This window comes from Lissotriton helveticus, chromosome 1_1 (genome assembly GCF_964261635.1).
Source record: "Lissotriton helveticus chromosome 1_1, aLisHel1.1, whole genome shotgun sequence".
NCBI classification, from domain to species: domain Eukaryota; kingdom Metazoa; phylum Chordata; class Amphibia; order Caudata; family Salamandridae; genus Lissotriton; species Lissotriton helveticus.
The window spans coordinates 778,959,670-779,103,848 of NC_136057.1; the positions used below are offsets into that span (position 1 = coordinate 778,959,670).

Genomic DNA, 144,179 nt, shown 5'->3' on the forward strand with positions numbered 1-144,179 from the left:
TGGCTTGGCAGTTCGGGCTGGACTGTTCCCATGAGGCACAGGGTCAAGGCTGATTTGCATATGGCCATGTCTGACCTGGGGTGGTGTGGAGTGCAAAAAAACGATGGATTTAGGCCCAGATCTCTGTACTAGGGTGAATGTATGACATTGTTCTGCATTCTGTCCATCAATTGTTGTTTTTGCAATCCAAAAACCTAACAGAACTCCTGCTGTGTTGTGATGTGAATTTAACATTTTCATCGCCCAGGTTGAGCCAAATTAAAAATTCTTTCAAAAGCTCTTCCGGACCTTCCCAAATAAACATAATATCATCAATAAATCTGTGCCAATTGGTGACGTTCTCAAAATAGGGGGCAGTGGATACATATTGGTGAGCATGATTGGTATTTTGAGTATATGATTGTGGTTCAAATGATAGATTTGTCTAAGGGAATATTTACTTTTCTAAACGTTGACCTTTGATCTGTTACTAGGCTTCTTACTCCCTCCTTAATACCTCCCTCTCTTCTGTTGTTACCTACCTAGAGGACAATCCCTGTTAAATGTGTTGCTGTTACTCAGTAGGTTTGAATTACAGCCTTGGAACACTCTTTTGTTAAAGGGCTTTCTCCTGCCTGCTTGCACACTCTCCCAGAAATGGTTTATTATTATTTTATTTAACACCTTCCATGCTGGTGACGGAACTGCTCCGTCACCAGCCTCGTTCGTGCTGTGCTGGTGACGGAGCGGTTCCGTCACAGCCCGGCCACCGCGCCTGCGCGGCGCGTTCTATTGAGCGGGCGGGGCCGTGACAGAACCGCACTGTCACAAGCACAGCGCGCCCGAGGCTCGTGACGGAGCGATTCCGTCACCAGCATGGGAGCGCCGCGCGGCCCCCCTCTCCCCTAGCGCTGCGGCGGAATTGCCGCCGCAGCGAAGGTGTTAAGTAGCGCGGCACGCCTCAGCACTAATAATGGCATCTTCACTTTCCTTTTGTTCCTTGAGATCGCCGAAGGCAGCGGCATGCCTTTTTTAAAATGTATTCACAATAGCGGTACCCGCGCTTTAGCCGTAATCATCTTAAGCTAAATTGTGGTGTTGTGATTGCTACAAAAGTAAATAAATAGAAAAAGAATGTGTATTTGTTTTCCTATTTTTTTTACTTTTGAAGCAATAGTGGCACCCGCGTTTTAGTGTAATATCTTCAAAGTCTAAGCACGGGTGCCGCTATTATAAAAAAAGTAAACAAATAGAATTTTTTCTTTTTTTAAAGAGTGCTGCCCCCATTTTTTTCAGTTGGCTTACTTTTGGTGCAATCGCGGCACCTGCGTTTGAGCTATAAAAATCTTAAGCTAAAGCGCGGGTGCCACGATTGCTTCAAAAGTAAATATATTTTTCTATTTCTTTAATTATTAAGCAATCGCGGCACCCACGCTTCAGCGTATGATGTTTAGAGCTAAAGTGCGAGTGCCACCTATTTGCAAGAATTTGAGGTATTGACATTGTAACTAACAATGCCTTTTCTTTTCTGTGTTTAGAAAACTTTCAAGCTGTATTTACACACCACTTGCAGATTTTCAAAAAACATTTTTAAAAAAGGCATTATCATTTACAATGCCAATAGCTCAAACTCTCGCAAATGTGAGACATATTGCATTGCAAATGTTTGTTTTTTATTACTGTAATTGGCAGTGCCAGACAACTGAGGTGGAAGCACTGTGAATAGACGAAACCGCTAAGTTGTAATGACATCAAAGCGAGCTGTTCGAGAGGCAGTTGCCACATCAATTGGACCTCATTAACAGGAGCTTTCTCAATTTTGTGATGCTCTGCTGTTATGCTACTTTTTATTACCTATGGATCTCAGCTACCTTACAAAGGTTAAAGTTTCAGAAAAAAACTTTGAAACTCTAATTCCACTTGCATGTTTCCTAAAAAAAAAAAGTATGAAAGTATGAATAGTGTGCCCGCCGCTTCAAGAATTATCTATTGAAATAGTTACCTTGCAAAGTTATCTTACAAAGTTTAAGGTTTCAGAAAAAACCCATTAAAACTCTAATTCCACTTGCATGTTTTCTACAAAAAAAATAGTATGAAAGTATGAATCAAGTGCCCATGTTAAAATGAATCATCTATTGAAATAGCTTGACATTTCTCTCATCCTTGTCTACAATTCCCACTTCCTCATACTTTTACTCACTTTGGATCTGCCTTGCTACGTTGAGCCTAGCGTTGCAGCACAAGCACTGCTCGCTCTGTCAGGCATGCTGTAGTAGGGTTAAATGTTGAAGTGCTGTTCAAGCCTCGCCCACTCTCCGCCCATATTTTTCATTGGCTGGTGTGAATGTCCTTGGTAAACGCTGACTTCTGATTCATTGTGAGGCTTGTTAGTCCCGCCTCGGTAACACCCTGTCTCCATTTGTTGCCGTCCATAAGGACTGGACCTTTTACTTCACTCCTAACACGGCATGCTTTACCTAGTGGGTGAGCCCTATTTTCTTTATTGACAATGGCGGCTGCCCTACTGCAAGCACAATGTGCTTTGGTGCCTTCTTTACTCTCCCCCTCCCTCCTGTTGTTCGTGCCTTCTCCCCCGTCCCGTTGTCTGCGCCTTCAAATAACTCCTCCCCGCAACCCCTCCTGCTGTTGTTTTACCTACAGATCCTCAGATTTACCCTTCAAAGCCCAGCTTATTAAAAGAGGCGAGCTTAGTCCCTCTTCAACCCAGCACCTGCCACACCTCTCCTCGACCTCTCTTATGCCCCCCTCCCTCCCACCCTTTGCTCCTTCAGATATTCGAGTGAGCGGAGGGGTCCAGGGCTAGCAACAGCATAGATGGCCCCTCCGCCCTCCATGGCAGCGTGCTCAAGGGAGTGCCCTGGGCATTAAGCCTTCATTAAGGCCACATTAGTTACAGATGCAGCTCTACCCTGCAGCCCCCCTGCTGTGAGGCTGCATTCATTAACCTTGTTCAGATCACAGAGCTGCGGCCTCAGGCCTCTGTACAAAGGCCGTCCTTCATGGTGGGGGCTGGACTCGGGAGGCTACGTCTGCTCATCCTGTGTTGGGGGGCACGTTGTGCCTCCCCAAATCTCAGTTGTTTTTAGGTTTTCGTTACTGACATCTGCGTCACTGAGGAGTGAGGTGCCTTCAGTGGTGCAGCGTGCTATCCACCCGCCTGAAGCGCCTAAGCACCTCGTCAAGTTGGATGAGGCGATATATAAATGTAAATGTAAATTTGCCACTTACTGTTTATTTTACTTTACTACAGTAGAAAAGATACACTGTTTCCTTTCAGCCTAACACTCTTCTTGTATTTATAGATGTATGCAAGAGTAAATGTGTCTCTAAGCTATGAGCGGGACAGGAGAGATGGAATTAAAGCGGGTAGCCTTGTGAAATTACTGAACTTTTGCAAAACGTTTGTATATCACATGATGGAGCAACTAGAAGGCGTTCTTCCTCCATCATCCTCATTGGTGAAGACTATGGTGACTCGAAAACATGAGCAGGGGTCATGGGTCAGGTCTGGAAGCCATGGGGTCAGCGTTTAGAGGTAATGGGTTGGAACAGGGTGTGTGTGCCAGTGAAATAGACCAACGTTTTAATATGTCTGCTGGGGAGACCTGCTTGCAATTTATTGATCACCGGTTGAAATCTCAAATGGTTAACTCAGCGTTTGAACTTGAAAATGAATGAGTGAATGCAGAAGAGGATAATAACACCTATTATTAACGTGCTTCGAAGCCTAAGGCTATGAAGAGCTTAATTAGATATGCTAATTGCAGTACCCTGGAGCTTCTAATTGCTAGCTTTAATCAGATGTGCGGAAAGGACCACCAGATCCAACCTTTCCTTCTGTCATAGAACACACATGTGGGGTGCCTCACCTGGATGGAAGGTGCCATATCAAAGGCAGATGGACAGCCACCTGGAAGGTTGGTATTTCAAAGGAAAGTCACAACCATACCCAAAAATGAATGAGTACGTTATAAGGAAACTTTAAAAAAACTGAGGTACAAATTACCTTGGCCCCAAAGTGTTCATCCATTACAGGTAACCTTGCAATCTGGCTCAAGGCTCAACTGCAGGGCAGAAGCCAGAAAATTAAAATTCCCCCCACCTTGAACTAAAGCGCTTATGGCATCAAGCAAGCAAAGCAAGCCATCGCTACCCTCCCCAGAAGAGCTCTCTTGTCTCTTGCATCTATCTGTTCATCTTTTCTTCTTTCCATCTACTCACTGAAATCCACTGTTTCAACGTTAAATTCTGTCATCCATTCATTCTTTAATCCATCACTCACTATCAGACCATTTCATCCATCCATCCACCCATCTCCAATCCTATCCATCAAACCCATCCATCCTCCCTTTCATTCATCCATCCATCCTTTCACTCATCAATCCATCCTTTCAGCCACTCATCCATCCTTTCTCTTGTCATTCATCCACCCACCCTTTCACTTATCTATCCATTCACTCACCCTTTCACTCATCCATCCTTACACTTATCCATCCATCCAGCATTTCACCCATCCATCAATCCACCTTTTTAATCCATCCATCCATCACCCCTGTTACCCATCCATCCACCCTTTAACTAATTCATCCACCCTTTCTACCATTCATCACCTAATCCACCATTTACCTTTTTACTTGTCCATCCCTCATTTTATTAACTCACGCATCCATCCTTTCTCCCATCATCATCCACCCTTTCACTTATCCATCCATCACCCTTTCACGTATTCATCCGGCCAACCTTTCATCCATTGATACACCCTCCCTTTCACTAATCCATTCATTCTTTCACTCCTCAGTCCTTACATCCATCTTTTCACGGATTCATCCATCTATTTATACACCCTTTCACTTATCCATCCATCCATTTACCATTTCACTCATCTATTCTTTCACCCACTCACCTATCCATCTATCCTTTCTATCATCCACCCACCCACCATTTCACTTATCCATTCATCCACTCACCCATCCTTACATCCATCCTTTCACTCATCCATCCATGCTATTGTTTATCCACCTATCTATTATTTGATTCATTCATCAATCCACCCTTTCACTCATCCATCAATCCACACTTTCACTCCATCTGTCCATCCTCCCTTTCACTTGTCCATCATCTCTTTCACTCAGTCATCCATATTTTCACGCTAATATCCACACGCTCACCTATCCATCCACTCATCTCAGCCTTTACTCTTTCTCTTATCCATCCATTCTTCCATTCACTCATCCATCCATCCTTGCTTCCATCACCCATCCTCCCGCTCACTCATCCATCTGCCCTTCCATCCATCCTTCCGCCCTTCCATTCATCCATTCGCTCACTCACTCCCATCCCTTTCACATTAATTAAGAGTGTTTGCCTGCCAAGTTGCAGAGAGAAGAGGCCCATCATCAACTCCACCCATGTTGCAGCTGCTAAAGCGGGGGTTCACAACGCCCCTGCTCATATGAGAGAAAGACTCCAGTCTAATGGCCATATTTGTATTGTTAATTTGTCTGATGCCGGCCAACCTTTAATAGTTATCTTTTAGATCACGGATTACCTGTTGACTACTGCTCGTTGGGTGGAGCCAGATCTTGTCAAAGGCTAGTCTATCCAAAACTGAGTGAATGTAAGGAAGCCATAGTAGAGCAAGTGTGCTTTTATGCCCAAGTCATCTTTTAGAGCTTCTTTATATGACTCTGGACTCTTCTATAGTCCATAACCTGCTTCAAAGCAGGATCGGCTTTAGTTTGACAGTGGGCTCAAGACAAATAATGCTCAGTTTATAAGGTAATGGGACAATAGGGGCGCGAGCGGGCACACCTTTTAAAGGATCTCTATACAATCTAGTCTCTTCCATGGTCCATAATGTAATCCAAAATAGAATTAGGCTTTAGTCTGGCTTTTGGTTCAAAGCAAGTGATATCTTGAGTGCTAGCAGGTAGGAAGGGGAAACTCCTAAAAAAATATTTATCAATTTCCATTACTTACCCACAATCTTCATAGCCCCACATTTCAGCTCTATAAAGAACATCAGATCATGCTTGGGCCTCCTAACTATCAAGGGTTGGGAATGCTAACCCCCTCATATTTGCACCCTAATGGCAGGTGCCTCAGGTCACAATAACACAGTACAATAGTCTTGCTGTTCATTGTTTAATTTGTAAAATAATGAGTGGCGGTGCCCAAAGCGCTGCTCAGAAGCCAGCAGTCAGCACCAATAGATTCCAGTGTGCCAAATACCAAGGCTGCTAGTGCTAAATTTACACTAGGCCTCTTTAATCCACTACACTCCCTGACACTTTATCTCTCTTTTGTAGGCTCCTGCTTCCTCCGTTTGAGATGATTTTTCTGTCTTTCTCCTCTTCCTTCTTTCCCCTTACTGTGTTTTTCCCTGTCTTGCTCTCAGGAAATGTCCGATAAGTAAACATAAGTGCCAGTCCCCAACTATGAGTGCTGGTAGCTCCCATCAGCTATCACCAGCTCAAATTAAGCAAGCATTGTCTCTGTTTGACCATTTTGATTTGTCATGAACCCGTAATCCAAGATACATTCTGGAGCCATCACAAACATTTGATGACCTGGATGACTTTGGGGCTTAAAAAATTTTAAGGGTTCTATACCATATCTTTTTTTCATGGATAGATTAATTGTTAGACCCCTTTGGTTATAAAATTGAGCAAAGCATTTTAATGAGATTCTGCCGGCATCATTTTAGAAGCATGTTCACTCCAAATAATCAGAGAGTCAGAAACCGGGACATCATGGATGATACAGCTTCTGTCATGGCCAGGCAGGTGAATGCTGAAGGGAGAATGCAGCCCTGGGGGACACGCATGATAGCAGGAAGCCCCACAGTTGTTTGACCGTGTGAGCCTCAGCTATCCTTACAGTAATTACTAAGAGGAAGCCATCTGATGACATTACGAAGCTTTAAAGATGGTGACACTGTCAAAAGCCATTGTCGGGTCTGCAAAAATCCTCATAGACTCTTACTTGAGGTGTTAGCACAAACTAAGCCCAAGGACGTCAAGGCGCTGTGTACAGACCGCCCACAAACAACTTCGGAAGTCTTACTTAGACCCTGCTCTTGGGAAACAACCAGGTCTTAAGGGACTTGCGAAAAACAGAATGTTCTTGTTGCTCCGTGAGGGAAACAGGGAGAGAGTTCCACGCCTTGGCAGCAGTCAGCGAGAAAGCTCTCCCCCCCACCTCAATCTTTTAAACCTCGGAACCACGAGGAGATTAAGGTTTGCTGACCTAAGGTTCCTTGAGGGCGTATACCTTTTAATATTGACTATTAGGCCAGATGGGCCCAGACCATAGTATGCGTTGTGGGTGAGGCAAAGGTTCTTAAACAGAACTCTACGGTCCACCGGAAGCCAATGCAACAAACTGAGAGAAGATGAGATCGAATGATGCTTAGGGAGGTTCAAAACCAGCCTTGCGGCGGTGTTTTGGACCAGCTGCAGGCGATGAATCTGACCCTTGTTGATGCCCAAATAAAGGGCATTACAATAGTCTAGTCTGGCCAAGATTAAGGCCACAACCACCTTTTTTCGGGCTTCAAAAAACAAAAACTGGGATATTTTTCTTATAATACGTATAAGCCCGAAGCAGGTGGACACAGTCCTTGAGACCTGCAGAGTCATGGAGAGGGAATTATCAATAATGACTCCAAGGCTTTTCCCATGGGGAACAGGAGTGGGACAGGTACCCAGGGAGTCAGGCCACCACTCACACGACCAGATGTCCGGGCATTCCCGAAAGATCAGGACTTGCTTCTTTTCACCATTTAATTTAAGATAGTTATGAACCATTCAAGATGAGACTGCTATCATACACTCTTTAAAATGTTGTGCGGAGTTCCTGACCTTTTGCGTAATGGATACCATGATCTGGGAGTCGTCCGCATAGGATAACACCTCAAGCCCAAAGGCTTTCACCACCCTTGCCAGCGGGGCATCATAGATATTAAACAAGGTAGGGCTCAAAGAGGAGCCCTGGGGCACTCCGCAGGTACTGATTCATCTTTGGACTTCAGTTTGAGCTTAGGAAAAACAGCTCAGCAGGAGCAGTGGTTCTCACATTCAGGGCTGTGAGGGTCATTCTTCAACCCAATTATAACTGTTTTTGACTAATGAACCAACCAAGGGTGCGGGCCATTTTTTAGGTTGAGCCTGGGCAGCCCATGCGCTGCTGCAAGGCATGCAGTAGTGAAGTATGACTTTGAAGCCCCGCCTACTCTCTGCCCATATTTTTTATTAGCTTGTGTCATTGTCCTTCGTAAACGCTGGCTTCCGCTGCATTATTATGCTTGTTAGTCCCTGCTTAGTACCGCCTTGTCTTCATAACGACTGGACCTTTTACTGGTGTTGTTACATGGTCTGCTTTATAAGTTGGTGAGCACTATTTTATTTAGTGGTGTTCTCCTATTCCACCCACTACCTGCCAGTCAGCTGCCCGCTTTTATTTTAATTATTACTAATGGTGGTCTGCTATAACTATAGCGGATGCGGTTTTAAATTAATTTATTTTAGCAGTGTGGTCCGCATTTAGCACTGGCGCATACTTAGTTATTTTTTTTTACTAGCCCCTTTCTTTACACACACTGCATCTAAAGAAAGGCTGACATTAAAGTAGAAGCAGGGCACAAAAAAACATCTGTTTGTCTACTTGACAGATGCTTTTTTTTTTGCTTAAGCCCCCATGCAGCGGTTTCACTTTACTGTCGGACACGCCCCTTTCTTTAGACGCGGCTTGTTTAAAGATAGAGGTGCGTCCTTCATAAACGTAAAAGCACCTCATGGGAGCTAGTAAAAAAAAAAAAACATTTTCAATGCAATAGGTCTCGCATGTGCGAGAGTTTAAGCAATTGCATTGCCAATAGCTTAAACTCTTGTTAATGGGAGACCTATTACATTTCAGTGGAAGAGGTGTGGCGCAGCGGCCAGTGTCTGCCTCCAGCCCACGGGGTTTGCAGTTTGATCCCTGGGCCCCTGTGCCCAGCACCATGTGACTCTGGGCAAAAGCTCGCTTAATCTTCCCAATGGCCCCCAGCGCCGAGACACCTTTCCGTAGGTAGCTGTGCGCTTTACAAACACTGTTATTTCATTTCATTGCAAATGCTTGTTTTTGTAAGCAGCTTGAAGTCTCGGCTCGTAATCACAGACTAATCACGTTTTCACTTGTGTTTTTACGTTTTTCCCCAGCGGTGCATGTTTACTAAGGTTATCTGCCTACCACCGGATTACATTTAAGGTCATCCAGAAAACCAAATAAAAACTCATGTTCAAGTGGTTTAAATAACTTTCACTAACATTTTGCAAATAAGCTGAAACGGCCTGCTCGCCCTCGTTAAAAAAAGAAAACCTCAGGAGACCTTTAGAAGTCATTGCGCTTTTTTTGGACATTGAAAACTGTGCATGGGACGGCGAAGTTCGGAAAGCCTGGGCGATGAAAACACTAACACTATTGTGGCTTTTTCCACGAGCAGAGATCAATCATCCTGCGGTGACACCCGGGCGGCTGTGTGGGCCAGTGTCCGTGTGCTCCGGCTCAACGCCACGCCCAGCCCCTTGAACAGGCGAACGACGCGCCCTCAAAGCGGGCATTGAGTATCCCCGGCCTAACTTGCCTTGAGGCATTCTGTTGTAGGCGGTCGGAGGCCTTTCCTGCTCTGGGCTCAGTAGCCTCGGTTGCGTTTGATCGACCGCTGTGTGATGGTTTGCAATCTGCAAAGTGAAAGGTTAAGTGGTTATTATCAGAAAGCAAGTTTATGGGCACGAATTACCGTGAGTAAAGAGTGCCGGAGAAACCGATTAATATCAGTAAAAGGCACGTGTTCATACTTACCCAGGGATAGCGAAACACGTGCGTCTGATTTTCCAAATACAGGACGTTCACGAGTAGCATAAGAAAGGGATTATGTGTTTGGTTAATTCAAATATGTAGAGGTTTGACGAGAGAGAATGGGTGGTCACGGACCAATGATGCTGCGCAGGTGCAGATTCATGCAGAGACGGCCTGCCTTGGGCTCCCAAGCACAGCAGGCAATGTAGGCTGTGCGAGTATGTCAAGATTGCTAGGCGCGTCTTCACTCCTTGCGAGAAGTGACGGATATAATTCCGCAGGAAAACATTAAGAACACGGGCTGTATTATAGAAAACCCCACATGCCCAGGGTCTGTGCACATGATCGCCGCAGACTGGCGCACCACGAAGAACCAGGAGTCATGCAGGCATTACAAAACTGGAATTGACAAAGTCAATGGGTGTGGCCTTTGTTTAATAAACGTCAGTGTGTCTTTGATTAAAGAGATTGTGGGGCATATTATCAACAACTAGCTATATTTATCGCTAAATAAGCTTAGCAACATTTTTTTTTTTCGCCGCGCATCGCCGGATTTTATCGCAGAGATAACGTGCTATTAGCAACGTTTATCGCCAAAGATAAAATATCCGGTGATAGCGGCGAAATGGGTGAATATCGCTGGAAATTCAGCGATATTCAGGCATTATCGCTAATAGGGACTTAACCTGAATATCCACCTCCCATAGGATATACAGGCTAAGAAGTGGTCTGAGCAGGCGTTAAGATTTGGCGATAATCGCTACGCCTGTGTTGATAATAGGCGATAGCGATGTTAGCACCTGCTTTCAGTCGCTAACAGGTTGGGTACGCCCACTTTGCATGTCATTAGAGATAAATATCGCCGACATGCAAAGCGTGCCCCAAACCGCTCGCTATCACCTAAAAGCTGTCGCAAACTGATGTTAGCGACAGCTTGCTAATAGGGCGATTAAATTATCGCCGCTTTGCGGCCAAAAACGGCCGCAAAAGCGGTGATAATTTAATCTCGCCTGCCTTGGTAATATGACCCTGTGTTTGTAGTTCTGTTGCTGGGTGAGAGGATCTTGCGAGGGCTGTATTTTATCGCATCGAAATTTATATAGTGCTTTCAATGGTTGGACAAGTGTATGTAGGAGCGCACAGGCGTATGAATGCGTGCATGACTGCGAGCATGGATTGATGCTTAGATGAGGGAATGGATGGATTAGTGATTAAGGCATACATGAATGGGAGAGAAAGCAAGGCCCCAAAAACCCATGTACGGCATGAGTATGAGATGTACAATCTTCCTTCTCATGCACAGACAGGAACCATATGCGCATCTGTGGTGCAATCTTCCTTCCATCACAAAAAGGTACCACATTGGCATCAGCAGTGAGCGTTTCCTTTGTTCATAGAATCCCTATAAAATGGGCATCAGCATTGCAAGCTTCCAAACCTCACCCTATGATTAGCCTTTTTAGATTAGAAAGTAGGGACACAAATATTGCAATGTCCAAGGAGGACAGGTGTCCATGGACAAAGGGATGGAGCAAAGCAGGGCCCAAAGGGATGGGTCTAAGAGCATAGTTTCACACTCTCCAAATAATAAGCATATGTGTCCACTCATATTGACTTCCATCCACCTCACATACCTATGGTCATGCTGACAGTTGCTTGATACACTCATAACTAAAAAGGTGAGACTGTGTCAATGCTTCTTTCCCAATTCAAATATCAGGAATGAGCACCTTGCCTTCGGTGAGACTCACTGCTTCAGAGATAGAGTCCCCGCCGTTGCCTGACGGGGGGTGGTTTCAGGGCTCCAACACTGCATAATGGAGCAAGCAAAGAAATTGACTGTCACTAGCCGATAATTTAAAAAAAGGAAATTAACAAGACCACTAACGCCCCCTGAGATAGAACAGAACTTTTCCCTGCACTCTAAAGCCAATCACTCCATTTTGCATTGTTGCTGCCATGAAACCAGCCCCGAAGAAGCACAGCCCCCACCGGAAGAGGCAGAAGTGACACTGCACACATGGGTGATGAGATCTCATACTTCAGAATTCCTTGACTCACTCCCACACAGTGAGCCTGAGCTGCACATCTGACAAACAGTGAATCACTTCATAATATTACAGTAAAGACCTAGGCCATAGGACAGTGGGGGACAAGGCAGATGTTGAAGGAGAGGTGAACAGCAGTACAGGACGCTGGCTGTGGAGCAGAAGAGAAGGAAGAAATGAGCAACAGGCCTAATACATTCACATTTGTAATAATGTAAATCAGTACGCCCTCAGGCACTTCCACGCATCATGGACTCATTTGAGTATTGAGTCAATGAAAAGATTGTATGGCAGTAAAAATAAAAATCTGTGTATGTCATAACTGACAGAATCATGCCTGGCTATAATGCTGGCTGATCGACATGTAAATGACACTTAACCTAATGGTGTCCATTTGTGAAATTGATTTTGTGTAATAGACTATTGACTCAATCTATGTTTCTGCTCAATAAAAAAACAAAAACAAATAAAAAACAGCTAGTTAAGGAGATGACTCCCTTCCCTTTCTGTGCTTATTAATGGTATACATTAAAGCTATTTCAAGCCAGATCTAAAACTACTTGGTCTTCGGTGCAGCCAACACTTTCACAGTGATTGATTATAGAATGGTTGGTTTTATCTACCTCGCTCTGAGAGAATTCTGCACACTGATCACAAGGCAGATGAAGTTCCAGGCCCATTGACCTAGACTCTATTGTTTATAGGAACTTTTATAAATCCTCCTCAAAGATTTCACCTCTCCTCCTCAAAGATTTCACCTCTCCATATAATGATGCACACTAAATGCTTGCCACCTCACAGGTGACATACAATTTGCACATATTCCTGCACATACTTTACACTTGTGCATAGTTCTGTTGTAGAAGTTTGCCTAAAGACGAAAAAGATACAACTATTTTCATGAGGGTATGGGCCTATTCCATTACGTAAATCCTACATTTTTTGCACAATCAGTTACTGAAACAGAAGGCTTATGGTTGCTGGTTGTGCTTCCTGTTCAATTTGTACACTACAGACTACAAAGTCTTGGTACGTCACCTTTTCTGGCAGTGCAGCAAAGAAGAGGTATACTATGCTCAGGCAATCAGTTTTACCCGGGTTTTAATGAAAGAGAGCAAATCCCCCTATTGTCGGAGATCAAATTAATTCTTTGAAAGTCCTGCTCGAATGAGGAGCCTTGTTACCATCAGAAACCGCCACCCAGTTCATCCCATACTGAAATGTGTATTCTGCCTCACGTATGGCTTTTTATAATGAGTTGGCAAATTGTAATAATGCTTTGCATCGCATTGTGCCACATGGACACCCACACAAAACTAGCAACTAGCCACCAGGATCTTCATTAGGCCATTGTATGACATGCAGTGCTGTAGAAACTTTAAATAAAAATCCTACATTAATCTAGAAGACCAGTGCTTAGTAAAATGCACTTACTGTACATTATGGGATTGGCTCAACAGTGTCTAATAGAGTACTAGTTCTGTTCCGGATATTTTGGGAAATGGCATATCGAGTTAGAAATGTCGACCTACACAAATATCGAGTTGTAACTATCGTGAAACAAAAATATCGACAGCAAGAATATCATGGTCAAGAATATCGATTTTAAGGTAAGAAATATTAATATAGAAATCATTAATATCGTTTATAAACATATAGTTATTTAAAATATCGATCTTGGAATTAGTGCTATGTATTTTAGTAGATATTTAAAATGTATGAGGTGTATTTCTAATGCATAAGTATTTATGTTTTTTAATATATGTGTTACATTTTTAGTAGTTTTCAAAAAAAATGTAATTACATTTTGCCTTTTTCAGTTCTGTAGTGGGTTGTAGGTTTATAGGGGAATAGGGTGGGAAGTAATTTAATTATAATAAATTAATGATGATTTTTTATTTATTAATGTTTATTTAATTGAGATTTTATAGTATTAAGTGTGGTAAGGAATTTATTTGTAATTAATTATAAATTGGTTGAAAATTAATATTAATTAATTGATTCGTAATTAATTATGGTAATCATGTATTATTTTTAGGTGCAGGTTTTGGGGTTTTTAGGGTAAAGAGTGGGAAGTAATTTATTTTCCATTAATTCATATTTCGGTGTTAATTAATATTAATTAATTAATTAATTGAAAATTAAATATGGAAATTGTGTAATCAATTTTAGGTCCAGGTTATGGGATTTATCAGTGGGAAGTAATTTATTTTTAATTAATTAATAATTAGTTGTGAATTAATAATAAATAATTAATTGAAAATTCAATATGGAAATTGTGTAATTCATTTTAGGCGCAGGTTGTGGGCTTTTATAGGGGTAAACGATGGCAAGTAATTTATTTCTAATTAATCATTAGTTGTTAAATAATATTACTTAACTGAAAATTAAAAATGGAAATTATGTAATTAATTTTAGGTGTGAGTTGTGGAGTTTATAGGGGTAAAGAATGGTAAGTAATTTATGATTAATTAATGATTAGTTGATCATTGATATTAATTAATTGATACTTTGCATAATTGTTGAATTTCTTGTGTGTGGGTTTTGGTTTTATATGGGTAAAGGGTGAGGACTAAATTAACTTTACTTACTTGATAATTATATGTGGAATACTATTAGTTTTTTAATTGAAATTAAATTGTATTTGTGTAATTAATTTATTTACAGTTTACTTTTAGCTGTGGATTGTGGGGATTATAGACGTTAATTCAATTTTATGAGTTTTAATTTGTTTTTTATTTAATAATATTGCTACAATTGATAATTAATTATGTTAATTATGAAAGTACATTTTAAAACATTTTTTGATGTGGGTTGGGAACTATGTGGTGTTATAGGGTAGTAAGTAAATAAACTACATTTATGTAATAATTAATGTTTTTGTTTCTAAATAATTTTTAACTACAAATATTTATTTGTTTGGAAATTATTTTTTTATTTTATTTAATATAATATTCATAGGTATTTGGTATAGGTATTTAACATTATAATATGTTTTTATTTTATTTTTAATATTAAATATATTTGTATTTTAACTTTTAACATATTTATATATTTTTTTACACTCATTGGAGGAGGAATAGTAGTTTTTACCTCTCTGCTATCCAATACTTTTCCTATTGTTCCACTCACTGGAGTGGTAATAGTAATTTTTACCCCTTCGCTAGCCAACACTTTCCCTACTGTTGAACTGTCTAGGGTGGGAATAGTAAATTGTATCCTTCTGCTATCAAAACCTTTCCCTACTGTTGCACTCACTGGAGTGGGAATAGTAATATTTACCCCTCCGCTATCGAACACTTTCCCTACTGTTGCACTCATTGGAGTGGGAAAATAAATGTTTACCCTTCTGCTATCCAATACTTTCACTACAGTTGCAATCACTGGAGTGGGAATACTAATTTTCGCCACTCCGCTATCAAACACTTTCCCTACTGTTACACTGACTGGAGTAGGAAATTTGAGATTAAAGATTTTCAAATAGATTAATGGTTTAATTTATAATAGAACGTTTTTAAAATAGATTTTATGTTATTGGTATATATATAAATAAATAAAAATATATATATTGCATTGTGGTTTGTTGAGTTCTCTGTTGTTTATTCCAAATGGGTGCCAAATTGTGTTCTCCTCGATTTTCAAATTTAAATTCCACAGTGGGTTGCCGCAGACACACCAAGTTGCTGTCCTGCATTTTTTGTGTCAATACAACTCTGCACGCTGTTCCAACTGTGCATTAACTTCACAGGTGCTGGACCCGTTCCGTCAATGGTGGGGCGCCCTCGTGGCACCTTTGTTTGGAATATATAGCTGCCTGCTCTGGCCGTGAGGGCACCCCACCGTTGACGATTTTAGCTGCCTCTCCTCTGCAAGTCAAGTCAGAGACCAAGGTCTGATGAAAGCCCGACATGCATATGGCGTGATTGGCGACATCTGAGTTGTAACTACGAAGCCGTATGCCTTGCAGTCCTGCAAAAAAGTGGACAATTCCACGCTGTGTTTACCACCCTAAGTGTGTGAGCACCTTCGTTTGGAATATATACATACAAATATATATATATGTTAAATTTTGATATAATTTTAAACTTATAAAATAAATCAAAATTATATATATATATATATATATATATATATATATATATATATATATATATATATATATATATATATATATATTTATTATTATATATGTGTTTAACTGTGTTTAATTAAATTTATTTGTTATCTTTGTCAAAATGTATATTAAAGCCCCAAAAAATTAATACATTTTATTATTTATTATATTTAATATTTATTGTTTTATTCTATATTAAAAAAATGATATTTTGTAGAACTATATTTTTGACCGATATTTTTTTTTCTATATTTTTGTTCTTACCATTATAAATATAGGATGACGATATTTTTGACATCAATATTTTAAACTCGATATTGCGGTATGTGAATATTTTAGGTGTCAATTTTCTGTCAGTGAACCCATCACCTCCAAGAGCTGTTTTGTTAATAGTAGTGTGGCAAGTTTGACTCTCAGTGGAGCAGAATGCATGTTATATTGACATTAAGGACACTTCACTCTCACGATAACAACATTTTAGATGGTTGTTTGTGTTAAACTTATAGAAGGCTCTGTATCTATTTGCCTTGAAGTGGGGAAATACGTTTAGTCTGAGGCAATGTATGCTGGATTATTGCATTTCTTTGTGCTAGACAGAGCACATCTGTAATATTTGTGGAAGTAGCATCCAAAGTTGCGCTTGTGGTCTACAGTAAAGTGTGATTACGTTCTGTCTGTCTGAATCCCATTCCAGGAGCTTGATTTTGCTGTACTGATAATGTGTAAAAGTTAATTTGGGTTTCTCCTTTGAGGTCTTTAGCTTGGGGTGGAGTTTAGCACAGTAGCACACTTGGAACATTGTCTTCAGCCTGATTTTTAAGCAAAGGTGTATAGTTTTGTATTTCTCTTTTCATCTGGCTTAGAAATGCTTTTATACAATTCTGCAGTGTATTACAGCTCTCTGCTGTCTCTGGGGCTGCTTCACTGTGGATTTGGTTTTGAGAGCATTAAATACATGTCTTTTTTATCCCAGGACACGGTCCTTTGACTCTAGGACACTGTCAAGTGAAGTAAACCACAGTCTCTCAGTTAGTTTTGTTTTGGAGTGGTGGTGTACTGCTAACAACCTCACATATTTCATCATTCATGACATGTTCAATGACAGCATTGGTAACATCAATGATGACATCTGAAATTACATTATTGTTGACCAAACTGTGCATGATGGGGGCATAAATGATGGTTAATTCATTGGGTGAGTTATAGTTAGTTCAGTTAACTATAATTAGTTAATTTCAGTGATTTTTTGTTTAAAATGTTATCTTGTGAGTGACATTTTCATCTATCTATCTATCTATCTATCTATCTATCTATCTATCTATCTATCTATCTATCTATCTATCTATCTATCTATCTATCTATCTATCTATCTGTCTATTTGTGTGTGCATATTGTGTTTAGAAATTTACTGAAAAAAACAAAGGTTCCAAGGATGTTGTAGTTTGGCTCAAATATCACTCATACAACACCATAGAAATTCAGCAGTTTGGTTACCTGAGCTAACTATATTTTACGCCACCCACAATGCCCTGCTTATATATAACCTCACATATTATATCACTCATAACACGGTCAGTGACATAATTGATGACATCACTCTCTTGACTAAGGGTGAGTGGATGAAAAGTTTCAACACTCCATCCATCATCGTTGTGTTTTCTATGTTCTCCTGTGGAAAATTTGTACGGTTTGGTAAACATTATCTGCGCCATCTTGCCTTTCCCCCTGATGCCACACTTTTTGTCGTGGCATTTTAGGTGCCTTGAACAAAACAGCCCTTTTTGCATGCTACTGGCCCCCGACATAGCCCTCCACCCTCACCAAGCCTGCACGCTGACCAATCCCCCCTGCTCGTACCCGCCTTGAGTCATAAACCCCTCTTCAGCGCAGCTCTGCCCCAGAACCCCATCCTGTTCCCAGCGCAACACCTCCCTTCATTCCTTTCATGATCCCCGGCCCTTTGATGCAAACCCCCTTTTCCCCGTGTGCCCGTTTGTCTTCCTCGTTCCCAGGCCGACACCCAGCTCTGCCGATACTATTCCTTGCCCCTCCCCGTACAGCAGAAAGCTTCCCTCATCAAAAGACCCCCGAGTTGATCAAAGCCCCCGCCCCATGAGATCCGATCGAACCCCACATTCCATGAATCGACGGAATATCCAGCTGTGCGATAATCATCACCTGTTGTGACCGGGGTGGGGACTTCTACTGTAAATGTGTGTGGGAACGGGCCCGAAGGGGAGATCCCGGGAATGTCTTTCCGTACATCAAAGCATTGCCATGAATATGTAAACTGTCATAAAAGCCATGAAACCTGTATATAAGGGGCCAGGCCTCAGAGGGGAGGTTAGAGCACCTCATGACGATACCTGCTGTCTGTTTTGTTGTGTTCTCCTCCGGAGAGAATAAAACCTTGTTTCCTGCTTTCCAGTCTCCAGCGCCTGCCTCTTCATTGATTAATAATTCGTGGGTTACAGAGGCAATACCGCCGGGCAAATATCGATTGTCCCCGACCCTAGGTTTTACAATTGGCGTCCCAAGCGTGGGGCCCATCAGCGACTCGTGGATCCAGTGGGAGAGGTCCCGACGACAGAGTGAACGACTGCAACGATCGGGAGAGCTCTTGCCCAATAGACCCTCGTCTGGCAGCCGATCATCCGAACTTCACTAGTTCCGAACAGACCTCTCTCGAGTGATCTACGGTCCTGACTGGGAACCATTAGGAGTGCCGTGAGAAATACGAGAAGAAGAGGACGAACGGGCGCTGGATTCGGAAGACAAGAAACTGTCCATACGGTCCGGGTAAGGTCGTGTAAGCACGACAAACTGCAAAATAATTGATTGATCGTTCGGAAAATACTAGTATTACTCTTTGTTAACTTATTTGGAGATTCACTGTCTGCACGCGGAGAAACAGTAGGCTCTTTCCCTTTTGCAAACAGTGAAGGATAGGTAACGCAGCCGTCGTGCCTATTTTTCTCCCCCACTGATTCTATTATTTATTAACGGTTTTCAGGAGATTCCCTCTCCCACACTGATTAACTGGGTTCTTTGACCCCGAACTACTGTTCACGGATTGTCTTCTGGAGATTCTCTGTCTGCAAACAGGAAATAACAGATTCCTCTTTACGGATAGTGAAAGGGTAGAGGACGCAGACTTTTGCGCCCCTGCTTACTCTCCCCATTGATTATATTCTAGTTATTTATTATTGGTTATTCTTTATTATTGATTGTTCTTTATTATTGGTTGTTCTTTGTTATTGGTTATTCTTTGTTATTGGTTCATGAGGTATTCACTGCCTGCAAACAACGTAGAATAGAAATATTCTGTCTAGTCTTTGCACACAGTGATAAGATAGGCAGTGCTGACTTTTTGTCCCTCGTTGCGAGCCGTCATGTCTGTCTTCTCCCCACTGATTGATAATTGGTTCAGCCCGGACCGTTTATTAGAGGTGGATCATCTAGCTCCGCTGGAAGGTACCCCTAATAAGGACATGTTCATAAACTATGGATTAGTCACCATAGCCTATAATAAATTGTGGCACAGGTATACCAAAGAAAGTCAAGACAAACAGTGGCCACTGGTAGGATCCTTCGACCTTGATAAAATAGAAACGTTAGAAATAGCCCTTCGTAATAATAAGACAACGCCTATTATGCTCGACAGTCTCGGTATGTGGCGAAAAGAGGCAATGCAACGACAGAAAAAAGACGAGGACAGAGCAGGTAGAGGAACATATCAACAGGACAACCCCTGGACACCACGACCCGAAGGTTATCCCCCGACACTACGCACAGGACGGCCAGACTTAGGGCCAGACCAATGTGCTTTTTGTAGATATGTCGGACACTGGAAAGCCCAATGCCCGACTCTACTGAGCGTGAGTAGGGGCAGAGGGCCGATAGGAGTAACAGGCCGACAGAAAGGGAAAAGGCGCGAGACAAAGAAGAATCAGACTCACATGGACAGACCAGATAGAACCACCACGTTCGATTATGCCCGATGGCACAGATTTCGCCAGAACAATTTCAGCGACATGTTCGAGTTTTCCTAGGTCGGACAATGTAAAGACGGGAACCCAGCCTAGCCCTAAATTAGCAGACGGAAAAAGATAATTATGGCCAATAACTGTTTTTATGCTTGTCTTTGGATCTTGTATGTCATACTTTTACTGTCTCCCCGTCTGAGTTTGTGTGTACGTAATGTATGAATCTGCGTCATCCCTCTACACGTGCTTTCGTGTTACATAAACTCTGTTAACAGAAATTTAGCTTGAAACAACCTGGAAAGAAAGGAATGGGAAACGAAATCAGTAAGCCACTGATGAACACGAACTTTTATTTTTAACATAACAAGCAAGAAACAATAACGCTAGAAACAAGAACGGTAAACTGTAGAAAATGAAAGTCAACAGAACATTCGCCCCCCCCCATTCTGGAACCTTCCAAAGTAGGGCAGGGTTACGGCTACGCCCAACCGGCGGCAACCCATATAAGGCGGGCCCTGCTGCCAACACTTGGTCAGGAAATCTTAACGTATGGGGGAGCCGGAGGAGAGGCAGGGGCCAGTGGAGTCCGGCCACAGCGGCCCTGGGTAGCTGCAGGTAGTCCCGCCACCTGCCTCCCCGGCCCAGCCGCAACGGCCCTGGATAGTTGCAGGCAGTCCCGCCACATGTCCTCCCGGTCCGGCCACCAATGGCCAGGGACCGGGGCCAACTGAGTCCGGCTGCAGCCGATAACCTAAGGAAGCCCGGTCCAGAGAAGAACGAGACACCTCTTTCTTTTCCCCTCCGTGACAGCCGCAGCAGCTCTGGGCGGCGGGATGTCCTGCACGTACCTCCACAACAATTTATCCAAATTGGGCTGGGAGGGAGAGGCGACGCGGACGAGCCTCTCCCACCTCCATGGATAGGAGGTCTCCCAGCCCCCGGCCCAGCGCCGAACTCCCCCAGCCAGGCGGTGGTGCCCCAGTACTTGCGCAGCACCGAACGTGCAATGGTGCCCATATTTTCGGAGCACTGAATATGCAATGGCTGCACCGATACTTGTGCAGCACCGAATGTGCGCCGCAGGTGGCCATACTCCCACAGCACTGAGCACGAGACTTGGGGAGCACCGGATGTGGAGAGACCTTCGTGCAGGCCGATGAAAAAGAGCAGCATGGAGTGCACCGGGAGAAGGAGACGGCGCGAACGAGTCTCCCTCGCCCCCCAGGTGGGGGCATCACAGCCGCACCCCAGCCGAACGTCCCGCTTCCACAACACAGAGTTCCATCCCCTATTTGTCCTCAGAAAGGTCTCTTCCACTCTTGCAGACTCGACGAGAGGGGACCGCTGCAGGGCCTCAAAATGGCGTCTGGGTCCGCAGGAAGGCGGGCCTCGGCCGCTAGAGTAACTTTGACCAGCAATGTAACTCGGGCGCTTGCCCACCGGGGCACGAGCCCCCCACCTCCGACAACATCTCCGCAGCCTTGAAGAGTCTACAAAGGTCCCCGGCGGAGCCCTCGGCTCCTGCAGGCTTCCGGTAAGGGACAACTGCCTTGATCGCCAGCGAAATAAACATGACATTGCCACCCCTTCGGTTAGCATGAATTCTTGAACTGCCGAAAAGGACTCTGGTCCAACTGCCGGTTGTAGGAAACATTTTCCCTGATGCTACTTCCGGACTAACCCGGCCCCGCCCAAAATGGCGCCGGTATCAATAGGAACGAACGAACACCTCGTGGTGTTTCTTTTTGCTAAATAAAAAAAAACTTGATGTTCTGAGACATGTATATGATCCTTTGTACACTTGACGAGAAAGAAGGAGAGCTCACTCGACGAACATGTAAAAGGATCCCGTTAAAAAAAAAAAAAAAAAAAAAATGTTGATTACAAATGTACGATGTATTATATTTTTATATAGCTGATGTATAACCTCGCTTATGACGCACACACACGGTATGCATATAGGAAATCTGATTTCAACTAGTCTGACTATGCTTCTAAATCAGGAAATAAATGCCCCCGATTCCCCCAATCAATTGATAGACGTTTTAATTTCCTACAAATGAGTGAATAAACCTTTCTAATGTTTTTATTGCTGCAAAACAACCCCCCACTGTACGCACTTTAGCCATTTCCATGTCCGGCCAAACACGACCGCACCCTCATAATCTACGTACTGAGATGATTTTGCAAAAATAAAGGTTTTCGAAACTATGAACGGGTATTACATGCTTTATTTGAAATATGGGATCGGCGGGAGAGTTCTTTTCTGTGCACCCTACTCTGCTCTCTCTTTAAGGTTATTAGAAGATGGTTGCCCAGCCCCGGAGGAAGGATCGGATCTACGACTCGATACTCTGCCTTCAAGGTACGCGACTGACTCATGAACTCTCGCGTGGAGAAAGACCTCGACTTCTGAGGATGGGTAAAACGAAACGGTATAAATGATGGAATGTAAAAGTAGGGTAAAATAAAACGATGTAAATGTTACAAGGTACGACGCTCAAAGGTATTAGGGAACAGAGCGGACCAAAGAACTGAAGAACCTCAGAACGTCACAGCGTTGAAAGAGATTTAAGGACCCCGATAGTTAAATACACCTGCCAACTAGAAACTTCGCGCTAAGTACTTCTGATTCTCTAACGTTTTCCTACTCACAGCCCATAAGGACACACTGCCCCCACCCCCCCCCCCTGGCTCCAGAAACCACAACCTCAGGGATTCTATCCCGAGGAGATAAGACGGGTATGAGGTAAGTAAAGGACCCTTGAATCCATGTATTTGATATGCGCGAATGTTGTCCCCCTCCCTTCCCCTCTTTTCCCTCCCTCTGCAGGTTACATCAGAGATCACAGCCGAGGTGTGGCGAAGATCTGAAGCCTTGCCATGTCTGATACACGAAGCAGACTAGCGCCGCAAGGTGGCACCTAAGCACACCCACGAACTACTAATGTAACAGACAAACCAACAAATAGTATGACTCGATGAAAAATGATCACCCTTAATCCATGATGCGTGAATGGACACATGTCGCGTGTGAATGAAACTATGAGAGAACGTTTGTGTGTGACTGAAGCGCTGACTCAACTGGTCAAAGGACCAAGAATGCAAGGAGGGCGACACGATGTTGCCCCCTTTTCCTTTTTCTCAACGCATGTCCCCCGTACCCGACCTAATGCTCGCCCGTCCTGAACCGCATGCTTACAAAATACTAACACAGACTTGCGATGTCTTGTATCGAGTAATGCGCCGAATAATCTATCTTAAATACACGGCCGCTCCCTATGTTGCACGTGTACTATCTAGCCTATTGTTACACATCTCTCTCTCTCTCCCTCTCTCTCTCTCTCTCTCTCTCTCTCTCTCTCTCTCTCTCTCTCCTCCACACTCTCACTCTTCCGAACGACTAGCACCTAAATTGGCAAACCGCCACCCCTAGCACACCACCCAATTGGCTTCAAATACCGCCAGTATTTGCTCAAAACTTGTCTTTAATGCAATCACCCTTACGCTGTGTCACCACCTCTCCTTTCCGAAAAAATATTTCGATGAAACCGAGATTTGGCCATAAAGGAAAGGACAGGTAAGACGACTGAGGTTCCCTAATCTGACCCGTAATAAGGGAACTACATGTCAGCGGCCCCTATGATGAAATAAAATGTCTCAGATGACGCGACCTTCCCCGTTCCGAATTGTCACAATCTCCAAACCATAAAGGTAATCGAAACCTTCCCATCTTCCCAGGACGCACCCAGTATTGTGTTCAGTTGCCCCAGATAAGAGTTTTTAACTATCCTCCACCCCCGATTGTAAAAGATGAGCCGACTTGCAACTAACGCAGGCCAGCTGTGGTTCCTAGAAGTGATTTTTGATAGGCAAATTTCAGAGTTTGGAATTCGAGAAATGCCACTGAACGCTCACCAACTGAACTGTGGCCTTCTGCCGATAGTACCCTTATAACCCAAAAAGTAAGGTGATGTCCCCCCCCCCATCGCAGTTTTCCATGTCCCTAGCTATTTTCCCATGAGACCCCTGTCTGTTCTAATTTAGTAATCAGGCCGTGAGAGACTGCATAGGAACCAGAATGATGGTTTACGAAGTTAAAGATTAGACCGAAACGAAGAAAATCATTGCAATGAATCTTGTGAAAAGCGAAAATGTTTAGTTAAAAGGCAGGATGCATTGATAAAATGAAAAATGTTTAGCCTATGTTCGTCCCTCAGCGAGATACCTATTAGTACCATGTTGATAGCTCACAACACCCTTTTTAAATATAAACCCCTAGAGAACGGTATAGCTTTGTCAGGCTTGTATTACGAAGGTGGGCCTCCATCAGATGAACTGTCGAAACTGTAATAAATAGTTGTAAAGGAAAGTCATAGTAAATCCAATAGGCCCATCACCGGCCATTTATATGTTACTTGTGAACCTTAATATAACGGACGTCTTCATTTCGTGCCTGGAGCTGGAAGAGAAATAGACTTATGTGTTTACCTTCCTCTACCAATTCTCTAAAGACTGTCTTTTCGAACTCATTTAAGGGTACGACTGTCGGAGGAAAGAAGAACCGGATGTGGGAGCACGTGGCCTGACTACAGATCTTGGAACACCTGCGACGTTGGCCGAGGCGAGACCGCGACAGAAAGGGGCTGCAGGGCGAGGCACTATTTCCGACAAAGTGAGAGGAAAGGGCTAACCTGATGCCCCTGCCTGATGTTCAAATGTGTGCCGAAAGGTCCCCGCTCCCTAAACTCGGTCATGAGCCCGCCAACCTGAAATTTTCCGTTCCCCTAGTCTGTCCTCGGTCTGGCCTTTGCTCCATCCCCCTTTTTTCTCCGACCTACCCTATGGACTATTTGTACACTCTTCTTCCATCTGAACTTTCTTGACTATCGACTCCGAAAGACACAGGGCGAAAAAGACCTTTTTGACCAGAAGCGCGAGGAAAAGGTCGTGCCCTGCAACACGGGACCTAGAATAGAGCTGGACCCTTAGCTCCACCGCCGGTGCTCCACAGCGCCAACAAAGGACGACAAACAGTACTGAGAACTCATTAACTTCGAACATTGACACCCTCAATCATCGTTTCTGCTACGTCTCGTTTCTTTCCCAGCCACCATTGTATTGATTATGCTCTAGCCAAATATATGTGGAGCCCGTATATAATAACCTGTATGCAATGTACTCACTGCTCGCTACAGAATCATTTTTGTATTACATTTCTATGACTTTCCTGCAAACAAGTTTATCAAAGTTTATCAATAGGCCCGCCTCCTAAAACTAGAGATCTTAGATGTTTACGACTCCTTCATCTGGGTTCCTACTGCTTTCCTTATGCCCACCATAATAGACCCGAATAGAAAATGAACCAGCAAGATGTCTTGAATATGTTAAAGGGAGGACTGTGGAAAATTAGCACGGTTTGGTAAACATTATCTGCGCCATCTTGCCTTTCCCCCTGATGCCACACTTTTTGTCGTGCGCGCCCCGCCATTTTAGGTGCCTTGAACAGAACAGACCTTTTTGCATGCCACTGGCCCCAGACATAGCCCTCCGCCCTCACCAAGCCTGCACGCTGACCAACCCCCCCTGCTCGTACCCGCCTTGAGTCATAAACCCCTCTTCAGTGCAGCTCTGCCCCAGAACCCCATCCTGTTCCCAGCGCAACACCTCCCTTCATTCCTTTCATGATCCCCGGCCCTTTGATGCAAACCCCCTTTTCCCCGTGTGCCCGTTTGTCTTCCTCGTTCCCAGGCCGACACCCAGCTCTGCCGATACTATTCCTTGCCCCTCCCCGTACAGCAGAAAGCTTCCCTCATCAAAAGACCCCCGAGTTGATCAAAGCCCCCGCCCCATGAGATCCGATCGAACCCCACATTCCATGAATCGACGGAATATCCAGCTGTGCGATAATCATCACCTGTTGTGACCGGGGTGGGGACTTCTACTGTAAATGTGTGTGGGAACGGGCCCGAAGGGGAGATCCCGGGAATGTCTTTCCGTACATCAAAGCATTGCCATGAATATGTAAACTGTCATAAAAGCCATGAAACCTGTATATAAGGGGCCAGGCCTCAGAGGGGAGGTTAGAGCACCTCATGACGATACCTGCTGTCTGTTTTGTTGTGTTCTCCTCCGGAGAGAATAAAACCTTGTTTCCTGCTTTCCAGTCTCCAGCGCCTGCCTCTTCATTGATTAATAATTCGTGGGTTACAGAGGCAATACCGCCGGGCAAATATCGATTGTCCCCGACCCTAGGTTTTACAATCCCTAAGTGGCTAAGGGTATGCCCAGACATGGGTCCTTGCTCGCTATGCCACTGTATTCAAACTAGCCTGGATGATGATCAGTGAAACCCTGAAACCAGTCCCAGGATGCTTGTTTCCAGTCCAGGGAAGAGCTGGCCTGGCAGTTTGGGCTGGACTGTTCCCACGAGGAGCAGGGTAAAGACTGATTTGCATATGGCTGGGTCGAAACTGGGGTGGCATAGTGAGCAAGCAAACAATGGATTAACCCCAGATCTCTTTACTGGGGGTGAGTAGTTGAAAAGTTTCAACACCCCGTCCATCATCTTGTTGTGTTTGCTTCCCTCTAGACAGTCACACAAAGGGAGAAGGGGTGTGACATTTGTATCCTGATGGACCATCACCAGGCTGATGGACTTTCTTCAGGTCAATTGGGAGGGGGGAGATGACACATGCACCTGAATAGGGCTGTGCCTGTCCCCACATAAAGAGCTGCATACCCCCCTGTAGTGAGTCTGGAGCCAGGGCGGTAAAGTCAGGGACTGTGTGATATTCAGGCATCTTTGAAGCATCCCCCACTTCAAATGCACATTTGGGTATTGTTAGAACTGGGGGTCTCTAGTTGGCAGAGGTAGGTACCACTGTCCAAATAGGGACCCTTGCTTCTAGTCAGGGCAAGGAGATAACCCTCTGAGATAACCCCTGCTCACCCTCTAGGTAGCTTGGCACGAGCAGTCTAGGCTAACCAGAGGCAATGCGTAAAGTATTTGTACCAACACTCACAGTAACGCAGTGAAAACACCACAAACTGACTCCACAACAGTTTAGAAAAATAAAGGTATTTAATCTAAACTACAAAAGACCAAAACGACAAAAATCCAACATACACAGTTCAAGAATATGGTTTCAAAAGAGTTCTTAAGGTTGCGTTAAAATTCTTCAAGTTGCGGTAAAATAAACCACAGATGCGTGAAAAGTTCACAGTTGCCTCACGTTTACTCACAGTACCTTTTAGTTGCGACAAAGTTCCAAAAGCAGAAGCTGGTGCGGTGGAAAACAAGCGATGCGTTGCTCCTGAGACTCTGGGGAGGCGATGCGACAGCCACGCTGCAGCAGCGGGCGTGTTGCGACGAATCCGGTCTGTATGGGGAGGAAGGCCACTTATATGGGTTCCGGTGCGTAGGTTCCGTAGGAAGTCTGTTCTCGCAAAGGCACGATGCGACGATCTCGTAGGGGCTGCGACAATCTCTGGGGCGACGATGCGTGGTCCAGCGGTGATCCTCTCTCTCGCAGCTCCTCGATGCGATGATTCTGCGACGATGCTCGCAGCGACGTGATGCGGTCCGCAAGCAAGCGGTGCGGCGATCTCACCCAGCGACGACAGGCTCTGCGACGACACTCGCAGCGATGTTCGACTCTCCCGCACCGGTCTGGTGCGTCCCGCAAACGAAGGATGCGACGGCTCTGGCAGCGGCGTCAGGCGCTGCGACGATCTCGACCTTCGTAGCAGCGGGAAACTTCTCGCACTGTCGGGGATGCGCTCCGCAAGCGAGCGATGCGACACTTTTCAGTTTCAAAAGTCTCTCAAGTTTAGTTTCAAGCTTCCCAGCACAGGATTAACCTCCAGAGGCCCCACAATTGGATCAAGCACTCTAGGAGGGACAGAACTCTCTCAGCAGAGTTCAGGGAAGCTGGGGTGAAGTCCTTTTGTTCCTGGGACTTCAAAACAGGGAGCCAGCTCTTCTCAGGCCCTTGGAGATTCCTTCAAGCAAGGGGACACAGCACACAGCAAAGTCCTTCCCCTCTCCTTGGCAGCAAAGCAACAGCAGGTCAGTCCAGCAGAGCAACAGCAGGAGAGTCTTCCTTCTTCAGTTTCAGCTTTCTCCTTGGCAGAGGTTCCTTCTTGATTCCAGGATGATCTAATTTTCTGTTGTCAGGGGTCCTGTACTTATACCCCTAAAAGTCTTTGTTCTCTTTGTGCAAGTGGGCCCTGAGCCCGGTCTGAACCAGTTCTGGGTGTTTCCTGAGTACTTTGTTTTGCTGGCTTCTGCTTTCCTTTCAGAGTGAGGGGCAGGGTCCTCAGCCGCCCAGCAGGAGGTGGAGCCAGCATTGTGGAAGGCAGGCACAGCCCTATTCAGGCCCAGGTGCAAACTCCTCCCACCACTCCAGTTGCAAAGGCAGTCATTCAGCCTAGGGCTGACTCAGCCAGCCTCCTGGGGAATTCCCCAGCCCCTGTCCCTCTCAAACCAGACAGTCAATACACAAACAGGCCCAGGCACACAGAAGGGTCAGACAAGAGAACAGCAACTTTCTAAAAGTGCTGTTCTCAAACACAGGATTTAAAAACAACCTTTCCTAAAAGATGTGTTATTAAATTCTGAGTTCAGGGATACTAGATACTTATGTCCTATCTTGATCCTATGAGAAGAAATGCTGTTAACCACTGTAGCCAGCATCCCCCATGTTAATCTACGGAGCAAGATAGCCTTACAATAGTGAAAAACGAAAATGGCTGTAATTCACTACCAGAACATGTTACCTGCACCAGTACATGCTCTACCTTTCACATACACTGCACCCTGCCCAGGGGAGTACCTTGGGCCTTCCATAGGGGTGACTGATGTGCACAAAAAGGGAAGGGTTAGGCCTGGTCAGTGGGGACACTGACCAGGAGGACATGGCAGTTTCTAAACTGCCCACAGGCACTGCAGTGGCAGGCCTGAGACACCATTTTAGGGCTACTCATGCGGGTGGCACAATCACTGCTGCAGGCCCACTAGTAGCATTTGTCATCACCAGCCCTGGCACACCCAGTGCACTTTACTAGGGACTTCATGGTGATACAAATATGCCAATCATGTATATCCAATCACAATAACAATTTACCCAGAGAGCATATGCACTTTAGCACTGATCAGCAGTGGTAAAGTGCGCAGAGTCCTATTGCCAACAGCCACGGGTCAGGAAAAATAAGGGAGGAAGAAGCAAAAAGTTTGAGGATGACCCTGCAAGAAGGGCCAGTTCCAACAGGTATAAATACTGGGCCCCTGACACGACCAAATAAGTACCTTGCTGGAACCAAGGACATTCTGTCTGCAAGAAGAGCTGCTGTGCTGTAGGAAGGACTGTCACTTTGCTACCTGCTTTGTTATGTTGGCCTGCTACCTGCTTCTTCTTGCCTCGGAGTGAGAAGGACTGGACCTGTTCTATACATCCTCGAACCCATTTCTCCAAGGGCTTGCTGGCTTGTCTCCTATTTTCTGAAGTCTGAGGGTCATAAAATACTTTTTGCAGCTCTGCTGGTGCTGCTGGGCTCTGCAATCTGTGAGTCCTACCTTTGCTTGAGGTGCCGCCTCCAGTCCTGAGCCTCAAAAGTGGGTTTTGCAGCTGTTTTGCTACCAAATCGATGCATCGTCACCACTGTACTGATCAGAACAGACACTGTGCCCTTCGATGCCAGTTAGTGCTGATCCAAGGACATCCCTGTATGGCTCGATGATGACGTGGGACTCGACTGCAAGGTTCAACAATGACGCAGTGCCAATCTGAGGTGACAACTGCAAGGCTTGACGACGATGCAGCGTCGATCCGAAGATACCGCTGCAAGGCTCGACTTTGAGACATCGTTCCGACTGTATGAATTGGAACCGATGTATCCAGTCTTCAACAACAATGCTTGCTCCATCCTAAGGTACTTTTTTAATGGGCCCTGCTTGGGTCATGTAGCTGGCCGGCCCTCCATCGCGGTCAGCCTAAACTGGGGATTTACCATGGTCTAGTGCGACCTTAAGTAACCTTTTAGTACTATTGACATCTAAGCACTGTTTTTGGATTTAATCCTTAAAAATTCATATCTCAAATTCTGATTAGATTTTTGTCATTTTGGTCTTGTTTTACCAGGTTAAATATTCTCTATTTTTCTAAACTGGTATGGAGTCTTTTGTGGTGTTTTCACTGTGTTACTGTAAATTATATCTTACTTTACATTTTTTTTTAAACATAGAAATTCACTGAAAAAATAAAGGTTAAAGTAACGTTATACTTAAGTGAAAATTTCAGTGACAACACAATATTTTAGGCTAAACAAAACATTGAAATTCGTCAGTTATTATTATCTCAAGTAAACATAGCTTGTACCCTAGAGTAACTATAATTTGTCCCTTGCCATGTGCTGCTAATTTCCCTACATATTACATCACTCATCACATGATCTATGATATCACTGATAACATTACTGCAACACCTGAAATTATATAACTGATGACAAGACTGTGCATTGCTGGGGGCGCGAGTATTGAACTTAGGATAGAGAAAGTTACATTAAAGCTTTGTAAAATGTAATGTTTTTCCTGCTTTTTCTTACTGTGAAGTGGGAATAGTAGTTCCAACCCCTCCAGTAGCCCATATTTTTCCTATTGTTACTTACATTGGAGTGAAAATAGTAAATACAACCCTTTTGAAGTCCAACACCTACCTTACTTTTCCTCAAGTTGGAATGGAATAGTAATTCAGATCCCTCCAAGTTCAACATTTTTCCTACTGTTGCTCAGGCTGGAGTGGGAATAGTAAATACAACTTTCCAAAGTTAAATGGTTTTCCTACTGTAGCTCAGGTTAGAGTAGAAATGGTAAATTAGACCTCTACAAAGTCCAGCACTTCCACTGCTGCTGTTTACGTTGGAATGGAAATACTATATCTGGCCTCACCAAAATGCAACATTTTCCCAACTGTTGATCAGGTTGGAGTGTGAAGAGTAAATATGAGCTTTCTAAAGTCTAACACTTTCCCTACTGTTGCTCAGGTTTGTGTGGGAGTAGTATATCTAGCCCTTCCAAAGTCCAACATTTCCCCTACTGTAGCTCAGGTTGGATTCAGAATAATAAATCTGATCTCGTCAAAGTCCAACATTTTTACTAATGTAGCTTAGCTTGGAGTGAACACAGTAAATCTGGTCTCTAAAAAGTTCAACACTTACCCTACTGTTGTTTACATTGGAAAGAGGACAGTAAATCTGAATGCTCCAAAGTCCAACAATTTTCCTACTGTAGCTTGGGCTGTAGTGGGAATAAAAAATGTGACCACTGTGAAGTCCAACACTTTCCCTACTGTTGTTTTCAAAGGAGTGGAAAAAGTAAATCTGACCGCTGAAAGTGCAACACTTTCCCTACTGTAGCCAGGTTGGAGTGGAAACAGTAAATCTAACATCTACAAAGTCCAGGACATTCCTTCCTATTGTTTAGATTGGAGTGGGATTAGTAAATCAGACCCTTCAAAGTCCAACATTTTCTGTACTGTAGCTCTGGTTGGAGTGGGAATAGTGAATCTGAACCCTCCCAAGTTCAACAGTTTCCCTACTGTTCTTTAAATTGGAGTGAGAATAGTAAATTTGACCCTTCAAAAGACCAACACTTTTCCTGCTGTTGTTTTTGTTGGAGTAGGAAGTAACTATGTTGCCATGCTCTATTAACTGTGTAACCTTTGTAACTATGTAACCTGTAACTATCATCTGATGCTCATGTAAAGTGCTCTGATACCGCCGGATCTAGCCAGCGCTAAATAAAACCTTTAAAATAAATAAAATAAATAAATTAAATAAATAAATAAATCTGATGCCTCTAAAGTCCTACACTTCTCCAACTGTTTCTCAGGTTGAAGTGAAGATAGTAAATCTGACCCCTTTACAGTCCAACACTTTCCCTGCCCTATCACAAGTCGGGGTGGGAATAGTACGTTAGGCCCCTTCAAAGTCCAGCATTTTCTCTACACTTGCTTACATTGAAGTGGGAATACAAAATCAGACCCCTCCAAAGTACAAAAATGTCCCTACTTTTGCTCAGGTTGAAGTTGGAATAGTAAATCGGACCTCTTCAGAGTCCAACACTTTCCCTCTTTTGCTTATGGTGGAGTGGGAGTAGTAAACCTATACTCTCCAAGGTCTAGCCCTTTCCCTACTGTTGCCTCCATTGGAGTGGGAATACTAAATCTAAACTCTCCAAAGCTCAGCACTCTCCACTATTGCTCAGCTTGGGGTGGGATAGTAAATCTGACCGCTTTAGAGTCCAACACTTACCCTACTGTTTATTATGTTGGAGTGGGAACAGTAAATGTAGCCCCTCCAAAGTCCAACACTTTCCTACTGTTGCTTACATTTGTGTGAAAATACTAAATCTCACTGCTCCAAAGTGTAACACTATCCCTACTTTTGCCCAAATTGGAGTGGGCATAACGCATTTGAAACCTCCAAGTCAAACTTATTTCAAATGTTTAAGTTATTTTTTTATACATATGTTTTGTTTTAATTGCAAAAGTTAGTTTAATGTGAATTATTTTCATTACTTATTTATTATTACTTTTGTGGTAATTTTTTTCTTCATTTTGTTATGGCATGCATTTTTTAATTGATAATATCTAGTGTTTGATATAATTAATTTGCATCAGCATTTTGTATTCTTTATTACTTAAATATATATATTTTTCAATCTTATGTTAATTATTTTTTGCATTTACTTCAAAGTATACATTGTTTATTTTATATTTGTAACTTTTTTATTATATATGTTTTAAAGTGAATATAGTGTATAATATTCAATATACTTACCCATTTTCTTTGATATTTGGATCTCCCATATTTTTTTAGTTGACATTTTTGACTTTATATAAAGTATATAAAGTTGATATTTCTGTCCATGTTTGTTGGACTTTTTTTTAGCTCATCTTACAATCCCATCAGTGCCCTCAACCCCTTTGTTAACTGAGCTATGTGTTTCTCTGATTGTGTATTAAGACTCTTTCCCTTACTTCCCTCTTCTATTCGTGGCAGGACATGATGCTTGAAGGCTTTCTCTTCTTTTAGTCATGTTTGGGTCTTATATTCATCATGTACAACAGAGGAGATGAGTAGTGAACATACACTTCCACTATCTCAACAAGAATTCTATGCTGAATCTCATTGTAGGTCACCTTCTCCTCCTCAGCATTTACCTCTCTCTGAAACCAAGTTTTGGTACTCCTTGAATCTCACTATACTGCAGAAGTACTCCTCTGCCTGTGATAGTAGCACAGTAACTTATGCTCAGCACCTGGCATGCACATGCCAGAAATCAAAGGAGCTGGTGCGCCATTCTTTACTGGATGTAGGCATTCTTTATGACATCTTTCTTAATGTGTCTTATAGGACTTTTCTCTTTTCAGGCACTATGGACGTCTCTCCCCTGGTAGCTGTTATATCTGCAGCAATGACAGGCCTGTGTTTGTTGGCGGTAGCTAAACATACTATCCTGTCCTGAAGAAATTGTCTAGATCATTTTGATTATCAAGGTGTGCAGAAACATATAGATGCCTTAACGAATGAGTAGACTTGTGTACCATGTTGTTAATGTTTGTGATAGGTAACTCAACAATATAAAGAATTGTGAGAGCTAATTATATAAAATGTATCACCTTTACATACACTGCACTAGTTTTTATATGTAATGGAAAAATGTATTTAAAGAGAAAACAAATGATGGTATGATCCACCAATGTGGATAGATCTATGCATACCAGTTGAGAGGCAGATCATCTTGGGCATATCCTATCTTTGAAAAAATGTGGTTCGGGGTCATGTTTTAGGTAATTCACGGAATAAAAGAGGATCTAGTGAATAAAATGGGGTAGTAATTGCTGACAATTACATCCAGAAGCACATCTGAAAATAGTCTGATGTCCCCCACGCCCTTATTTTTAATCTCTGCATTGCATTACATTGATTAAACCATAACATTAGGCAGACAGGAAAAATGCTGCAAATATGTCCCCAATGTTCATTGTTTAAGAGCATAATTCAGTGTTAAAACTGTGATTCATAATCTAATAAATGGGTAGAAATAATTTGGTACCTGTCAAGTTACCCATCACAATAAGGCACATTTTGTAGTATGTTCATTAACCTTGACCCTTAGCCAATCATAGTCAGATGTGGGCATCTGCACCCGCAGTGCTGTGCCACTGTTTATGCTTTTCCATGCTTAGTCTCCGCAGCAGTGGTGGCCCCTCGAGGGAGTGCTGCGAGGCGGTGGGGTGGGGCGGGGGAGGGGCAGGGTAGGTGTAGTAAACTCCGGCATACGGCCAAACGGAGTTAAATGAATACATAAATACATACAACTAATTACATTGCACGCGCTGCAACACAAATATTTATTCACCTAACTCCGGTCGGCCGTATGCCGGAGTTTACTACCCCCAGCCCGCCCCTCCCCTGCCCCGCCTCACCACCTCGCAGCACTCCCTCGAGGAGCCGCCACTGCTCCGCAGTAATGTATGCGTGGGTTCTCCACTGATGGTGCAGCAGCCGCCTTCAGTCTGCCTGGGCATCAACATTCCTTTTCACAGAGTCTGAAATGAAGCCATTTGGCTCTCAAGTAGCTCCACAACAGTGACATGGCAGAGATATGTTGGAATTGAAAACACTTATTTTATCTAAAATACGAAATGTTTTGCGCAGTTTATGGCAGCCCATATTTATAGTGTGTGCAATACAATTTTAAAACAATGACTTACATACACCGAAGTACTTTCTTTCATAGGCATGCACCTCGTAGCAGCACAAAATATACAGGCCTCAATGGGCTTCAGTTCTGTGGATCCCTGGTCACACACATATACATCTGCGGTGAATGTATGAGCCAATTGAGGTTTCATTACGTAAGAGTGCATTTCCCACCTATACGTTTAATTTGCATTTATATTTTGTTTAAGGTGGGTACGTATTTGATATGCTGCTATCTCAGGGCGAAAAATCAGTAAGATGGTTACAGAACGTTTTGTTCTTTTTACTCACATATTTGACCCCAGCTCCACATTAATTGACTCTGCACCAACCACACCCAGGATCACGGTTCCTATACTTTTTTAAACACTTAAATCTCTGGTGAAGAGTTTATTGTCTCGCGTTTATTTTTAGGTTGTGGCAAAGAGTCCAAGTCCTTTTCCTTTTTTCCTTTTCGAATGTGTTAAAATGTAGCAACAATCAGTGTGTTGCTGTGGTTCCTAGGTTCTGAACCTGATGCCCCACCTTGGGATATTTGGTTTGGCTGTGGTGATGTGTGGCACAGTTGAGCGACAACTTCATACCTTGGTCTATGTGGATTTCAACCTGAGGCACAATACACATATTATATTTTATTTTCTCTTCTGGGCCTGTCGTGGCTTGGATTTTAAGACGTCACACTGAAGGTTGCATCCATGTCTTCCATCGCTTTTTGTCATTCCTAGGTTGGATTTTAGGTGACTAAACAGTATTTTCCCTTCCCCCCTGCTTCTCCCTCTCTCAGTATGGAGAGCATCTTGTGCAGAGCTTTATGTATTTTTCCGTCTCCTCGCATAGCTGTACGTCGGATTTTTAGGCTGTGTAACATATTTCATTTCGCTGCCTGGCTGCATTGCCCTGCCCGGGGCGTGGCTGCTTCTGGGACAGGACGGGGCCGGCTGCTCCCGCTCTGAGCCTCAGCAGCTCCCGGCTCTCAGTCTGCAGAGGCTGCTGGGGGTGGCGAGAAAGCCTCAGAGCCGGGCGGAGGCGGAGGCGGAGGGTGCCTTGCACACGCACGCACACGTACTCCGGGGCCCGGAGGAGAGCACAAACATGGGGCTGGAGAAGGAGAAAGCCGACGCTCGCATCTTCATGGACGCGGACGAGTTCAAGCGATCGGCAGCCCCCATGCTGTCTGCCCGGGAGAAGGGCGGGGATTCCGCGGACAGAGACCCGCAGGGGCTCAACTCCCATCTCCAGGTGAGAAGTGTGTGTGTGTATGTATGTGTGTGTGGTGGTGGGGGCAGCGGGGAAGGGTGAGGGCATAGCGGAAGGTGAAACAATGAGTGCAGAGACATTCCCAAAATAATGAGGTGGCCAGCTGCCGACAGAAGAGGAGGAGGGCGGGTGAGGAAATGAAAGGTGAAGTGAGCAAAACAACTCGAAAGGTAAGGAAAGGAAAAAGAAGGAAACTACCGCTAGGTAACAGTGGACAGAGGAAGAGAGGTCTGAGTGGAAAATAATTTCATAACGGGAGAACATATCAGCAGCCAGGCGAGGAATGTGAGAGGAAAAGGTCAGCCATAGAAAGGTGAGAGACTGAAGAAAGCAGCAGTAGAAGTATTCAGAGTGAAAATATAGAGCAGAAACATGGAGGTGAAGAAGAAGAAGGTGGACACAGCAGAGACGTGAGTAAGGGAATGAGGAGATAGAGCACAGATGCAGAAAGGTGAGCAGTGGAAGCGGAGCGCAGGCGTCTGCAGAAGGGTGCGGGGCGGGTAAAGGTAAGGAGCGAAAGTGGAGGGCTGCAGTGGAAAGGGGCGGAATGGAGGAAGAGGACGGCAGCAGCGGATGGGGAAGGATGAGTCCATAGGGAAAGTCCGGATGAATCCCGAGTCCACTGAAAATGAGAGAGAAGAGTGGCAAATGCAAAGCCAGCAAGAGATGGGATGTGTCAGAGTAGAGCACCTGTGAAGATGAGAGAGACAGCAGTTACAAAGCAGTGGGGGGCGGTGGGGGGGGGGGAGGGGGGTTAAACAATGAAGGCAGAAAGGAGCGTCGTTGACTTTGAAGATCTGCTGTGCAATAGCGGACCCCCTGTCCCCTGGTTCCAAGTAAACTAATGCACACTTTGGGTTGAATAGAGAATTATCAATCAGTCAGTATGCGGAAATGTATTGTATCAAAACAAATTGCTCAGTGATCGAATTGTACTGCTTAGTGATGGGTACACAGCCATCTCCAACACTGTGCATGCTTTATTGTGGCTTACTTTGGTTAGTTCAGATGGCACGTCTAATGCGTGGAACTCACTTGTAATCTTCATTGCTCTGTTGTTGATTCATAGATTGGATTTGAGGATTTGATTGCAGAGCCGTCCACCACGCACAGCTTTGACAAGGTGTGGATCTGCGGTCACGCCCTGTTTGAAGTCAGCAGATACCTGGTCTACAAGCTGCTCACCCTGCTTCTGGCCATCCCGCTCGCCTTCCTGGCTGGCCTCATCTTCGCCTTGCTCAGCTGCGTGCATATCTGGTGAGTTATGAGTTTCTGGTTCCCGCCACCCCAAAGGTGCTATTTACAGCATCTGCCCAGCCCATCCATTTGGTGCCCTTGGGAGGCACCAAATGGATATTCTTCCAGCCTTTTCTTTCACCTCTTTAGCACTACCTTGTTCTCAGTGTGACTCACCACACAAGAAGCCATATGTTGGTTATGATAAACAATCTTCCAGGGGCAGGTGCGTCCCATGTCTCAGGTGGTCTCCTCTCGCACTTGGGACTAGTGGTGATGCTATGCATATAGAACACCTGGGCTGGAGCGCACAATGATGGAGGCACTCAAACAAGCACAGTGGGAAAGTAGTACCTGGATAGAATGGGGAAATCCCGAGACCAGGGTGGATATTGGTGGAAAATGAAGTGTATTTGGGCCTGGTGTCCTCTTTTCCAATGTACGTTACTTAGTACACTTCTTATTTTATTGTGCATGACAATGGAAGAGAGAACAGACCTACCTGGAAAAATCTGTAATTCCTGGTATTATCTATTAGACAGTTCAGACACCGAGCCATGCCATTGCTTCATAACACTGATACACCCGTAGACCTCGGGAGAACAGAGAGCATCAGCTATGTTCACTGGAATGCTGTCAGTGGAGGACATCTGAGGCGCTTCTATGTGACGCCCAGAGTGATCCTGCACAAATCTGCATGTGTCTCCAATGAATCACAAGTAACTGATGAGCTGTCAGTAGATACCTTTATTATGTGAAATAACTGGACTGAAACGAAGCGTTGCAATAACTCCGGCCACATCTACAACACGCTCCATTGCCTACAATGGAATTTTACAGTTGCGTGAGATCCTGCACCCAGAAAGAGGTTGGAACTTGGAGAAAATTCCACTGTGTTTATGGAAAAAATACATGGCTCTCCCCTAACTCAGCAAAGTGGAATATGACACCTTATTGGGAAGTGAATGTTTAGACTACCAAACCATTCATTGCTGCAATTGTACAGCTTGTCTATAACTATGGAGCCAGCTTTTGTATGCTAATAAGGTGCATATGGCCTGCCCAGAAGGATATCACGTCCAAATGAAAATATAGACATTGTTTGATGTCTAATGTTTCCTTATGTTGTCAAACTCACGCACTTTAAACTAGACTCTACCTAATGGCATAAGAGGCTGGACTTTCGAAACATTGGAGTTCAAAGGCCATTTAAATACCAAAACACTCACGTTTTAAAGAAACAGTTTTTTTGTTCTAACATTGGGAGTTGAAGCAGAAAAAAAGATTTGATTAAAACATACAGAGCATTATATGCAGAAGAAGGCTTCTTCTGCCTCACGAATCACTTAATTTCATACTCTAGCTCTTTGCACAAGGGCCTGACCAATCGCTTGAGTGAGTACTCATCTGAAATGATTTATTGCCCCTGGACCACCACACATGGATGTCAGAGGAATATGAAGTGATAATGTGAGCCACAGGACCATGCAAGAGAGACCCAGCAACTTCATTCTACGGCAATCACATTTTGTATCCGATGTTTGGGTGCAAAAGACGCATGTCAGAGACACTACATTAAGTTAAGGTTGCAAGATGTTGCATCAAAAAAACACCTTTGTCTCTCCAATTGAAGACGTACACATTAAAACATATGAAGCTGGATTCAATATCCATTTAACGTGCAGCAGACAGGTGGGGTGAACAATCAAACTCAAAGCATCACCTCACGTAGAATATGATTCAAAATGTGACTATATTTCATGGGCTCAAATAACATATCAGCATTGAGACAATAGAGCCACATCCAGGAATTAAAAGCCTGTGAATGCTGTCCGTTTAATTCAACAAAAGTCTGTGGACCCTTTGTACAAATTTTCTTTCTTTATGTGTCCTCCTTCATTTTGGTGCACATTTTCGTATTGTGTTGTAATTCACAACCATTTTCAGGAGTACACAGTGCACCTGGGATATGAAAACATGTGTGAATTGCCTTTTATGAATGAGAAAGCATTGTCACCACAGCCCCACTAATCTTTACAAATGCCCTTAACAGAAGTACATCTCTGACCTTTTCCATAGTGGCAATGTGCTGCTGAACAGTTTGTTTATTTTCAGTCTTGCAGTGCATTCTAACTCTGGAATGGCCACATTCCACTTTGGAAGATTTTCTCATATGAAAAGTGTGTGTGAATAATTCTTCTTGCAAGCCTAATACTAAATTTCTGCCTATCCCAAACACAGCTTTATACTTTTGTGGCAAAGTAGGGGTCTCAATAGCTTTGCGAAATGTGCCCTAAGACATCTGACAATTCTAGGTAGCTGTTCAGGTAGTGGAAGCACGCCAATGAGGCATGAATTGTTGCATATACCTCATCACCACTTCTTAGTAAATGTAAATGTCATGGTACTTATAGAGCGCACTGTCACCAGACGGTCACCTTGCGGTGTCGCCTATTCGGCTTCCTGGCGCTGATACTCATACCGCTCTGGAACCCCTCCTGGCTTTCCCTGTGAAGTGTCCACTCCTGGGCACCCCCAGGGTGAAGCCAGGCATCCTTAGCGCTGTTGGGGCCGGGGTGGAGGCTAAGCAAGCTATTGCCCAGAGTTGCAGCGTGGGGCCCATGATTAGAATAGGCACCAAGGCGAGAATTAACAGGTCCAAGGAAATTGAGCCCGAGACCCCGCCGAGGCGGGAATCGAACCCTGGTCCCTGGCCAGAACTCTGCATCAGGGTCTGCCGCTCTAACCATTGAGCCACACTCCTCCACAGTAGTCCAGTGTTCCACTCTAGTATCAGGTGGCCACCAGTCATACCTGATTTTTTTAACCACTTGTGAACTCACTATGTCTTCATCATTAGTTGAACGTTCCATTGTCTTCTGCCATTAGCTCGAAGCTTTACACTCTATCCTCACACTGACTAACCTTTGTTCTAGTTCGATTACTTAGGCTCAACATTGAAATACAAGTTGTCTGTCTGGTGCTTGTCTAAGCATCATTCAGATACATGTAGCACTGTGTTTGAAGGAATATTAAGGTATTGAATTTACCCAAGGAAGCCAGGGTAATATGCTATAAACATTCCATTCTGTATGTACAGGCTCCTAAACGTTTTTGAACAGTGCTGTAGGAAAAGTACTGTAAAGACATTGCGTTTCTGCAATTTATTGCTCTGGTCAATGTTTTCTCTCCACACGGACTTTGGGACAGGGATCAAAAATGCTTCTTTCCATTAATAGTTGATGTGTAGTTGTATCAGAATATGAAGTTCAAACATATAGTTCCACAGAATATGGGTGCTAGAGTATTGACTACAAGAATATCGTGAACATCACTATATATGGGTAAGTATAGATTTAATTTTCTTAACTTCACATCTATGCCCCTAATTCAATATATATTTTCACTGAAAAAAAGTTACAGGGATATTATATCTAGGATCAGGTTTACATACACAAAACCATAGACATTTAACAATTATAGTTACCTGAGCTAACTATAACTTACGCCCCTGCAATGCACTGCTTATGACCTCAACTATTGCATCACTTGTGGCATGGCCAATGACATCACTAATACCATCTGTGATGGCATATCAAATGACATCACTGATGACATCATCTATTGAGTGTAAGTCATTCGTAAACATTTCTGAGATGTAAAGATTTATACTAAGCTACTGCATAAGTTAAATCACTATTCTTTCTGTACTACTAATGAGAGATACTATTTCTAACAGATGTCATCTGAGGTACGATCCCATTTTTACAGCGGGTATACTATTTATCAGTGAACTAGCCTCTACACTGACGCATGTTCCCTGCTGATGTATGTGCATGGTAGTGCTTTGCGACAGTCTAAGCAGTTAATCGAGACTTTACTTCACAGATAAGTCTGATTGTCGTTCTGTTTAATTACATACTGACCAGTTTCATTAGACCTTTCTCATTTGTGATGAATGACTGTAGTAGTAGATTGCAATAAATTAAAAAGTTCACTAAGACCTTTCTCTAGGGTGATGGATCAGTGTAGTAGACATTTACAACAGACTGACCTCTCTGTCACACCTTTTTCCAATATGACGAATACTTTTACAAGTGGTTTGTGACACAGTAGTTTGTCTGCTAAGACCTCTCTGCTGGTTGTATGTTATAATTTTTTTTGTGAATCTAACATCTGCACTAAAACCTTATTTCCTGGTTTAGCAATGGTGTTGCTTTGGTTTGCATTAGACTTGCCTATACAGTTAGATGATTTACTTTGGTCATTAGTGTTTAGAGTAGTACTTCAGAAGAGACAGGACTATCCATTGAGAACTGTCTCATAGGTTATAAGTGAGTGTATTAGTTGCCAAGGTTACAGTGAGCTCTGTGCTTTATGTCTCTCTCTTGTGTCATCATGTTTCTTCAAAATATAAATAGTATTTTATTAAGTAAAGTGAAGTTTCCTTTGCTGGATGATGTCATCAGTAATTTCATCAGTGTTGTAATTTGAGATGTCATCAGTGATACCATTAGTGATGTCACTGACCATGTCATCAGTGATGTAATATGTGAGGTCATAAGCAGTGCACTGCTAAGAAGCCTAAGCTGTAGTTAGGCCAGGCAACTATAACTGCTACATTTCTCTGTGGCTTTATGTATGTAAAATCTGAGCCTAACTATAATGTCACTGTAACCTTTGTTATTTTCAGTGAATTTCAAAAGGTTTTTAATTCCATTTCCTAATTCTAATGTTTCAGTAATGTTTTTTTTTTCCGGTGACTTTCTTTGGCTTTTTCGTGCTATTTCCAAACTATAACGTCCCTGTAACCTTTGCTTTTTTAGGGAATTTTACTGTTTAAAAAAAATAAAATTGTACTACAATCTCACCTAAATGTTAAATTTAGGAATATACATTTTTACAAGTTTATACATACATTTTATTCACACATGTATCTTATTATACATTTTAAAAGTAGCAATCACCAAGCTTTTCTCTTTTCTTTATACATTTTATGCATCTGCAGAACCACCACAAATGTGAGAAGGGAGCCCATATGAGTACTCTATGATTACTAGTTCCTTTGATGAAATCACTGGTTCCTGTGATGAAATCGCAGTAGATCAGTGGATTCAATAAAATGTTATAAAAAATATAGAAATATTATATACAGGCGCCACAAAGGTTAAAATTGACATCAGAGAAACCATGTCCATAGATTAATATGTGGGAGTCTATCTGTGTTTCACAACATACTCATTTATTTTACGAGTTTGGCGAATCCGCTGATCTGCCGCAATGCCACTGCAGATTCCAGGAACACATCCAGAACTCAAATTCTCATTGGATATAGTAAGTCTCCACTCACTCACATTGGAAACCACTCCTTAAATCAGTTATGTGGGTTTCACATCTCTATGGAGACAGACTGCAAACCTCAGATCCATTCTTTGATGGCTTTACTTCAAAAGAACAGAGTTTTAAAGTCAGGGTGTCTTCTACTGGCGATAGAAGAGAAGGAGAAAAGCAGTATGAAGAGGAAGAAGACTTACCAAATCCAAAGAAGTCCTCTGACATTTGGAAATATTTCTCCATCCCTTCAGGAGAAAAGAAGGTTGTTGCAGAATTTTGTCCAATGCAATACATGCAGCAAAACAATGTCAAGAGGAAGAAGTATTCACAGGCACCTCCTCTATGTGGCAACTTCTGAAAAATATACATACAAGGACGTATGACAGGAATATGAGAGAGAGGGAATGTGGTGCAACACCATGGATGTTGCCAACAAGCATAATTGTGAATTTTTTTCACCTCACTATTCCATCTTCCATTCCTCTTTAAACACAAGCAGATATCTGAAAAAGCCAATATAAAATACATTTAACTTTATATTGCATACTATTAGATCACATACTATAAGCATACAGCCACTGTCACAGTCACTCACTCACCCATACAATCATTCACACTCCCACAGAGTCAATTCAATTCAAGAACTTCATTTTGCAAGTAAAAACTGCCATACAAGTACATACAAATAAAAGCGATTCAAGTAATGTAATTCATAAAACGATAAAATCCTTTAAGATGTCATCACATGACAATCATATAACCTCAACAGAATCTAGCACAATACTTTTCCTTGGGAGGATACCCTTTAAAATAAAGAGGGCAACACTAAAACACATAAATTGATTGTTTAGTGCAAGCAGAAATGTCAGTGCATCATTATCGTTTCTGGTATTCTGCATGAGTAAAAAGAGGTTTCAAATATTGACAATGCAGCTCCTTGTAAAATGTACAAAATAAAATAAAGTACTGTGTGCTTTGCTTAGTCATTCCATCAAAGGGGCAAGTTGTTTTGTCAGGTGTATAGACATTCATATTCGGAAATGTAACTAATTGGTGCACCATACCAATCTGTTTTTAACACACATCAAATACTCCTGTCACCCCTCCCTTCCCTCCATTGACATGTACATAGCAACCATTATCTTCCTTGACTCTACACGAAGGCTAGCTTCAGATCTATACCGACTGAAAGTAGCTTTAATGTGACTCTTAGTTAACTCTAATACCTGTGCTGAGTCCTCCCCCACTGTCAACTAGAACACAGACTTAAACATGGACACTTTATAGGCCAGCCACGGAATGCAAAAGACATATTCCAAATTTAAACAGTCAAGTATAATCAGTTTGGTAAAACCCACAAAGTCACTTACATACCCATTCAAACATCCATACAATCACTCGCACACCCACTCCAACTCACAGTTGCAGCCACTCACACAGACATTCACTCTCCAATGCAGCCACTCACACCCACTTACTCACCTATAAACATGCTCAAACAGCTACTCACTCACCCAAACACCCAATCACACACTCATTTCCCTTACCCATAAAGCCACTTACAGTCACTCAGTCACCCACATACCCACTCACACATCCATTCACACACCTATGCAGCCACTCATACAGCCACTAACATCCATACAACCACTCACACACCCTCTCACTCCCGAATACATTCACTCACATAGCCACTCACTCACCCATACAGCTACTCACATACCCACTAACAAATCCATACAATCACTCACACACCCACTCACACACCCATCAGCCACTCAGACATCCACTCACACACTGATATAGTCACAGAGTCACTCAGATGAGATATGTTAGAAATGTTATGACTAATTAGTAGTACAGAAAGAATAGTAATTTAGCTTATGCTGTAGCTTAGTATATATCTTTAAGTCTCAGAAACATTTACGAAACACTTACACGCACAGTATGATTTAATCAGTGATATCATCAATGATATCACTGACCATGTCATGAGTTAAATAATGTGTGAGGTAATAAGCAGTGCATTGTGAGGGTGTTAGTACTAGTTAGCTCATGTAACTATAAATGCTGAATTTCTATTGTTTTGTATGAGTCAAATCTGAGCCTAACCTTTGGTTTTTTAGTGAATTTCTAAGGGTATTTAAATTCCATTTCTTAACTATAGTTCCCCTGTAATCTTTGTTTTTTCATGTAGATATATATTTTATTCAGATGTACAGAGTGTAATATTCTCTTTATAGCCATTGTTGGGTGTGGGGAGAGATGAAACCTTGATTGAGCCATGGTATCTCCCTTCTCTCAACGATTGGTAAGAGATATCATATTGCACTGTGTCCATCTGAAAACATGGTTTATGCCATGTACTTATTAAAAAAAAAGATATTTAACCAATACCAGGAAACAAGGAATTAAACGTGCTTAATATCATAAAAGCACACTGAAGACATCTCACGAGCAGTAAAAGAGTTCCCTCACTGTGTAAAGTAATTAATACAAGTAATCTGTGAGGAAGTAAAACATGCCATTTCTTCTCTCTTCTGTGGTATCATACTTGAATTTGACATTTGCAGTGCAATAATACATTTCTGAATGTCCTTTTGTTAATTCAGTTTCTAAATAACATTTGTCGTTGAGACACATTCATTTTCACTGCCATATATGTATTACTGCTACAATTTTTGGTGTCTTTATTGTATAAAAGTCAGTGGTGTCAAACCAATAATTTTCCTGAGAAATACAGCTTCATTATTATAATAATAGTCCCCAAACCACTCTGCAGAGCTTTACCATTATCAGGAATATTAGGATTATGTAGCATTGAGGACCAAATTTGCAGCAATGTTATCTAGATTTTGCATTTGGCGCACTAAAAGGGAAGGGCATGCCCAGACGTGGGTCCCATGCTCACTCCGCCACCAGATTCAAGTTAGCCTGGCTGATAAGGGGTGTTACCCTGAAACCATTCTTGGGACGTTTGTTTCTGGTCAGGGAAGATCTGGCCTGGCAGTTCGGACTGGACTGATCCTTAAACTGGAATGATGTGGCATGCAAAAAAAGATGGATTTAACCCAGATCTTTGACTGGGGATGAATCTTTGATTAATTCATCATTTCATCCATTATCTGTGCTTTTTGCATTTGTGACCCTAAGTGGGAAGGATATGCTCAGAAATGGGTCCTGTGTTCGCTACACCACCAGATTCAAGTTAACCTGGCTGATAAGGGATGTTACCCTGAAACTGGTTTAGATCTGTGACTGGGTGTGAATGTTTGCTTAATTCAGCATTTCGTCCATCATCTGTTCTTTTCACACATTTTCTGTCATATTTGTTTTATCCATTTAAGATAGAAACAATATTTTTGATGAAATATGAAAGCTTTGCAAATTATGTGACACATTGTGGCAAGTGAAATACATCCATAACTGTGCATTAAATACTGCAGCCACAAACTCACCAAAATCTTGACTCTCACCATTGCTTTTATTGATGATGTATTCACAAAAGGTAAACAGAGTCTGAACATTCTAATTCCAGTCAGTGTCTATTATTACCTGCACTTTGAAGAAAACTGCTTTCTCAAGCGAACTGTCCTAAAATAAACATTATATAAAATATATATTTTATAAATGAAAACCTACATGGTAGGTACCGTTTATAATATGATTCTTTATTGTTATATTAGGGACCTGGTGACAGTTACCAACCTTTGGAGGAGAGGATATGGCTAGAGCGGCCGACTTTGAAGCTTGGGTACCAGATTCGTGTCTGGTGGGAGGCTCAGGCATTCTGTTAATTTGGGCAAATCACTTAATCTCCCTGTGCCTAAAAATGAATTTGCCCATCTGTAATGCAACTCATGCTCATGTAAAGCGCTCTGATACATTTGGGTCGATTTTTCGAAATATAAACCTGCAAAAATAAAAAACACTCCTTCGGCCTTGTAGTTTTCTGATGTCACCAGAATAATGCACTGACAATATTGGACCCTATTGATCAGTTAACTATTATTTCTGTGTGCTTGCACAAGTGTAAAGATATATATATATATATATATACCTACATATATCTTCACACGTGTGTGTGCACGAGTGTGAAGATATATATATACCTGTTATGAGGATGTATGTAGGTATATACATATATATATATAGTCACACTTGTGCACACACACAAACACCCACACACACATACACATATGCACACACACCTGGTGTTCATATATGTGAAGGCGTGAAGTTAAGTAGCCTAAACCTATGCTTACCTATCTCACAGTATTTTTACAACCAATGTTCTTATTGCAAAACATTTATAGTAAAATACTTAAAAATCAACATTCATGCCATGTACCTGGAACGGTTGGAGCAGCTGGTTCTCTTTTAGGGTTTGTATTGTTCAGGCGAAGATAGCAAACAAATCCTTGGTAAATTATGCCGACGGCAACTTAGCATAGTGTCTTTAGTAGAAGGACGTGATACAAATTTTCTTCACCAAGGAATAATTCCTCACAAGTCTTGATAATTTAGCACAGATCAGTGCATCAACGAACTGAGTGCTGAAAGCCATTTACTGGCCGCAGTCCTATTAAAATCCTCCTTTTATTCTGCAAAAACTGGATGGATTTCCCACATTTCAAAACCCCATCTTCGTTCACGCAGTGAATTTCAATCCATAGTGGTCTTCCCCTGGAGTTCTTTACTTTAGACTCTGCCACACCTTTCATTGAATTTGACTACATTTCAGGTGAATTTAGGGCTTTTAGGAAATCCATGTCAATTAAATAACTAAATCACACACAAACAAACAAATTACTGTACCTTCGCATGTCCATACAAAAAAATATATATTTCACCAGCATGTTTTTTGGGCATGTGTGTTATAAAATACCGTTTATACCTTTTGGTTCAAGATGACAGTTTGCTTACTTGACATTAGCAGCAAGTAGCTCATTTATTTAATACTATACTGCAGAGATCTGAGTAGGCCAAGAGTTGTAATTTCATATTATGTTGTGTTGACCCATCTTTTCATCTTTGCACGGTCACTAAAACATACACTATCGAGCAACGTAATTGTAACATTTTCAATTATAGAACTAACAAGATAGTTGGCATAATCTGATAATTTTTATTTTGTTGAGTACCAGGCGGGCATTGACTTTGCTCACTGTTAGCTAAGGTTTAGGATTTGAGAAGCCGTGCCCAATTACATGAGTCATTAGAATAGGACTAGGGGCTGCCACATTGTTGACAAATGGCATGGCATTTTCCATGGGGCGTGAGTCTTTCGAAAAGGAAACTAACTAATCTAAACATAATACATTAAAGCTATTAGATGGAGGCTTTGAGGCAGAAGGACCGGAAGAGAGGAAGGGAAAGATTAGCCTGAATTGATTAATTACACATTTGGTGATGGCACCATCGGGAACTGGTGGCAGTAAGAAGATAAGGTTTAATTCAATTAAACCCTGATTCTCGACTTTACTTATAAGGACATGAATCATTCCATGTGAAAACAAGAATAAACACAAACGAACAGCGGACTGAAAAGGAATATTGCAGATTTTTTTATAGGTCACCCATATATCTACAATAACACCAGTTATACTTTGTGTACTTACTTCTTTCACTAAGGCTGACAGTGTGCACATGTGAATGTGGAGAACGCCAGAAGGTTTTTTAGCAACAACATCAAATGATGATACATTGAAACATTGAATAATACTGGATGCAGTATTGAGGTATATGGGGCTCTGGGTTTGACACGAATGGGGCCGGGCAGAAGTTATCTATCAAAGCTATGTCTATATAGAATTTCAGATGAGAACATTGAAAATAAAATCCTAAGTAGTCATCCTTTCATGTGGTCAGTGGAAACCGGCCTACTTTCAATATCCCACTCAAGAAGGAATTTTCTGAGTCCAATGAAGAAGTCTTAAGCATTAGGTTTCTGAAATGTATTTGTTTATTTCTCTGGCACCACCAACAGGATAGATGAGCTGTAATCCTAAATGTTGTTTAATCTACAGCGTTAAGCACATAAACATTCCTTTTCTGAATAAATCCAAATATCAATTAAAATATGGTTGATTTTGGTCTACATAGGAATCCGCATGAACATACACAGGTTGCATTAACAGTTAACATTTGCTCCAAAATATTGACACTGTTTTAAAAACGGAAGTATAAGTGTAAAACAGAAAGGTGTACCAGTGCGATAAAAGTTCCCCCAACCCAGCAATCAAATTAGGCTCGTTAAAATGCCAGTTGAGTTGTCATTAACCTTGCTGTTTATGGTGAATGAATAGCTCTTCTCAATAATGCATCTCAATACAATCCAGCAGATTATGTATTTGAGTTTCTACTGATATTGGTAACGTTAGCGGCGACTGCAAAGACCCATAAACACCATACCACTCCCCTTCCACCCTTAAAACTGGTAAAAAGCCAAACAGAAGTACATACAATCCTGATGGCCATCATCGGTCTTAAGGATAAGTATATGAAGGTGAGATCATCTATATTCTACATATATGACGGGTATATAACTTATTTTCTCATTGTTACATTTCACAGTCTGCAACAGCTCGAAGAGGGTTAGGAAGACTTGTCTGAATATTAGTTCGTTCAGAATATAATAATCCAATTGAAGTTAATTGTCTTAAACAATGAAATCTTTTGCAATTTGGGCAAAAGGCAGCCCAATGTCAGTCCTCTGTAATGGCGCATTCCAGGTTATCACCAGTATTATTCTTGATATAGAGGCCTTAAAAGGAAGAGCTAGAGAGAACCCACCATAGTTAATAATGAATCACATTGCTTCTTTGTTATATTTACCGACTGCATGTTGCCAACCACTAATGACTCCCAAGACAATGTTGCATATAATGTACCCAATAACAACTTTGCATCTAAGTTTAAAAGGAATGGGAAGTGAACGTACCAACGCTTTACCAAGGAAGAGGAAAAGAAAGCTGGTCTGCGCTTGTCCGTGCTAATAATGCACAAATGGCAGGGTACTTTGTCATTTCAAGAGAGTGGGAGGTAGATCCCCACTTATTCCTGCCAGCAGTTGGAACCCTTTCAGGGTTGTTGTGTAATACAATTCTCATTGAACCATTGTTTAGTTGTGTATTGGAAAGAGAGTTGGGTGCTGTTTCCCTTCAGACATGTTTTGCAAACAGAAGAAGTCGAGTAACAGGAAGTTAAGAAGCAATCAGTATACATTTCCAGGGAGTATTGCTAATCTCTAAACAGCCCTCTTTCCTGTTTACCGCTGAGCTGTCATTCGCTGACTAAGGATTCATGGGCAATGTTGAGTTTGTTAAAAGCAGCAGACTGGCATTTCCTGTTTTTTTCATACAGTCCTAACTTCAGAACACTGCCTCCTCTGACCTCAACTCACATACCTTGTAGGTATATAATTCTATTGCAAAGCAGGGAAACATCAGAAAGAGGTGGGGTTGCAGTGATGTTTGAGCATCATATGATCTAAACTCATCCCTGAAGGTGACAAGTTCTGGTTTGGTTTTCTGCTGTGTGAGTGCCAACTCTTCCTGTGGCTTCCCTCTTCTTCATGGTGGTATGTAAGCTTCTAGACAAATGGTCTGTGGCCATGAACCCCCACTTAGACATCACTAACCAGGTCACCCTGCATCCCAAAAGGGTCATTGATTTGGGCAGTTTTAACATGCATGTTGATAATGACTTGGATTGGAAAAACGTTTGGCATATCAAAGATGATGACTAACCCAATTCTTCTCTGCTAGATGGATCACTGTATGTAAGCTCCTCTGATAATAGTCCTGCTAATAAACCAGGACCTACTAAATTGGCTACCCCCTCACACCCGTTATATGTTGGGGGAAATTACATTTGAGTGAGGTTCTGGATGATATAGCTGTGACAAAACCAAAAGCTTCCCTTAAATACATTCAGTTATCATTTAGATAACTTCAGTGTATCATCCAAACGTCCTGATCAGAGAGCAAGTCGGTTCAATAATGTCTGGTTTCCAGACTCTTTCTATTATGGTAAACATATATAATCAAAATAGAGTGGACCACTACAATTGCTATGCCAGAGTCTAACTGTTGCTGTCCAGGAAACCCTCAACCCCAACTTGCCTCCAGCGGTGTATATTCTCTTCACTGAAGCATTTTTTGTGGGTGGCATCACCATCGGGCTAGGCACCTGGGAACTCCCTTCCCCAGGTCAGCGATGCCTCCTACTGGAGTGAGAGTGTCTAGTAGATAAGACTGGTGAGATCTGTACATGAAAATAGAATTACAATTCTCTCCTAAGCACAAAGACCATTTTTTGTGAAAAGAAGGGATTAGCTTGAAAATAGTATGTGGCGCCAATTGGAAGAATTACTTATCCTTGGCATCAACCTGGGTGGCAAAATGTTTCGGCCGGTAAAAGCCTCTTAGGAGTCAATGGCCTTTATCGGGACCTTACAAGTCAGATCCCTTTATCTTGTAGGTACTCTACTAAGTACCTTCATTCATGTTTTGTTTTCTAACGGGACTGTAGGTATATTAGCCTGCAGAGTTTAGAAAAGGAAGAAAAAGGAGAACTTCCTTATAGCGAGGGGAGAGGAGTATTCTCTATCTCTCACTGGAATTGACAGCAAAGACAAAATGTTTAAATATATTTTAACCAAAACTATGCTGATAGCCCCTTTCAGAGTTGATAATTTCATATGGCTGCTGTGCCCTGCAGAATCCCAGTGGGAAACAACTTCTCATTTGGCTAGATAAGCTGAGTACCACATCAGCCACGAAGTGGCAGAATTGTTCTGCTATGAAATATCAGTGGATGGGCCTAACTTATTTGTAGCTTAATGCCAGTCAATTTGAGATGCGATTTGTCAACTACAACAAATCTGGATGGTGCAACAACTGTAAGTTTGACCAAGCCACCAGGATCAAAGTAACGTTCTTGTGGGTTATTCTTTTTTTCTTTTGAAAGTTTTATTGAATTTTATAAACAGGAAGAACAAAATTGATTACAAATATCATTACGATTTAGTCGGCAGTAATCAAAAGAAAACAGTATGCTTACAATGGAGTGTTCTGTAGTTTTCCTCGGCCTAAAACTGTCCTTCTTACAAGCCTCCTCCTTGCCTATTTAACTGCCTTTGTAGCACTTTATGACATTATTTGAAAGTCCTTTATAAGATTCCATTGCTTCTCAAATTAACCTAATTTCCTAGGGCATTCTCTGCTTTCATATATCACTTTTTCTGTTAGCATGCCTCAGTCCATATCTACCTTCTAAAAGTTTAAAGCCAGCAGTCCTTTTGCTCACTAATGCTTTGCCACAATTAGGCCCCGCCAGTGCCGGACATTGCTCTTAAACTTACTTAGCAGCACATTAAGATTTTGATTAAAAAATGCATCTGTGTTTCTTGATACATAGATACCCAAGTATCATAAACCCTCTGTCAATATCCATATTGGGTATTCTGCTGACAACCGTAGGGTATATGTGGATTTTTCCCATGTTTAGTTTATTGCCCGAATACTTCCCGAATATCACAAACACTTGAAGTATCCTGGGTATAGTAAATTCACCTTCAGTCACATACAGTAGCATGCTGTCTTCCTACAGAGATATTCTTTCCACCCAGGTATCACCCCACCTCAAACCCCTGATCAGTGAGTGGATCCTCTCTAATCCAGGCAGCGAGTGTCTCCAATACCAATGTAAAAATCATTGGCAATAGTGGAAACAAAGACATTATAATTTTAATCCATGAATATGTGTAACAGTTGGTCCATTCCTTGCCTTTAGGCTTTAATTACGTTTAGTATCTGGTTTAAAAGTGTTTGACTCTGTTGGTTCTTGTTCAGGCACTATTGAGTATGATAATAATGATTGAAGCCGCCATATAGAACAATTATGTTGTAACAAGGATGTCTTGATTACACTCCTAGGACAGGATGATTAAGAAAGCAATCACAATCCAACACATGTATTTGAAATGTATTCCTCTCCCTCTGCCCCCAAGTAAATTGTTTTGGAATTGAAGAGGCATCCCATTGCAGGTGCTGACAAAACACGAAATGTCCAACACCTGACACACATCATTTTACAAGGCTAGACATGAGCTGAACTGCTGCAGCCTCCATGAACAACTGCTTTATTTCTGTGCTTTAATTATAATTGTCATTTTGCATTTGTATAGCGAAGAGTCTGCAACTGATATAGGATCCTAGCGCTTCCCGCAGACCAGAAATAAAAGGGTTCTCATAGAGTCAACGTGTATGCAAGGCAGGTGAGGGAGCATGACAAGGGTCTAACAAAACATTCATATCTGTACCCACACTTTAAACATCTGAGTAAAATGGCCTGCTGAGTTGCAGATGAGAACTATAGATTACTTTAGTGTTGCTGAAAATTCTCATCTAAACAATACTGCTTAGGATGTAATCCTTCCGAGCCAAACAACAATTGAACTTCAACGCCTACTTGATGCTTTACATTTACTCCACAGCCAATGAGACGCTTATAAACTGGAACAAATCCAAGGTCATGGTTCCTGCAAGGCCAAGCTATTGACATGGCTGATAAGTAAAAATATATTGGGCTTCTATTCAAAGTACAAGGCTCCTTCCAGTGTAATAAACTCAAAATTTCATGGAAAGGCAACACCCTGATACAAACATTTCTCACACTGTATAGAACTTTGAAAGGACTAATTCTCACTCCCTTTCTAAAGATAGTCTCTGCAAAGTTACTACACTGACCTATGGTAGGGAGTCTCTACACAGTCACAATGCTATACTGTTGGACAAAACAATATCAAAAGTGTACTGATACATATTCAATCTACCAAATAATGCGTTACCAGCACAAATATTACTGGTGATGGAATGCTTCTGGAATCTAAACATTATGTATTCTGTTGTTAAAAGATTAGTTACCTGGTCTATGAAGATTCTTTTGCTAGCTCAGCACAAGTTGCCCCTATCTAAATGGTCCTATAGCTGAATGTTACTACTTAGTTTAAAACTTTAAAACCATCGTCCTACGATGAGTCAGGTTATCAGGCATTAATAAAAAGCAAGTTTATGAACGGTTCGTTTTGGAGGCATACCTCTGGATTTGCCCAGCCTCCCTTGGCAAAGGAACAGTGATTCTACAATTTGCCATCCATGTGGGGCTACTAAAGAGGGCCTGGTCCACATAGTATGCATCTGCCCAGCACTTCTTCAGGATAGAAAAGAACCTTTACTTGTGACATTCAATCAAAGGGGCATCCACTCCTGTCACCAAACAATTCTTGTATGTTTTAATCCAACTGACACAATCTTAAATTGTCATTTTATAAAAATTCGGTCTAGGGTCAAGCACCAACTGAAGAGTGTGCAATGCATAGTCTAGGGGTTTGACCCAGGTTTGCACTTTCTACCTATTGAATCTTAACCATGACGCATTTTATCTTTTGTATGCTACGCTTTTAAATAATTATGCAAAAACAAACTTACGCTTCAATACTTCTCAGAATAGTAAATAATTTGACTTATCTTCGGAGATTAGAATTTTTGGGACGGGAACTACCTTCTGAAATATTGAGATATAAGACATTTCTCACATAGTACATGAATAAATAATTTATTTTTGAACTCATAAATGTACTCATTCGTCTCCAACTGAAAAAGTTACTAATCATTTTGTTCTATCACATGACATACATTAGCACTTTTCAGAACATTTGAATGAAAGTAATTTATTAAGTGTAAACTCCTGCCTTTGGGCATCTTGGTGCAGTAGAAAACGGATGTAGCTGCAGAGCTGGTAGAAACAAATCTAGCAGATGGTCAGGTGCCTCCTAGTCCTGAGAAAAAAAGCCAGGTCTTCAAGGCCTTTCTGGAAAAGAGTAAAGAGGGAGTGGCTTCTAGTGTCAGTAGCAGGCTATTCCAAAACACAGCTGTGTCCTGAAGAAACTCTTCCCAACCCTGGTGGTGCACCTAAATGAGGGGACAGTCAGGTTCATGGCAGAGCCTGAAAGAAGCGTCCTCCTTAGGACGTACCATTTGAGCTTCTCCTTGAAATGGGCTGGTCTGAGTCCGTGCAGTGATTTATAGGCCAGACAGAGAGCCTTAAACCTACAGCGTTGTCTAACTGGCAGCCAGTGGAGGTTCCTGAAGGCTCCTTTTAGCAGATTCATATTTAGGAATTTTAAAAATAAAACAAGCAGCTGCATTTTGCAGAGTCTGAAGACTTTTCAGGGGACCTTATGAGAGGTTAAGATAGAGACTATTGCAGTATTTGATCCTTGTGAGTACCAATCCGATGATCACTGTTTTCAGAAGCTCATGAGGCAGAAGTTTTAATCTTTTTTATGAGCCTGAAGGAGCTGATTGAAGTGGATATAATTTTGTTCACTCGGTCTTTGAGCTTCAACTCATTATCTAAGAGGAAGCTGAGTTTTTTACTTTGTTTGAAGGTTCCGGAAGTAGGCCCAGTTCAGGCGGCCAACATTCCGGCATCCAAAATAGGGAGATGTTGCCAAAGATGAGGACCTCAGACTTAGCAGCATTCAGCTTAAGGCCATTGTGGTCCATTCAATTATTTGCGTTGCTCATGCATGTTCTAATTGCCACACCAGAGTTGTTTTCATTTTTTGCTAGTGACACCACAATTTGGGTGTCGTCAGCGTAAGACGCTAAGGAGAAACCAGAATTTTTTATCATTGTCACTAGTGGCGTAACGTAAAGATAAAACAGTGTTGGTCTCAAAGCCGAGCCCTGGGGGACACCACAGGGCAGGGAGAAAGGCCTAGATGTATACTTGCCCAGTGCCACACTTTGTTGTCTATTGGCCAAAAAGGATTGGAGGAGATCTAGTGCTGTATCCTCTATCCCCAGACTTCGCATACGGTGGGCCAAAATCTCATGGCTGACCATATCAAACACTGCTGAGAGATCCAGCAACATCAAGGCCGCCGTCCCTCCCCTGTCGATCAATTCCCGGATATCCTCAGTTGCTCCCACCAGAGCAGACTCTGTACTCCGATCTTTCCTGAACCCATGTTGTGTATCGTCCAATAGTGAGTTTTCCTCTAAATACTCTGAAAGTTGTTCATTCATTACTTTCTCCACCAGCTTGGCAGTGAAGGGGAGTCTTGATATAGGGCGATAGTTGTTCAGGTCAAGAGCATTCAGAATGTCTTTTTTTAACTGAGGCAGAACAGAGGCAATTATCCATTGTATAGGAAAAGTTCCTCCTGCAAACAAATTCTTAAGTATTTGCCTCAAAAATTGTGCCACTTTTGATGGGATCATGTGCATTATTTTTGGAGGACATGGCCTTGTAGATCACCAGATTTGATAAATGGAATTAACTTTGTAAGCTGTTCGTCCAAAGTATTGCAGAACATTTATTCATGTTATTTTCAAGAAAAGCCCTATACTAAAGTTCAGCTATCCACACTAAATACCTACTAGTTTCTGCATATTGTAACACCTTAATATTGACCCCTTAATTGATTTGGAAACACGCTCAGTCTTTAGAAGCCTTACAAAGCACTTTTTGGTTTTGAGCAACTAAAGATAGGAATACTGCTGACTTCCTTGTTGCTATTACTTACCCATGTGCTTAATTTCCCAGACCATCTAACAGTCCCTCTCATTTCCCTACAGTAGATATTCATTTAAAATTCCTGACATCTGCAAACGCTTGATGCATTTATTTAGGGCATGTAAATGTCTGCTGTGGCTGTTTTTTTCATCAATGCAGGGCCAGAGAGATTGCCCAAGCTGACCGTTTCTTTCAGAGTTTCAATTAATGGAAATGCTAAATTCAGACACTCTTCTATTAATCAAATACATAATTGTCTCTATGATCGAAGACTTGAACAAATTCCCTCTCTCTAACTGTGTAGTTCAGAGGAATAAAATACACTGCAGTAACCAGTATCCAAAACGATCCTCAATATTTCTCCATAAAGTATACAATTCCATGAACGCTTCAAACCTCCTATATCCTTCCAAGTAACCAATAAGGGCTGCTGAAGGATGCTATTGAATTCGACGCCCTGATGTCCACATTCCAAGCTAATCTTCTAGGAGGTAGGGTAAGCCAACCTCTAATGGTGGCCCTCACTAGCTATGCACTTGTAATGACCCACTTTACTCAGAGACGCGTCAAAGGTATAGTACGACACCGTTTAGTTCCTTTCAGAACGAACACACACAATGAGTGGTCTTCTATGTTTTTTTTTTAATTCTCCTACTGACACGGCTGTATGTGACTCTTTTCTTGTTTCATCTCCATGTGCCATCCCAAACAGCCACCATTGCATCCTTCAGCTTTAGGTATTTACAGGTGCTGAAACTGCCAAAATGCTCCTCTGTCCTAAAGGCAGGCTGACCTTTTAAAACCAAACAGTGACAACAAACATCTCTGGGCCCCTGACTTCTGCCGCGGTAGAGCTCCTTCCCCATTCAAGAATACCCAGTACCAGACCTTTGATTCTTTTAAGACTAATCAGTATCAGTCCATTGTAAGATGAAGGAATCGACAGGAAGATCAGTCTTTTTTGGTAGCAGCTGCTTTCAGCTACCATGGACTGAAAACAAACATGAAGCGTAGACAGTATCACTCAGCAGTCTCTGGGCCCCTGCCAGATTGCCGGCACCCATGTGACTTGTGGGCAGTTTGTGCTCCAGGTCATTTAGCTGCTGCTGTAGCACCTAGGGCCCTTTTCTGATTGTTGAAAGAGTGGCCTTTCAAATTGCTGAAAGAATAGCAATTTGGACCATTCGCTCTTCTGTGTCTTGCATACCCCTCCTACGACGCATTACACCGTCCTAAAAGGTGTGCACAGCCTGCCCTGAACACATATGTTTTGCAGAATTAAGGCATGAAATATGCAGCTTTCTCTAGTATTAATGTAAAGGGGATTTTTGTTGTTTTCTAAGCAGAATTAATTAACTTATAACACAACGCATATTTATAAAGCGCACATTCACCCGTAGGTATCTTGACGCTGAATAACAGATGTTTATTGTTAACCAACTCAATGGTACTCATTTTATCACAGTATGAGGTCAAACACAGGCTCCTACAGTGAACGCATTATTCCATTAAGCCACCAGACTAGGCTAGGTCAAAATTGATGTGTTTATCTTCTTATTAATTATCTATTTGGTGCATTGAGTAACACATAAGATAAATTGCACATGAGGCCTCGTCTAAATTACAGTACCTAGGACATTAGACGTATTGCATGGAGTTACAGAAATCACTGACTGTATAACTATAAAATGTAAATAAGTTGTTGTTTGGACTATAAAAAAAAAGCAAAAACAAACAAAATTCTGAAATACTTTCTAAAAGGGTATCTAGACAATATCAGTCAGTTAGCATGAGGTATAATACAACATTCATGTTGATGATGCTTTTTTTTGTATATATATCTCCGAGGCCTTCTAGTTTCAAAAAATGTGTTTTAATTTTGTTTTAAAATGATGTAATGATGGGGTGGCCATGATGTTCATTGGCCAAGCATTCCCATGAGTGGTTCCAAGAAGGTGGAAGTACCGGAATCTGGACAGAGCTCAGGGTGGCTTGGGTGTTGTTAAGGAGGAACTTGTTGGCTGACCTTAATTTGTCTGAGGAAATATATATTTCTAGATATATAAAAAAGTACTCTAGTGGCAAAGTTGAACTATTTGACAAGGAGAACGTTTACTAAGAAACTAGTGCAGTACTCCAATCACTTAAAAACCAATTACTTAATCAGTTCTTTGACTATGTAGAAGGGGGATCTGGGTTTGTATTTTGCATATGATTAGGATCTGAAATCTTGTTTCAGTGGCTGTAGAGGTGATGAAAGATTCCAGTCGCATAGATGGCTTGTAAGTGAGCCTAGATTTCTAGCACATGTGGCAAAAGTGACTGTTCCTGGTGAGCAGTAGACAGAGCTATGAGGGCTATATGAGAATCAGTACAGCCCTATTTCACGTGGTAGAGTGATCAACTGTGTTGACCAGTGCAGAACATTAAAGGACATTCATGACGGTCGGGGGCTGATAGAGTTTGATGCATATGTAAGAGTACTGTCTACAGAATGGAGAGCATAAAATCTGGACTGCAGGTGGTTCCTAGGTTGTACGTAGATGAGGTGAGTAAATTGATCTATAGACGTTCAGGTGTTTTGAAAATAATAAGACTTAAGAGCAGAGCTTAATTTGAGCCAGTGGTTTCCAGTCCTTGGCTCCGGCACTTAATAGTCAACACCAGCACTTATGACAGCCTGCCACACAGTGGCGCTGTCTGTCTGATTGAGGGAAGAGCACAACACCATGTTTCTTAGTTATAGATGCATTAAAAATGATGAATGTCTAATGCCCAAGACATTCTTATAGCTCTTGGGGCAAGAAATAGGTAGAATTGTCAGACTTGTAGGAGTGTGATGGTCAGTAACTGCGTTGGTATGACTTTGGCAGTGCTGGGAGGGGCAATGGGTGGTGCACGCAGCAGCGGCCTCCTGATGAGGGCCTTGGCACCTGTGGTTTTTACAAATTAAGCACTGCTTAAGAGAGAGGACTATAGTTGTACAGAGAGGAGGAGTCTAGAGAGGAAGGAGTGGCTCAGAACAGGCGAAGCAGGGTGAGAGCCCTGTGTCAGATGCCTCATGGATTTATACTGGCTGGCGTTTTTATTTCAAATGGTGTAATGTGACACTGGTGTTCTAGAAATTGGCTGACGGCAAAGCTGTTTCAATTTGTTTGACAGGTTTGAAATGTAATATTTATTTATCTAGCACACGCGTGCCAGCGCCAAAGGTGTTAGGTACATTTCATATATATTACGTAGTGAAAGCACACATCCAGGTCATTGCATGGAAAGCAGGCAATGTGTAAAAGGAAAATGTATATAGTAATTTCCTTAAGTCATTTGTCATGAACCTAATTACTCAAATATAGTGTATTTGCTGTTGCGTTTGCAGCACTTTCTGTAGGTGTAAGAGAAGGAGGCCCGGCGTTCTGAGCTAGACCCTCTCTGTTTCTTTTATTTGTTTATTTGTGCGTTTTTATATAGCGCGGACTTTACCCGAAGGTGTCAGAGCGCTTCACAATAGGAACAGAACTGATACATGAGAACATTACAAGTGAACAAAAAACAAAAGCAAACGTTACATTGAATGAAGCAATAATGACAATCGTGAGCCAACAAAATACAAGAGGTAGCAAACGGTGCATTACAAAAGTGACAATCGTGAACCAACAAAATACAAGAGGTAGCAAACGGTGCATTACAGGAGGAAAAAGTGACGTGTGCAGGTTACAAAAGCGTACAAAGTAAACAGAGGTATAATACTGCAATATATGGAGGGCCCTCAAGCACAAGAACAAACGTTATGTAGGCCATGGTGGCACTTGTGCAAGTATCGAAAATAAACAAATGAAAGAGGTAGAAAACAGTGTGTTACAAGAGAAAGTGACGGGTGCATGTTACACACGAGTACCAAACACAGGTAGAAAGATAATACCGCAATAAATGGCAGACTCTCAAACCACAAGTAGTTTCGGGTGCGTTTTACAACAAATCGTGTCTTTTCCATGGTCAATGCTGTGCAACTGCACATTGGGCCACAGTTTGATGTGCACTTCTCCTTGTTGGACTTTTAAGGATCATTAATGTTACATATTTAGTTAAATGACTTGCATGTTGGTAAAACGTATATTTAATTATCCTCTAAACTCAGTTAGAATACATGGTAACAAGAGACTGTAAGGTGTTAAAGAGACATTTTCTGCTGCCTGTCCTTCTCCTTAACCTTTTAATCGTAAGACATTTTAATGTTGTTGTGCATTTAAGGCTGTTGCTGAGTGTTATGGTGTACTTTATCATTTTCAGCACCCTGGGCCATGTTTCAAGGGCATTCTTTAGTTATCATGTTTTTCAAAAGCAGAAGCCAGACATGGAGGCAGTGCAAGTGAGAAGAGGGGACCGTTATAGCTGTGTGAAATCATCTTCACTAATACTAAGTTTAAAGATCGTATTTCAGCCCAGCAATAAGAAAACTAAGCAAGCCAAAGAAAAGTGCTAGAGATGAGACACAGTTTGGAATTATCATTTTGAAGTAAATTATCTTCATATAATTCTGACATGCGCATTATGCACCAGCCGAGCCTTGTTTTTTCTGCCAAGGTCATCTCAAAAGATGGATGTGCCTCCTTCCCACTAGTTGCTTAGTTGCCCGCTGATAAGTGGTATGTTGTTTTTTTGATTCCCTGCGCTGTGCCAACGTTTGTCCATACTTGGTTGGTATCCAAGGGAACTTCGAGTACAAGTCTACATTCCATTCTGTATTTCACCATAGTCTTCCGTTGAATTGGCTGCCTGCAGATGCCTGCTGGCTTAGTGTATTTTTTACATTCTGCAAGTGCTTGTTCTGTGGCAACAATAATCTAATTACAGGCAAACTGGTTTTTATCGATACTCTAGGAAACAACCTGTTCCAAGTGCCATAAGTAACATCTTAAAATGAGCCTCTGGACTGTGTTCCCTTTTTACTTTGATATAGGATGTCAGTTTGACATTTTTGAGGCATTATGATTACCAGGTGTAATAGACTAAAATTTACGAGTATATTCAGTTCTCTCAGACATGAATACTATTTTTTGTGGTTTTAATTCTGCATCATCTGCCGTCTCTGCTATAGGCCCCTAGGCATTCAAGCTCTGGGAAAACTACACTACTCTATTTGGACTCAAAGCATGGCTCAAGGTATGTGGCTACAAGATATCTGATTATTCAGAAAAACTAAAGGTGTTCTCACCTTGGGTTTACCTGAGCTGCTATCTAAACAGACTTCTACTGGGTTTTACACACTGTACCAAATTATAAATCACTGGTAATACAAAGAACAATGGAAAATCCCTACTATTGACATACTCTTTAAATCACAAGGTCAACTCGGTTTTAGAATCATTCAAGTGTATACATTTCAGAGCATCTAATCTTGGATAGAGCCATAGATGGCAGGTAATCTTGCAAAATCTAGCGTGTTGTCACCGGCAGTATATCAAGGTGGGCCTTATAAATTTAAATTTTGACCCTTAGGTGGCTTGTGCATAGGATGTTAAGACTAGCGTAAGAGCTAGTCAAGTCACGCACTGTTCTTACGGTGTTATCCCACACCTTAAATAATATTCAAAATATTCAAAACTCAATCAATGAATTATATCAATAACATTTCATACATTTAATTCTGTTTAGTCACATCAAACAGTTCATGTTCTAAATCACATGTTTTGAATCAATGCCAAATATATTTTATAACCATTGTTATTTCACAGAGAATCAAAATTCATCCTATTTTCTGGTTTCAAAAAGCTTTAAAGCATGACACATCTTTGTTGTAAGCCTGATGCATTTCGGTACTCAGATGGTACCTTCTTCAGGGGCATTCTAAAATGAAAACATAAAGAATAATGTAACTATTATGTATGCCCATGGTTGCTGTTGTGATGTCTAATTGAGATGTATGAGGTCGTACCTGTTTGTCAAATGAATTGGTGTACTGTGCCAAACCTCTGCAATAAAAAAGACCGGATGAGGCTGAGTACAATGTTCTACTCTCACCGTGTAGAACAACAACATTTTTATGTGTATATATTTGTTGTTAGAAAGTTTCTTACCCGTGATTTCTTAGGTAAGCCAGTGTATTCACTGTAAATAAAAATAGTCCATCAATGTCCAATGAATATTTACAAACAAACTGCTTCTAAAAGCCCATACTCCAACTCAAACGATCATTAAACATACCTGCTTATGTGGGCTTATAACTTTCAACCTAGAAAGCGGTAAAAAAACGGTACAAAACCATGTCAGTTACTTATCGACTACTCAATCAACAATGCTCTTGCTGACCGAAGGGTCAAAACTCATACCTTTAATCTGTTCATAAGCAGGTATGTTTAATGATCGTTTGAGTTGGAGTACGGGCTTTTAGAAGCAGTTTGTTTGTAAATATTCATTGGACATTGATGGACTATTTCTATTTACAGTGAAAACACTGGCTTACCTAAGAAATCACAGGTAAGAAACTTTCTAACAACAAATATATACACATAAAAATGTTGTTATTCTACACGGTGAGAGTAGAACATTGTACTCAGCCTCATCCGGTCTTTTTTATTGCAGAGGTTTGGCACAGTACACCAATTCATTTGACAAACAGGTACGACCTCATACATCTCAATTAGACATCACAACAGCAACCATGGGCATACATAATAGTTACATTATTCTTTATGTTTTCATTTTAGAATGGCCCCTGAAGAAGGTACCATCTGAGTACCTAAATGCATCGGGCTTGCAACAAAGATGTGTCATGCTTTAAAGCTTTTTGAAACCAGAAAATAGGATGAATTTTGATTCTCTGTGAATTAACAATGGTTATAAAATATATTTGGCATTGATTCAAAACATGTGATTTATAACATGAACTGTTTGATGTGACTAAACAGAATTAAATGTATGAAAAGTTATTGATATAATTCATTGATTGAGTTTTGAATATTTTGAATATTATTTAAGGTGTGGGATAACACCGTGAGAACAGTGCGTGACTTGACTAGCTCTTACGCTAGTCTTAACTAAAGTTCATTCAAGGAGTGACAACCCTCAACAGTCACTGCACCATATGATTAAGATAGATTGAGTTTATTGAAATTGGAGTGCTCCCCGCGCACATTTCTATTGTGCATAGGATGGACATAAAAGGATACTGGGATAGGAATATCTGTAAATATCTGTAGCACTTCCACTTCCAGACCTTCCACTGTATATCCTTCTTGTGGATACAACATTTCTTATTAGCAGCAGAAAAATAAACCATGCTTTTGCTCGTCCTGGCACCCCAGCATAGTCTCCAGCTATCCAATTAGAAAAGAGCAGCAATGTTATCATAACTTGCCGGATCAGGATCACAGTAGCTGCCTTATCCTGATCTAGTATCTTCAGGCAATCAGTGTGGTTTTAATCTCACTTCCTGGAATTAAAACTGAATATGGACCTCAAAATGAAAGCAGTGCTACAGTACACTTATCCCTCTACATTCGTAATAAAATAGTGATCTTTGAAATGGGTTTATCATTTCTTGGTTGTTCAGGACCCATTGTTTTTGACCAGATGGTTTTTTCCAAGCCTCTTTTAATATGTCAAGCACACATACCTAAGCTAAAGGCACAGTAACCACTTTGCTCAAGACAGTCACAAATGTACCAGATAGATCTTTAACCCCTTCTGTTCTCATGGTCGGTGTGTGCGCACGACGGCCGAGGGCCGTCCGAACCACGCCCAAGAATGCAATATCCAGCACCACGGTGGAATTCACGCCGCAGCCAAGGTGATAAATAAAGGGCTTATACAGTGATCCACAAGACGGGGTCCTTTTCATTTGTCTACTTTTGTTATGTTATGTTATATTAGAACATTGGAATGTTGGGAGCTCCATTGCAGACAATGGAGTGCTCCCTGCTTCTACGGGCCGGTAAAGGCCCGCAGAGCAACATTCCAATGTTCTACAAAGGCTTCTCGAAGTTCGAGGGGATTTATATCCCCTCGAGCTTCGAGAACCCTTTGTTTAATTTGTTAGAACATTCTGCCCTCTAGTGGCAGAATGTTCTAATAGCCTTATAGCCCTTCGTAGCAGGGCTATACCGGCTATTAAAGTCCCGCTGTTTCGTTAAAGTCCCTCGCCTTCGGCTCGGGCCTTTAACGATTCAGCGGGCCTTTAATAGCCGGTATAGCCCGCTATGGCGGGCTATAAGGCTATATTAATTGTCAATTTCTACCCACACATGCCCTCAGTGTTTTTAAGTTACTTGCTGATAACCACTAGGACATGATGTTCCTAACCAAAACCTGACTTAAAGAGTGTTCGGCCGGTGATATTGCCCTGGCTATCCTTGCTGATTTCCTAATCAAGCACATTGACTGGGTGGATAAAAACGGGGCTGGGGTGACAGTCATCCATCGCTCCTCCTACTCTTGTTCTAACTCCAAACTGAAGAAAGTTAATATTATTGAAGGACTAACATTTACTATTGTCTTAGCCCCATCCTGTGCCCTATCAGGGGTTCTGATTTACCGCCCCCTTGACGCTTTGGCCAACTCTCTACACTTATTGTCCAAGGCATTAGGTTAATTGTCTACTCTCCATGTCTATTTCGTGATATTAGGTAATTTTTACTTCCATGTGGATTACCTAAGTAATAGATCTACTCAGCAGCTCCTCTCCTCATTGGAAGGTTTTAATATAGAACAGCTGGTGAAGGAGCCCACTCATAAAGTAGGTCACTCTCTCGAGCTCATCTTTTTGAACCCTGTGATTGTCCTGGTCAAACCTGCATTAAAACTTACCAGGTCAGACTATTTTCTGATTGCCTTCATTGTTGTCTCAACAGCTCTTTGTAGCTTCCAAGAATTGACTTCCATACCATGGCAAAAAAACTCTGACGTTCAGTTCAAAGAGACATTACAGTCTATATCCTTTAATTGTAGAAGAGCGTTAGAACACGACATGGCCAGCTTCAATAACTGGCTGGTAAGTGACCTGGACACCTTTGCCCCTCAAAAATCCTCCATTTCTCAAATATCTCGGAGGCATTAAAGGTGAATAAATCTCTAAGCAAAAATCTAGAGCGGAGTGGGAGGTCCTCCTATCATATGGTGGCCAAAGAAACCTATTATGGCGCCTTGAAAAGCTATCACACCACCATTCAGAAAGCTCAAAAAACGCTCTTTGCTATCCTGTCTTCTATCCTGTCCGGGGACGACACATTTTTGGGGCATTGGAAACATAACGGCTTGTTTGTACTTACCATCCAACCCCGGGGTCTCGGTGTGCAGTGGCTCCGGAGTTGTGGCCTCTGAGAGATCGGGGCCTCTGCGAGACTTGGACCGGGACCTGGCCGGTGGGATCCGACGGCTCTCGGCCCCGGCCGAGAGCGAGAACCAGTGTTGGGAGCCGATGTGCGAAGATCCGGGCGATCCTGACCCGGGCCTGCCCGTGTGGCCGCGCGGCCGACGTGGGTTAGAGGCCCGGGGTCCTGAGTCTGTGAAGGGGTCTCTCCCCGCCGCTGCTTTGTCCGGCGGCCCTGGTCCTCGGGGCCCGGACTCCGCTTGATTGGGGCACCGGTGCTGGTGCTGGCGGAGACCCGTCTTGGGCGGACATCATTTTGGCATCGAGGCCGCCCTTGCTGGGACCCCCGGAGCTTGTAAAGTCCTACATTTGAGAACTGTTCTTTCCGGGGGTCTTGGTGAGCGGCGATTGGGCTGATTCACGAAATGGCGGCCGACCCTCTGAAACGAGAATCACCCTGTGGCGGCGGGCCCGTGTTGCCTATTGGTGTGGGGAGCGGATCTGGTGGACGTGAGCCGACGGTCAGAGATATCCTGGAAGCCCTGAGATCCCTACACGCTTCCCTGGCCCTGGGCGTCTCGGTGGGTACGCCACGATCTGCCGCCATTTTGGGCGGCCATTTCTTCTTGTCGCCCTCTTGTTTCGAAGACTTCATTGCCTCGCCCCCCTCGATTGACTTGATTGTCTCCGCCACTGATCGAAGATCGTGTAGTGTGTCGGTGACTTTGGGGCGCCCTGCTTTTCAAGGTTCGGACCCCGGGGACTTGGATGCTGTACTGCGACCCTGTTCGTCATTGTTGCCTGAAACTATTGGTGGACTGCCTCCTGTGCCTGCTTCGATGACTTTGCCTGTGTCTATAATTGGGGCCACCTCGCCCGCTCCAGTGGCGCAACTGAACTCCTGTTTTTCATTGCTCGTGCTGCGATATTTGATGCATCGATACTTTCTGTTTGGACTATTGCTCCCTTGTGGATCTATCTACCCCCCACGTAACTATGCTAGTCACCATTCCACTCGATTATATGCTGATTTAGTATTTAGTATGTGGTTTTACATTGCCATGTGGTGGGTGGGGTTTGTCGCTCGAAAGGGTTGGGGGTGAAATGTACGACTTCCGTTTGATTCCCGGTATACGATTTAGTAGCATACTTGTTTTTAATCGTAGAAAGGTGGGAGGTCCCCTTCTCCTAATGTTTTGTGGCGCGTGATGGGATGTCGTCCTGGTCTGTTTTTGAATGTGCTTGTCTGGTTGGGCGGAGGGCTGCGGCCGCCCGTTCGGATTATGGTTATTCTGCTCCTCCCTCCTGTCTTCTTTTCTCCGCTTTTGTTGCCTTTTTGTCTCTTTCTTCTTTCTTACTTCTCGCTATATTTCGGGTTCTGGTTTAGGGCGACAGGCACGCTGTTTGAAGGGTGGGCCATAGCCTTCTACAGGGGTGCAGGGTGGGACGGGTGGGTTGGGCTCTACTTTTTGTTTGTCTTCTGGTTCTATGGCCCTTTTGTATCTCTTTTTCGTGAGGCCGCGTCTGTCCCGACCTCCTATGGTGTGTTTCGGGTGGGGGGTGTGGCGTCGTTAATCCTCCTGCTATGTTTCGGCTGTCTTTCTCCCCGATCGCCATACCCCCACTTGGGCCGCTACTCCTTTTGTCTCCTGTCTTCCCGCCACGGGGGGCCTGTGTCGGCGTGTCTTCTTCCTTTCGTTTTTCATATTTTCTTATTTTCTTTTTATTGTTTTATTTTGTCTTCCCTCCGTTTTCCTCTCCCTTCCTCTTCCCCTTCCCCACTTCGTCCCCCCCCCTTTTTCTCCTTCCTGTGTCCCAGAGGTTACTATGACGGGCTGGTTTTGATGCATTGTTTTTCCGATCCCGCTGTTCTGGCTTGGTAGTGTCTTGGGTGGCGGGCATGTTACGAGGATAATGCTCAGGGGCTGATTGTGTCTCACGTATCCTGATTTTCTTGAATGCATTGTATTGTCCCCCCGATATTTTGCCCCCATGCCCCCTTATTAATGTTGAGGTTGGTTTGTGATATCGGATGCCTCCGTATTGAAAGTGAGCCTGTCATATGTCTTCTCCCCATATTATAAAATTAAGCCTTATTTACTCCTGTGTTTTAGCCCTTTGGTTTCTGTATTTTTTCTCCCCTTCTGTGATTGTACGGCCTCTGCTTTGTATTGATTGATTATGTAATATTTGCCTGGTGACTCCTGATTATCTTGCACATTGCGGCCGGCCGGTTTGGTTGTAGGCCTCGACTTGTCTTTCCTTTTGATGTCAATAAAGGTTTAAAAAAAAAAAAAAAAAAAAAAAGGCTCTTTGCTTCCTCCATTTCTGAGGCCTCTAATAAACCTTGTGAATATTTTAAAATCGGCTTCTCTTTCCTCTCCCCTACTGTAACTAAGAATTTTCCCTCACCCTTGATAGAGCTTTGTGAAGAACTTTCTACATTCTTTTTAAAGAAAATTCAATTAATTTCTGAACAATTTCCTGCACAATCTCCTTCAGATCAGGCTGTTGTGCTTTCTCTTTACTCTGGTCCATTACTTACCAAGTTTAATCACATTTCCTTAGAGGAGTCGGCTGCAATGCTTTAGAAATGTAAATCGAGTTACCCTTTAGACCCCTGCCCTTCTAACATTCTAAAATATGAAGTCTCCTTTGTAAACCTCTTTCTAAACAAATTACTGACTGACTCTTTGGACCTGACCATTGTCCCCAAATGCCAGAAACAAGCTATTCTGATTCTTTTTTTGAACAAACCTTAGTCTGACCCTAAAGTACTATGTAACTTTAGCCCCATCTCCTGCCTGTCCACTGCAGCTAAATGTTTTGAGAAAAAGTGAACAGAAAGCTATAAAATTTTCTAGAGTTCAACCATGTGTTGCATGAGTTCCAGTCGGGTTTTTGCATGGGCTACAGTACAGAGTCTACCCTGCTCAAAGTATCAGAATTTGTAATGGAAAGCCTCAACCTAAATTAACCTGTAACGGTAATGCTACATGATCTGTCCTCAGTATTCCATACTGTTCCCCCTCCATTTTACTTGAAAGACTCAAGGAGATTGGAATCAGAGAGATCAGGCCCTGTTATGGCTAAATTTTTTCATCAAGGACCGCTCACAAGCAGTCTTCTTCCCCTCTTTCACCTCCTCATCCAAGCCACTTGAGTGCGGCATACCCCACGGTTCAGCGCTTAGTCCCACCCTTTTTAATCAATCAATCAATCAACCAATCAATCAATCAATCAATCAATCAATCTATTAATATCTGTCTAGAACCTCTGGTGAAACTCGTGGAGGCCTAGAGTTTGTGTGTGGTCTCCTACGTGGATGGCACCTAGCTCCTTTTGGCCCTTTCAGGATGCAGTGTTAAACTGTTGGAGAAATATGCATACTGTGCCATACCTGGGGGACCAGCTCGCCAAGGATCTTCAAGAGGAAAATCATGTTTAATTGTGGTGAGGGGCATGGTTGTTTTGGGTTCCTGCTGATTTTTGGTCCGATTGGAGGTATCTACTTCAAATCTTGATTAAAATATTGTCTCCCCCAAAGATCATAGGCCCTTCTGCCCCCATTTTAAGATGATGTTTTCCCTTAACATTCTTATATCATCAGTTTCTGGGCCATTATAATTTATGAGATTAAAAGCAAAATCTTGAACTAAAATGTTTAACCAAATCTACCTATTATGTGCATCCCTTGTCACGTCTCATACTTGCCAATCAATGGACCTAGCCAGATATATAGCCACCACATGCATATCTACCCCAGTGGATGCCAGTGGTCCTTTTGAATATTTCTTAGGGATAAAAACCTTTTAGTTATTGTCCTTAACCTCCTGACCTTCAGGAAGCTCTTACAGACCTGGCTGTTTGCCTCTAAGCTGGCTGGTGCTAGTCTCTCTTCCGTCTCGCCCAACGCCTTGACACCATTTGGGTTTAGTGTGCTTTATACATATTTATCCTACCCTATCCTATGCTTAAGATGTGTCTCCTGCAAAAAAATTACTTCTGAATTAAATTAAAACAGACTATTCATAATGGCTCTATATTTTTGCTTATTTTCCACATCATTGACATTGCAAGAAATGATCTTATGATTATGCAGCAACAGGCAATCCCATTATTTCCTGCATTACCTCCCCCCTTGAAGCTAACCATTTGTAAAAAAAAATAATACAACTTCTACCTGAGACACTGTTGATACTAATCCCTGCTCTAACATGGCCCTTCCACCTTTCAACACACTAAGGGCTACGACAATCCTAATATATCTGCTCTTTTTCTTTCCATATGCTACCCCCGTGATCCCACTTTTTGTCTTGAAAAAAAACGAAAACCCCTAGTGCATTCTAAATTGAATATGACTACCCACCCCTTAGAGGGAGAATTGCCCACCTTACTGCCTGTAAACCCTTGCCTCTTATTTGGGGTCATTTTGCGGCAACAGGCAACACTTCGTTCTCCCGCCTCACAGAAGCTAAAAGAAAATCATCAAAAGAAGCCTTTAAAATAATAAAACACAGAATCATATTGACCTTGTACTTTTTGCAACAACCTTTGCACCTCTTCTAGAGTAGAACACAAATGGAATTGACCTTTAGGAAAAACTTTTAGTTTTGATTGCTGAGCTACTGCTGCCTGGGCCCCAGCAGCCTTGAATTGGCCGACCAGCCCTAATAAATCCCTTCATCTGCGGGATCCTATAGCGAAAAGTCTGAAAAAACTCAGATCTGCACCTTATCAGCCCTAATAAATGTTTTTTAGGTCGAGCCTAGTGGCAGCGCGCTTGCGATGCTGTCTCTGCGAGACTACTGTAGTAGAGTATGGGAAAGAAGCTGCGCCCACTCTCCTCCCATATTTTTCATTGGCTTGTGTCATTGTTTTTCGTAAATGCTGCCTACGGATTCGTTAATAGTCTTGCTAGTCCCTCCTTAGTACAGCCTTGTCTTCATTTGTACCCTCTCATGGCGACTGGCCCTTTTACTTGGTTGTTACACGGGACATGTTATTTAGTCTGTAAGCACTATTTACTTTATTGAGTTTCTCTTACTGCAGGCCGGACATGCCCTGCTTCAGCTGAAACCTTTTGTGTTTTTAAGCAGCACGACCGCCCCATAACACCGGCGCCTACTTTCAATCACTTTAACCCAGAATTATCTTGTGTCTGTTTCAACCCCCACCCCAAGTAAAATGGATTTAGAAATGATTAGTGAATTAAGTCATGTGAATTCCAGGTAGCACTTAATCCTGTGCTAGTGGGCTAAAGCTGACAACAGCACAACTGATTACATGTCATCTGTACTAATGCCACCTGACTGGTTGTTTTCAAAAGCCTATTTAATTAACAACACCACCACCAATACCACCACCACCACCAATATCCACCACCAATAATACCACCATTACCACCACCATCAATACCACCACCTCCACCAATACCATCACCACCAATACCACCACCACCAATACCACCACCACCACCACCACCAATACAATTACCACCACCAATACCACCACCACCAATACCACCCCCAATACTACCACAAACACCACCATCAATACCACCACCGTCACCACCACCACCAATACCACCAAGACAAATACTAATACCACTCCCACCACCAATACCACCAACACCAATACCACCACCACCACAAATACCACCACCAAAACCACCACCAATACCACCACCACCAATACCACCATCACCAATATTAGCACTACCACCAGTACCACCACCAATACCACCACCACCAATATCACCACCAAGACCACCACCACCACCAATACAACCATCACCAATGAAGCTACCACCATCACCACAACCAATACCATCTCCACCAATACCAACACCACCAATACCACCACCACCAATACCACCACCATAATCAATACCACTACCTCCTCCACCACTAATACCACCACCAATACCACCACCACCAATACCACCACCAACACCACCACCAATACAACCACCACCACCAATACCACCACCAATCTAATACCACCACCAATACCACCACCACCACCAATTCACCACCACCACCAATAGCACTACGACTACCACCAATACCACCACCACCACCAATACCACCACCACCAATACCACCACCACCAATACCACCAATAATACCACCACCACCAAATACCACCACCACCTAATCCACCACCAATACAAATACCACCACCAATACCACCACCAACACCACTACCAATACCACAACCAATACCACCACTAATACTACCACCACCAATAATACCACCACCACCAAATACTACCACCACCAAATACTATCACCACCTAATCCACCACTAATACAAATACCACCACTAATACCAACACCACCAATACTACCACCAACACCACCATCAATACCACAACCAATACCACCACTAATACCACCACCACCATTAATACCCCCACCACCAATACCTCCACCACCAATAGCATCACCACCACCAATACCACTACCACCAACAATACTACCACAATACGGCTATCACCAATAACACCACCACCAATACCACCACCACTAATACCTCCACCAATACCACCACCAATACCACAAAAACCACCACCACCTCCAATATCACCACCAATACCACCACCACCAACACCACCATCAATACCACCACTAATATCACCACCAATACCTCCACCACCAAACATACCACCATCAATACCATCACCAATACTACCACCACCAATACCACCAATGCCACCACCAATACTAGCAATACCACCACCACCAGTGCCGATTCCAATAAAACCACCAATACCAATGCCACCACGAAATACCACAACCACCAATACCACCAATACCACCACCACCACCACTAATACAACCACCATCAATACCACCACCAATAACCCACTACCAATACTACCACCACCACCAATGCCACCAGCACCACCAATACCACCTCCCCCAATACCAATCACACTACCAATACCAGTACCACCACCACCAATACCACCTCCAATACCAATACCACCACCACCAATAGCAATACCGCCACCACCAATACCATCAATACCAGTACCATCACTAAAACCAGTACCACCACCATCAATACCAATACCACCAATACCACCACAACCAATACCACCACCACCACCAATACCACCACCACCAATACCACCAATGCCACCACCACCAATACCATCACCAATACCACTAATACCAGCACCACCAATACCACCGCCACCAATATCAATACCAGCACCACCAATACCACCACCACCAATACCACCACCTCAGTGCCTCTCACTCACTAGTAATAGCAGGGGCACTGTATGAGGTCGGAGCTGCAGCTGAGACCAACCACCAATGCCATCACCACCAATACCACTAATACCAGCACCACCAATATCAATACCAGCACCACCAATACCACCACCACCAATACCACCACCTCAGTGCCTCTCACTCACTAGTTATAGCAGGGGCACTGCATGAGGTCGGAGCTGCAGCTGAGACCAACCCTCCCTCCCTCCATGCCTGCCATAAAGCACAGCCTGTCCTGCACCTGGAGGTCAAGCCAGGACCCTACTACAGCTGGAGTGTTTTCTATTAGGCCAGATAGCAAAGGCATTACGCAATGCCACAATGCAAAAGAAAATCATGAAGAGGGCAGGAAATAGCCCCACCCACTATTCCTACTGAGCTACAACAGTGTAATCACAGAGCAATAGGTGTGGGAGCACTTTTTTAGTGTTTATAGCTTGGATCATATGTAACTCTCACTTCAAACTTTGTGTCTGTGTAATTTACAACACTTACACATCTTCTTCACTGCACTATTTATCACTACTTTGAAGACGTTGCAGGCCGGTCTCTTCCTCTGATATTTACAATCTAACAAGTGACCGAGAAGGCACTTTATTGCAATGCAATAGATCTCGCATTTGCGAGAGTTTAAGCTATTAGTATTGTAAATGACAATGCCTATTATTTATATTTTAAAACCCAAAACATAAATAAAAGGCATTGTCATTTACAATGCCAATAGCTCAAACTCTTGTGAATACGAGACCTATTGCATTGCAAATGCTTGTTTTAATAGTTACTGAGAAAATAATTTCCTTTATACAGTAGTCTAAAAAGTTGACAACGAGAGTGTAAGGAAACTTAGAATTAGTAGGCTGTTGAGCAGGGACCCGATGTGCCCTAATGTATGAAACGTCGGGCGGATCATCTTTAAGAATACACTTTTTTAATCAGGGATTCTATGAACTGCAGAGTGTTCTGATGGTTCCCTGAATTTTCTGCCCCTTCTGGCACCCCCACAAATCACAAGTTGGATCTCCTGGAATAAGTTTCTATCTCATCAATTTTATTCAGTAAATCTAAAAAGCGTTTTTGGCTCTTACTTCCGTTATGTCCTTATTCAAGGTTAGGGAGTGATCCTAAAGGGAGAAACCCTTTGTGCAGCCTCCTGCAATTGCTCTGGAGTTTGCAACACAATCTTCTCAATTGAATATAACCTTTGATGCAGCGTGGCAACTTCTTGGTCTTGGATTGACTTGAGATTATTGATTTCTGCGAGACAAGTCTCCTGAAGAGGGTGGAGCAGCTTTCGTTGATTTATACTAACAGAGCTAATAGGCCCAGTATTCAAGACAGCAGCCATACTTGTCAACAGAGAGAGCTGGTCTCCCACTTCTTTCGCTTGATTTAAACACGGTACTCCCTTGGCTCCCTGTGGGCTGATTAGTGGCAAGGAACAACACTGGTCTGTGTCATGGTGAGATATATTCAAGGAGCTGCCTGCTATGGGCCCAGAAGTAGATTGATCAAGAACAGCCCTGGATTATTGCCCCTGCATAGATCCAGATGCAGAAATAGTCGCTGGGACAGACTGTTGTCAGACTGTTGTGGCCCAGAAGAATCAGCACTGCCTTTTTGTTCCAGCACAAATAGCAGGTATTCTTTTATCCATTTGACCATCCTTTTCGCATTCAAGCTGGCATGTAATGGAGTTGCATGGTTCCCTCTGAGCTGGTACTAGTGCTTTCTTAGCCTTCCTCCATAGAGCTGTCACCAATCACTATACTGCTAGGACTGCTTAGGCCAATGACCCCCGGTAGAGGCTGCTCGCCATCTGTCTGCCGTGAATTAGAAGAAGCATCTAATAACAGCCCACTACTTTCTCCTTGCTAGGTGGGAGGCTCAAGATTGCCCATGGAAGCCATCTTCTCTGGAATCACACTATGAGAGTTGCCTCAACGCACTAGACATTTTTCTCTACAAGCGCTTTTTGCAATATGCCTGTTGCTGTATTTGTCTCCCCCTGAGGGTATAGTTGTCACATGTTAATCCTATAGTACTAAAGTCCTGTTACTGGACCCCGCTCAACATTTGAAACAATGTCTTTTGTTCAATTTCCCATCTCCAGGTTTTATATTGCTTCTGAGTCAAAACACAATATCCACTGGTGTGCTTTAGAGATTTCTTGCCCAGTTTCCTCTTTTGCAGCCATACCTTCTCTCTCAGATAGACAACATTTTTTCAGTGCCACACCCTTGAGCCACCATACGAGAGATCTCTGCCCGGAGAGGCTTAACCAGGGCCCCAAATCAGGCAATGACGACCCCCTTCCCCTGCTTCTCACTGCAAAGTGTTAACCCAGGCACCAGTTTGCTCCCCAGGATATAGCAGTCAGATTTAAGTTGTCGTTTTGTCCTGGGCCCTTCATGTTGAGCAGCAGCAGTTTTTTTCCTATACCCAGGCTACAGTTTACTTAACCAAATGCGTCAGCCGATCAATCATCATCCATGAAGTGGGGCCTTCCACGCCAGCACCCATGCTTGGCTAGTGCGTTATCGACCACGCTGTTCTTGCTGCCGGCAACCAAAACAGCATTGTTGCAGAGAGAGGTCCTGGAGTGTACTATCAGCAGACCACGTGGGTTATGCCACTGAGAGAGAGAGATATCTTTATCAATTTTTGGTCTATTTCATCTGAGGATGAATATCTGCATTGCGCACCTTGAGGTGTATGTAGGAAGTGCCACACAGGTTCTATAGTATATCTTTAAATCTATCTAGCAGTGGGTGTTGGGTAGGTTGGTTTATCATGGGGAGCAATAAGCTCTGTTGAACCTAGAGGTCAGAAATATCTTTATCTAATATAGATTTCACCACATCTACAATGTCTACATTTACAGAGGCGTAGAAAGTGCTATATATGTTTTTTAACAAGTGATCCAATTAGAGGGTACTTTCATTTAAAGATTTGATCAAATAAATAGCTCCATTATTGTAAAATAAAACATAGAAAGAGAGAGCTTTCTCGTAACTGTAATATCAATCTGTCCTACAACTCCACAAGAAAGGAAATTGATGCATTAAACGAGCAAGAAAACTCCTAAATGTTCAATAAGTTTGTGAATGTGACACACATTCACAAACAACCTGAACACTTATTTCACTTACCACTGTACCATTTAAAAAAATGTGTCTACAAATCAAGGACAGTTTTATTAAACACTAAAATAATAAGCCCTGGTGCCCAACGTGCGCTCTAAATTGTCAGCGTGCCGAATACCAAGGACGCGTATCTAACTCAGGCCTCTTTAATCCACTGCCACCACTCCCTGCCCCCCTTATAAAACTCTTGGAGGTTTCTGCTTTTTCCCTTTGTAGCGGAATTTCTATCTTTCTATTCCTGTTTGTTTTCCCTTTGTTTGTTTTTCCCTCGCTTGCTCTGATGTCTGATGAAAACTGGTGGCCCCCAACATCAACCACTGGCTAAAAATAAGCAATGTTAAAAGCTGCAATATTGATTGTTGTGTTATCTGTACAACAATGACATTTGCCGTAGCAATTACCACCAGTTTATGAATACATATAAACGTGTCATTTTCAGAACTGATATGGCGATTACCTTTGCACCTTTTGCCCAGAGTTGCTGGTTTTTCGGTGAGTTTTGCTTGTTTAAGGTTGCACCACTATTTACCATGCTGTTCCTAGCCTGTGGTTGTGCAAAACACAAGTTTCGTCACCGACAATTTTGGCCTAATTTTAAATGCTAAGATTATACATCCTTCAAAAGACATCAGGAACCCTTAAAGAAAGCAGCTAATTTAGAAATTGTTATGGTGCTAAATATTTGTCCTTTCTTGCCTAATTGGGTTGCAGAGATATCGATGAAAGTCAATCAGTCTGGAACTAGTACTCATGAGTGTTACGACACATCCAAGAGACGTTTTCCTCTGTGCTTTTCAGTACTTCAGTTCCAACTGCAGCTTAACATAGTATCCAGCTTTTAGAGGAATCAAATGAAGTAAAGCATGACAAGTGACGCATTCAAAGAGATTTTGGGAACATACAACATTACACATTTTGGTGGACGAGTATAAAGCTGCATTGTTGTGCATTTTGCATTTTATGAAGACAAAAACATTTCAGAAAAGTTGAACTAGAGTAAAAGTTTGTGAGAATTTATTTTATAGGCAGTTGTTCTTGGTACAGTATAGTTGTATGTGGTAGAAATAGAATACATAGGGTGGTACACGTTTGCGGGGAATGAGTAAAACAGGCATTTGTTGTTTTAAATGCTTGATTTTGGAGGACGTGGTGCTCATAGAAAATTAATTGTGCCAGAAATCTTTGAAAGTGGAAATTGTGTTCATCGTAAATTAGCTCTTAGGTATTGTGTTAAAAAGGTTAATCAAATGTGTATGTCCAAGATAGTGTTGATAAATGGATTGTAAGCATTTTCTTCCCATTTCCTGGTAATTTCAATGTTATGCCCTGGCGAAATATAACTTTATATTCTTTGGAATCCTGAAATGCAAGTACAAAACCTTTTTCTGTTTTACTTATTATGGTCGAATTGTGCCATCTCTAGTCATCTGCAAAAAAGAAAATTCAGTAGTTTAGCACGTATAATAACTATCATAGGTGAGTTGTGGCATCAGAAAGTCTGATGGCACAACAGGTTGCCGGGGTGGAAGCAGGTCCTGGAGCATTCCTGCTACTGAAGCTTAAACAAAGAAACGAAACTGGGTTTCTGTTCCTATCATCTATATTTTATAAGCTAAACAGTGATCAACAAACAGTAAGAATAGATGTATGGCTACATTTAAATTTTTTCCTCATAGTTCGTTACAGAAAAGAATCTCTTTTCACTCATGCTGAGCTATATGCTTTTTTCTAAATTCTGATTTGCATTAAACCATTTAAATTATTTTATTTCGCACTGCATCATATAACTTACTGCTAAGTGTTCTGTTTAATTTCCGACTACTGATTTCACTTTTATTCTTCGTGTCTGTAACCAGAATCTGACTTGCCTATAGAACAATCAGGCAGTGCCAGGTGGGCTGATCTGACATGTTAGTGTGTGGGCAGGTTTTAACCCCTTGCATGCAGCCGCGATTCTGCGCCTGTGCGGCAAAATCGCAAGTGGGCGGGTTCATGACTGCCCCCAGCCGTCATCAGCACACGAGCGCTGTAGTGCATGACGGCTGGGGGCCGTCATCAGCATGCAAGGGGTTAAGGTCCGGTGGGCCATTTCTATTTTAGATTTCCCTAATTTTAACACAGCCATTGCCTGGAGCAATCACAAATGCATGCAGTCTCCCTTTCCTTGCAAAACACCTATACAGTGTGTAATTACAAGTTGAAAGCTGCCCAGATTTGCAAATGTGGGCCACTTTTTCAGCTATCTGATTCACTAACGGGGTTAATAATTTTTTTGAGTGCCTTAGCCTATTTTCTGTCACCAAATCTTGTTCAAAACATACTATGCCTTTTATGTGAAGAAGCTACCCATCACGGATTTAAGTGGTTTGTGGAAGGCTGATGCTGTGACCATACATTATTGGGAATAAATACCCACTGCGGTACCTTGAAAAAAATACCGCAATTAACCTAATTGTTCCATGACTTTATAAAAGGAACTCAGCCTTCAGCCTCGTTCATCTATATGATCACAGGATGCGGCCCTCCATTCCCCATTTGTGGTAAGGCCGGGCCCCCGGGACCAGGAGGGGGGACATGCAGCCACTCTCCCTTAAAAAAATCGACCTGCTCTGGGGAGTGGGGTTCTTGGGGCCAAAATTGCCTCGAGAAGGGGGGTGGTGCACCCACCTCCCCGTTTTCGGAATCTGCCGAGGTCACCGAGTCTGAAATCGGCCTAGGGTTGGGGGGCACATATAAACAGCATTTCCCCCCGGAGCGTGGCCCATCTACGAGGCAAAAAAAAGTGCAACCAGGCTTTCCTTTTTTCATTTTTGCCTGTGTCTGCGGATCCTCCATGGTTTCCCAACAAAAGATTTTTTGTAAAAATAACATTTTTGGCCTCCGGCAGTGTCCCTGTGGGACCCCACCACCATGCCTAGGGGAGCAGGCTTTTCCTACCCTACCCCTTCTTTTTTCCCTTTTTTCTGGGGACTTGGAGGAGTCATGCTGTAATGAATAAGAGTTAACGACACTTATTTCTCACCCTCCCTAACATACATATTATATTAATAGCTAAGAAGGTCTCTTTGGGTTGAATTAGGGCGGGCCCATACCTCAGGATCCTAGAATGAAGAGATCACATCAGCATACACCAGCTCTCTCTCTGCATGCGAACAGCATCAAGTGTGTTTGTGTGCTTCACGCAAAGCCATATAAAACCCGCCTAAAGCCCAAAGTTGGCAGAAGCTGCACTTATGTTATGTCTATGAAGGCGCGAAGATCAGACCTCATAACAATTCCGTATCGTGTTATTCCTTAAGAATAGCCATCTGTACAGCTGTTAAAACCTTTTCCACAGTGGGAAACCGCATCTCAGCCGAAGTGTACAAGTGTGACTTGTAAGCAATAGGTACTGTGTCTCCTTCATTAAAAGTGAGGTACGTGAAACCCACTGTCCCTGGTATTATTCTTATCACCAGGTTGGTATGATTATCACGAGTCAGTAAGAACTTAGAAGCGAGCAGATCAGCCTGCAAGGACTGCAAGATGGCTGAGTGCTCAGGCAGCCAGCATGATTTGGAAAAATGTGGTTGTATCAAAACATACAAAGGCTTGATACGCTGGGCATATTCCGGAATGTATGTTCTCCCGAAATTTAAAAAGCCCAGTAATGACTGTAATTTTTTCAGCGTTGTTGGAGCGCGCAACTGAGCGCATTTCTCCAAGAAGTGAGGAGCCAAACCTCGACCTTCATTGTTGAGCTCATAGCCCAAAAACAACACTGTGTACTCAGCAATGTGCGATTTTGCAAAGTTAAATTTGTAACCCATGTCTGCAAAGGTACAAATTATCGAATTTACACAACACAGATGCTCCCAAATTTCGTCGTCTGTGAGATATATGTCATCCACGTACGAGCAAGCATCTGGGTCGATTCCCTCTAAAAGAGAGACTATGCGTGCGGTAAATATACCAGGACTATTCTTATAGCCCATTGGGAGACGCCGGAATTGTTTTTGGACCCCAGCGCACGTAAAACTGGTCCATTGGGAGCTTAAGCTATCCAATCTGTGGGCATAAAAACCGTTGGAAATGTCAAGCATTGTTTTAAAACGCTTACGCACAAGACTATCCACTAGGGCAGAGCCGTGAGTATTCTGTACTGCACAGTTACGGCAATGCGAGTTCAAATGCCGGTAATCCAAAACCAAACGATACGATCCGTCAGGCTTGGCCACAGTAAAAAGAGGATTATTCATCGGTGACACACACGTTTCAACTACTCCCTGATATTCTAATTGTTCAAGGATTTCCGCGACGGAAGCCTTTGCTTCACGCCGAATGGGATATTGAGGTTGAGGCTGCGGCTGAGACCGCAACGGGATTTCGTGGCAAGGGGATAACTTGTCCCAACCACATTGGTTACGGTACAGAGCCGGTGCGAGAGCCCGAGCCCACTCTTCTGCAAAATGCTGCGCATGCTCTTTCGAGACAGTGTTTGCGAAACTGGGGAGGATTACCTCCTCCCCTCGCGGCGCCGCGAGCACAAAAGGTGGGGGCCAGTCAGCCTCCGAAAGCAAAATATCATACGTAGAAGAAAGATTTTCCCAAAATACCCCTTTGATGGTACGTTGTATGTCACCTTCAATAAACAGGACAATTTCATAAAGTCTTTCAGGGGGAGCAAGTCTTGTATCGGCTGTTTCTATTACAACGTAGACGTCAGTCGCTGTCACCCTCAGTAGTGGACGACGCGCCTCTCTCACTATGGTAATCTCCGCCGCGCTGTCCAGCAAGGTCAGAGCCCACGTCAGATTCCGAAGCCGCGTTCTCACTATCTGTGGCATATCGATGCGCTGTTAAGGCTGCAACTTTCTTTTTCGCAAATTGCGGTCTCTTTGGCGTAGAATTCTCCTGCTTCCCTGCGCCTTCAGTCTAGCGGGGTTGGCCACGTCCTTGTTGGCCACCACGTCCCCGTCCGCCTCCTCCTCCACCGGTTTTCGGGGCCGATGAGTCCTGAAAGGAACGAGGAGAGCGTTGATCAGAAACCTGAAATCGATCAGGTGATTTAATCATCGCGCGGTCGCGCAAATCATAAACTTTCTCAGCCGGCGCAGGAACTTGTGGCGCAGGATAAGAATCCTGAGTCTGCTGTTGTTGCTTCCCCTGTTTCTGTTTCTGAGGCCAATTCTGTTTTTTAGACTTGGGTTGTACATCTGCCGCAGCAGATTGCACTTGTGGTTGTTTCTTCTCCTTAACTGCGAAGTACTTCAAACCCTTACTTGTGCGACCGATTGTTTTATAAGCGGCCACCACAATCTTCGCCAACTGTCGGGGTTTGTCGGCCTCTGGTATAACTGCCAAAGCGTTAGACACCTGAAAGTTCACTGCGTCTCCTTTAACATTGGAGAGAATGAGATCGCTTACAATCTCAAAAGAACCACACAGGCGCATACCCAATTCAACAGCCGCCTCCGGTCCGTGATCATCCTGAACACGTTTTATGATCGCAGGCAACTGTGTCATTGTAGGGGTGCCGAAGCACCTTGTATAAACTGCCGCAAAAGCTTTTCCCCAGCTCTCACAGTCGACGAGTTCGGGAGCTAAATCCTTAGGTAAAGTAATCGTTAACATTCTATGTTTATCTGCAGGAGTAGAATTCGGAAACACAGCTTCCAGTTGGTCAAATTTCTCGGCAAGCCAAAAAGGAAAATCATCTTTATCATCGGGGCGTTTACCAAAAACTGAATTGACCATAACTGGATTAAGCCTCAAACCGCCATGTTCCGTTTGAACGGCCGCACCCCCCGGGGGACCTCCTGGGAGATGACGACCTATGTATTGCACTAATGCTCGAATCACAGCAATCGAGACAACGTGTAGTCTACGAATATCCACTAGTGGACAAGCGCCGTGATTCGGGTGCGGGGTGAAGCCACCCAATGCAGGCCAATTTGTACCTGGAATGGATAGTGGACCTAACCTCGCAGCGGACAAAGAGTGGGGTAGGGCACCATCAAACCAAACGCGATGCTGCCAATGATCAATAGGTATTTCCAGTGCCCTGTACGGTGTGTACTCAGCCGGTACAGGGGATGGAGTGTAGTGGAGGAACACTCCAGAAATTGCGTCCACCTCCAGAAACGTGACCCACGAGTAAAACAGCTCGAAAGGGTACGCCGGATCTGCACACACCTCCAAAATCACAGCCATGCCTTCCAAAGGGACTTGGTAAGTTTGTAAATGGTTGCGCACCGCAATGCGACTATGTTGCGCAATGGCCACCGCCATGATATCACCGGAAACACGAATAAACAAAGAACACTTTGTAGCACAACTGGGTAGTAATTCAAAGAAACCGTTTTAGATAGATTCAAGCTTGAAAAGACCTATTTAAAAAAAAAGGTAGGTTTCACCGACACCACCGTTTTCCGGAAACGACAGTGAAGGGGTTAAGGTTTGAATGATATACTACTCGAGTGTCATGATATAAGACCACCAACGTATGGGCGCCATGTAGCAGGGTTTCTGTTCTCCCACAGAACTGTGCACAGAGGATTGGAACCTCAGCGAATTAGGGTGACCCAAAACTCACCTTAGTACCCAACAAACCCCTTACCGAGCTAGCTACAGTGTCTCATTGGTCATAATAAACTCCCAATGTTTAGACAAACCAGAACATGAGCTTACAATACCTCAGGTTACGTGGAACGCATGAGCACTTTTTAGTTATACAATCATTTCAAACCTGAACTTGGAGTAAATGAGGACACGTGCACATTTGAAATATTTATTTACTAATGTCGTCTTCTCAGGCGCAGTATCTTAGATAATACAAGTAGACATATTATCAGAAGCAAAGTTATCAGCATAGTTACTAGTCCATAGAAAGCAAATGGTGACAGCATGCTAACATGCTGTAATGAATAAGAGTTAACGACACTTATTTCTCACCCTCCCTAACACACATATTATATTAATAGCTAAGAAGGTCTCTTTGGGTTGAATTAGGGCGGGCCCATACCTCAGGATCCTAGAATGAAGAGATCACATCAGCATACACCAGCTCTCTCTCTGCATGCGAACAGCATCAAGTGTGTTTGTGTGCTTCACGCAAAGCCATATAAAACCCGCCTAAAGCCCAAAGTTGGCAGAAGCTGCACTTATGTTATGTCTATGAAGGCGCAAAGATCAGACCTCATAACAATTCTGTATCGTGTTATTCCTGAGGCTACAGCACTCTCTGTACAGACATAGTTTATTAAGCAAAGCTGATATCAGAGTAATAACATATTATTCTCATGTAAACCACAACGAACTACTAGGTTGAAAGCTAAATCAACAATTAAGTGTCGTGTGCAGAAGCAGCAAAAGGAAAAAATGGCGTTTAAACATGTAATGAGCCTATGCTAACTTAACGCATTATAAAGATATACAGTAGCTATATGACAATGGCTGCCAACACTTCCTGGTTGAAGTGGTGGTAGCCAATCACATTTTCAGATGTGTCAGATCTGTGGACCCTTCGCATCCCTAGATATCTAGAAATCTTTTTTCTTTAATATCCCCAAAACTACTGATCAGATTTACATCAAATTACAAAATGCACTCTTTCTGGACAAAGACCTAGCTTTCAGCCAAATTTGGTGTAATTCTGTTTAGCAGTTCAGACTATAGTTGTTGTTTAGCTCTTTTTTTAACTCTCCTCTTTAACTTTGCTCACCCTTTGATGCAGCTGCTCAAAAGTTGTCATATGCACAGAAGTCTGTCAAATTTAATGTGGATTCATGAAATGATGCCACTGTTACTAGCAAATGAACACTGTGTAACCCCTCCATTTTAATTGTGTCCTTCTTGATGAATCTGTACACATTTAAAAGTAACAACTAAACATACTAACCATCTGCCAAATTTCATGCAAATTCATCAAACAGTGCTAAAGTATCAGACAAATCAAAAGTGCACCTTTCCAACCCTTAAGATATATCTGTAATTTAGCTTCATCATGCCTAGACCAAAACTAATTTTACACACTAACTTCTCAGAAAACACTCAATGGATTTCCACCAAATCAAGGAAAGGCACTTCCAATGTAAGGTCCTACTCTCATGTCAGGTTTGAGTAATTCCGTTCAACCATTTTCTTTGTATAGAGGAGCAAAGAATTCTATGAAAGTTAAAATGGCAATGTAATTTTTTTGCCCCCACCCCGGACCTTTTTGAGGGATCTGCAAAAAATGTGGCATGTCAAACCCAAAGCCAATGACATTTTAAATTGAAAAGTTTCTACTAGATTTGTCAAATGATACCAATGTTATTATAAAAACCAAAAATCCTTCTCAATGAAAGGTCTGACCTAACCATTTCCATACAGGCACTATCCCTGCTTGTGTAACATATACATAGTAAGATGGTATAGCGTCACCTCAAGTCCCAGACCTACAGTTTGTCGAGCAGTGAAATATCAATATTATGTGATAAATAAATACAAGTAAAGTTGTACTGAGACATTTGGGTCCTTTTGAAAATTGTGTCCCAGCAATCATCTTTCTTGTTATGAGTTTGCAACATGAAGCCAAACCAGACTACTGAAGACAGAGTTATGAGTAATGTTTGAAGGTGGAATTTGAGATTAATTATTTTATAGATATCTAATCTCTAAAGATGTTGATATGTAAATGTAGGTGATGTTTGCTTGCCAGCGCAATTCCCTGTGACTATGCACGGGATGAGTGTGTGGATGAAATTCCTTTGGATGTGAGGAATGAGAGCAAGTTGTGGATGGTGTGAAGGGAGGTAGAGTTGAAGTAGACATTGATAGGAGTAGAAAGTCAGATTTGTGTAGATCTTTGTAGACTTCGGTTTACATACTAATGTGCCATCCAGGTTTTGTATTACTTCTAGACTGCTCAGGAGATGGGGGACACCTCTATCTTTGATTACTTTCCAGTAAAGTTATTTTTCAATTGATTCAACCAGGTTTCAATTTAGAGCTCCAAGACCATCAATGCATATAATTAAGAGCAGTACTGAAAGAATATTCCATATGTGGAACATACCAAATACAAAAAACGTAAGCAATAATAATAATGTTACAACCTATTCTCAGTGTAAGGGAATACATTTTAAAAGAATAATTTGGATAATTTCTTCTTGACTGTACCAACCATTTCCAATTCTCTTAAAAATGCCCTCCCAACGTTGTCCCTCCTGAACTGATTTTGCACTTCCTCTCTCTATGGACTACAGAGTAGCCCCAGATAAATTGTTGCCTTTTTGAATGTCATGAGAAAAGCAACACCCCAACTACTTAAACACAGTGAAGGGCTCTCTTATATGCTTCTTAAGTAGTCGTTTTCTTGGTTCCCTTGCTCTATGCTTCAGCACCCTCCTCTGTATACGTTGTTCACCGCTTCCTCATCCCTATTACCTTTTCTTTATTTCTTCGTTCACTTTCTTTGGTAGGACTAGTCCCTGCTCTATTTTCCTCAGCTCTGTCGCTACTTCTGGGATTCTGCTTCCGCTGCACTTGCACTTCCAGTGCTCCTTGTCTCTCTTTTCCATTCCCTTGCTACATTCTGCCTTCTGGTCTGCTTGTTAATCTTGATTTTTCTTTTCCTGCTCCACCTCGCCCCTTCATGCAGCTTGCAATAAATTCCTCGTCCATGTGTGTGTCTAGATTTCTCCCCAGCCACCACAACTATTTGTTTCCCCTTTCTGCATTCCTTTGTTTCTTCGGTGCTTCAAAACTCCATTCTGTAGCCTTGTGAGTAGAAATCCGGCAGCTTGAGCAGTGACGACCTGCTAATCGCCCGTTGCATGTTGCAAGAAAGCCCTACTTCTTTTAAAAGCAACTCTATTGGCAGTTTGTAATTCACATGAATTAGACCTTACTGTAAGACCCGGCCAAGTTCCACATCCTATTCAGGGATGAAAAATAGCATGAATGAGTAGTGATTGAAATCATTCAACATCATATCGAGCGGTGAGATGTCTTGAGGTAGTTCCAGACACAATGTCATAAAATTATAATGGGGTCTCTGTACGTATCTGGGGGTAGAACGATGTCTACTAGGTTCTGAAGGAAAACCTCATACAGAATGCAGGCATCGGCTCAGAATTTCATTTAGAGCCGAACATTAAATGCAAGGTCAGATACTTTCACATTCAACATAGATGAAATAGAAGGAGAATTTTATTAAGCTTTGGGAGACATCTACTGGTTGCTGAGCTTCAACTTCCGAGGATTGGGGAGAGAAGGACGCATATGTACATTTCAGTAGGTGAAGGCCGAAAGAAACTATAAGAAATATCCAACCTGCGTTCCAAAGCTGTTCCAGCCTAAATCTGTCCAACAAGTATCCAATGGGCATTGGAGGCAAGAGTACTAACCGGGCTAGCTACAGAAAGACTGGAGCGAATGTGGTGGTGTTGTCAGGCTGACCTGACAGTAGCAATGTTGATGTATTAAAACAAGAACAGTTGACTGGGGGTGACTGCTTGCAATGTTCAACACTACGTCCATCATCCCCTTTTATTTTGCTTTGTTCGCCCCAAGTTGGCAGTGTATGACTAGAGGTTACGCCAGAAACCGGTCCCAGGATGCTTGTTTCCGGTCCAGAGAAGACATGGCTTGGCAGTTCGGGCTAGACTATTCACATGTGGCACAGGGTCAGACTGATTTGCATATGGCCATGTCTGAACTGGGGTGGTGGAGTGAGCTAAAGAATGATGATGGATTAAACCCAGATCAGTTGACTGGGGGTGAGTGCTCGCAATGTTCAACACTCCGTACATCATCCCCTTTTATTTTGCTTTGTTCGCCCTAAGTTGTCAGGGTCTGCCCAGACGTGGGTCCCTTGCTCACTTTGACACTGGATTCAAGATAGCCTGGCTGATGACGACTGATTAGCCAGAAACCGGTCCCAGGATGCTTGTTTCCGGTCCAGGGAAGACATGGCTTGGCAGTTCGGGCTGGACTGTTCCCATGAGGCACAGGGTCAGACTGATTTGCATAGGGCCATGTCAGAACTGGGGTGGCGGAGTGAGCTAAAGAACGATGATGGATTAAACCCAGATCAGTTGACTGGGGTGAGTGCTCGCAATGTTCAACACTCCGTACATCATCCCCTTTTATTTTGCTTTGTTCGCCCTAAGTTGTCAGGGTCTGCCCAGACGTGGGTCCCTTGCTCACTTTGCCTCTGGATTTAAGCTAGCCTGGCTAATGAAGGCTGATTGGCCAGAAACCGGTCCCAGGATGCTTGTTTCCGGTCCAGGGAAGACATGGCTTGATAGTTCGGGCTGGACTGTTCCCATGAGGCACAGGGTCAGACTTATTTGCATATGGCTATGTCTGAACTGGGGTGGCGGAGTGAGCTAAAGAACGATAATGGATTAAACCCAGATCAGTTGACTGGGCGTGAGTGCTTGCAATGTTCAACACTCCGTCCATCATCACCTTTGGTTTTGCTTTGTTCGCCCTAAGTTGGCAGGGTATGTATGTTAGACGTGGGTCCCTTGCTCACTTTGCCACTAGATTCAAGCTAGCCTGGCTGATGACGGCTGATTAGCCAGAAATCGGTCCCAGAATGCTTGTTTCCGGTCCAGGGAAGACATGGCTTGGCAGTTTGGGCTGAACTGTTCCCATGAGGCACAGGGTCAGACTGATTTGCATATGGCCATGTCTGAACTGGGGTGGCAGAGTGAGCTAAAGACTGATGATGGATTAAACCCAGATCAGTTGACTGGGGGTGAGTGCTTGCCATGTTCAACACTCTGTCCATCATCCCCTTTGGTTTTGCTCTGACAGTAGCAAAAGCAGCCCCTCTTTCCAAATATGTGCTTTTGCCTTCTATTTCGTAATCCCTTACCTTCTTCCATTTGCAGTGCCATACTTTCTGCTTTTGCCCAATATCGGACCCATCGTTCCCACCTCCCAAGATGGGCTGCTACCAGTGACTTTGCTGTTGCCCTCTATACCAATCACAGGACCATGACTATGAATCTAGAGAAGATTCTCTTAGTTTCCACCTGGGTAAGAGGCCAAGCAGGCTGTCTGCAGTGGCTGGAGCCCCATCCTTAATGTCAGTGTTATTCACCTACCCCTTACAGTAAAGTCCTGTTCCCAGGCACTCCCGCATCATATGGCAAAACTTGTGAAAGGGAACACATATGGCAAAAAGATGTTTGCTCCATATATCCTGTTTATCTTCCTAGGGGTTAAGTATATGCATTGAGTGAAATTGAATTGGGTCCATTTGAAACAGGAGTTTCGGGAAACATTTGCGACATAGGCCAAAATTGTCTACCAGTCAGTATCGTCTAGGCCCTTCTTTCCTCAAATGAGCCTCCCATTTCAGTTTTAGCATTTGAGCTCAGTTTTTGATCAATTATGGAGTGCCCTGTAGAGACATGTTACTAATCTCGGATGTATGTCACCACAACGCATGCTTTTACAACGCATGCCATTACGACGCAGGTTTTACAATGCAAGTCGTTACAACGACTTGCGTTGGGGGGCGCTGGATAGTGAATAGTTTAATTTACTATTCCAACTCCAGTCCCCGTGGATAGTAGGGAAGATGTTGGAAAGTAATTAAACTATTCCCTATCCTAGAGCACCCTCCAGCGCAATTCGTTGTAATAACTTGCGTTGTAAAAGTTGCGTCGTAATGGTAGTGCGTTGTAAAAGTTGCATTGTAAAGGATGTTTCCCACTAATCTCCTACCGTCTCCAATTGTGTAAAGCAGTTGCTGGACCTCATAGACCTCTGGTTCGTCCTCCAATGTACCCCACAGTGTACGAAAGTGCGCTTCACTGCTCTATAACTAGACCCTGTACTGTCATTTTAAGAAATCCCGACTTAATTAAGCAGGGGGCAGAGGCCCAAAATCGAAACTGCTGACAGAAATCCCCTTAATCCTTTGATGACGGCTGCTTCACTTCTTTCCATTGTTCATAATATATACTAGGGATGGTGACTGAAGCTCCTGGATTTTGAACCTGCTTTTCTTTGTTGTCATATCAGCATCCTCACTTATTGACTTCCTTCAAAATTAAGCATTTACCTTTACAGCGGAATGGTTGTGTATTTTGTGGTTTCAGCTTCTATTCTTACCCTTTGCTGTAATAAAATATAGATCTGTTTTTATTGTGGGTGTTGCATTTCAAGCATTGATTACATAACATAGATAAATAATAATACAAACATAGCAGGCACCAGATGCAGTTGTCACCCCATTTGTTTATATTCAAGGTGCGTTAGATATCCCCAAACGTCCCATTTTTTGACGTGAAACCAATTCACCCAATTATCCCCAAAATGCTATGTATCATTTGCACATTCTCCAGACTCACATAAAATTATAACATCATTACATCATATGTAAGGATACCCTTTGGGTGACAGCTGCGCTCTATAAGTACGCCTACAAAACAATACAATACCATATGTCGCTGTTCATAAATGGTAACTTTGCCCTCCTAGTTTGCAGTTGGAATTTGTGGTAAGTAACCTACATACTGTTTTATTACACACTCCTGTCAGATGTTTAATGCTCCATTTCTGCCTTGGCCTCTGCCTCATTAGACAATCCATCTTCATCAAGTAGGTGGCTCCATAGGGGATACCATATATATCTTGAGGTCGGGGGAGCGTTAGACCTGGCATCATTGGCCTGGGTTTCCCCTGTATTTTTGCTTTTGCCTCCTGTTATTTTGCTGTGTGTTGGACTTCGTTTTTGCTGGTCTAGATGCTTTGGACATTTTGCCACTGCTGTTCAGTGCCAAAGTGCAAGTGTTGCCTGTAAATTATTGTTATGGATTGGTGATTCCATGATTGGCATATTTGATTTACTAGTCAGTCCATAGTACAGTGCACTGTGTGTGCCCAGGGCCTGTAAATGAAATGCTGGTAGTGGGCCTGCAGCACTGATTGTGCCACCCACATAAGCAGCCTGTAAATGTAACTCAGATCTGTCACTCCAGTGTCTGCGCAGTTGGATACTGCCTAGTCGACCTAGCAAGTGCACCCACTTGCCAGACCCTAATCTTCCCTTTTCTTACATGTTAGTCACCCCTAAAGTAGTCCCAAGGTACCCCTGTGGGCAGGGTGCAGTGTATGTGAAAGGTAGAACATGCTCTGATGTGTGTGGCATGTCCCGATAGTGAAATACTGCCAATTTCGTTTTTCACTATTGTAAGGCTATCTTTTCCATAGAATAACATGGGGTTGCTTATAACAACTTATAAGGTTAACTGCCCATGGAAAAGATAGGAAAACAACGTTTGATATGCCTGAACTCAGAATGTTAAGATGCATCTTTTAGTGAGGGAGATTTTTACATTCTGGGTTTGAAAATACCACTTTTAGAAAGTAGGTATTTTCCTGCCTAACTGTCCAGTGTGCCTCTGCTAGGTTGTGTATTGACTGTCTGGCTTCGGAGAGACAGGGACTGGGGATGTGCATTCTGTTCAGACAGCCACTTGGGGGCAAGGTGTGTCCTCCCATTCCAGGGCTGGGATGAATAGACATGGGCTGCATACAGAGTAAGGGTAGGATATTTCTTTCACACCCGAATGGGCCTGGCTGCTGTAGACAATGTGGTCTCCGCCTCCTGCCAGCAAGCTGCACCAGAGAGGACAGAGCTGGTTTTGGCTGGGCAGAGAGCTTCTCTGCTACAGAGAACAAAGGAATTTGTGCTATAAAAAGTGGGGCCCAGACCCCAGAACTTTAGATCACTTGTGGACTTCAAGAGGAAAATCTGCCAACGAGAAGAGCTGGAAGAGACTGGAGGAGCAGTATTGCCACTTTGCTGTGTGTGGTCTGGTGTTGGCCTGCAGCAGCTGTGTCTGCCAAGGAGAGGAACTGTGTCTGTATCCTGCTTGGGAAAGTATCTTCAAGAGCCTGGAAGTGGAGCTTGCCCCCTGTTTAAGAGGTCTCAGGAGCAGCAAAGACCTCACCACCTTTCCTGGCACCGTCTGTGGAACAGCTGGTTTCAGCCAATGCTGAACAAAGGAGCAACCAACTCAGTCACGAGTCCGTCGCAGGGATTCTGTGTCATGAAGTACTGATGAAGGCCTCGCCACACTTTGCACCCCATCCTTGATCTCACTGACGCCATCTGGACGATCGTCATCGAGCCTTTGCTTGCTCTGTGTCCTGTGGGCACTGCTCTCCGCACCGCCTCACCTTATCCTGCCTGCACACCACTGACACCGTCGCTGCATGAACCACACATCGACCAACTCCATTGCCTGCACTGCAACCTGCCAGCACCGCATCGAGCACCACCTCACTGGGCACTGTAAGCCTTGGGCTCACCGATGCCATTGAGATGATCTTCACGGAGCCACTGCCTGCACCGCATCGTGAGGGCACCATACCCTGCACCGCTTCCATTTGTTTGCAACACAACCGCGACGGTTGCTCCCGACTGACTCGCACCAAAGTGTTGGCCGTAATGAGAAAGGTACTGTTCACGAGTCTGTTAACGCTTTAGCTGGCCCGTACCGACACGGTCAGCTGGAATTGTTAGACTTTGTTGTTTCAACATTGTGGTAGCCCCCGACGGAGCTACCGACTTGGGAGAGCTGTGTTTTTTGCTGTTTCTGCAATTTAAAGGTTATCGTGCAAAGTAACTATTTTTACAGTATTGTATGTTGTATTTTTGGCGTATTTCGTCTTGTTGGTTTAGATAACGTTTTGCTTCATTTTCTAAACTAGTGAAAGGCCAATCCTCTGAGATATTGCATTAAAAAACTCCTGCCAGTATTGTGGGATTTAGCGGCTGAAAAAAAAATGCACGTGTGCTGCATGGCTCCATCATGTTAATACAGCCATCCAACAACCTTTCAATGCTTTTGCAGGAACCTCAGTTCCTGTAAATGTAAGAGATGTGTGCTGAGCCACCAGACATCTCAAAATTAGCAGACGGGTACTCCCTTACAGCAACAGAGTACCTTATTTTGTCCCTCTGATGGAGTAAATACCTGTCCAATGAACTGCAAATTAGGGCCTTGGTCTAAAAATGGAATTCAAAATCCTTGAAATTAGCGAGCCAAAGGATGAGGTTCCCCCTTTCTTGGGATCACTCCCCTGGATCTTCATAGGCTCCCTAATGCACCCACATGTCGGGTGCCTTCTCAAGCAGCCTCATGTCAGACAACAGAAAGACATTTACTTAAGATGCACTCTCCTTTGTGATCAGATTATATAACCCATCATAAGTAGGGGTGGTCAGAACCCGTGGTGTTTCACTCCGCAGAATTCCAAAGAGTTACACAAAAACTTAGTTCAATTACCAAGAGTTCAATAATTGGCGGAATTCAGCATGTCACGCTGCTCGTGCTGTTTTTTAGCACCAGCAGCTTTTACCACGCTGTCAAATCAGGGCTAATGGCACCATGATGCAGGTTCCTGCTTCTTTCTGCCACTCAAGTAGATTTTGTAGTCGAGTGGCAGCTTTCTCAATGCAAACTTTAGCAACCTACCATGACTGCCCTCATTGAGAAGGCATCAGGAGGCATTCTGGTGCTCGATTTTCTCCCTCACACTTGCCATGTGTAGGTTGGCAGAGTTTTTCCAGAACTCTGTGCTCCAAGGTGAGCACAGATTGGATGAAACTCTGTGAACGACGGTGGCGTAGTGGAACTTATGAACGCTGGCATAGTGGAATTTATCACCCACCCCCAATCATAAGTAGGGATTACTTTTCACCAACCCCCCCAGAGCATTTACTGAGACATGTGCAATATCACCCTAGGTTTGTTGTGAATCCTTGGTTACAATTCCGCGAAGGGTTATCAATGTTCAGACTTGGATGGCGCACAACATGTAGTGGTAAAGTAGTCACGATGGTGTAAGGTTGTTTGGTGCAGCTTGTTCAGAGAAAACCCTATAACTCTGAAACCAAAGGGTGAGAAAGCTAACCCTTATGTGAAATCAATGTCAAATCAAGCGCACACAACAATTTCGATGATATGGGTAATCAAGATAAAAATGTTCTCCAAGGATAAGATCACACACTAGTGTTCATTTTCATTCTTGTTTTTTTAATTGGTGTATGGATGTTTCTCCTGTTCAGAGGAGATCCATATAGAAAGAAACCAGCCGACACGTGTTTCGTCAGTAAGGGTGTTAACCCAATGACTCTTCAGGGCTGGAAGTGATACAAAGGACAGTGTGGGAATGTTATCTGCAATGAACACATTCAAGGGGTGAAGAGAAATGAAGACAGAAAGAAAACCTGTGTACGTGGAAACCAAAGGAGGGAAGTTGTGTGAAACAACAATAGTAGTGACTGGCACTTCTAAAAAGAACACCTAAAGTGAAATCGTATACAGAAGTGACCTATCAAGTGATGTGTGTGTTTAAAATGTAAAGAATCGAACTGCGAATTCTGGTATCAGAAAACAAAATTCTCAGTGCTCTTTCATAGGAGGTGAACCATTTGTCAATGTCATGCTTCATCACAAAACTTCTTCAGCGCACACCTCACCAATGCTGCCACCATCTTCCTGGGACCTCAAAAGGCAAGGGCTGGCCTTCTTCTCTACAAAGTCCAGTTTCTTTTCTTCCATGTGCCTGCCTGATGGAGGACAAAGGATGGGACCTGTTTAGGTGTCATTTGATATTTGCTTGTACCAGTGGAGACTTATTTATTCCTACTCTGGGAGCAGGTTCACATCTCCCTCAAGACTATTCGCCATCTGGGTGACAGTTGGAGGGCTAATACAAAGTAGCCTCTAATAGGTACAGGTAAGGGAAAAGTACCTTTCTAAAAGTCAATTTAATTTTCATTAATATTTATTAAGAATCTGGCCACCATTAAGTTGTCCTTTTAATAAATATAAAACATACCCATTGAACAATTTCTCTAGATGGCCCATAACCTGAGATAGCAGAATTAATACTTAATAATGCTTTGCTGTCAGCCTTCCTATGTTGAAAATAACTTTTTGGTGCTTGTCACTGTAGGCATGTTAACTTTAAAGTTGTACATGTTCTGCTTTTAAATACAATTTATTATGCCTTGAGAGCTAGAAGGCCTACTGAGGGTTTGCTAATTAATATTGAAAAGGCAGGTTTTCTCCTGCCAAAAGGTTGTTTTGACAGGTTGGGCTGCAGTTTTAAAACTGCCGCAGCCAGGCTACAGTGGTAGGCCTGGAGTCATGTTTGTCTTGTTCAACTTGTTCAGATAAATGGGGAATAATTTGTAGCAAAAGTTATTCCATGATTTGCATTTCTTTGAATTTCTTTCCACATTCAGGGAATGATTATAGGATTACCATGAAAACGGCATAATTGGCAGAAACGTCCAATAATTCGATTACCTCCCATTTGCGTTTTAATGACAGTACTCTTAATGAGCACACCACTGACGCCACTCGACTGTGCTGTCAATGCTGAGGAAATGGACAGTGTGCAGTGTAGCTGTTAGTGACTTCTGGAGATTTCATAGCGAATGGGAGCAAGTTAACAACCTGAGATCCGACTGGTTCCACGAGTACACATGAATGAATGTTTATAGGTATTACTTACACAGGCCATATATAGGAGACAGTGTTAATAGTGTAATATGTGGTAAATGTGTTAACCTTGAGGTATGTTTCCCACCACATTTACAAAGGTAATACTATGCTTTACCTTGTCAAAAAGCATTGGCTGGCAAGTATTCCCATTAGTAAATACGGTGATAAAAATAACACATTTCAGGAAGAAAAAGTTTCCACCCACTACATTTCACCACTGCTTGGTTTATGGGGGCATTAAAATGTTTTAGCTCTAGTAGAGAAAACACCAGTCAGCGAACGAAAGCTTTCCCTGTCCCAAATACCTGTAATTTATGTAATGGTAATATTCATCTAAATCAAGTGGTGCAAGCTGATTACTGTGGAACAAATTCTCAAAATGATACACTGGACCAGCACCAAAGGAAAACGTATTAACAGTGGCAACCACATTGTCTAGAAGAAGATGAAACAAATTGTACTGGAAATATAATTATGGCAGTTTTAAATTAAATAATGGCAGAGGCACAGAAATGGCCAGACGTTTAATCCCAGGAATGGGTGTTTTAGGACGACCCTTGAACTTGACATTGTGCAGCATAACTCATTTCAGCAATTAATATTGTTAATTCTCTCAATAATAATAGAGCTTACTGCTATCTAATTCTACTGCTTTACTATATCATCCTCAGAATGATGCAAGGATGAATTGATCATGCTTAGATGTGAACCTGTGACTTGGAATTTACAAACGCTTCTCAGCAACAGGCACTCAGCCTAATGAGTTACTTGCTTTATAGTCCTTTACACTAGTGACACTGGTGCAACATTCCCAACCGTAAAGGTCTCTGTAGTTTAAAACATTAAATCAAATAAACAGTGTTACATAAAGGACTGAGTAAATCTGGAACATTTTAAAACGGTTTGATACTTTTTTAATGGTTTCTGCATTTGAAAGTCTAGAATATTTAAGTCGCTAAGTCCTCATCATATTTCCATCTGGCATACTTATTCTTGAAAATGTTTGTTTCAGGTTTCCATGCCCTCTTGGTCAGACGCTGGGGTACCTGTATAAATTACCCTGACACACAATACTTCGGTTTGATATTAGCAATGCATAGACCTATGATCCTATTGAAAGCAAGTTGATTATTACTTTTTCACCCGAAAGCCTTCCTCTGGCCGGTGCTTAATTTGTAAAAAAACATAAGTGGCAGGGCCCTCGTCCGGAGGCCACTGCAGCTTGCAGCCGTGGCCCGTGGAGGGAGTTACGGTGAGGCAGAGAGGCGGACGGGGGAGGGGCAGGGTGTGCTGGGTGCTAAAAACCGGAATATGGATAATTGGAGGTAAGTAAACAATTTAATAAATAAAACGAATTTCATAGCGCGCCCTGCATCGCAAATTGTGATGCAGCGCACGCTACGAAATTCGTTTTATTAATTAAATAGTTTACTTACCTCCAATTTTCCATATTCCGGTTTTTAGCACCCCCCCACCCTACCCCTCCCCCACCCGCCTCCCTGCCCCACCGTAACTCCCTCCACGGGCCGCGGCTGGCAGCTTGCTCCACCCATTGCCCATGCCAACGCTGCCAATGACAATTCAGACTGTTCCAGGCCCCCAAATCTATAAGAGTGGCTTGGGAGGCAGCTATTAGTCATTTTTCATATATATTATATTAATATTATACTGTTGTTCTGCTCATCTCTAAATTAGACAGACAGCGTGATCATGTGTTAGCTGTCATAAGTCCTGATGTTGACAATTAAGTGCAAGTGCTGAGCTGCGAAAACCCTGGCTCAAATTAAGCTCTGCTCTGGTCCTGAATCTGAATACAGAATTCATAGAATGATGCAGGGAAGGACCTGCATGTAAAACCGTTTTGGGTGAAAACTGGCAATGCTGCAAAAGAAAGAGTGAAGATGATGTTACGATTCTGCCAGTCCTACTGTTTGATAAAGGGAAAGTAAAAGTCGCTGGAAAGGGCATGGAAGGTGTCCTGACATGATGCTGCGTAAGGGACCTCGAGGGGGACACAACAGTGTCCCAGGAGTAGTTTTATACATCCATCGTAGTGCAGAATCATTACTCCCATCAATCTATGTCTGACCAACGAAAGTGAAGGATGAAATATAAAGGGAATATGAGGTACAAAACACCAAGGCTTAAATTTATGAATGTTTTGAATTGCCCTTTGCGCCATGCAAGGGTGATGCAAAACTTAAGTGAGATTTATCAAGCCATGCAAGGCCAACTTGCGTGGCCCTACATGGCTTGATAAATCTAGAGTAACACAGGTAGCACAAATCCCTGCCGTACGTTACTGTGCCTAAGGAAGGAGTTCTGTGGGTGGAGCGTGGATGTTCCCTCGCATCCACCCATGGAATTTGGTGCATTCCCAGATTAACCATTGATGGTAGACCTTGGGAATGTGTTAAAAGGCTGAGAGCGTATTGAGGAGAAATATCTTTACTTATCCTCATTTTTTGTCTTTTGTTGTATGCTGCATTCTGCAGCACACATAAAAGGAGGAAAAAGCCACTCAGGATTGTTTTTGTGCAGGAAGGTGTCCCTTCTTGCGCAAAAACAATCCTCCCTACAACGCAGGCACCATTGCAACATGACACAAGGGTGCCTGCATTGGTGCTAGGCAGCCAAAAGTGTAGCAGCAACAGGAATGCACCATATGATGTTAAATACGGAGGGGCAAATTTACAAGAAAGTTATGCATCTGTAGAGTTGCGTCACTTTCCATGCACCACCATGCAAAACCCTTGCGTTACCATGGATGCGCCGTATTAACAATACGGCGCTCCACGGCGCAAGGATTGACAGATGCATCAGATATTCTGACGCATCTGTTGACCCAAAAGTGATGCATTGCTTGAGTTGCTCCTGAAAGTGACACAACTCCAGCAATGTGCCACAATAGATGGGTGAATCCCAGTGATAAAGCCCTGTGTCATTCCTTACGCCTGGTCTGAGCAGGCCTAGGGATTTTGACGCAGCGAAGGCGTAGAGTGATGCAGTGAAATGTTGTAAATTTCACTGCGTCAGTTCTACATGGCTTTTTGCATGGGAACGCCCACCCTGCATACATTATACCTGACGCAGGTATAATGTGACGCAGGGCTTTACAACATGACACATCTCCCAAGATGCGTCACTTTGTAAATAGGCCACAACTTTTACTCCGCTGCTGTGTCGCAAAAGTGACGCAAACGGCGGCGCAAAAGTGACGCAAGGGACTTGTAAATCTGCCGCAGAGCATTCTTGCCTTTTCCCTTTCATGCAGCGCAGCACAGCTAGGTGGCTTGCTGTGTTGTGAAATGTGAACGATTGATAAATCTGCCCCCAAATGTTCATTCTTTAAAGGAATAATGTGAATTCAGAATTGACTCAGGAGTTTGTTTTGGTGGGATTACTAGGTCTCTGTCCTGACAGGCAAGGATAATGTGTGTCCCTTTAGCAGCATGCATCAAGTTGTATTCTGGTTAGTTTTTGTCAGTACATTCAGGCTGGATTCATGAGGAATTATTGGCAATAGCAAGAAAGGAGACCCCTTGGTATCTCAGAGCCATTTGGGCTCCCTTGGAGATCAGAGGACTGACGAAGTCCTATGAATTATGGCCAGAGGTGCAACTCCCATGAAACCGAAAGGGAAGGTCCCAAAGCAGAGGGCGAGCTGGCAGCATTGTTAAAATGTCATGATAAAGTCAGTGTTGCTTGGAGACACTGAAGACTCGAGCTGTAGTCATTCACTTGGAGCTGCTGAAAGTCTTCCATCATCCTTCAACTGAGAGGAGCAGATTTGCAGGAGATGGTGCGCTCTTCAAATAAGCACATTTCGACCAGGAAGCAAAAGAGAGAGGAGTCCCCTGGGCAGGTGCAGGAGGACGGATGTCCGCTGTGGAGACTTCTGTTTGCGTGCAGAAGAGCAGATTCCACTGCACAGCTGGAGCGAGGCAAGACCCCCTGGCCAAGTTTCATTAAGACAAAGTGTAGGTGAGCTGTGCGAAACACCCCTCCACCAGCCTACAACAAATCCTACATCTAAACCCTGTGTTCTGTGGTCCGTATTAATGCGACTCTAGTGGAAACCTAGATACCACACTGAGGGACACCCAAGCTGATGATGTCCAACAGCATTACGGTGTGGCCCTCGAATAGCTAACACTACCCTTGAGTAATGCAGTACTAACGGTTGTGTGCAAACACCATTGTATAAATAACCATTGTATAACTAAACATGTATTAATAAACAACACTTATGTATGTAGGACTTTTCTCCGTTATGTGTTACGAGTTAAAGCCATTGCGGTTCGCCCACGTTTTTACTGGTTCTTGCATGCTAGTCAGACGTCTGTTGCCTGTTTTTTTACAACTATGTTGTTCAGACATTTTATTCACTGATTACGTTTTGTTTGGGTTAATTATTGTTAAAAAGTGACTGTCAAATCAACACCGATGAAGTCAAGGCTGCCTAGAAACTCAACCATGCCCTTCATGAAATATCAAAGTAGATTACCGCTATCTAAAGTCCTAAACTGGTAATTTTGTGGAGTCTGCAATAAATGTAAAAGGTAAATGTTTTAATATGTCATTGCATGAGGTATTAGAGAAGTTAAACCACAAAGACTCAGGTCTGCCATATTTACAGTTGTTTTCTTTGGACAGCATTGCCTGCGCCCCCTGTCTTTGGTATTGGAACCAGCATAAACCGATCTGAGTTTTACACGCTTTTCTATTTCTAGGTGGGATTGTCAGAAAATGCTCCAAGGAGACATCAGTAACTCCCCGCTGACTTTCATCCAGCAATAAAAACCACATTGGATAGCATTCATTTTTATATATACACGTCACCAGTAATCTGTCAACACACGGAGAAAAAAAGGCACATATGGAAATAGCCTTTTCAATTATATATCTCATAATACAGTGCTCATTAAAGAAACGCATTCTAATGTAACAACCCAAAATTACCTTTCACTCATTTTCGATGCATGGTACAGTTTGGCCTTCCTTGTAACGGTGCTTTTAGCTGAGGTTGCATTCGTGACGTTTATAAAAATGTCCTTTCTTTGGTTTCATACTATGCTTGAGAATCCCGTTGTTTCAGGAGGGTTTCTCATTCTTCTGTGTACTTCACTTGGTTTATAGCGAATGAGGACAGTAGGTTGTTTTCAGTTCTGTTGTATATGCTGAAGTAGTTTTATTCGTGCGTGGACTTTGGAAGGCTTGCACACTTTCGGTCTTAGGGGCGCAGCTACCAATAGTAAGCAGGTGCGGTGACACAGGAGCTCAGGGGTTTGAGGGGCCCACTGCACCCCAGTTCTGGCTATTTCTCCCTCCTCAGCTCGATTGTACTGTGGCTTTTTTCCTTGTTTGCATTAGAGCCCCGGTAGCCCTTGTTACACAATTGCTCATTTCCAAAGAAGTGCAATGTTCAATCTGGGTTTCAGAGACGGGTTGGTCTCTTCGGGCAGAGACCTCGTAGCCATGTATTCTTATTTTAGCCATGCAATAGGATTGTAGGCTGTCCTGAGAGGTCATGTAAAAATATAGACGGTGTTGTATTTGAGTCCAGCCTTGTCTGGAAGACAGTGGAGGTTCTGCGGCATGGAGAGACATTCCTATTTGTTATTCTCCAATTACGTCATACTATGTCCTGTGTCCTCTTTGAACTCTTCAGACCTGTTGTGATGAGAAGAAAAATGCTTGTTAGAGCCTCAGCTAGCTTGAAGTCAGCGTTCAGTCGGAAAACTCCATAAAAGGTAAAATCCAGCACAGCTGTCAGTTCTGAGGTTAAGAGTCTTGGAATAAGGGGGTATTACAAAAAAGTAAGGGAGACTTTCACTGTGAAACTAGCCACTGATATATTAATTCTGATGTTGGATGTATTTGCCTCACACACCCAGAAGGGTGTCATGCTTCATCATCGGCGTTTGCTCCTCGTCGGGGAGGCGGTGCAAGCCCCGACGGGCTCACCTCAAAGAGGGGCGCTTTGGCGGAGATCTTTTTATCCAACAGCCTTATGATGAGGTGGGGTGTGTGGGCAGGATGGTATTCCGATGTGACACTAGCATGTTATTGATGTTCCTTCCCGAGAAACATGTCGACCACCTTCACTTCTAGTCTCCTCTAGGATCACTTGAATTAACCTGTTGACACCTAGCGAGCTAGTCCCACCTTTTAATTGCAGTCAGGGGACCCCCAGAATAAAGTGAATTCCGGTACCCCTTGCTACATTTTAATCTCCCAATCACATCGGAATACCATCCTGCCCACACACCCCCACCTCATCATAAGGCTGTTGGATAAAAAGATCTCCGCCAAAGCGCCCCTCTTTGAGGTGAGCCCGTCGGGGATTGCACCGCCTCCCCGACGAGGAGCAAACGCCGATGATGAAGCATGACACCCTTCTGGGTGTGTGAGGCAAATACATCCAACATAATGGATGCCCCGGGGTGTTAGACGAACACCTTTGGTCACGCCAGTTTAATACCTTCCTATCTCTCCACAGGAACAGTTCAGCAACCCCTCTTTTGCTTGCCCAGTACTAGATACGGACACAAGCTGTTACTGGACCTTCCACCCTCCTGAGTGGTAAACAGTGTCTGTTGATCAATTGATCACTTGGCTTATCTCCCTCCTTTTTGTTAAAAAAAATATATATATTAATTCTGATCTCAGTTATATTCACAAAGAGTAGAAGAATGGAGCACACAATAGTATGGCTCGTCAAATGTGTTTCGAACCATAGAGTCTTGGTTTTGCGCTGTTAAGCTTTAAGGTGCCTCTCTTCATCCGCTACTTTTAAAGGTGATTCAGTGATGAATGGATACATGGGCTTAAATTTGATCTCAACCTGTCCCTTGCCTTCGCTCCCTCTTGCCTTGCTTTCCTTTGTAAGTCGTCCATCCCTCTATCATCGCATAGATAAGAGGGTGATGAGAATGTACCACAAGATCCTAATACAGGTCTGTGGGAAAAGCACAAATGACTGTTGGCCATGATCTGTTGACTGGGTGTGAGTGTTTGATTGGTTCAGATGCTCCGTCCATCACCACCCCCTTTTGTACCACTTTGTTCGCCATAAGTTGGCAGGGTATGCTCAGACGTGAGTCCCTTGCTCACTTTGCCACTGGATTCAAGCAAGCCAGGCTGAAGACGGCTGAAATGCCAGAAACCGGTCCTCGGAAGCTTGTTTCCGGTCCAGGGAAGGCATGGCTTGGCAGTTCAGGCTGGACTGTTCCCATGAGGCACAGGGTCAGACTGATTTGCATATGGCCATGTCTGAACTAGGGTGGCAGAGTGGTCTAAAGAAAGGTGATTGATTAAACCCAGATCTGTTGACTGGGTGTGAGTGTTTGATTGGTTCAGATGCTCCGTCCATCACCACCCCCTTTTGTACCACTTTGTTCGCCATAAGTTGGCAGGGTATGCTCAGACATGAGTCCCTTGCTCACTGTGCCACTGTATTCAAGCAAGCTGGGCTGAAGACGGCTGAAATGCCAGAAACCGGTCCTCGGAAGCTTGTTTCCGGTCCAGGGAAGGCATAGCTTGGCAGTTCGGGCTGGAATGTTCCCATGAGGCACAGGGTCAGACTGATTTGCATATGGCCATGTCTGAACTGGGGTGGCAGAGTGGGCTAAAGAACGGTGGTGGATTAAACCCAGATCTGTTGACTGGGTGTGAGTGCTTGATTGGTTCAGATGCTCCGTCCATCACCACCCCTTGTTGTAACACCTTTGTTAGACCTGACATCATTGGCGTGAGTCTCCCTTCCATTTTTGACGGATTGCCTCCTCTGTTTTGATATTTTTTTGCTGGTTTTATGCTTTGGGCACTGTGCCACTGCTAATCAGTGCCACAGTGCAAGTGCTCCCTATGTTAAATTGATATACTAATTGGATTCCATGATTGGGTTATTTGATTTATCTGTCAGCCCCTAGTACAGTGCACCATGTGTGCCCAGGGCTTGTAAATCAAATGCTGCTAGTGGGCTTGCAGCACTGGTTGTGCCACTCACAGAAGCAGCTTGTAAAATGTGTCTCAGGCCTGCCATTGCAAGGCCTATGTGCAGTCTAGCACTGCTATGTCGACTTGGCCAAGTGCACCCACTTGCCAGTCCCCAAACCTTCCCTTTGCTTCATGTTAGACACCCCTATGGTAGGTCCAAGGGCAGGGTGCATTGTAAGTATAAGATAGGACATGCTCTGGTGTGTGTAGCATGTTCTAATAGTGAATTACAGCCATTTTTGTTTTTCACTATTGAAGGCTATCTGTTCTCCATAGGCCGGAATAGGCAGTTAGATTATTACATTTCTTATAATCCTAACTGACTCAGGGAACATGGTAGAAATTCGAATTTAGTATGCCTGAACTCAGAATAATAAAATACATATTTTAGTAAAGTTGGTTTTAATATTCTGTGTTTGAAAATACCACTTTTAGAAAGTAGGTATTTTCTTGCCTAACTATCCAGGCCTGCCTATGCTGGGTTGTATATTCCTTGCCTGGGTTTGTGAGTGACAGGGCTGGGGAATTGCAGGAGACAGGCTGGGGCAGCCCGTGGTGAATAGAGAGATCTGCATCTGGATGGGAGGGAGTAGTTGCACCTGGGACCTGAATAGGGCTGGGCCTTCCTTATACAATGCTGGCTCCACCCCCTGTGGCTTCACTGATGTCTCTGTATTGCACTGTGAAAGGATAGAAGGAATCATGTCAACAGAGTGCTCCAGAGCTGTATCTTCCCTCCCCTGTGCTGGCTTCACCTCCTGTGGGGCGGCTGATGTCTCTGCCCTGCACAGTGAAAGGAAAAAGAGAGTCATGTAAACAAAGTGCTCAGGAACTGGTTTGGACTAGGCAGAGGCCTCTCTGCATTCAGAGAACAAAGGAGTATAGGGTATAAATATTGGGACCCTGATCCCAAGAAATTAGATCACTTCTGGAACAAGAAACCTTTCTGCCAAGGAGAAGAACCAAGGAAGCTGCAGGAGTTTGGACTGCCCCTCTGCCAGTGCGCTGTTTGCTGGGTTGGCCTGCAGTGGTTATTACATTGCCAGGGGAAAGGAGAAGGAACTTTGTAAGGACTTTCATCTACAGAATATTCTCCAAGGGCTTTAACTGTGCTTGCCTCCTGCTGAGGTCTCAGGGAAAAAATGCTTCACCTCCAGCTACCTTCTGAATTTCCTTGCTGGGAATTCTGACCCTAGACACTTGCGTGCCGCTGGGAGCTGGAAGCGCGATGCATCGAGAAGAAGTGTGTCGCCGCCGCAGCTGAAATCATCACATCGCCGGAGGAGTGAGCCTTCGCCGCATCTCCCTGAAAGTGTGTGTTCATCGAAGCTGCCTTATGTCGCATCACCGGAGAAGCGTGTCGCAGGGCCTGTCGCACCTCCAAAGTACAGAGTCGTCACAAGGCTGCCAGGGCGTCATCGCATCGCTGCATCAAGGGCGCCATCTTCTCGGATCGCGACCGGATCATCGCATCACATCAAGGCGCCATTTTGCACACCGCAACGGATCCGCAGGCCAAGAATCTACGCATCACCTCTACACGAGTAAGGCTCACGACGAGTCCCCTACTCTGCACAAGCATTGAGGCAGGACGCATTTAACAGCAACTTGAACTAAGCAACTTTAATTATCTTTTAAGCAATCTTAAGTGTAGTATTGTGGATTTTTGTCGTTTGTGGTCTTGTGTTTAAGTCTATATAAAGAATACTTATTGTTATAAAACCTGTGTTGTGTCCATCTGTAGTGTCTTCACTGTATTACTGTGTATATTCACAAATGCTTAACACACTGCCTCTGAGATAAGGTTGTCTGCTCGTGCCAAGCTACCAAGGGGGTGAGCAGGGGTTATTAAGGAGTGTAATCCCCTTATCCTGACTTAGAAGTAAGGGTCCCTATTTGGACAACGGTGAATACCATTGCCAACTAGAGACCCCCAGATCTAACAATCCTTACCTAGAAAACCCATCTGGTAAAGTTGTGTTAGGAATGGACTGGAGTGCAGCCTGTCCCCTTCCCCTACCCTCTGCCTTATCCCATTCTGAGAGACAAGAGGGCATGTAATGCTGTCACTGCCAGGCCACATCCTTCCCTTTCCTTCACCAGTCTTCCCACCCTGTCTTTATTGCAGGTTTCCCTCATACAGTTACCATGTGCTCAGTTTAGGTGGTAAATCAAGGTTTTTAACTCGGTGAAACTGAGAATGCTATTTGGAATTTTACATTGTAAAATGGGATTCCCACGGTTATGTCCCTTTCAATGGGGTTTAACTGTTAATAGGAAGATTTATGTCTATATATTCCTGACTGTAAATCAGTCCCTAAGTCTTATATTAACTCTCCACTGGTAAATTATCTTTATTATGGTTAATATTATTTTGGGATTTTTTCAGAATACAGGTACCACCATAACAGAGTCCCCTAGCTTTCGCAGTGATCATTTGCAAATTGCAGAATCTTCCAAGTGACTTGTTATTTAGTAAATAATGAGTTTTTTAATGACTCACAAAGCTTGCATAGTGAGTTTCAGACAACGTGCAAATGGATGGTCTAGTGTTTAATTTGTAAAAGAATAAGTGCTGGGGCCCAAAGATTTGCTCCGAAACCCGCAGCTGGCACCATTGAATGTCAGCTTTGCAAATACCGAGGCTGATCTACCTCATGCCTCTTTAAGCCACCACAAGACACTCCCTTCCCCTTTATTTTAACTTGGTGGCTTCTTTTTTGTCCCCGCTTTCTCCATTTCTCATGGTTTTTCCATCTTCCTTTTTCTCTGTTTTACCTCTTGTGTGTTTTTCTCTCTGCTCTAGTTCAAAGTCTGTTAAGGAAAAATAAATGCCTGTCCCCAAAAAACAGCGTGCCGGTGGACCCCACCTGCAACCATCAGGTCAAATTTAGCACTGGAAAGATCATTCCAGATCTTTGCATATTGTACTTTGTGAATCCCTGGTGTCCTTACTTTGGGTATTGTACTGATGGAATAACCATGTGAACTTAGTTTTAGCGACCTCAAATTTCTTCTGGCTACATATTTTTGAATTTATGCACCAATAACTTGGGACCTGATTCATAGTAAATTTTGTGCATAATGTAAGTGGATTTAAAGAGAATTAGATTTTCTCTAAGGAGCCAATGCTATTGGTGGAGGCAATTGCTCTGGGATTCTATTTAAAAATAAAAGGAATATGCATTTTACAAGATAATTCAGATTTTTTTGTAGACAGCATAGACTGGTTTTAGGCATGCTGCAATGGTTTGTGTTACCGTAATTAATCTGCAGTTGGATTAGGGCGTGTCACTGTGATTCTACAGGGAAGGACAAGAGTAGGGATAGCCTCATAGAGCGCTGAATTGATAGAGATTTTTTTGTTACATGAGATATATGCTCTTCCAGATTAAGCTCAGAATCTAACACTCTGTCTAGACCCCTGACCACTGTAACTGGCACGGGATATGTGCCAATCGGAGAAGGCCATAATGATTATCCCCAAAGAGTAATTTTACTCTGCTATTAACTCCTAAAGTTCTTTGAAAAACTCTTGGAATGTATAAAGGAATGTTACTAATTTAGAAAGTGGTCCGTAGCTTGCTGTAATAGCTATACAACAGTGTTTCCTTACATTTGGCTGCTCAATGCTCCATTGAGCAACTTTAGGCCAATTCTAATTCTGAACACAGAAAACTGTGGAATACCATTCAAGTTCAGTAGAGTCATTTAGAGGCATATTTAATTGCTTTATTCCAGATATCACAGCCATTACTGGTGTGTCTCCCTTTCGTCTCACTGTGGGTGGCACAATTAAAACAGAGAACACCTTTACTCGCTTCTGAGTCCAAGCTCTGTGCTCCAGTGTACCCCCACACTAAATGCAGCAAATTTTGTATTTTTAGATGTTCTGCTAGGGTTATTAGATAAACATATAGTTCCAGTTATCCTAGGGGTCTGAATATGAAAGGTCCCATTCTCGTGCCTGCCATGCCAATATGCGAGACAGGACCTAGCTTCGTGTTGGTCTTGGCCAGTTGGGTGTGCTCTGTATGGACCTGCCCAAGGCTGCACCAGCACATAAAACAATCAAGGCTCAGCATGGTTTTGATGATGCCTGGGGCATTTTGTAGGAGCACGTACAACCATATTGCTCCTCTGATGGAGAAGCAGCTCCAACCATCTTGCTCCTCTGAAAGTTTCTATGAGACTGCCATGCAGCCACGGCACGTGGAGGGAGTTGCGTCGGGGCAGGGAGGCGGTGCGGGGGAGGGGCAGGGTGGGGCATGGTAAACAACGGAATATGGATAATTGGAGGTAAGTAAACAATTTTATAAATGTTACCTCCAATTATCCATATTCCATTGTTTACCACCCCCCTCCCTGCCCCTCGCCCCCAATGCTGCGCCACTTCTGCATAAAAGATCTACAGCGGAAAAGACAAGTAGAAAAAACATTCCAAACTTCTACCAATTAAGAAGCTTGTAACTAATTGAAACATTTGTAATCAATTCTTTCTTTAGAAACATTCAATCTTTTGCAACCATTGCCCTACAGTATTCATGGTAACCTGGTGTCTTGTGAATAATAATAATAATATTAATCCACATTTGTAAAGCGCACAATCACCCGTAAGGGTCTCTAGGCGCTGGGGGCCGTCGGGAAGATTAAGCAAGCTATTGCCCAGAGTCACATGGTGCTGGGCTAACCTGCCGCCGGCGCTGGGGATCGAACCGTGATCCCCAGATTCCAGCGTCAGTGGCCCTGGCCGCGGCGCCACACCTCTCCCCATGGCGACACATCTGCTTCTTTACCGCCTAGAATTTTGCTAAGCCGAAGTAAAGACCACGCACTAATTCTTGTTTGTTTCTGTTTAGGATTGTAATGCCTTTCATAAAGACCTGCCTGATAATGTTGCCCTCAGTGAAGACGATATGGAAGACCACGACGGAGGCTTTCATCGCGCCCTGCTTCAGTAGTAAGGGGAAGATCTTCTCCTCCGTCAGGGTGCGCCTGGACCAAGATTGAGGCTCCTTGGTGCAATAACACTACATTGGACTGAGAGACGCCCTTCTCTGGCAGAGGAAGGCCTCTTGTATATTCCTCAGCTGCGATGATTGCATTTATTTGTTCTCTTTGATTTTGTATGAAATCTTTTTTCAGGGAATCAGTTGTATTTGCAGAAATTGATTGATATAGCTAATATGTCTATTTACCTCGAGGGTACAATTTTTGCTACATGTCCAGCTAACTTGTGCCTCGTCAAGCAGCGTCGACTCGCCATCATTACACCACCTCAAGCAGATCAGTATTAACGCACTCAGTCTCATTAAACAAGTGAATGATACAAAGCTGCACCGTGGAAACGGTGTATGAAGTCTTACATTGTGCTTCTGTATTTATTTAGAGAATACCCGGGTAATACATATTCTTTACTGAAGAGCAATTCCACAATGCCTTTCCCTTCAGTAGATTTGGTGCAGAAAGACGCATTGCGACACTTAAAGTCTTTCACAGTCCATTCCAAAATTGCCAGTAAAATCGGCTCAGCTATGTAACATGTCACTTAATTCGATGTGTTGCCCACATATATGTGGTACTGCGCATGTGTGATTCTGTAATACGTGTATTCAGGAGCTATGCATGTCTTTACTATGCACGGACTACCAGCATTCTGCATTGAGCTAGCTAACTGTGCATTATATTATAGTTGCAGTATCTTGAAAACCCTAAGCATAGGGGCCAATTCAGAAAGGCGTTGATGAATTACATACTAGTTAATGCCTTCGTGAACTGTCCCGAAATGCCCAACTTTCTATTAGTAAATGTGCAAAGAGGGCACTGTCCTTTCTATTTATATTAGTTGTTTATGAATATTCTGATTTTAATCACACTTCCGATGTTTTTGTGCCAGGCCACACATGGATTTATGAGTACACGAAGTACACTCCTGCAGTACTGCTCCAGGTAGTATTACGAGAGTATGAGAATGTGAGGTAGTACTCCTGCAATACTGCTTCAGGTAGTATAACATGAGTATGACTCTGGGAGGTAGTGCTCCTGTAGTACTGCTTCAGGTAGAATTACATGAGCATGATTTTGGGAGGCACCACTCTTGTAATACTGATCAGGGAGCATTACAGGAGTATGAGTCTGGGAGGTAGTACTCCTGTACTACTGCTCAGGTAGCATTACATTAATATGAGTCTGGGAGGTAGTACTCCCCCCCCCACCTGAGAGACCTACACTGGCTGTAGTACTGCTAATGTAGTAGTACATGAGTATGCATCTGCGAGGGAGTACTCCTATAGTAGTGCTGCAGGTAGTGCTTCAGGTAATGCTAAATTAGTCTGTGAAGTACTACTCCTGTAGTACTGCTCAAGTAGTATTAGATGAGTATGAATCTGTGAGGTAGTACTCCTGTAGTACCGCTAAAGGTAGAATTACATGAGCACGAGTCTGTAAGGTACTACTCCTGTAGGTCTGCTCAGGTAGTATTACATGAGTATGCATCTGCGAGGGAGTACTCCTATAGTAGTGCTTCAGGTAATGCTAAATTAGTCTGATTCTGTGAAGTACTACTCCTGTAATACTGCTCAAGTAGTATTAGATGAGTGTGAATCTGTAAGGTAGTACTCCTGTAGCACCGCTAAAGGTAGAATTACATGAGCACGAGTCTGTAAGGTACTACTCCTGTAGGTCTGCTCAGGTAGTATTACAAGAGTATGAATCTGTAAAGTAGTACTCGTGTAGTACTGCTTCAGATAGTATTACATGAATAGGAGGCTGGGAGGTACTACTACTGTAGTGCTACCTCACATACTCACGAACGCCTTTGTGAACCGGCCTCGTAGTGTGTTCCAGTGCTAGATATTTTCTTCCTGTTCGACCTCTCGCCCACAGTATACATTACTCTATTCGTATCTTACTCCTCTTCACTGTGACCAGATGACCTTAAACAAGCGACAAAAAAAGAAGAAAGTGAGACCTGGGCAGACATGTGTTTTGTGTTATGTGGAGATAAGGCGGTGCGTCTAGTCATTCCTTTTCGTTATGTCTGACACACACACGTGGCAGTGTACATTTATCACTTTTACCGTAAACATTCAGTCCAGATTTTGTAAGCCAAGCGGCAGTGAATAAAAATGTGTGAACCTTACCACGTTAAAGAAAACAATGACCTAGTAAGGCTGTCTGTGCCTCATGTAACAGCCCATGTACGTTTTTTAATAAATCAGTATCTTTGCTCGATATGTTGTCACGTGTTTGTGTACTCTGCATTATAGCTTTCTAGCACAATTGTGACAGAATGAAGAGTCCCAAAAAATGTTTTATATGATCCGCGCACTCATGTTTTTTTAATTTTCTGGCTTGCAGTGTACATAATTTAAAAAACGTTAGCTGCAAGTGACACATTTCAAGATGGCTCCTCTAAGAGTAAATAAATATAGTGGTGTGTTGAGTAATGCTGTCACTCATATGGATTTATGCAAACCTTCGTGGGTATCCCCAGACCCTTGAACTTGGTACGAGAGAATACGGGGGCTCATCGAGCTTTTTATGTCAGCCCCTCGATGGCCACATAAAGGAAGGCAGTGCTTGGAAGGAATGATCTGCTATACAGCAGGTTCTCCTAGTGACAGCGAAAGTCAATGAAGATGCCTGTCACCGCTGTCCTTGCTGATATTAAAAGAAATGGGAGGATGTGCAAGTGTGTTGTGAGCTGAAACAGTGCCTTAGTAACTGCACATACTTGAGGTATTAAGTAAAAGAAGGGGCCAGTGTAAACCCTAAATTACCGATTGGTCTCCGTAGTAGTCCAGGCAGAGTGCCGGTTGATGAATAAAACATTGGTTTTGCCCTAACTGCTTTATAACCAAAGTCTCTGGTCGTTCTGTTTTGGATGGCACCCAAAAAGGGGCATACACTAAGTTGCTAGGGATAGTGAGCATGAGGTATGGGCGGAGGTGCAAATATTTGCTGCCAGCACTGAATTGACATAGAACATGGTGGAGTGAAGCAGAGACCAGTGTTAAATGCAAAATATTAAAGAATGTGAGTGTGAAGTTCTGAGGGGCACCACGAATTAATGGTCTGACCACAGATGAAAAAGAAACCTATAGTAAATATTGAGATCTTTTGAGTAGGAAGATTTTGATTACCACACTATCCAGCAAACAAAATATGCACAGAAGAATTGTAAGACCTTCTGCTTGCCCATGATGATCTACGAATTGTTTTTTTTTTATACCTCTATGTTTTTTTTCCTGTGTCATGGTTTGAAGCCTGTTGGTCTGCCCAAACCTCACATGCTCTGTCTAACGTGATGTCCCCCTTCTCTAAATGTTTTAACATGAAATTGGCATGTCACTATTCATTTTTGCCTAATACTGAAAGTTTTTTTTTTTTAATACATTTTTTTATTTAACAGAGCAATAGGTAGCCAATGGCACAAAACGTATTTTACTTAAAATTTCAATATCAATACATTTCAATACATTTCTAAAAAAACCTTTGGATATCAAACAAGAGATAAAAAGAAGATACGAGGGAGGGAGATTCATCGAGGTAATAAAAAACAGCCAATATGGCTAGGACTTTCAAGAGGTTATGTGCAAAATCCACAATTTATAAAGTGCAACTGCAAAGTGCAAAACTACAATAAAGTGCTACTGCAAAGTGCAAAAAGTACAATAAAGTGCTATCTTAAAAAGTGCTAGTGCAAGCTAGTGCAAATCAGCAAAAGATGCTAATAAAGTGCAAATGTCCTAAAAAAAACCTTATTGCATTCATAGATGAAACGGCTGTTATTGATGAAAAAACTTTTATTATCTAATCTCAATTTTCTTTTCGAATCATCCTCCCTTCAGTTGTTCTAGATTACCCAAATATTTCCAATTCTTTTCAAATCTCCCGATGGCTCCCACTCTGCCAGCATAGGGTTTTTCAAAAAGACAGGTTCTCCTCATTTTGTTAAACCATTTTAATTGTGATGGGATCTCACTGGATTTCCAGTTTTGAATTATTAAAGATCGAGCAACAGCACAAGATATAAATATAAATACTTCTTCAGCTTTATCAAACCTGATCCTATCCTTGCATATCCCGAACAGAGCCGCTTCTACCGCTGGCAGAAATGTTTTCCCAATGGCCTGTTCAATATACGCAAATATCCCCTTCCAAAAAGATTCTAGCTGCGGACAAGCGAAGAAAATATGGTGCCATCCTCCCTGACCACTAGCCATACATCTAAAACACTTGTTCTAAACTTCAGGGTGCATCCTCTCCAAAGCCTCTGGTGTATAATACGCTAACCAGCGAGATAGAAAAGACATCCTCTTATAATTGGCTGCGGGTAAAGATTTATTTCCCAGCTGGCACAAAACCTCCCAATCCTTAGAAGAGAAAGCACACTGAGTCGAGAGGCTTATTTTGTCCAAATGTCTGTCTACTAGTGCGGTTTGACCAGAGCGATGAAGCATCTTGTAACAATGTCCTATACCTTTATTTTTTCCTCCATAAAGAGCTGTTAACAAGACATTTGAGAATTAAGCAGACCACTTATCTCTTTTCTGATGAAATAGACAATCTGTAGATATTCAAAAAAAGTCGGTCGCCTGGGATTATTCGTTCTAGCTAACAACTCCTGCCAGCTAATTACCCTGTTTTGGACTACCAGATGTCTCAACTTGTGGAGTTTGTGGTTAAAACTTACTTGGAGACCTATTTGAATACATTCAATTAAACTTAAATAACGGGAGCCATCGGAACCATGGGGCATATTATCAAGGGGGTTTATCTCCGCTTTTTTGGCTTTAAAAGCCAAGAAAGCAGAGATAAAATTATCTCCCTATTACCTAGCTGTCGCTAACACCAGTTAGCGACCGCTAGTAGGAGATAGCGACCATCTTGGGCCCCACTTTGCATGTCAGTGATATTTATCACTAATGACATGCAAAGTGGGCGTGCCAAGATGTTAGCGACTGGAAACAGTCGCTAACATCGCTATCTCCTATTACCAACTTTTGGAGATATTCGCGCTAAGCGCGAATATCTCCAAAAACTAACACCTGCCCTGAGCAGTTCTTAGCCATGTTATCCAATGGGAGGTGGATAACATGGCTAAGAGCATTAGCTTGGTAATGCATGAATATTGCTGACTTTTCAGCGATATTCCTGCATTGCGGCCGTTTTTTATCGCATTTGCGATAAACCTTGATAATAGCAAGGTTTATCTGCGATAATTTCTGACGATGCTTAGTGGTAAAAAATTCGTTGCTAAGCATCGTTAGCGATAAATATCGCTTAACGTTGGTAATATGCCCCCATGTTTTTTAAAAAGGAGCAACAGTCTTGACACATATTCTCTTAGGGTCTTGTATCTTGACCTCTTTGGAAACTTTGCAGTTTTTAAAAAAATTGGGATTTGAGAACCTGCCTCTTGAAGCATCTTTTCAAGAAAAAAGGTATCTCTTGTCTGGTTAACCCTCAGTAATCCTGCCAATATATAAAAAAATGCAGCTTCATAGTAGGTCTTCAAATGGGGTAGAGCCAAACCTCCTTGATCTACTGAAAGTTGTACCACGGGCATTTTGACTCTCGAAGCTTTATTGCCTCAGATAAATCCTCTCAACATTGTTTCCAGCTCTTTAAAGAAACCTAAATTAATTTTAATGGGAACATTGCTGAACAGAAATATTAGCAGGGGCAACACTGACATTTTAATCAATGATACCCTGCCTATTACTCATAGAGGAAGCAAAAGCCATTGATCTAGAAGGTTCCCAATTTTGTTCTTCATTCTAGTATAATTCAGGACAAAAAGTTTATCATATTCGCAAGTCACGGAGATACCCAAGTATCTGATTGGGTCGCTTCTTGCAGCTTGGGCTTGTAAATAAATAGGAAGAAAATGTAAATCGGTGTTCAAAGCAAGGACCTCGTTTTTTTTAGCATTTATTTTATAGCCCCCTATCTTTTCATAGTCCTTGAGCTCTCTCATTAAGTTCTCGATATTTTCCTTTTTAGGTGTTAAATAAAGGATAATATCATCGGCAAACAACTTTAGCTTTGACATACCGATGATGGGGGGCTGAATAACCACATTATCCCTGATCTTTACCACTAGTGGTTCAATAAAGAAAGTGAAGAGCAAAGGGGACAACGGGCAACCCTGCCTTGTTCCCCGATTTACCTTAATCTTCCCGGCCTGTTTTGCGTTAATTATTACTTGAGCCGATGCTCCCTCATATATATTATGTAACATCTCAATAATTGGGATCGGGAACCCAAACTAGCCAAGAGAATAAAACAGTGCTGCCCAGTTGACCAAGTCGAACGCCTTTTCTGCGTCGACCATTAAGATACAAGCTGGAATCGAATTTATATTAAAATAGTCTAATGCCTGTATCAGGAACTCGGTGTTTGCTGCCATATAGCGTCCTGCAATAAACCCCGTCTGATCATGGTGGATTACTTCCTGGGCTGCGAGTACAAATCTTTCCGCCCATGTTTTCATAAGGATTTTATAATCCGAATTTAATAAGCTAATTGGCCTGTATGAATTCACGTCATCTTGGTTTTTATCTTTTTTAACAAAACATATAATTGTGGATTCTTTAAAATCCACAGGGACATGCCCACCCAATCTAATATAATTAAATCGCTTTGTCAAGGGTATTACTAGTTCTTTCATACCAGTGGCGGGGACGTCGCATCTTCTGTCCGTTTACGCGGATGACATGCTACTATACCTTCGAGACCTAGAAGCTGACCACACGCTATTGTGTGATTCCTTCCGCCAATTTGAAACGATATCGGGACTGGCCATTAATCCGGACAAATCGGTGGGATTCTATGTCCGTGAGGAATATGGTCCGCCTTCTCTGCCGTTTGGCACCTATGAGATCCCGGTAGCCCAATCCAGCTTTAAATACCTGGGAGTTCGCATATATAGGAAACCGGAAGACCAACTGGATGGTAATGTTACTAGGGCCATCACTGGTCTCCGGGGCAGTATCGGATTTTGGACCTCACTCCCTTTATCGGTCATGGGACGCATAGCGATAGCGAAGATGGTCATGTTGCCACGCTTACTTTATTATTTTGTGAACCTGCCCCTATGTATTCTACGCCGCACTTTCGATTCCCTTAAATCCTTATTGATCACCCTAATATGGGGATCGGGCAGACGGCGGATTAGCCTGCGGAAATTACAACTCAGTACCTCCCAAGGAGGCCTGGGTGCCCCTGACTTGCAAGGCTATTTCTATGCAAGCCAACTCCAGTGGCTGTCCTACTGGGTGGCCGGGAGGAATCTCCACGAAATAGGTTGGACGAAGGGGCGGCTTGACCGGGGTGAATTACACGCATTGCTACTACCCAGAAGTAGGATCCCGCGTGGATGCCACCCACTGCTCCGCACTGCCCTTTTATGTTGGAAAAAGGCACTGGCTTACACGTCCACGGCCCTGCCTTACGCAGATAATATCCCATTGTTGGGTATCCCAACGCCGCAGGGGCGACTCACCAGACTCGCGCTTAGAGAATGGACGGCGAGTGGGATAGAAGGAGTGGGCAGTTTCTTTGGGGATGACCAATTGTTAGACCACCACACCTTCGTGCATACGACGGGGACATCGGACAGACATTATTTGCTACACGCCACTGTTTCCCATTACATCAGGACGACATGGGCTCCACAACGCGCCCACCCACAGCAGCATGAACTGGTACATCTGATACACTACATGGGGGCCGGCGGGCACTTAGTGCGCTGGCTGTACACCGGGGTCAGGGCACATGCTGCACTCTCCCTTGACGCGCTGCGGGCAACTTGGTCGAGGGACACAGGGGAAAAATTGACAGATAGGACTTGGAAATTGGCCCTAGAACACCCGAGGAGAGTTTCCAGAAATGTGAAATTTAAATATATTCAGGCCATGATCCTACACAGGGCGTACCTCACCCCGGTGCGGATCCACAGGATGTTCCCCGACGCTTCCCACCAGTGCCCGCGATGTCAGGCGGACGAAGCGGACTTCTTACATATGCTCTGGTCATGCCCACGGCTACGCGGGTACTGGTCCGAGGTGTGCCAAACGCTACGAGAGATATCCCAGATCCAAGTTAAGGAGAGTGCGCTGTACTGCCTGACGGGAGCCCGGCCCCGGCCTAAATCACTAAAAACCAAGTTACGGTTTCTGGACCTGGCCCTTTTGTTAACGATTAGGACCATCACAATGCGGTGGAAATCCCCGAGGGGGCCCCGGGTGGAGACATGGCGAGTGGACATGGTGAAATGGGGTAGAACTGAATGTGTGGCCCTTAGGAAAGAGGAGGAAGAATGCGGGCGGCGGAAAGCCCCGATGGCACTAGATTGGGAGGTCATGCTCTTGGAGCTGGAGGGTATTGATCGGCCTCTGTCCCAGGACATATGAGCACATGACAGCCCTGAGGGAACACTGTGGGTGGTACAGGACGCCGAGACGGGATGGAGGGGGTCGGTAGAACTTTTGCTACATAATCGGGCAGAGAACGGATGGCAGGGGAGCGGAGACCGAATAAAACCAGGAGGAGAGAGAGAGCACCGGGGTTTGTGGGGTGGGGGCGGGTTAGTTGGGGAGCGAGAGGGAGGGTTTAGAAATGCATCCTGTTCGACACAGAGACATTTCGTGATGTATGCCAACCTGGATGGGACCGAACCGGGGGACGGGGCTCCGTCCCTCCTGTCTGTAACGTGGGAGAAAAATGAAAACCGTGATGTATTACATATCTGATGTGAATTCTGTACACCACTGTGTTACGTATACATTCACGAATAAAGTTAAAAAAAAAAAAAAAAAAAAGGGTATTACTAGTTCTTTAAAAAAAACTTGTAAAATTCAATTGGGTACCCATCCTGACCGCAGGCCTTTGCCCCGGATGTTGCCTTTATACATTCTTGTATTTCAGAAGTACTTATTTCGAGCCCGATTTGGTTAACCCGATTTTCTGAAATTCTGGGGCTCTCTATTTTTGCAAAATATTCCTGGATCATTTCTTCCTCTACCTGATATTCCGTAGAGTAAATGTTTTCGAAATGGTCCAGGAAGATCCTTGAGATCTTGTCACCATCTACCTCCTCCAATCCACTCTGGGGGTCTCGGATTTTCACTATCTTTGATGGCTCCTGCCTCTTTCTCACAGAGTTAGCCAGTAATTTCCCCACCAGTTGACTGTCTTCATAGACCTTTTGCTGGAAGGCTTTCGGGCTATTTATCTCCTCCAGAATAAAAAAATCCCGTAGAAGTGCTTTGGCCTGTTATAGTTGATTCGAGTGCTGTTGGAACTGTAGGGCATATTCCTTCTCTACGGCTGCCTGTAGCTTCGATATTTTTAGCTTTCTTTCATTCGCCTGAGCACTAGTATACGCGATAATCTGGACGCGTGCTGCTGCTTTAAATCCGCCCCATACTGAAAAGGGTTCAGCTGTATTATCATTCATTTCAAAGAATTCTGTAATCCACTTTCTGAATCCTGAAACCCAATCCTGATTTTGGAGCAGGGTACGATCCAACTGCCACTTGGAACGCTCCCCATCCACCCCTCCAAATACTAGTTCAAGTTCGATTCTGCCGTGGTCAGAAAACAGATTGCATCCAATCTGGGTTTTTGAGATCTGAAGAGATCTAGATATCGAAAAGAAATCTATTCTGGATGCAGTCCTGAACCGATGGGAATAGCAAGTAAAAGATTCTTTTTCTACGTTCCTGCAGCGCCAGGGATGACGTAATTGATATTCAAGTAAGAGCGCTTCAAAAAAACATTTTGTTTTAGGCTTTAACTGCTTCTTTTTTGTATTAGAAGTGTCCCTTTTCAAATCTTGAACATAGTTGAAGTCGCCTCCTAGAATAATCTGCCCTGGGGCTCCCCTTAAAGCTTTGTAAATTTCTGTCAACCCTGAAATATCATCAAGGATGGGGCCGTAATAGTTCACAAAATTTACTACTTTTTCTTGCAATTTGTCTGCAACCCATAACCACCTCCCCTTGGGATCTCTTTGAACCTGTAAAAATTCCCAGGGGAGATTCCTCGAAAAGTAAATAGCGACTCCTCTCTGGGCCACCCCTGCTGATGAAAAAAAAGCATGAGAGAAGTATATCGGGATAAACAACTTAGGGGCATTAGATTTCAAATGTGTCTCCTGAAAATAGACCACCTGGGATTTAAGAGATATTACCCATTTCAAAAGAGCCCCGTACTTCTGTTTATTTAACATTCCATTAGCATTAATTGACAGGATATTGCATATATTAAATTTCATCTAAAAAAGATCTTTTCCTTGTTAAGTACCTACCATTAAAAATTGAAAAAATGCTATACCTATTGCACATGTTCCTTTTCACTGCATTTACCCCCCGCATCCTACCCAGGAATGTGGAAACTCCCTTCCCTTCCACGCTGTCCACATTCCGCCCACTTCTCCGATTCTGGGTGTCCTCTTGCTACACCCTGAGTGACCCGTTAATCTGGGGCCTGGAGTTCTGGACTTTTTGGTTCCGTCCAGAGGTGTCAGGGAAAACACCCGAAGACCCCGGAGTTCAACCTGTCTCGGTGCACAAACAAACAGAAACACGGGCTTCTCGATGGTGGCGTCAAAGACCAAAGGTTTATTACTGCAGGGACACAGAAGTCACAGAAACTGCACACGGGCAGTGTCTAGGAGCCTGTTCAATTTGTACAAAGAGGGTTGTTCCTTATATACTAAATATTCTGCTTGGGGCAAATTCTTTACATGTTACCACAGTTCTAAACATTCGTGTCTTAAACAATAAATATTTGGCGTTGCACAGGAATCGTCAACAGTATCTGATGTCAAAACATTACGAATGAGGGGTTCCCACTAGTCCATCATAATCCCATGTCAATTCTTCATTCAAGACCCGGACCGCCTCATCGTAAATTTCGTTACCTCCCCCTAATAAAGGCCCAGAAGGAAAGGAGCAGAGCCAGGTGTGGAAGATAGAAAGACAGGATAAGAGATGTTTGTGGGTCGTAAATGGGCACGGTTACCAGCTTCGGCCGCCTAATCATGATCAGGCCAACGAACACAAGAACCAGTATAGCAGGACTGGCCTCAGGCTGGGGAGGCAGCTCTTGCCGAGTCATGCTGCCACAGCGTTGCTGGCCTAAGGTGCACGTGTCACTCGCAAGGTGAATCGCCGGCTAAAGCCTACGTGTCCTTAAATAAAAAGAGGTCATTGCGTGTCCATTGACTATGTGAGGGCAAGGAGTACAAAATGGCTTCCGTGTCTAAGATGGATGCCATGGGTAGAACAGAAATGTGTTTGTAACAGGAGTGCTCTTGCTCGTAGCATAGCGAAAACACCAGGATATACTAAATGGATCATTTGCGGTTCACTGATACCGAAATTATGTATTTACGACAATGTTACAAACACGAGTAAAATCGTCACGGAACCTCAGACCCTCCTTTTGCCCTTACATAGGCAATTGCTCAGTCTATATCAGAGTCAGAGTCTAATTCTATGCTCATTAGGTCAGTGACATGTTGTTGTATCATCATCCTGTCTCGTGCCTTTTCTCCTAATGCAGGTGGTTTTCTGAAACAGGTTGCAGCACAGAGACTACACAGAGCGGGACCACATTGGATAATAAGACAGCACGAGAACAGAAATACTAGGATGACACCAATGACCATCAGAACCTTCCATCCCCACGCTGATACCAGAGTCCAAAACCACTCCATGAAGGACCAGTTTCCCTTATCTACGTGTATAGAGTCGGAAATCTTGTGAAGCTTAGAGATCGCTTCATAGACTGTTGGAGCATTATTTGGAATAAAGACACAGCAGCTCGATTGGATCATTCTGCATACCCCACCTCGATCTGCAAGTATTACGTCTAGAACCATACGGTTCTGCAACGTCATGAGACGATCCGCCTGAAGCTCAGCTGTTAAGTTACTAAGGGCACCAGCAGTTTCTGTAATAGTAGATTCAACTACCCGTGTTAGTTGACGTAGATTTCTACTATTGGCCATAGGCCCCCAAAACGGAAGGAAACCTTTGAAAAAGTCTCCAGCTTCTTGACCAGCGGTATCTTCCTTGCTGAAGACACCTCTTGCTACTCTGGTCTTGTGATAATCTGAAGAAGCAGTGTATGTCGGAGGTAACAATCGAGCAATATAACATGAACCTGAAAAGTCAGCAGGCAGCCATGTATATGCTCTGTCCTGACAGATGAAGTAGGTACCCATAGCAGTCAGGAAGGCAGGGGAGGAGTTAGACGGAAATACGTAAGTCTCAACGCACTCACTCCTCCCTAGCTGAGCTCTCAGATTTCTCCCATTTCCTTGCAAACAGACCTGACCTCGGTGAGGCACGACCCAAACTGAAGTGGAGCTTTTACGCTTGCTTTCTCCCAAACTAAGGCGATACTCTGTAGAGTTCCAACTCAAATACACCCGTAATTCATTTCTAGGGTAAGATGGAGTATTATTGACGTCTTTAATCATGTCAATAATTCCCTGGACTAAAGCTTTGTTGGCTGAGTTGTATTTAGTGGACCGTGGTGGACGCGGAGGATAGGTCTCAAGGGCATATGAAAAAATGGTCTGAAAGGCCTGAAATGATCCATTGTAGCTAAAAGGCAAGACTAGATAGGGAATGCCTTTATCCATAGTGTGAGGTATCAGGCCACACACCCAGCAGTCTGTAGTATTAACTACCAGTTGGTGTTGATGCAAGAGCTGTACAAATGTATTGTTAATAAATTCTGAGCGTCGAGCTTGTTCGTGTTCAGGAAATGAGTGAAAAGAATGCATAGAAGAAACCGTAGAAGTAGTAGGATCAAGGGGAGGTACTGTAGTTACTGGCATAAAAATCAAATGTACACCAAAGACGATTCCACCCACCAACGTTATCAAAACAATTAAAAATGTAACTGCACATTGCATTAGAAAGCATTTGCTGTGAAGTATTCTGTACAGTCTATTTCTGCGTACATAAATTACATTTTCTCGTTGCAGCTCAGGAAGCTCCATCTTCTACGACCGTTCGCGACCACTGATGATGTGTACGTAGATGAAAATGCCTCTATCAGCCCTGGGAGTTCCCAGAACTAACAGAAAGATCGACCTTGTGTCTGACCCCCGCAGATTCAACTAGGCACACAGCCACGACCCTACGGCTACCCAGACGGCAAGGCAATTTTAAAACAAAAAGAAACAATACAAAGTTTTAGCAAACTTCCTGGCTGGAGGCAGTGTATAGGAAATTCAAATCTGAAAATAGGCAGTTTCCTGCTTTATTTGTCCATATTGCGAGAACGTAAGTTGTATCTCAGTTTTGCAGGAGCTGTCTGGTCTGGAAACAATGTATTTTCAGCTGACGTTGCAATGTTCACGTTTTCAGATGACAAATGTTCTTTTGGTGCAGATGGCAAATGTTCGTTGGGTGTGGATGACAAATGTTCAGGGTTCAAAAGAGCAGTTTCAAGAGGAGAGTCAGAATTTGGTGAATCAGTGATCAGTTCTGCATCGCTGAAAGGTATGAACCTGGGGACTTGTTCCGTTTCAGAGGCACCGATTCCTTTCTTTACCCAGTTGTCGTAAGGAAGTGGCAAAGGCACACGTTTGACATGTGTCGTATGGATCCAGTTCTTCCTTCCGGCCACACGAATAGCAGTTCTTGTTGCTAGTAGGACTTGGAAAGGGCCAATGAATCTGGGCTGAAGATTTTTCGTTCTTGCAAAATTTCTAATGACCACCTGATCACCCGGTTTCAGCTGATGGCCTGGACTCTCCGGTGGCTTTGGCAATGCATCGAAAACCTGTTGGTGAATAAGACTCAATTTAGCAGTCAAGTCGAAAAGGTAATCAATTAACATTGGGTATTCCAGCTGCTTGAATTCTTTTGGTCTAGGTACCCCCCAAACATTTGCAGGACGACCAAAAACTATTTCATAAGGACTAAGCCCTACTCTAGAATGTACAGTTGCTCTTGTTGATAGCAAAGCCAAAGGCAATGCGTCTGGCCAGGACAAACCCGTGGATGCTTGTATCTTAGCAAGTTTCAGTTTAAGGGTGCCATTGTAACCCTCGACTAAACCCGCGGACTGGGGATGATTCGCACTATGAAACTTCTGTCTAATCCCTAGGCCGGCACACACACTCTGCATAACTTTCCCTACGAACTCACTTCCGTTATCTGACCATACAATCCGTGGCATTCCGTATCTGGGAAAGTATTCTTTAAGAAGAATTTTGGCAGTGGATAAGGCAGTATTGTCCTTTAGCGGGTATGCTTCGATCCATCTGGAGAAAGCACAAACTACCACTAGGACGTACTTTAGATTATTACAACGATCCATGTGAATGAAGTCTAGCTGGATCACTTCAAAGGGGCAGGAAGGAGGAGCGAAGTGACCTGCAGGTGTGGGGATTCCCTTGCCAGGATTATGCATCAAGCATACCATACAATTTCTCACCACTCTCTCTGCACACTTACTAATCCCATCATTCTTCCAGACCGGAGCCAACATCTTACAAATCCCTTTTGAGCTGATGTGCGCTGTTCCATGTGCCATTGTCACTACTGCAAGCACATACGCATCAGGCAACATCCAACGCTGTTGTTCCGACAAGTCAATCCAACACCCACTCGAGTCCAATTTACCCGTGCTCTCTCTCCATGCAAGTTTTTCCTCCTCAGTCGCCTCTTTCTGAATTTCTTTCACGCTTTCTACTGTGTCTTCACACATTCCAGACTCAGAAATCCATCTTGCAGATGTTGCAACATACATTCTACTCATCATATTTCTAGCTGTCTGTTTTGCAGTCTCATCGGCAAAAGCATTCCCACGACCAACATCATCCGTGATTGCTTTATGAGCACTGCATTTCACAATCGCAACTTCAGTCGGCAAGGTTAGAGATTCCAACAAGTCATTAACTAGCTGGCCATGTTGAATCTTAGTCCCATGGGACGTAATGAAACCTCTCTCTTTCCACAAACGGCCAAAACTATGGGCCAAGCCGAACGCGTACTGACTATCTGTGAACACATTCACTCTCTTTCCCTTAGCTAAAACGCACGCTCTTGTTAGCGCGATCAATTCTGCAGCCTGGGCAGAATTCTGACTCACTCTTGCAGTCTCCACAATCGTACTCAAGGTCGTTACTGCATAAGCAGCAGTCACATCACCATTCTCCAATTTGAAGCAAGACCCATCAACATACAGAGTGCCATCTGGATCTGACAACGGAGTGTCTTTTAGATCAATTCGTCCTTTTGTTTCTTCCTCAGTTTTGAAATAACAGTCGTGTGGTTTGGAATCACTCGACTCTTGGCTAGTCGGCAACAATGTTGCTGGATTCAATACATTGCATCTTTTGATCTGAATATGACTAGCTAACAGTGTCAGTTCATAACCTGATAATCTAGCACTGGTAAGGTGTTGCGTCTTGGTTCGGTTCATGAGTGTATCCACCGCATGAGGAACCATAACCACTAGCATGTTGTTCATTACTAAACCAGCAGATTGTCGAATGGAAGCTGCAGCTGCGGCTGTAGCTCTCAAGCAACTAGGCAACGCTCTAGCTACTGGATCTAATGTTGATGAAAAATACGCACAAGGGCGTTGTTTATCACCAAATTTCTGCGTCAACACACTCAATGCACAACCTTCTCTCTCGTGGACATAGAGCGTGAATGGCTTACTGTAGTCGGGTGTACCCAATACAGGTGCTGAACACAGTGCATGTCGCAATTCAGAAAAACTCTGTTGACATTCTGCAGACCATGGTACCGGACTCGGAACACCTTTCCCAGTCAAGGCTACCAATGGTTTTGCTAAAAGAGAAAAATTTGGGATCCATTGCCTACAATATGAGGTAATACCTAAAAAGGCACGTACTTCTCTCTGCGTGCTAGGAACATTCATCTGCGTAATTGCTTTTATTCTTTCTGGGGTCAACTTCCTTCCCTCCTTTGACAAGAGATGACCTAAGTAGGTCACTTCTTGGCAGCAGTATTGCATTTTTGAAGGTGACACCTTGTGATTCAAATTTGACAAATGATGCAATAAAGAAATCGTAGCTGTTTTGCAAGTTTCCTTGTCATCAGCAGCCACTAGAAGATCATCAACATATTGTATTAAAGCAGAACCAGGAGGAAGTACGAAGGAATCTAACTGGCTTTTTAATGCTTGACTGTAAATGGATGGGCTTTCACAATAGCCTTGTGGAGCGTGTTTAAACCTGAAGCTTCGTCCTCCTAGAGAGAAACCGAAGATATCTCTGCTTTCTTCGGCTATCGGAATGCTGAAAAAGGCATTTTTCAAGTCGACAACCGAAAACCATGCTGCTGTGGCAGGAATCAACGTTAACAATGCAGTAATGTCTGGAACCACAGGAAACTGTGGAATCACAATTTTATTAACCTCTCTGAGATCAATTACAAACCTATATACTGGAGGTTTTGTAGGGTCAGTTCGTTTCAAAATAGGCAGTACAGGACTATTACAGACATTACCTCTAGTTTCTTCTATAACGTCTTTCTCAATCAGATCATGCACTATCAGTAGGAGCGCACGCTCACCTTCACTAGAGATTCTGTATTGTGGAATTCGTGGAAGTTTGACATTTGCTTTCAAAGTTACTACATAGGGTGGAATTTCCAATAGACCTACATCATTAGGACCAGTCGCCCAAAGAGTATCAGGGAGTGAACGCAGCTCTGGTGGGAGCGCATCCATCGACAAGTACATCGGAGAGATTATTCTTTTACCCAACGTAAGCTGTACTCCTGCTGGAGAACAGTACAATGTCGCATATAGGCGTTTTAACAAGTCTAAACCAAGCAGATTTTCGTTACAACCTGTCGTCAAAATCAGGGGTGCTTTCAAGTGGCAGGGTCCAACAGAAATAGACAAAGGACCAGAAACAGGGTTATGAACAGGGGCGCCCGAAAAACCTACTGAAACGTTTGTTGAGCCAGACAAAGGTGCGCCAGGGAGTTTCGCATGTATGATAGAACTTTTTGCTGCACCAGTATCCAACAGAAACGGTTCGACTATACCTGATGTTGCTACTGCGACATAAGGCCCACTCTGATCTACTGGAACTGATACTACTCCCTCTCTTTGTCCATGGCTGTCCTAGTACTCACTTTGCTGAACTTCCTCACTAGCTTCATAATAGTCTTCAACATGATATTGTGGAGACCTATTCTGTTGGGCAGATTGTCCATTTCGCTGGTCGAAATAATTAGAAGGGCGATCACTCGTCTGCGGAGGCATAGCACCTCGTCCTCGACCTCTAGAGTTTTGCATGGAACTACCATGACCTCTCTGAGCTGCCGCAGCATTATTTTGTGCCCGAACTGGACACTCATTTTTGTAATGACCTTCCACTTTGCAATAAGCACATTGATTCCATTGGTATTGTGGTCTTTGAAAATTATATTCCGTTCTTTGATATGACCCTTGCTGCATATTAGTCTGATTAGTGCGAGGCGGATAAGCTTGCTGTAAAAGTACTTTAGTTTTTAAATCTTTTGTCTTTTTATCTGATTTTTCCTTCCCTTCTTTATCCCTATTTTCATAGTACTGGGCAGTCGCAAGTATTTGCGCAGTCGTAGAGACAGCCCACGCACTTTCAGAATTCTTTAATTTACCACTAAGTTCTGGCAACAGATTGTGCACAAATTTATCAACAAATAATCTCTGGCCTCCTTCTGTGCTCATATCCTGACCACTATGATCCACGAAAGTCTCCTCGAATCTTGTGAAAAAGTCGGAGACGCTTTCGTCTTTCTTTTGTTTGCACGCGGACAATTTGTCCCAGTTAACGCGCAATGCTGGCATCAAAGTTTTCATTAAATCGATTATCCTACCAGGCAAATTAGCAATTAAGGGTTCAGGTTTAGAACCACCTATTTGTTGACCATCCGCTGCAATTATAGCTGCCCAGTCACCACCTAGGGCAACTGGATGATTCTCTTTACGAATTTTAGCCCAAATTGGTTGCGGTACTACATTACCAAATAGCAGATCTATGTCAGCAAGATTCAATACACAAGCGTCAACTGTTTGAGCCAACTCTTTGTAGTACCCTGCAGGATTTTTACGCGGATCTGGCAAGGCCTGTTTCACTGCTAATACTTCAGCTCGCTTCCATGGAATATGTATCCATACTCTCTGGAATTGGGCTGGAGCGGCTGCAATACCAAGGTTTACATTAGCTTGCACAGCTTCACGCCAAATTGGTGGAACCTCTCTCATTGGGTATTGACGATTTTGTTTCGTACTGCGTTTCTCTAACTCTCTCGGTGAACGAAGGGATGAGTCGGTCCTATAACTTAGAACCAGTTCCATCGCTTCTTTTATATTTTGACCGACTATCATACCTGCAGCAAACTCTTTCTGAACATTAATTAATTCTCCTAGATTTGATTCAGGGTCATCCTCTTCCAATTCCTCACGTAGAAGGAAACACATTTCATCGAACACATATCGTTGTGTCGGTTCATTCCATTGCATAAATGTATCTAATACATCTTGTACATTATATCTTCCAACTTTCGAAACCCATCTAAGAGCAGTGGAATCTAATATTCCTCTTTCTTCAGTACTGGGAAGCTGACTACGCCTCTGTACAGAGTCAGAGGTAGGAGTCTTAATCAGAGTTTTATAGAAGGGAGATAGAATATTGGAGACAGAATCAGTGATTCTCCGACGAACAGAAAGCGGAGTCATAATATTAGCAGAAGCAGTAAATAGAGTAGCAGTTGGAACAGATAGATTAGGAACAGTAGGAGTAGCAGGAAAAATAGCTTGTGAAGTAGCAGGTGTGAGCGACACAGGCATAGGTAAAGAAGCCGGCAACCCTGGAAGAGGGGTTGTCGAAGGAACATTAATATTGACCACAGGAGGTACAGGAACTTGATTCAGGGGAGCGGGAACAGGGACACCGTGTTGTCCAGCAACCGGTAATTGAACATTCGGTATAGGTGGAGCCGTAGCACCCTGTGCATACGGTGGGGGTGATCGTAACAAGTAAGACAACAGGGGATCCTTTTCAGGGTCCTCTACTATCTTAGCCGTACTCGGTGGTAAAGCAGGATAGCACTTGTCTATCGCTAAATTACGTTCTCTATTGGCCACCTCCATCGCTTTCTCAGACTCGTTGAGTTGCAGCTGCCTAGCAGACTGTTCTAAAGTCAACTCTTGCTCTTTCTGTTCTTTCTTCAACTTTTTAATTTCTCTCTGTTTCGATTCTTTTCGCCAATAACGGAAAGAATCAAACATTGCCGGCCGGGCTTTCTTCTTAAACAATCTTCTTTCTAGATTATCGAGAACGTCAGGTTCAAAACTACCATGTAGTGGCCAACTAAGGACACCATCTTTCTCTGTGAAGCGGATCCATACCTCGTTATAAGAGATAGGGCCCACACCAAATTTGCAATATAGATCATAAAGGGGAGTTCCAATCGGAGGAACCAAACACGAGTCCTCCAACTGGGAATCACTGTTGCAACTAAAACAAGACAACATACAATTTTTCCGACTTACCATTTTATAATCCGGAACACAAAACAAACAAGACACAAACAGAAAAGATGCGCACTCGAACCAAGAACTTAGGCCTACCAGAACTGATAAACGTATCGATACCTGAACTGAACAGAATGATTATCGTAACCAGAATAACCAGTGATAATCTTACAGAACTGAACTGAACTGAGAACTAAAAGGATTATCCAAACAGGAGCAACCCTCACAAAATACTTAACTGAGGTACTGAAGACGTCACCAAGGAGAAACCCGTCACGTCTCGCCGTACTAAGGACTGCACCTCGGGTCCAAGACAGGGCGACGGTCAAGGCAACGGACCACTTCAGCCGTCTGAACGGGAACCCTCGCGGAAGAGAACGTCGGGGCCACTTTTGCGATATGCCGGGATCGATGAAGTGGGGCGCCTCCCTCTGAAATCTTCACACGAAGCTCCTCGAACTCTTCAGGCTTTTGGACCGGTACCGAATGACGTCGCCCCACGTTGGGCGCCAATTGGAGTTCTGGACTTTTTGGTTCCGTCCAGAGGTGTCAGGGAAAACACCCGAAGACCCCGGAGTTCAACCTGTCTCGGTGCACAAACAAACAGAAACACGGGCTTCTCGATGGTGGCGTCAAAGACCAAAGGTTCATTACTGCAGGGACACAGAAGTCACAGAAACTGCACACGGGCAGTGTCTAGGAGCCTGTTCAATTTGTACAAAGAGAGTTGTTCCTTATATACTAAATATTCTGCTTGGGGCAAATTCTTTACATGTTACCACAGTTCTAAACATTCGTGTCTTAAACAATAAATATTTGGCGTTGCACAGGAATCGTCAACAGTATCTGATGTCAAAACATTACGAATGAGGGGTTCCCACTAGTCCATCATAATCCCATGTCAATTCTTCATTCAAGACCCGGACCGCCTCATCGTAAATTTCGTTACCTCCCCCTAATAAAGGCCCAGAAGGAAAGGAGCAGAGCCAGGTGTGGAAGATAGAAAGACAGGATAAGAGATGTTTGTGGGTCGTAAATGGGCACGGTTACCAGCTTCGGCCGCCTAATCATGATCAGGCCAACGAACACAAGAACCAGTATAGCAGGACTGGCCTCAGGCTGGGGAGGCAGCTCTTGCCGAGTCATGCTGCCACAGCGTTGCTGGCCTAAGGTGCACGTGTCACTCGCAAGGTGAATCGCCGGCTAAAGCCTACGTGTCCTTAAATAAAAAGAGGTCATTGCGTGTCCATTGACTATGTGAGGGCAAGGAGTACAAAATGGCTTCCGTGTCTAAGATGGATGCCATGGGTAGAACAGAAATGTGTTTGTAACAGGAGTGCTCTTGCTCGTAGCATAGCGAAAACACCAGGATATACTAAATGGATCATTTGCGGTTCACTGATACCGAAATTATGTATTTACGACAATGTTACAAACACGAGTAAAATCGTCACGGAACCTCAGGCCGCCCCGTTCTTACTGTTAATTTACAATTTACACTAGACAACGCTCCTCTTTTACCCCTCAAAAAGGAGAAAGAAAGAAAGAAAGAAAGAAAAAGAACAAAAGAAAAAGAGCAACTCAGAAAGAGTAAAGCATTGCAAGCCATGTCTTGATTTTTCAGGCCCTGGCCCCCTGTAGAAATCTCCTTAAGGAGAGATTGTGCCTCTTCTAAGTCGGTAAATAAAAAAAACATTCCCTTGACTAAGACCTTCAGCTTAGATTGCTGTGCAATCGAGGCTTGGGCGCCGTTTGCTTTAAATAAATGGAAAATTTTAACAAATTCTTTTCTCCTTTTTGCAGCTGCTGCTGTCATGTCAGAAAATATCCTACATTTGGCTGTTTCTGACACCGAAAACTGTTGTTGTTGATAGGCTCTAGAAAGAATTCAAATAAAATAGTTCTTGGAAATGTTGAATTTGCAAAGCGGTGTGCCGGGACCCGATGAGCCCTTTTTATAGTCAAATCCCCCTCAAATTCTGCTAAAACTGTTTGCTGAATAAAAGAGTTGACCCACTGAATAGTGTCAGACCCTTCTGTTCCTTCCGGAACCCCTACAATCCTTAAAATTGATCTTCTAGAGTGGTTTTCGAGCTCCTCCAGCTTGTTTTCAAGAGAGTTCTTCTTTTTGGCAGCTTCCCTGGCTTCCCCCGTGGCCAGGTTCATTTGGTCTTCAAGGGCAGAGATCCTTGCCTCTGCCTCCTGTAATCTACTAGGGAGCGCCAACATTGACTCCTCAAATTTGTCCATCATTGAATGTAAGGCAGCTATCTCCACTTGCTGATTATTCTTTATTTCCCGAATCTCATCAAGGATCAAATTCAGCATTTCACGGATATCTAGCTGATATCTCGCCTCGGATCCCGGGGGGCTGCCTTTATCTGCCAATAAGTCTTCGTTGGTACTCATGTTTCTGCGATTAGAACTCAGCTGTAGGCCTTCTCCCTCTACTCCAAATACTCCGCTTTGTATACACGGTATTTGAGAAAAATCTTGCACAGAACCCCCCTCATCTACCACCACATTTACGAAAATTAGGGGAGATTGCGGTAGGGATGAGAGCAGAGGTTCAGGTCCTTGTTCATGGCAATGCGTCTTTATCGTTTTTATCTGACTTGAGTCTTCAGTCAGTGCAATGTTAGCTGGCGTGGCAGCGGGAGTTGGGGTTCTAGGGGATTGTGAGGGGAGGGACTTCGGAGTAGTTTTCTTTGCAAAGAGTGGGTAATCCTTCATCTCCTTTACTCCAATACCACTCTTATTCTTCTCCTTTCCAGCCTGAGATGGTGTTTCTGAAGCAGATACCAAGGTGGAAGCTGGCACTTCTGCTTCTAATTCAGATTGCATCGTTATATTTAAAATGTTTTCCCGGACCACAGCTGTCTTCTTAGGCTCTGTAACTTGCAGAGAGGTAGAAGAGAGGGGTAGCTCGTCTTCAGAGGACTCGAGCGTGGTATCCTTAGCCGAGTTCTCTTCCCTATTCTTATCTTTATTCTTCTCCTTATCCTTGGCTGCTTTTCGTGAAGCCTTCCTGGCTAAGGCAAGGCGGGTTCTCTGACGGGCAGTTGATTCAGTTTTACTATGCTTTATGGACTCTTCTCCCTCCTTCTGAGGCTTGCCCATTATGTCCTTTAATTTAACAGGAAAAACCACTTTCCCTCTTCTCAGTTTTTCTTTTATATTTTATATTTCTGCCAGCCGTTACTCACAGTGTATATATGTTGACTCTGCTGTCCTTGCGCCGTCCTCAGAGCTTAATAAACTCAGAGCCCCCACCTCAGCTCTAGCACTGGCAGAAATTCACGCAGCTTCTTCGCGTCCTCAATCACTCCTGCCCTTGCGGAATAACATTTCTCAGAAAATGCGTACCAGTCACAAGCCACGAGCAAGCCGTAGAAGCAGCAGAAGCCGTAGAAGCAGTAGAAGCTGTGTACTCGAGTCAGCAACGGCTTCATGGATAAGTTTGAGCGCTCCCCCAGCTTCTCACTCGATTCACGGGACGCCGGTGCCTCGGCCCCGTAGAAAATCCGCACAGCGCCGCAGAACAGGGATCAAAGACGCCGCAGCAGTCCCAGTCTGTTAGCTAGCGTTTCTCTGCCGCCATTCCAGGGGCGGGGTCCCAGGTCACGGGTCACGGGAGGCTACACAGAGGCGTGGTACTCCGTAGCCACCCCCCCCCGCCCTAATAATGAAAGTTGTCGAATAACCAGCACTTTATACCTTAACTATACTAAGTGTAGGACCTCTTCAAGTAATGGCTGTATTGAATTTCGTTACCTGCTGAGCAGAATACTTTCTTAATCAAGAAAGAGGAGTTGCACACCCCCACTTCAGAAATACCTTCTTGGTATTCAGAAGACACATTATTGTTAATTGGTACCTCTGTAAATTAGTATCACTTTTTGTAAGAAATTGGAGTATTAGTTGACAGGGTGGGAACCCACCTGAATTAACCTTCACAGTCCTTGTCAGGGTTAACCACAAAATTCACAAAACAAACCTGAGCTTCTTCCTCTGGTATTAGCACAGGAACAGTCAGCTTAACTTAGAGGCACTGCGTAAATATTTAGGCAGTACTCAAACTGTAATAAAGTGGAAACACAGCAAAAAGAAAAATCCCAAACCAATTTGGAAAAGTAGAATGCATTTTAATAAACAAAGTGACAACAAAATGACCAAAATGCAATAAATCGAATCGGAGATATGAAATTTGAAAGTTTGAATTAAAAATATCACAAAAAAGCACAAGGCACTAAACATGGTTGTTTGGCCTCACTAGATCCGGCCAAAGTCAAAGGTTAAGGCTGATTGCAATGCACCACAAGTCAGATACATGGACCAGGTTAGTCCCGGTGTAGAGTTTACCTTCAAAATTTAAAAACATTCTGGAGAAAGGTGGTCATTGGTGAGTTATTGGTAGAGCAAGCTGGATACTAAGCAGGGCTTTAAAACCTCAGGTAACTGGAGACTGGGGTCCCGATGTGGTCACCGATGATGGCTGTAAATCTCTGAGCAAGCAAAGTCCAAGGTCTGTGCCTGGGGAGGCCCCAACTTTGAAGGGTTGCTGCTCAGTGTCAGTCCTGATGAAGCCCTTTATGTTTAGGCTTAGAATCCAATCTGAATTGTGACCCTGATCTCCTGGGGTTCTCTAGACAGAAAGTTGGTAAAAAGTTTCTAACTCCCAGCTTTTACAGTGTGGATAGGAGTACACTCTAACACCAGCTAATGATCCAAGACACGGAAGGCACCAGTTGATGATTAGTACTCACTGCAACAGAGGCCAGCAGATCAGCAGGGCCTAGGAAAGGTTTAGTTGGAACTGGTCAGCTGGGCAGTTGCAGGGAGAGAGTCTTCTGGAAGCTTGTTGTTTACCTCTAGCTGAAAGAGGTGATCAGCCAACTTGCCCTAGGCGTCACTTCTGGCGTCATGGGTTCAAGGCAAGCAGGTCCAGCCTTCAGGTTATTAAGACAGAAGGGCAGCCCTTCTTCCAATTCTCCACAGGTCCAGGATTTTTCTGAGGAGAGTGCTGTGTGGTCCACTTTTATGCCCAGTGCCAGCCTTTCTCATTTAGATCTCCGATATTGTCCTACACATTGTGCATGGAGCTCCGGGCCTTTTCAAAGTCTACAACCTTATGTAGTTTTCCCATAAACTAGCAATAATATGAGTGCTAGTTGCAAATGAAAATGAATGTGCTGTTTTCTTGCTATCTGACTTTAAATCCTCACTACATTAAAACTGGATGTGTCAGCCCCCTCTTTTTGGGAGTCATACTAAGTAGATTTCCCAAGGCCCCAAAAGCATAAAAGGATACCAGATGGGTATTTCCAATGCATACCTCTGAACTACATTTACAAGAGTGCTGGGGTGTTTAGAATTCAATATTTTCGTTAGAGACACTGTAATGTTTACAGAACATAAGTGAGGAAGCCATCATAAACCACCAGTACGAGTAAACTCACAAACATTGATCTTTAATAACAATTAGAGTTTATTATGTGCAAATTTAATATAAATAATATTAATTACAATAATTACTGTGATAATGCATACCACCTTGTTTATGAATATCATCAAAGTAAACTACCAGGCCATGTAAAACTTAAAGACACATGTCCTACATTTTAAATACATTGCACCCTACCCTGGGATCTGTTTTGGGCCTACCTTATGGGTGACTTATCTGAATTAAAAAGGGAGATTTAACCCTGGCAAAAGGGTTACTTTCCAAGATTGGCAGTATAAAACTGCACTAAAGGCAAATTCGGCAGGCCTGAGGCATGTTTTAAGAGACTACTTTAGTGTGCGGCACAAATAGTGCTGCAGGCCCACTAATAGCATTTAATTTACAGACCCTGGGTATAGGAGGTACCACTTTACTAGGTTAGCATGAATAAATTAAATATGCCAATTCAGTGTAAGCCGATTCTACCATATTCAAAGGAGAGAGCAAAGGCACTTTAGCACTTTTTAGTCATAATGCCTGCAAAAACGAATTAAGAAAAACAGGAGGGGATAAAAGTTTGTGGGTGACCCTGCAGAGAGGGCGAAGTCCAACACCCAGCATCTTTCTTCTCTCTCTCATGTGTGTTGCCACATCTAGCTGAAGACAATGCTTTCATCTTCTTCGAAGGAATAGTGCATGTTACATTCAGTACTGTATTAGTGCAGAAACTGGAGAGTTAGCAAAATCATCTTGCAGCCGCTGTTAATATCAGGTGATAAGAAATTGAAAAATTCCTTTTAACTCAAGAAATGGAAAAGAGAAGGCATGTGGTAATTTTGCACATAATAAAGTAAACTTCGCACAAATGAAGCAACAATTTCATATTCATTTTTAAGCCTTATTTTATGGTCCATTGCAAAACTTATGAGATCACACACAATAAACAAATAAAGATCAGGTTAACATACATTAAAGTCTGTAATGGAAAAACTGTAGAACACAGATGGATGTTTGTGATTTTGTATCTTCAAACACTTAAAAAGAATATGAAAGTCTTATTTTAAACTAACATGCAGAGAACGTTGCTACTTTTGGGCTGTAAACTTTGGGGCATATTTACAATAACTGGCGCATCCCTGCAAATCAGCAGGGATGCGCCAGTTATTGTGCGCCACAGCTCCGCCATCATGGATGTGCCGCATTTACAATGCGGCGCACCATGGTGCAAAAACGGCACAGATGCGTCACGCATCTGTGCCATAGACGCATTGCTGGAGTTGCGTCGCAAGCGCGACGCAGCTCCAGCAATGCTATGGGGTCCCTATCTAGTTAATGCTGCCTCAATCCTTACGCCTGCTTCAGGCCGGCGCAGGGTTTTGCTGCAGCATGGGCCTAAAAGTGACTGAGTGAAATCTTGTAGATTTCACTCAGCCACTTTTAGGAGGTGTTCCTGCGCCGGAACGCCCCCCCCACCCCTGCACAGGAATGCCTACATGTGGCGCAGGGCATTACAACGTGACGCATCTCCCATATGCGTCACGTTGTAAGTACCCACGCACCATGGAGCAGGATTTGCGCTGCCGCTGCGTCGCAACGGCGGCGTAAATGAGGCGCAAGGGGCTTGTAAATCTGCCCCATAGTATTTACAAGAATACAGGAAGTGCACAAAAGAAAAAAAGCATCCACCCCTGTTACTATTCTTTGTAAGTGCTAAAGTGCTGCATTGCCAATAATACCCCGAACCACGGGTCTAGACCAGTTAAGTACAGCAACAAATAAATGTGATCCCAATTATCCATCCATTCCCTCACATCCACTTGCAATGAAAAGCGACTGAAGCAATGCCTTCTTTGCCCATATTCAATAAAGATTGGAATGGTGAGTGATGCTAAATTCTTGCAAGAAATGTGCCACTTAAACAAATGTATTTCAAATTTTTCATTGGTGATCAGAAGGCTGTCCTAGGTGCCGCATTGCTTGAAACTGCTTGTGTGCGAGGTTTGTGCGTCCGGCATTCTAGTTCCCCAGACCCTCACTCAGAGATTCTTCCACATGGTGTCTCTGCTTATGCAGTTAGCTTCCCTAGACCTTCATGTACATGCTGCCATTTTTAGGGGATGCTTTCGACTTAGACATACGTGTCTCATGCTTCCTTGCTTTCAGTGTTCTCTGGAACTGAGTATACGTGATCATTACTTATCAAATATCAACACATTGGGTCAATTTTTAGGATACTCAAAGCATACTTACTGATAGGAGCCATCTTCCATTGAAAATTCAGTCTTGGATTTTTAGGCTGGTTTATCTCATGAGTCTTTCCTAAGTAGATTCCCAAACCAAGATGGCAGGCAGAGGTTTACTTCTTTTGTGGAAGTGGAAGCTGGCGTTTGATACCTCACAACTTCACTAATTAGCTCTTTGCTAACTTTGAGGATCCTGCATGGGCTACTTTTTCAGCTTGCTCCAGACCTATTCGTCATCTTGCCTTAGGCCTGGAGCTCAGGAAATGTTCTTTTCTTAATTTTCAGTGTTTCCCTTCCAAGCCTTTGCCTCTGCTTCCAGAGTAATTTCAGTCTTCAGTCTGTCTATCAGTTCTGGAGGTTCTGAATTTTCAAGAAATGCTACTGGAGAAGGTAGTCTTTGTCTAACTACAAATGAAACTGTGTTTTCAATCCCTAAATGACCATTATGGACATATCTTGCAATTCTTTCCAAAGAGTTAAATGTGTAGTCAGGCAGGAATGCGTGGGTTTATTCCTAGCCAAGGGAATGATATGATTTCCTTCATGTGTTAGAATGACAGGAAAAACAGTGCGAAGGAAACATTCCAGAAATTACACAAGTTGTATACTGTGGCGATTCAACATTTCTGCTGATCAGCTAAAATATGTCATAGACATTCAGGAGAGCATGCATGACCGTGGGTATATCTTGCAGGACCTCCCAAAATCATCTTCAAAACTTTAAGGTTTCCTGATACCATCCCTGAAGTTTTCCTGCAAGGGAGTTCTCAAAAAAAGTATGAATGTTCTCTCTCATATTAAAGGTAGCCGTCTTGTGAAGGGTGGAAGGGGTGGAAAATCCCCCATGTTTTGTGCAGCGTGTCATTACCTAGTGCCATTCTGAAGGTAAGCACTTTCCCTCACCTTAGTGCTTCATCTTGTTCCGCATTCAGGGCTCTGTATTGGTCATGACAGAGAAATAAAGTTGGTTAGGGTTGGTTGCAATTCAGTCCAGAGGTCAGTATAGAGAAGATCAGGTAGGTGATTATTGGTGTTAGCATATTGTGTGACATGATACATTGGGCACATTACATGGGTATAGCTGTGGAAGAAGTGGCTGATTTATCCCTGTGCCATTTCGCAACAACAATGCCTGTACATGCATTGCTTGCTTTTCTTCACAGATTCTGAGTGAAAACTGAATGAAACATTGCTCCAAGCACCTTAAACATCACACTACATCTTTATCGCTCAAACCTATTTCTATAAAGTGATTTAATAATGGTAACGCGGCCTGCCACAAAAGGGACCTGCTAGCTTGGAAGTTAAAAAATGCACTCTATGGTCTGAGATCTATCACGTAATTGTCTACGCTGAAGGATGTGTTATCCATACACCAAAATGTAAATATAGGTAAAGGTGAAATATTTTTAAAAAATATATGATGAATTGCCATTATTTCCCAAGACTGTTGCCCACAGCACAACAAATCTACTTTGAATTAATTTGTCCAACAGCTCATAAACTTCAATGGGTTTCTTATTTTGATGTAAAGGGGACATTTCAAATGCACATTACAAAGGTATTCGTTTGAGATTTGAAGATGAGGGACCAATTAAATCTTAAAAGTGGTTACCTTAAAATGTAAACCTCTACCTCTTTGTTGAGCAAAACCATGTTTAACTGCTCTCTCTCTCTCTCTCTCTCTCAAACAGCCGAGTCCTGTGAGCCACAGAGGGGGTCTGACCAATAAAAGCTATCATCAGATGCGCAAAGTCTTTTTGTTTTATCTAACTCGTTGTCATGAAACAAAGTATAAGACTGTATAATTCCAGATTTTGTAGTAGTTCTGGTATTGAAAACAAAGTTCTTCCTGTTGTTTATTGGGATTGTATCTTTATACTTTTAACTGGGTGTATAAATGGCTTAAATCTTTAGACAGGGTCTTTATAGCCGCCACAATTAAGTTAACAATGGCATTAATCTTAGTCCCATTCTGCATGATTTCACTGTCTTTTTACTAGATTAAATACGTTTCGATGTGGTGCAAATGTAAGTCTTTATTTTTGACTAGTAATATATTTAGGGCTTTATTAACAGGTTAGCAAATCGTGAAAGTCTGCCCAAAAAAATGCAGATACCCTATTCGCCATCCTTGAGGTTCCTTCACCCTACTTAGATGTAGGGGAACCTCAGGCTTTCTATTAAAGGATGGTCTGTGTGCCATATTTTTGGCAGGGCGGTTCACACTGGATTTCAGGGAGGTGTGACTCACATTGAATTACAGGGAGGCTGACCAACACTGTTTTTCCCTACCTAGGAACCGCGTGTGAGGCAGGGAGGCCTGGTAAGGGTAAAAACAAATATTAACTCTTATGTACACAGAGAAAACTCCCTGCACATTTTTGTTTTACTGAAATAGACTCTTTGTTTCTGAGCAAAAAAATAAATATCCATGGCACTCACTTTGCATTCAGCTCTTCTTTCAGTGTATCATCTACACAAGCAGATGGTAGACAGGTGGGGGATCTGTGGGTATGAAAGCAAGTCGTCCACCAGGGAAGCGGACTCCAGGGACCCCATTTAACTTGCAGGCTGGTAGGCCACCCACAAGATTCTAAATGACCACCATCACTAGGCTGTGTAACATTCCTGGTTTCTTTTCCACGGAAGGGCAGCTGGTTTCAATCCTTGTCCAGTTGTCATTGCGACAATATTAGTCATTAGTCCACTATGCACTTTAGGTTTCTTTGCAGCTTTTATAGTGCTCCTAGAAACCAATGTACATGTCCTTTCTTACGCTTAACTATTTGGAGATCGGCCAGACAAAGCCTTAAACTCCTGCAGTGCATGATTTCTGAATAAGCCTGTCACGCTACTATTGATTTCATTCATTACTCTCTTAGGATCCAGAGACATCAGCATACTGATAAATTGTTAGCCTAGATCTGTTTTTTATGCATTCTTTTCTGTATCTAAATTGTTTTTAACTGTATGTTCATCGCTGCTACTTTGTGATAACTGAACCTGTCATTGGACCAGTAGAGTCATAAGGATACTGGTAAATTGGCAGTCACAAACTGTTTGTACTGTATTTTATTATGCTGTCTATTTATCCTTTGTTTTGAACTGTGTTATTGCTGCTACCCTTTTATGGCCATTTTGGCTGCATCAAGTTTTTACTGACTCACCCCCATCATCACTGTGGAAAGATTGAGCAGCGCATACTAAAAATTCAGGATATTATGGAAGACTTGCAGATTTGTTAATTATGTATTATGTGGGTTTCTTTGTGACAAACAAAGTCAACTTGCTTAAGGTTACTTCACAACATAAGGTCTATATCCAGAAACATAAAAGACATATATATATATATATATATATATATATATATATATTCACTGAAAAAACCATAGGTTATAGACCATATATAGTTAGGAATTAGCATTTAAAAAACCTTATTTTACTCACACAAAACCATTGAAATTCCATATATAGTTAGTTGCACTAACTATATATCGCGCACCTGCAATCCACTGCTGATGATGTCACATATTACATCATTCATGACATGGTCAGTGACATCACTGATGACATCACTGATGACATCTCAAATGACATCACTGATGACATCACTGATGACATCTCATTTGACATCAATGACCACATCACTGATGATATCATTCATGTGACAATACAATGCATCTCCTCACATTTTAATATAACCTCTGTTTCACCCAGTGTTAAATACAGAATATAATTTTTGAAACCATTGACACACCAATACTAGTTACTACATACGCACTCACTGATTCCTACGTCTACACACACCTTCACTCATTCACCCATACTATCATTCATACATACAATCACTCATCTTTACAACACTATCATATGCACTCATACACCTATACAGACACTCACAGTCTGCCACTCATCCATGGAGTTACTCACACACCTAGTCAGTCCTGTAAAGAATCAATGACACTTCCATTTTCTTGTCTATACAGTTAAACATAGAGCACCTTACATTTTCAAACATATACTAACACATACTTACCTTGTTATACAATCATTGATACAAGTACACATTGATCTGCACAGAGTCACACACCTCCCAGCCAGCCACACACACACTCAGTCTCCCATACAAATACTTGGACAATCAATCAGTAACCCATATAGTTAATCATATAGCTACTGATCAAAACATGCAGCAGTTTACAGAACAACAGACATAATGATGCACAAATTAAGACACTTTAGTCACTAACCCATGCACTCAGTGAGACACATTTAATCACTCACTCATGCATTCAGTCATGCACCTACTAAATCCTTTGTCCAGACACTTATACTTCCACTCATTCTTCAATATGTAAGACACATTTTAACTTTACAGAAACATACAGTCACTGGATGTTGTCATCAGTGATGTCATCAGTGATGTCATTTGAGATGTCATCAGTGATGTCATCAGTGATGTCACTGACCATGTCATGAATGATGTAATATGTGACATCATCAGCAGTGGATTGCAGGTGCGCGATATATAGTTAGTGCAACTAACTATATATGGAATTTCAATGGTTTTGTGTGAGTAAAATAAGGTTTTTTAAATGCTAATTCCTAACTATATATGGTCTATAACCTATGGTTTTTTCAGTGAATTTTCAAGGTTTTGTAAATGCTAATTCCTAACTATATATGGTCTATAACCTATGGTTTTTTCAGTGAATTTCAATGGTTTTTTAATAGCAAATATCATAAGCTGTCGAATGTCAAGTACGTGGTAAGTGAAAACATTTTCGTGTTTATGCACACTGATCTGCTTTGAATGGTGCCCCCCCCCTCATTTCTATTAGGAGTACTCTCTCTTTGCAGATAGTGAAAGGTAGTTAACGCAGGTCTTTGCCCCCATTGTAATCCGTCGTGCCTGCTTCTCTCTCCATTTGATTCATTGTTATCCAAGTATTTACTGTTTTAGAATTAGTTCTCTTTGGTTCATTCTCTATTTACAAACAAACACAGAGTCGCAATACTCTGTTTAGTCTTTGCAGATAACGAAAAATCGTGTAAAAAAAAGAAAAGGAATCGAGCAAAATCAGTAGGCCACTAATGGGATCTCTTTTTGACCTCGCTAAAATAGAAACATTAGGAACAACCCCTCATGACAAATACAAAACTAGTGAGATGAACTGAACTCCACACAATGATGGCTGCAAAACAGCTCGGCTCCGCCACCCACCCCGCCCAAAATAACGATAAAGAACGGCTGCCATGATTGGTTGCGGAATGACCACGACGGAGCTACGAAATGGTGCTGCTCTCATGCTAACCCCAGCTTCAGTCTGAAACATCCAGAAACACTGTAGACTACCAATTCGATCAGTTCCGGTAGCGCCCCAATGTAACCCGATAGAGAAGAACTAGCCCTCCCCTCTTTGACTGATGGTTCTTGTTGCCTGTCCCTTCTGTTGTCATTTAACAGAACTATTTAGCCTGCTGAAAGGGGTTGTGTTCCGACCGCTGGTTGGTGGAGACATTTTGACTATATTCTGTACCTGCGTTGTCGCGTAATGCGTCATATGACGCGCCGCGTTAGCGCATCCGGAAGTCATCCGGGGCGCGCAGCGCGTAACGTAAGCATAACAAGTCATGTGACTTGTTAATAAAACTTTTCATTGGTTCATTTTACTTTTCTTATTGTAATGATGAAAGGCTTGGTCATATGACCTAAAAATTACGCTTTTCATTACTTCCGAACATTATTTTTTCTTAAATATATGTTATAATGTTCCAGGCTAATGTACTTTCCCGGAAATTTTACAACTGTCCTGCAAGTAAAATATATTCTTTTTTCGAGAAAAAGAGCGTTTCTTCGTCCCATGACGGAGCCGTTGAGCAAAAGAGGGTCGACCTGCTGTCTTAGTCGCCGATACGCCTGAATATGAGATTCTTATCGATCACTTTATGTTGCAGGAATAGAAAACACAACAGCCCTTGACCATTTATCTTTACTGCGTTCCTTCGTATTATACCTTTTACCCTTCATGTAATTGGTCTGCTTTATTTCACTTGCCTTTTAATGATTCTAAAACAGTGACTATTATTAAAAACTTTACCAATGTATATACTACTACCATGTTTTCTTTTAAAAACCTTTATTGTGAAAATTTCATTATACAAATACGAGCCTATAACCACGTGGGCCGGCCACGGAGCAAACTGTAATCGTATATGATGAATAGACATTTACACTGTAGAGGAACGTAACGGGCGGGCCATTAGGTTGCAAGAACTAAGGTGTCTAACAGTTACGGAATCGGTGGACGTACATTTTATAATTAAAATACGACAGGGCCAGTTACAATAAAATTATCTAGATATACATTTGCGGGCAAGTACCATGGGTGACGTTAATTCGAACTTTCAACAGTACAGTAATCAATAACACTTCAGAACTTAATATCAATAGGGATGTCGAAATATTCAATCAATTCTCGTCCCCGCCCGCCATGTGCTTCAAAACTGCATACGTATCTCGTGATTTCAAGGTTCTGCAACCAGTACACAACAAGGAGTTACGAGTCCCATTTATTCTGGCGCCATTTTGGGCGAGGACGGGCAGGTCCAGGATATAGTCAAAATGTCTCTACCAACCATCGACTATGATGATGTTCATATGCTGTATTTATTAGAGTAACACTCATCTGTCCACATGAAATTAATTTGCCACAATCTAAACATGTCATTTTAATCTTTCCAAAGTTCTTCTAAATATTTGGGACCGTTTCCCTTGCCTCTGAAGCTCTCAGTGCCACTTCTTTGATGAATGTACTAGCAGGTCAGGGGTTCTCCTCCAAATCTCTCTTTTATGCAGCACTATAATTAATTGGTGCCACCTCTCCATATGACGATGCATGGTATAGTTACCACAACTATATTTTTTTTCGGTTCCTCTGGAGAGTTCATCGTGGCAGATGAAGCGTGTAACGTACCGGGCATTTACCTTTTTTTGCATGTACAGGAAAGGAAAAAAAAATCGAGCGTCCGAGTTCTAAGGTGTCCCAGGGCCATTTTAGTGGACCAGGCCCAAATCCAAAGAACAGGCCGCCATTTTGAGAGTCCTGTTGCAGCCGCCTGTCGCTGTAGCATCAAGAGCAGCCGAAACTCAGCTGAATGGCAACTGAAACGGTAAAGGGGCGCCCCACTACAGCAGACGAGCCAGGCCCAAATCCAAAGAACAGCTATCTCACAGGCTAATGGGGCGACCCACGCCGAGTTTCAGCATTGTAGGATGACCACACAAGTACAGCAACTTGCTAGACATCACCTCGGTGCCATCCGGATCTCGGCGCCCCACTGCAGATGAAGTGCCTCTCAACTATGAAACCACCACGGTGACATCCGGATCTTGGCGCGTTGTGCTGCCTTCGGCCTATTCGCACATCGGTCCGCTACTGACGCCATCTCACAGGCTAATGGGGCGACCCACGCCGAGTTTCAGCATTGTAGGATGACCACACCAGTACAGCAACTTGCTAGACATCACCTCGGTGCCATCCGGATCTCGGCGCCCCACTGCAGATGAAGTGCCTCTCAACTATGAAACCACCACGGTGACATCCGGATCTTGGCGCGTTGTGCTGCCTTCGGCCTATTCGCACATCGGTCCGCTACTGACGCCATCTCACAGGCTAATGGGGCGACCCACGCCGAGTTTCAGCATTGTAGGATGACCACACCAGTACAGCAACTTGCTAGACATCACCTCGGTGCCATCCGGATCTCGGCGCCCCACTGCAGATGAAGTGCCTCTCAACTATGAAACCACCACGGTGACATCCGGATCTTGGCGCGTTGTGCTGCCTTCGGCCTATTCGCACATCGGTCCGCTACTGACGCCATCTCACAGGCTAATGGGGTGACCCACGCCGAGTTTCAGCATTGTAGGATGACCACACCAACTTGCTAGACATCACCTCAGTGCCATCCGAATCTTGGCATCTCAACGCCTAGTGGTATCTTCCATACAAAAAATATTGTTACGCTGCCTTTGGCCCCATTCGCACATCAGTCCGCAACTTAGACATCACCTCGGTGCCATCCGGATCTTGGCATCTCAGCGCCTTGTGGTGTCAGTCAGAAAATATTGTTGTGCTGCCTTCGGCCTATTCGCACATCGGTCCGCTACTGACGCCATCTCACAGGCCAACGGGGCGCCCCACGCCGACTTTCAGCATTGTAGGATGGCCACACCAGTGCGGCAACTTGCTACACACCACCTCGGTGCCATCCGGATCTTGGCATCTCAGCGCCTTGTGGTGTCTTCTACACCGGAAATATAGTAGAAAATATTGTTGCGCTGCCTTTGGCCCCATTCACACATCAGTCCGCTACTGACACCATCTCACAGGCCAACGGGGCGCCCCACGCCGACTTTCAACATTGTAGGATGGCCACAGAAGTGCGACAACTTACTAGACACCACCTCGGTGCCATCCGGATCTTGGCGCGTTGTGCTGCCTTCGGCCTATTCGCACATCGGTCCGCTACTGACGCAAACTCACAGGCCAACGGGGCGCCCCACGCCGACTTTCAGCATTGTAGGATGGCCACACCAGTGCGGCAACTTCCTACACACCACCTCGGTGCCATCCGGATCTTGGCGCGTAGTGAAGCTGCAGCAGCTGCAAATAAGCTTCAGACAGTGTTACAACCGCTGCTCAGAACTCTCAACTATGACACCACCTCGGTGCCATCCGGATCTTGGCGCGTTGTATTGCCTTCGGCCTATTCGCACATCGGTCCGCTACTGACGCCGCCTCACGTGCCAACGTATTTTCTCCGCATTTTATACCCTATGCCGCATAACAGGTCATGTGACTTGTTTATAAAACTTTTCATTGGTTCATTTTACTTTTGGTTTCCTAATGATGGAAGGCTTGATCATATGACCTAAAAACAACACTTTTCATTGGATGAAAACTTTTTTTTTCCCCCAAACGATGAAAGCCCCACCTTGTTTCTGGATGTTTCAGACTGAAGCTGGCGTCAGCATGAAAGCACCACCATCTCGTAGCTCAGTCGTGGTCATTCCGCGAGCAATCATGGCAGCCGCTCCCCACCAGAAGCCTGCAGGAGTCGGAGCCCCCAAAACTTTTGATGAATTCTCAAGGCGGAGGGGACGCTTTCGAGAATGGGGTCCAAGACCTAGCAGACAAGCGTCCGATTTCCAAGGTGTCCCAGGGCCATTTCAGTGGACCAGCCCCAAAAAGGAAACAGCCTGCCGCCATTTTGAGAGTCCTGTGACAGCCGCCTATCGCTGCACCGCAAGAGTGGGCGCAACTCAGCTGAATGGCGGATTTTGACACAGTGGACCAAAAGCGGACGGAATGGCAACTGAAACGGTAAAGGGGCGCCCCACTAAAACAGATGAGACTCCACCTGGAGAGGCCCGTTCACGCCGCCTCCCCCGGGGCGCTCCACGCCGTTATTCGGAGCAGCATTGTAGGATACCAAAACCAGTGCGGCAACTTACTGGACATCACCTT

General features: G+C 43.2%; 1 protein-coding gene across 1 annotated transcript; it reads left to right on the forward strand.

Annotated features, from left to right (window-relative positions):
- The first annotated feature begins 35,712 nt into the window (after positions 1 to 35,712).
- Positions 35,713 to 109,650, forward strand: CAV2 (caveolin 2). Its single transcript, XM_078674356.1, has 4 exons — positions 35,713 to 35,996; positions 37,084 to 37,271; positions 107,277 to 108,756; positions 108,976 to 109,650. Exons 1-3 carry the CDS (start codon positions 35,850 to 35,852, stop codon positions 107,425 to 107,427), a joined length of 486 nt encoding a protein of 161 aa, XP_078530482.1. The 5' UTR covers positions 35,713 to 35,849; the 3' UTR covers positions 107,428 to 108,756; positions 108,976 to 109,650.
- The last annotated feature ends 34,529 nt before the right edge of the window (positions 109,651 to 144,179 follow it).

Bases quoted from the DNA above. Each gene is read 5' to 3' on its own strand.
- CAV2 (XM_078674356.1), top strand. From the start codon at position 35,850: ATGGGGCTGGAGAAGGAGAAAGCCGACGCTCGCATCTTCATGGACGCG. The intron at 35,997-37,083 runs GTGAGAAGTGTG...GTTGATTCATAG, and splicing joins GGCTCAACTCCCATCTCCAG to ATTGGATTTGAGGATTTGAT. The intron at 37,272-107,276 runs GTGAGTTATGAG...GTTTCTGTTTAG, and splicing joins CTCAGCTGCGTGCATATCTG to GATTGTAATGCCTTTCATAA.